The sequence below is a fragment of the Salmo salar genome, chromosome ssa24, assembly GCF_905237065.1.
Source record: "Salmo salar chromosome ssa24, Ssal_v3.1, whole genome shotgun sequence".
Taxonomy (NCBI): Eukaryota; Metazoa; Chordata; class Actinopteri; order Salmoniformes; family Salmonidae; genus Salmo; species Salmo salar.
This window is the reverse complement of record NC_059465.1, coordinates 22,115,002-22,236,671: the sequence shown is the minus strand read 5'-3', so window position 1 is coordinate 22,236,671 and position 121,670 is coordinate 22,115,002. Positions and strand designations below refer to the sequence as shown.

General features: G+C 41.7%; 1 protein-coding gene and 1 non-coding gene across 3 annotated transcripts; both read right to left on the bottom strand.

The window, feature by feature from the left end:
- Window positions 1-36,578: 36,578 nt before the first annotated feature.
- Window positions 36,579-36,635, bottom strand: LOC123730461 (U7 small nuclear RNA). The gene has a single exon (XR_006761905.1). It is a non-coding gene; the product is annotated as a U7 small nuclear RNA (small nuclear RNA).
- Window positions 36,636-45,873: 9,238 nt separating this feature from the next.
- lmx1bb (LIM homeobox transcription factor 1, beta b) lies at window positions 45,874-115,774 on the bottom strand. 2 transcript variants are annotated; one of them, XM_014171863.2, is made up of 9 exons: window positions 115,518-115,774; window positions 115,124-115,243; window positions 114,137-114,323; window positions 53,946-54,178; window positions 52,239-52,414; window positions 51,313-51,390; window positions 50,822-50,888; window positions 48,462-48,623; window positions 45,874-47,365 (listed from the first exon to the last, which is right to left on the bottom strand). In XM_014171863.2, the coding sequence occupies exons 2-9, from the start codon at window positions 115,185-115,187 to the stop codon at window positions 47,214-47,216; spliced, it is 1,119 nt and encodes a 372-aa protein (XP_014027338.1). In that variant the 5' UTR covers window positions 115,188-115,243; window positions 115,518-115,774; the 3' UTR covers window positions 45,874-47,213. The 2 variants fall into 2 exon arrangements, with proteins under 2 accessions (XP_014027338.1, XP_014027337.1); XM_014171862.2 differs by having other exon boundaries at window positions 115,124-115,774.
- Window positions 115,775-121,670: the final 5,896 nt, after the last annotated feature.

Sequence of the window (121,670 nt, the reverse complement as noted above, 5' to 3'; positions counted from 1 at the left end):
ACCAGGTTTGCGTTCAACTATTTTATGCGAGTAAAGTACATGTCAGATAAAAAATAGAATTACATTTTTCGGTAAACTTTCCAAATGTCGACAAAACAAAGTACGATAGACAAGGTGGGATATGTTTGTGTCTGTTCAGTGAATTATGCGAGAAGTGTCTGTGGAAACGCATTTATTCGCAAATGTTGATATAATAACCATCATTTTGAAGGAAACTTGGAGTCAACGATGATATGTTGTGTGGTCCTTCCACGACGACTCGGAATGCAGTTTATTACACTAGTACAGTTGAAATACGTTATGACGACCTTCACAGGGTGGTGAAATTGCAGTTGATGAGCATTATGCTCCTTTAAATATAGAGGGCCATATTCTGGTGACATGATGATTGGTGCTTGGCTGCCGTTTGACAAAAATAATATCGCTCGCTCTTATCCATAATCTCATAGTGTAGGTAGCCTACCCATACTGTATCATCGACCTGTTAGCTAGAGCGCACGTGCCAAGGCCACGCAAAAGTTTTTGTGAGAAGACCACCAGTAGCGTTGAAAATGCAATGCAAACCCATTTAACTTGCATGTTTCATTCGTACATTGGAATTTAACAGCAAATGTTATTTTTATGTGCACTACGTCATCATGCACATACTTTTATCCACAATAAGTCAGTTTGATGGAAACACATCTCTGGTGGGAAAATGCGCATATTGTTTTATACATATTTTAGAACATTCGCATGAAAATCTTTCGCCAATTGGATGGAAACCTAGCTATTGACCTCCATACAAAAACTCCTCGCTTGGTGAGCGAAAGAAACAAAACAACGCCATCTGCTGGTCCAGTTTCCCTGTTGCTTTGCCTCTTCCTCTCTGGTCTGAATCTGCTAGTATCGATAGCTAGATTAATAACCATAATAAAACAAATATACCTACACATGGGATAATAAAACTCACGGGGTTATGTCGTCATTATTATTATCCCGTACCTACTGCATCAAATACCTGCTAGGCACGTTTTTTTTTATGGTGACACATTTGTAGCATATCCTATCCAATTTTTTTATGTTACCTTTATTTAACCTGTAAAATCAGTAAGAACAAGTACTTATTTACAAACGACAGATTTGTACCTTGTCAGCTCGGGGATTCGATATAGCAACTTTTCAGTTACTGGCCCAACGCTCTAACCACTAGGCTACCTGCCGCCCCGATCACATTAAGGTACAACAAATTATTATCTGTTTGAGTTAGGTTCAAAGTTGTTAATCACAGTAATTAAGAAGTTTATGTGTGGGTTGTGGGATCACAAAATGCATTTCTGTACTGCTGTTTAGATTCCATCTCTATGCGCAAGCACATGGCCTATGGGGCCTGCCCTACAAAATCTATGCTTCATACACTGTTTAAATTATATTAATAAGGCTTGCCTACAGCATATCACAACATAAAACTCAGAGAAAAATAACATTTGGGATTTGTAAAGAGAATCCTCTCACAGTTGAATATTTTCAGAGAAATGCACATTGGGCCAGGGGTGCCAAACTGTTTGAAAGTAGGGGTCAGAGGCTGCATTTGGACAAGAGGTCAAGGCCAATGCCTCTATATTGGGGACACATGGGCTGCGTTTAGACAGGCAGCCCAATTCTGATATTTTTTCACTAATTGGTCTTTTGACCAGTCATATCAGCTCTGAAAAGATCTGATGTGATTGGTCGAAAGACCAATTACTGGGAAAAAGTTATCAGAATTGGGCTGCCTTTCTAAATACAGCTCTCCTTTATCATACCACATATGTGGTGATCTATTTCTGCCCAGAATAGTTAACCCTAATTTCAAAACACAATGTCTCTCATATGTCCTAACTGCAATGATATGTGATAGGCTATATTCTACTGTCTGGAGATTTTTTTTACGTAATGGAAAATTTAAAACAGGTTCAGCCCCTGGTTCGACCGTGATCTTGCAGAGTTACTCCACCTCAAGAATTGCATTTGGCGAAAGGCTCGGCACATGCATACTCAGGCTGACTGGCTATCGTTCAGGCAAATGAGAAATGAGTGCACTCAGGCTGTCCGGAAGGCCAAAGTTAATTACTTTAAGGAGCAGTTATCGCTCTGTGGATCTAACCCCAAGAAGTTCTGGAAAACCGTTAAAGACCTGGAGAATAAACCTTCCTCCTCACAGCTGCCCATGTCCCTTAATGTTGATGATATGGTTGTTACTGACAAGAAGCACATGGCTGAGCTCTTTACTCACCTCTTCTTTAAGTTAGGATTCCAATTTAACTCAGCCATGCCTCCTTGCCCATCCAACATTCCCTCATCTCCCACTCCTAATGCGACTATCCCAGATGCTTCTCCCTCTTTTTTTCCTGCCCCGCTACAAAGTTTCTCCCTGCAGGCAGTCACTGAGTCTGAGGTGCTAACTTGACCCCAACAAAAACATCTGGGTCAGATGGTTTAGACCCTTTCTTCTTTAAGGTTGCTTCCCCTATCATAGCCAAGCCTATCTCCAACCTTTTTAACCTGTCTCTCCTTTCTGGAGAAGTTCCCATTGCTTGGAAGGCAGCCACGGCTCATCCTTTATTTAAAGGGGGAGATCAAGCTGATCCTAACTGTTCTAGGCCTTTTTCTATTTTGCCCTGTTTATAAAAAGTGTTGGAAAAATTTGTCAATAATCAACTGACTGGCTTTCTTGATGTCTATAGTATTCTCTCATGTATGCAATCTGGTTTCTGCTCAGGTTATGGATCTGTCACTGCAACCTTAAAGGTCCTCAATGATGTCACCATTACTCTTGATTCTAAGCAATATTGTGCTGCTATTTTTATTGACTCGGCCAAAACTTTTGATACGGTAGACCATTCCATTCTTGTGGGCCAGCTAAGGAGTATTGGTGTCTCTGAGGAGTCTTTGGCATGGTTTGCTAACTACCTCTCTCAAAGAGTGCAGTGTATAAAGTCAGAAAATCTGCTGTCTCAGCCACTGCCTGTCACCAATGGAGTACCCCAAGGATCAAATCCTAGGCCCCACGCTCTTCTCAATTTACATCAACAACATAGCTCAGGCAGTAGGAAGCTCTCTCATCCATTTTTATGCAGATGATACAGTCTTATACTCAGCTGGCCCCTCCCCTGATTTTGTGTTAAATGCTCTACAACAAAGCTTTCTTACTGTTCAACAAGTTGTTCTGAACACCTCCAAAACAAAGGTCATGTGGTTTGGTAAGAAGAATGTCCCTTTTCCCACAGGTGTTATAACTACCTCTGAGGGTTTAGAGCTTGAGGTAGTCACCTCATACAAGTACTTGGGAGTATGGCTAGACGGTACACTGCCCTTCTCTCAGCACATATCAAAGCTCCAGGCTAAAGTTAAATCTAGACTTGGTTTCCTCTATCGTAATCGCTCCTCTTTTACCCCAGCTGCCAAACTAACCCTGATTCAGATGACCAATCTACCCATGCTAGATTACGGAGACATAATTTATAGATTGGCAGGTAAGAGTGCTCTCGAGCGGCTAGATGTTCTTTACTATTCAGTGATCAGATTTGCCACCAATGCCCTTTATAGGACACATCACTCCAGTCTATACTCCTCTGTAAACTGGTCATGTCTGTATACCCATCGCAAGACCCACTGGTTGATGCTTATTTATAAAACCCTCTTAGGCCTCACTCCCCCTTATCTGAGATATCTACTGCAGCCCTCATCCTCCACATACAACACCCGTTCTGCCAGTCACATTCTGTTAAATGTCCCCAAAGCACACACATCCCTGCATCGCTCCTCTTTTCAGTTCACTGCAGCTAACAACTGGAATGAGCTGCAACAAACACTCAACCTGGACAGTTTTATCTCAATCTCTTCATTCAAAGACTCAATCATGGACACTCTTACTGACAGTTGTGGCTGCTTTGTGTGATGTATTGTTGTCTCTACCTTCTTGCCCTTTGTGCTGTTGTCTGTGCCCAATAATGTTTGCACCATGTTTTGTGCTACTACCATGTTGTGTTGCTACCATGTTGTTGTTATGTTGTGTTGCTTTCATGCTGTGTTGTCATGTGTTGCTGCCTTGCTATATTGTTGTCTTAGGTCTCTATGTAGTGTTGTCCTGTCTCTCTTGTTGTGATGTGTTTTGTCCTATATTTATATTGTATTTATTTTAAATGTTTTATCCCAGGCGCAGGTCCCCGCAGGAGGCCTTTTGCCTTTTGGTAGGCCATCATTGTAAATAATAATTTGTTCTTAACTGACTTGCCTAGTTAAATAAAGGTTAAATAAGTAAGTAAATGATCCACCCTTTATGAACCAGTCATAAAGGTACTGCATGTAGTTCTGTAGTCTCTCCAGCATGGGGTGCCACTGACTAAAGAGAGGGCTGTGAAATAACAATCTATATGGAGCAATAGGGAGCAAAGAAAATATTAAGGATAAATAGAGATATAGTTATTTGAAAGCAAAACAGAGGAAAGGAAAGGTCACAATAATTATATTGTGGCATTACTTTGATATGTTTCTCTTTAAAAATACATGCTTATCTGAAAATTCGATGGAATTGCAGTCGTTGATATCTTATGTGTAGCCTAATGCTACAGTATGTCTGCGATACTGTAACTTCACCACAATCTGATTTACATCTCAGAGCTATGCAATAGTATGACAAGGAGTCCCTCCCTCCTGATTTAGAGTATTGTAATGCAAAAGTGATTTGCAGTTTTAATTTCCAATAAAGCAGTCTAGCTTCTCAATAATTTGTATTTTTTATTTAACCTTTATTTAACTAGGCAAGTCAGTTTAGAACAAATTCTTATTTACAATGACGGCCTACCCCGGCCAAACCCTAACGATGCTGAGCCAATTGTGCGCCGCCCTATGGAACTCTCAATCATGGCTGGTTATGATATAGCCTGGAATCAAACCAGGGTCTGTAGTAACACCTCTAGCACTGAGATGCAGTGTCTTAGACCGCTGCGCCACTTATAATTACAATTAGAATTACAGTTAATGCAGTACATAGTGTTGTACATATGATCTAATGTAGCAATTGCAGATAACAGAGTTGTGTCAAATTAACTGTGTCACCTCAACCAAATCTATTTTTACATATTAACCATAATACAAAATAAACATTCATCCAAAGAACAGAAGCTACATTTAGTTTCTCTCTACTTGGATATTGACCAATATATGCAAAGAGGCGAGTTTGAAATCTTGCATATGTATGAAGCTATGTACTGTATATAACATGTTTATTTGTCAAAAGTAAAGATTTCTGTAAAAGACAGACATCAGTACATCAATCTGGAGTCAATTTGGAAATGTGATAATACAACATAATGAACATCTTTCAAAACAGAAATACTCTTTGTGTACACAGTGGACTTTGGAACATATCAAATGGACAACCTTGTTGTCATTGGCAAGTTAGTGCATGGCTGCAACTTTTTCTTTTTGATGATGAACAAACTAAAGCTTACAAACCTGAATTTCTAATGATTGTAAAAAATTAAATAAAAAACAGCTTTATATCTTTCCTATAAAGCAAGAATGGAAAAGCTCTTTTCTTTTTGACTCTTTTAGACTATGGTAGTCTCTGTCCTTCCTAGCCTGCAGTATTTATGGACGAGAGGGCTGAATGTGATCCTGTGTGTATTTTTTCTCATTCTGTGTGAGTGACAGCTTGGCAGCTCTAGTGAATATCTTACCTAATCTGGGTGCAGGTGGATGATCGACATAAGGAACAGAATCGCTTTGTCATTGCACATGCTCCTTGTTAAACAAGTTGCTCCTCTATTCTCAACAGTAATTTGCTTTTTTCAAGAGATCGACACAGAACTGAAGGTGCTGCCAAGGTATGGTGATTAGAAATTGTTTTGTTGACCTGCAGGGGTGGTCATGGTATTGATAACATTTCAAGCAGCCTCCTAATCAAAGGGTTTCCTGTTGAAGTTGTAATCTTTCTTGAAAAAAGGCTTTGTTTGTTTCAGTTCCATTTAGGCTACTTGACCAATAACTTTTTGGCGGTAAACTAATGGGACTGGGTTTGAGTGGTGTTGTGGCAAGGATCAGGAGGGGGCTCCAGGTGGGGTGGCTTGAGGCTCTGAGATGCCTCACTTTATTTTTATTATTCCAGATGAGTTAGCAAATTCCCCAATGACCCCCCTCCTTAAATCTTTGGGGAGCAAGGGCTGCTAGGATCTGTTCAAGGTCATGATCTCAGGTATCAGTGTGAAGGAATAGGGAGCTCTACTGTTTTGTTTTGTCTATAGAACATTCACCCCCCCCAAAAAAATGAACATATGCCAAAGTTCTTTGTTTCAGGATAAAAACAGAATAACCTGAACAATGAAATCCTATCATTGTCACACAACTGTCACTTTAATTTTCAATATCAAACATAATTGAACTACAACATCTTGACATGCAAGAAAATGGTTTACACTTTAATAACATTTAATAGCAATGGAGGACATTCCATTTGTCTCCTTGTAAATATAACATGAATAACACATTGTTCTCCATGTGCAGCAAGAGTCCAGAAATAACTTGGCTGTCAGTACTCAGGAGGAACAATGGCCTCCCAGTCCTCTAGTCCAGAGAGAAGCTATAGTTCACTGATGGAGAACATATTTCCCAATAGCAGGTGTTTGAGTCTGTCAGTGCCTGGTCCTCACCATGACTGTCAATGAAAGGGCCAGCTCGGCCAGGTGTGGGAGCACCTCTCGGCCCTCTCAGGTTACTCCTTGAAGACGTTGAGGGTTTGGGGGAGGATGTAGCTGATATCAGCAAGGAAAATGTTGCCATTATATATAAAGAGAGAGAAAGCACACCACATATTTCCCCTGTCATTGTGCAAGACTAGAGCAAATTATTCTAATGATTCTAAAACCAAAAACCATGCATTTGCATCTTTTGTTTAGTGCTTTATCTGTCCCTTTAAATATTTAGGCGCCTTGATGAAAATGAATAGCTTAGATATCTTAATTTGATCTGAAAATCTGAACTACCAAAGATGAACAAAGGTACGGCACACTAGTCTCAGAAAAATCATAATTAGAGGTGTATGGATACAAATGATAATGAAGCTCTAAATGTTTCGTCTTCAAATGTATCATATTGCATTTGCCTAAGAAATTAAGGCAAATTGTGGAAATTATGGCCTGGGCTTTCAGCGAACACAGAGAGGCCTGTGGGGATGAGTGATATCTGGCACACCATGAAGAGAAGGAGAGGTGTGCTGTCCGGTGCTTAGCCCAAATGAAAGCCCTGCTTAGTGGAGCAGAGATCAAGATGACGGACTGGTGGAGGGTTCAGCTGGGCCTTTGTTATTGATAAGTCTGTCATCCCTGCTGATATTGGAGCAGTAATGGCAGCTGATGATTAAGCCAATCCTGAGCTATTAACTACATTTCTTATCCCTTTACTCGAGCCCAGGAGAGCAGGCTAAAGAGACAAAGGCCGCCTTTATGAAGCCAAGGACTTAAACGGCATCCACCTGACCTGAAAGACACAACTGTAACGTATTTCTACCAGGCCAAAGAAGTCAGGGATGAGGTACGTGTCAAAGGTTGCTATTTTAAATGAAGGGGTTCTGAGTGACTGGGCTGTTGAAAGAAGGCTGCGATGAAATTAGAGAAAATTGGCTGTTTTGTCAACATTTCATCGGCAGATTTACAGAAAGCTGACCTCAACCCTCTCTCTCCCCTTTTTCGTTAGGCTAAGGGGATTGGGTCACTCAGAATTGACTGACAAATCTCCTCTTTATTTCTCTCTCGCTTTCCCTCTCCCTCTCAAGAAGTGATATTTAATATGATCTCTTTTTAATGATCCTTAGCTGGCTGAAATTACATCTCCTCCAAAACATGTAAAAAGACAGGCTTTAGCTTTATTTACCAAAATCTTAAGGAAATGTGCCTCTTAAAAATGTTTACAACATATAACCTAGTTTGATTACAATTAAAACTAAACAGTAATACAAAGTAATATTTTGCCTACAAATATAGACATTAGATATTATAGTGAAACCAGCAAACAATGTTGTCAATCTTACAAGTGAACCAACCTGGAAATGAAATATTACAGAACTGAAATGAAAATATAGCTACTGGATTGGTTGCCTATGAACACATCACTTTACAAATTTTGCAACACAGCATTTCCATCTCAAATCCCTATCCTTGTCCCTGACCCCATACCTGTCTTATGTCTTTCTCTGGTATTCCCTGACAAAGACCAGCAGGAGTCCTGGTCTAGTTGGTTTAGCCACCTGCAGCCAGAGGCAAAGCATCTTTCATTAAAGTCTAAAACTTCAGGAATATGATACTGACCCTGTGATAAGATCTGGTAATGCAGTAACATGGAATTATGAAGAAAATTGCCATTTTGTAAATAAGCACCTGTGATCTCTTATGAAAGCCCCCTGTTTATGGGCCGGGTCAGTACAGGGAGAGAGGTGGCCCTGGAACCCAATCCGTCCCCGTGTGCAGACTCAGAGGGGGAATTTACAGATCAGGGGCCATGCAGGGGCCCGGGGGCAGTAATATTGGAGCTGTGGAAGGTCAGCCCAGGGAGGACTAGACAGTGCTCCCCCTTACAGGGGAGAATGGCCTCCTGTAGATGGTCCCTTTCATAACCACCAGTCAGTGGCCTGTGTTAAAGTCATGTTGAGAGTCGTGTTGTGGTGGTCAATGCTAACAGGGAGGGAGGCTCTACAGGGCAGCATTCCATCCACCGTCTGTAGTGTGTGAACCAGGCTGACCACATCACTTTATTGCATTGATCCCTGACTTCAGTGTGGAGGTGTTGTCCTGTTATCATAGACGGAAGAGGAAGCGAGACACCCCACTCACAGTTTGTTTTCCTGTTTTTTTGTTGTTCAATGAAAGTCAATTAACTAAGTAGATCAGACCCAGCTGTTTTTGCGGGAGGGTGATCTCTCACTCACCAGCTTAACAGGTTCTGAGACAGCAAACAGCTTAACAATGTCAGACAGAAAATGAAAGGGACAGTTCCAACAGAATGGCAGAAAAAGGCCTAATGTTTAACAGCACATTTTTTTATAGTTCTTTTTTTGATATCATACCTAGAGGCCCGGGCCATGAAGAAGCTATAACATTGCCGTTATTCTCTTATCCTCATTGATTATCCACATACACAGCACTTGTGGAGCTTTTAGAATATAGCCTCCCGAGTGGCACAGCGGTCTAAGGCACTGCATCGCAGTGCTTGAGGAGTCACTACAGACCCGGGTTTGATCCCAGGCTGTGTCACAACCAGCCATGACCAGGAGTCCCATAGGGCGGCACACAATTGGCCCAGCACAGTCCAGGTTAAGGGAGGGTTTGGCCGTTGGGGCTTTACATGACTCATCGCTCTCTAGCGACTCCTTGTGGCGGGCCGGGCACCTGCAGGCTGACCTCGGTCGTCAGTTGAGCGGTGTTTCCTCTGACACATTGGTGTAGCTGGCTTCCGGGTTAAGCGGGCAGGTGTTAAGAAGAGTGGTTTGGCGGGTCATGTTTCGGAGGACGCATGACTCGACCTTTGCCTCTCCCGAGCCCGTTGGGGAGTTGCAATGATGAGACAAGATTGAAAAGGGGGTTAAATAAAGAATATAGGCTACCCAACAATATAATGCTGTCCATTGTTTTGTTTCCTCTGTCACTTGTCAGTTCTTTTTAAAGGCTTGTAATGGGTTGTAATGATCTAGTGATTGATCCCACAGAGGCATGTCTGTTCTCCCTCCCCTCCATCCCTGAAAGTGCATGTCAGGTGCGATAGAGTTATGTGACATTCTGACAGATTTGACGAAGGAAATACAGTGTTGTACTTACACTCACCCCAAGTTCAGAACCATCAAAAGAGCCCACCAAGCATGCAGGTGTCCTGCAAGAAAATTATGCTACCCTCCCCCACCCCTTTAGCTCTCTCTTTTCTCTCTCCGAGCAGCCACAAGCAGAGCTATGCTTAATACTCACATAGCAAACCTTCTGAACATACTGATATCCATGATCAGGGCTGGCTGTAGCGTTTTGGGGTTGCAAAGTTTGGTTGGGGGCCGTCCCGACCTCGCGGCAAAACATTTTAGTGGCTCCCTTCTTTGTGAATTTTCTGCAATTAAAAAAAACTATTTTATGGGGTGGAGAGAAAATGTTGCAGTTTTATAGCAAATTTCCTGAAATTATACACATTTTGCCATCTGAGTGTAAAGTGACTAACATAATCAGGGACCCTGGGCACATGCCTTGCGTGCCCTGTCAGTAATTACGCCATGATTACTACAAGGTTTAGATAGCTGTCTTGACTAACTTACCTAGCAATCTATAAAATGTTAGCTGACATGGGCTAATTGAGTGACTTCTAGTGACAGACATAACAAGAGGCAAACCGCTGATGCTCTACCAAATTTTGAAATTGCAACTTGTGTATTCTATTATTCTAACCTAAACAGTAAGTTGAAACCACGACTGACTTGTTTTCGTTTTTGGTCTGGGGCCCCCTAGTGGCCCGCGGGGCCCTAAGCGGCCGCTCATGTCGCTTAGTGCCATCACTGTCCATGATACAGTTTCCAACAAGGTGTCATTCTCATATACTGTGGTTGAAATCTTCAGCCAAGAACAGGCTGCTGGTCGTTCACACCTCATAGAAGCACAGGACTATCCGTGGACTGCCACCTCTAAGGATTTGTTCTGTTTCACCTCATTATACGCAGCTTGCTTTGACAAATTCTTGATTTCCGTTTGTAAGTGGAGGCTTTGGTGAAATTTAAGTCAGAATGCCCAGTTCTCAGTGCAATCAATTTACCCAGGCTTTCCTTAAACATAATCCCCACTGTTAGTTAAGTGTCCACTGACTCATGACTACATAAGTCCCCCAACACAAGAACAGGTTAAAGTGGCTGGAAATGAGTGCTCAGGAGGTTTGCTAAAATGGAGAGGTTGGATGGAAGAAAGAGAGAAGTCTTATTGTGCTAGAACTGATGTGTTTCTTGTCTCCTCTGGGTAGTTTCCTCATCACCTCTTTAAATTTGAAAGCGATTGGCACACAGCCCACAGCAGGTTCTCTTGAGGAAGCCAGCAAAGCAATGAGGGTCAATGGTGGCCATACATTTTAAACTCTGCAGATTGGAATCGGCCATGGACGCACTGCAGGAATACTAACACAATTAGCTTGATCATATTATTGTCATACTACCCTCTTCAAGGATAACGTCAATTAAGATACTCTACCATGAAAGGTGATTGAGATATTTTGTATGTAATAATCCAAATATCCGAATGTCTGTCCAGGACATTTTGAGGTGTCAGTTTTAATATAGGTGGCTCTGTGCAGTAAGTGCGAAACCAGCAGTTACTTTTAATTCGTTCCCCAAAGATGTCTTGTGAATGAACATGAAAGACTGGAAATTTAATTTAAGTGCTCAAATTACTTGGCAAAGGCTAATCAAGGAAAAATAAATAATTTGAAATATCCATTTTGGAGAAATGGGTCTTTCACGGAAATTCATTTGGAATAGTGTCTTAAATCACAAATAAGTGAAATTAAATAATCTTGTCAAGAGATTTGGGGACCAGAAATGTAAAGCCAGTGTGACCACAAAACAGATTTTGAAAAAATACCAATCTTGAATAGCCATAAACTGCTTTTGACCTGCAGAGTACAATGTGTAACATGCTCAAACTCCCCATAACTCTCGCCCTCGGTGGAAGGGCTGGAGAGGGAGTGGGGTTGGCAGACATTTTTTCACAGCTCATTCCAGAACGATGTAATAAGTGACATGACTGTGGCCTTAACTAACACTCACAGACAAGTGTTTTTTCCACCAAGCCTATGTCCTTCCTCACCTAAATCATGCCTCTAGATTACACTGTAAAATGTACTGTATGACCTCATATGGTCATCATAATTGGATACATATTCTTAGGCCTTCCAACATAGAATATATCAGGGGCCCAAACACAGCAACTGTTTTGTACTGTAGACCCGGGCAAGCCTGTACTGTGCCACATGTTCAGACATACAGTACTGTGACTTACAGTCTGTGTTATATTTTTATATACCATCAGGGGGTGATGTGAGAAAGCTGAAACAAAATATCTAATCATTCGTCCATTAGTCCAATAAACAAGCAACCAATGCAATCGTTAATTATAGTAAACTAAGAAGTTATTTAAACCTAATCTCTCTTGGACAGATTTTGCGTGTTAACCGAAAAATCTGTCTGTTTGGGTTTCTCGTCACTGGTTATTTGTATTTCGCAGGGGTTAGCATCTTTCAAATTTCTGAAGGGGAGGGGACATTCGGCCCGTAGACTTGCCGGTAACTTGCGAAGAAAGAGGGTGGAGCTCCTTGTTCCGGTTCTGTTCCTCACTCTAGCAACTCTTAATCCCTTCTCTTAAAATGTATGGTCCCAGAACTTAATTGAGCAGCTGACCAATTACGCAAGACTTTAGTTCTGGGTTAACTAAGATTGTTTTAAACGTAATCAGGTGAAATACCATTATAGGGCTTATATCATTAAATAAAACTATTTGACCATTTACTGTTCTTATTTTGCTAATTCAAAGTTGAGGTAAAATCATGTGTACTGTGTGTAATAGTCTCTGAACTGAAGACACTGAGGGGGAGGAGTTCAGAACAATATTTACAAGCTGGGAGTGTGATTAAGACAGTAATTCAATTAGACAAGTATCCCCGCCCACTCTGTCTGTGGGTCAAAGTTAACCTCCATTTTCATCATGGGAGACCGGAGATGCCTGAGCTCCACTGGTTTCCTTTTTGGGTTAGTCAGATTGGACAAACAATGGCAATTACATACATTGACTATCACTGCTAGAAATATCAAGAAAATATGCTACTGATGTACACATACAAACCCCAGTGAGGATTATAGGCTACAGGAGGAGGGAACAAAATATTGAGTTCAGTTTTTGCAAACATTTTCAAGCAGAGCAGTTTCACCTGAAACAAACCACAGCTGCTTTGCCCTGCAGGAGAACATGAAAACAAGTTATATGCAAAAGATAATTCATTGCATAGGGTAAAGAGGCATGACAGCGCACCGAGGGACATGCATAAATCAATAGATTGTAACCACCACTGTTCAGTGTAGCTCTTCCCTTGTTGGAAAGCACATGTACACCATGTTCATCTGCTATTAATCCAACCCAGAGAGAGACACTGTGTCGTACCTTGAGTCTGATAAAACACTCGTAACAAAGCAATACAATCTACAGGACTGAATATACTGTGCATACAGTGCATTCGGAAAGTATTCAAACCCCTTCACCTTTCCCACATTTTGTTACGTTACAGCCTTATTCTAAAATTGATCAAGTGAATTATTTTCCTCATCAATCTAAACACAATAACCCATAATGACAAAGCGAAAATCGGTTAGAATTTGTTTTGTAAATTATTACAAATAAAAAACAGTATTCCGACCCTTTGCTATGAAACTTGAAACTGGGCTCAGGTGCATCCTGTTTTCGATTGATCATCCTTGAGATATTTCTACAACTTGATTGGAGTCCACCTGTGGTAAATTCAATTGATTGGACATGATTTGGAAAGGCACACATCTCTCTATATAAGGTCCCACAGTTGACAGTGCATGTCAGAGCAAAAGTCAAGCCATGAGGTCGAAGGAATTGTCCGTAGAGATCCTAAACAATATTGTGTCGAGGCACAGATCTGGGGAAGGGTACTAAAGAATTCTGCAGCATTGAAGGTTCCCAAGAACACAGTGGCCTCCATCATTCTTAAATGGAAGAAGTTTGGAACCATCAAGACTCTTCCTAGAGCTGGCCGCCTGGCCAAACTGAGCAATTTGGGGAGAAGGGCCTTGGTCAGGGAGGTGACCAAGAAGCCAATGGTCACTCTGACAGAGCTCCAGAGTTCCTCTGTGGAGATGGGAGAAACTTCCAGAAGGACAACCTTCTCTGCAGCACTCCACCAATCAGGCCTTTATGGTAGAGTAGCTAGACGGAAGCACCTCCTCAGTAAAAGGCACATGACAGCCTACTAGGCGTTTGCCAAAAGGCACCTAAAGGACTCTCAGAGCATGAGAAACAAGATTCTCTGGTCTGATGATACCAAGATTGAATTATTTGACCTGAATGCCAAGCATCACGTCTGGAGGAAACCTGGCACCATCCCCACAATACAGTGAACCATGGTGGTGGCAGCATAATGCTGTGGGGATGATTTTCAGCGGTAGGGACTGGGAGACTAGTCAGGATCGAGGGAAAGATGAACGGAGCAAAGTACAGAGAGATCTTTGATGAAAACCTGCTCCAGCGTGCTCAGGACCTTAGACCTGGGGCGAAGTTTCACATTCCAACAGGACAACATCCCTAAGCACACAGCCAAGACAATGCAGGAGTGGCTTCAGGACAAGTCTCTGAATGTCTTTGAGTGGCCCAGCCAGAGCCCAGACATGAACCCGATCGAACATCTCTGGAGAGACCTGAAAATAGCTGTGCAGTGACGTTCCCCATCCAACCTGACATTGAGAGGATCTGCAGAGAAGAATGGGAGAAACTCCCCAAATACAAGTTTGCCAAGCTTGTAGCGTCATATCCAAGAAGACTCGAGGCTGTAATCGCTGCCAAAGGCACTTCAACAGGTACTGAGTAAAGGGTCTGAATACTTATGTAAATGTAATAGAGTTTTTTTTAATATACATTTGCAAAAATGTCAAAAAAACTGTTTTGGCTTTGTCATTATGGGGTATTGTGTGTAGATTAATAAGGAGGGGGGACGCAATTTAATGCATTTAGAATAAGGCTGTAACTTAACAAATGATGGAAAAAGGGAAGGGGTCTGAATACTTTTTGAATGCACTGCTCCTTCCTTCTCCAAACTGTTTGTTTTGTGGGCTTATGAGACTTGATGCACCTGCACTGTAACTTACTGGCACCCAGTAAAAGAAGATACAATATGTTACCGTAAATTCCATAAAGAAACTTTGTTTTAACAGTACATTACTGTAAAGTTTTGTATTTACGGTAACATACTGTGCCTTTATTTATAATAACTTACAGGTAACTGGATGCCTTTTTTTTTTTACAGTGTGTTGTTAATTGATATAAAATGAATGAACAACTTCTTGGGCCTGTTGTATTAATTTCAAGGCTACCATATAAAATGCATCTTTAGCGAGACAAAAAAAATCACAAGTTAGTTAGCACTTTGCCCCAAGCCATACTCACACTAAACCCTTTCTGTTTTGACAGATGGCAGTCTGTCCTCTCCCCTGGCTTGTTATTTCTATTCCCAACTTAACAACTTCCCATTGAAGCCTTTGAAACATTCCAAAGGCAACTTTAATAAGAGCTGGGTCTTCATTGGATGCACAAGCGTATCTTAAACTGGATTTCCGTACCTTCCTTTACCGTCTGAGACCTGTCTGAGACCTGTCTCTGCACCATGCATCTTCCTGTATGTGATTTCATACCGCCTTATCTTTTCAATAACTAAGTGCAAACAGTCCCTTCCCCTCAGTCTGAACCATTGCCATCAGATTGAACCTATGCTGGGGGCACCTGCAGGACTTTGCAATAAAATATTTCTGAGCTACATTACAGACAATGATACAAGAATGTATATACCAAGCTTATACAATTTGACTTGGACTTGTTGGACTTTATTACCAGCTTATATAGACCTATATATATTCTAGTATGGCTATACATATGCAGGTCATGTGACAATAACAACAACAAAAAATGTGTGAACATGGATGCCAATAGTACTACCATATAAATTATTAAAAACAATTCAACCTGGGACAAAGGGGAAAAAATCAATGGGAACAATATTCCAAAATCAATAGGGATATCTATCAGTAATGGCTGTATGTAGCTCTAATCTAAGGTGGTGAAGTGACAAGACTGGTATTGGCAGCTGACACTTTGGGAACACTGCAAGGCCCTATGCATTATTAAACATCTTGTGTGGTGATCTCTCCAGTGACCTCTACAACCCTGTAGTCCTGTCCCTCCATGGTGCTCTAATGAAAATCACCTAGCTGTCCTCATAATGTGGTTTCGGTATGACGACACAGCCAGCATCAAGTACAAGCAGTGGAATGTTGAAATGATGGTGTATTTGTGACCATATAATTCCACAAACTGTAGAACTCTGTGATGTGTAGGATCTCTGTGTTTGTGACAGCCTCGTGATAGACAGCCTATCACATTTTCTGAAATCCTTTTAAGTCTTATTTTATTTCAAGAACTCAAAAAAGATGGTTGGATATGTCTGATTCAAACAAATTATACAATATTTGCTGTCAGTCATTTCATGTCATGTGGGCAACTCAGGTGACCAATTTGTCCGTGGACTGAAAGTGCCTGGGTGCAGGGGAGAGAAAGGGTGGGGACAGCAGGGTAGACAGAGAGAGGGGGAGGAGAAGGACCATGCAGGCCTGTCATCCTGACTCTGAGATGAAGTGGGGAATTAGTGTGGAGGTGAAAGCCTGCTGAGGACCATGGAGAGATAGGATAAAATCTCCTGGAATTCACAAATGGTGTCGGCATGAGTAGACAGAGTGAGGGAGAAAGAGAGAGAGAGAGGCAGAGAGAGAGAGAGAGAGAGAAGATAGAGAGATATTTTGTGTTGTTCTAACCTCTTGACACCAGAATAGGCAGATATTACTTTCTTCACACAAAAAAACACAGGACTCTGGCCTCCAGATCATTACAGTATGACACCAGTACATACTACATACCTGGTACAGATCACTGTTGACCTTTCTGTGTGATAACCTGAGAAATCACATCTTATGATATACAATAATGAAAGCTGTCTGGAAGAGTGGATGATGTGTTTGTGTATCCTGCGGCTGTGTGTGTGTGTGTGTGTGTGTGTGTGTGTGTGTGTGTGTGTGTGTGTGTGTGTGTGTGTGTGTGTGTATGTGTGCGCGTGTTGTGGTACAGCAACACCAGGCATTCCTCCTCCAGCAGACACACTGACTAGGCGAGAGTGGGCTCAGGTATCTCCAGTAACCTCCCTTTTGTCCTGCGCAATAATAGAGCCTTTTGTCTGCTGGTTTCTGCAGGTCATTGTGAGGAGCACTTCTTAGTGTCAGCTTTAATTTACACTGTAATCCTAACCATGATGCTCTGGGGAGCACTGCGGCAGCATTACCTGATAACTGCACCCAAGGGGGAACTTGTAATGTTTGTTGCTTAAATATTTAAATACCGGTTGAATTGACATCCGTTAGACCTCACCCAGAGTAACGGCAGGGTCCACAGGGTGGATGGTTGTCTGGAAACTTCCTAAGATCCCAGCCAGGAAGATGGCCCTCGGGCTCTGTCTGCCTCAGTGTCCTCAAAAAAGAAAAGAAAGAAAAGAAGACAGATCCTCACTTTAAAACAGCAAACATTATAACCTAATACAGATACTCAGCTTCAGTCAGACAGTGACTGGGACATAACACTGTCTGTACCGTGCTTCTCTTCGGAATTACATGATCCAGCAGGAAGAGTGTTTCTTCAAACTTTAGACATCTTGGCTGAAAATATATGTTAAACTTTCAAAGCTTATTATGATAACATTTACTGTTGAGAAATGGTTAGTAAAATGTTTGTCTTACTTCGCCATTCAATTATTATGTACTGTAAATGCAATATGAATGGGCTGGACTATAACCAACCAATCAATCAGTCAATATAATCATTGATCATTACTGAGTCTGGCTGTTTCTAATATCTCCTCTTAAATACTTTTTGTAAATAACGCAATAACTGACAATTTCAGGAAAGATCTTCGAGTGTAATGTATACTTATAGTAGCCATACCAGAACCCAGTTTTCCAGTGACAAGCAAGTAAAAACATGGGGAGGTTCAAACGGGCCTGTTGACTTGTGGAGTGGAGGGTTGTGAGAGCCAGTCTCAGCCCTGTTCCCCGGCACGGCTCACGTTCTCTGGGTGAACCCGTGTCCCGGGGCCCTGGGCCAGCTGGGCGGCTCTGTCTCATGTCTCAGGTCCTCACAGTTCACTGAGCCCTTTAAAGTGAACACACCCACCAGGGGCACTCAGGCCCACAAACACAGACAGGGCAGTCTTGGCTCCCATCTGAGACACACACACACACACACACACACACACACCAGACAGGCATCCTTTTATCTAACTCACTTTCCTTTGATTTAATTAAGACACACATTTTTGTATTTCTTGTTGTTGTTTTTTTCATCTGCGAGAGATGGATTCTGAGATGGTTACTGGAGGGAAATGTCCAGAGTGGATCAGTTTTCTGACATGGCACACTCCAGTGAACATATGCATGGAGATCAAAGTGACCCCTGTACCTACCACAGTGCATCCCCGACAGATCTGACAGTGCCCCCATTGTGCAACCCTGACCTGTTACTGATAATGGATAGCCGCCACAGCCGCCCCCTTTGAGAACCGGTCACACACAGAGAGCCATGCAGAGCTATGGCTGCAGTAGCTATCCCCCTGAATCATCACACATGACAACAGGTCAACTCTCATGTAGTATGACAGACAGGACTATGGACAATACACTCAGTGCTGAGTCCTTGTATCTTCGTGAATGTGATTCATTATCATTCACTAGATTCATAGCTTCCTCCCTGTTGCAGCCATTTTGGTCTGTAATCTCTCCCCCGCATTACTGTTTATTTATCGTAGTGCAGAAACTCTTGGAACATCAAAGAAAGGGAACAACTGAGTGTGAGTTCCGCACATAGAAATATTATCTGCAGTTGTTTGATATTTCTGCTTAAACAGCAATGCACAGGATTTGGTTTCCATCAGGTCAGAACAGAATTCTCCCCCCACATCTGACTCTAGTCTGTGTTTTCAATTCTACTACGTTTTAGTATCTTGATGGAACTTTAGATTAGTCTAAAACAGACACTCTCTCCTTCAGGCTGGTGATAATTACTTTGTTTTGGTACTTGCATGGATCTGTAAACCTGTTCAGAAAGGTTGTATCCCTGAAAGTGCTTTCAGCATTCAGACAGTCTCAGAAAGTCTCCCTACCAGCCTTGTCTTTGCCCTAGGCTGATGATCTCTACGTCAGGCCCCTCACAAAACAAATTTGGATGATCAAGGCCAGAGCAGTAGTAAAGTACACCAACTTTGACCTTCTCATGAACTCTGTCTTCACTGTACCTTGGAGGTTGACACACATTATTGGTTCTGTGTATATTAGAGACCAATCCATGACAGGTTTGTGAATTATCACTGGCATGAATGTGTAAGATATACTGAAGGGCTGCTGGTGGCTCCATCTAACCCAGACTGACTCCCCTGTAGCAGAGACAGTGGGACCATGAGGGGGTCAAAAATGCACAAGTTATCAAATTATCCCCAAAAGCTCCTCCATACCCCCCGCCTGGGCTTACAGAAGCAGGCCAGACTCCCACAACGCACCCTGCCAGCCTGCCAGTCCTGAGGGCTCCTCCAGACAGCTCAGGAATTTAGGATGGGGATCCGACAAGGCCTACAGCTGGGATGGGAATTTCTCTCCTCCTCTGTTTCAGCTTCTTATTGTCTGGGACAGGGATCCTGGTGTGCTCCGTCTGCCTTTATCTTCCTCTGAATCACATGTTTGGATGACCTGTTTGTTGGGGTTCTGGGGTCATAATCCTAAAACATCACTGTCTGTCTTTCAGAGGAAAACTAGAATGTCACTAGAACAAAGGTGCACCAAGCTGAAACATTACAGGAAAATGGAGGGGCACAAAACAGAACTAATATTTCACCTCAGGGGGACCCTTGATGGAATGAATTGTTGTTAAAAACAATTGTAAATGTTACACCAGTTTGTAAAGTTGAAGCAGCCAAGGATGGGTCTGTACTGATTAAGTTCCATAAGAAACAGCAGTTTAATTTTGTATGAAATAAAAATTTGACAAATGCGTCTTGCAATGTGAAGGTAAATATAGGTATGCAAATTATTTATTTATTACATAAACACATGTTGCAACTTTCTATTTATGGTCTGGAAATGATGAACAACAACAATATCTAAAATAGTAATTATTTACATAATTACATTTGGAAATATTACTTGGAATAAATACACTCAATAGGCGAAGGAAGGTTTTAGCATTCAGGGTTTTATCACCATTCTCAGTTTAAAATCATTATAGACAATCCATCATCATACTGAACCATGCATGTTGGTATGGTATGATATGGTGATGAAACATAGCTTATGAAAAACTGCAGTAATAATTTCGGATAATGAAGTTATCAACACATGAAAACCATCACCAACACATAGGCAAAGTTATGAGTCTGATGCTTAGCATTAATTATGACAGTAAGAAGTTACCACACTACATTTTAACATGTGCACTTACTTCTAGAATGATTTCAGAGATATGGTTTTAACTTGATATTTATTAAGTACAAAAGGATTACAAAATATTGACACTTACATTCTATTATCTAACTGCTTCTAATTAATTCACAATTCCATTTTAAACATGATTGCAGTACAGTGAATGGGTTCCAGGGGGCAGTATTAACCTGGCAGAGATACATTTGGCCCCACCGCAGGTTGACCACAGAACAAATCAAATCAAATTTTATTGGTCACTTACACATATTTTGCAGATGTTATCACGGGTGTAGCGAAATGCAGACAAGACAGTAAATAATGAAACTCTTATCTATAGCTTAGACAATATCACCACAAATATTTCCCCACAAATTGACTGTTTCATGAAAACTGTATTAGTAACACCCATACAGAATCCTACCAGAAAATTATGTTCTCAGGCCTTACAATATTACCAACTTTGGAGTGTAGCATTGACATTTGATTGGTCATTATTTTCACCTTCCCTGTGGCAGGTAGATTAAGTCAACTAATCTTGGAAGATACAGCGTGACAAGAATGTGTCACAGTGCCAATAATGTATTTTAAAAATATATATATATTCTTCACTTTCATCTTTAATTAAGACTAGATCTCAAAGAGGTATCATGAAAGTAGTTCTAATAAATATTTTCTTTGGTATTTCTCATTTCAGGTGAAGCTATTTTACTTTTAAGAAGGTAGGCCTAGTTGGATTTAAGAAGGAATGAGGGGTGTGTGTGTCACTATGTTGAGCATAGCATATTTTAAAATATATTTCAATTGCTTTTCTCTCAATTAACTGGAGAGGGAGAGCTGCAGTGTAGTTTGATCATATGATTTCAACTCATTGTTTATAAAATTCATCGCACAGCTTATACAATCAAATATAAAAGCAACCGTTATTTTTTTACTGCGTTGGCACAGCTAAGAACGTTCCTCTGTTCCACTCGCTGCTCATTATATTATCAAAATAGGATTTTGCATATCTAAGATTTTAATAAAACATTCACATCATGTTTCAAGTTTTAGTGTCACGCGCACAAGTACAGTGAAATGCCTTTCTTGCAAGTTCTAAACCCAACAATGCAGTTGTCAATAACAATGTAATACTAAAAACAACAAGGTAGAACAAAAACACATGAGAAATAAAAACACACAAGAAAGTAACACACTGTATACAGGGTCAGTCAGTTGTCACCGCCCCTCTTTTCCTGTAGTCCACAATCAGCTCCTTGGTCTTACTGACATTGAGGGAGAGGTTGTTCTTCCGGCACCACCTCCCTGTAGGCTGTCTCATCCTCACCGGTGATCAGGCCTACCACTGTCGTGTCGTCAGCAAACTTAGTGATGGTGTTGGAGTCATGCATCGCCACGCAGGCATGGGTGAACAGGGAGTACAGGAGGGGACATAATGATTGTCGGAGGAAAAGTAAAATGTACAAGATAGTTTTATGACAGATTCAGTAACTTTCTTTTGTTTTGTAGCAAACCTTATATAATTTATTTGAAGACAATGGCAATCAACACAATTCACACCACTGCATTAACAAAAACAAGCAATCATTTAGGGTCTTATGAAATGAAATTGTATGGATATTAGATAAGCCTAAAGTGAAAAGATCAAAAGGCCATATGACAACAAACAAGTTGCACAGTAAAACAAACAGCCAATAACAAAATACCCAGCTAATCCTTGTCCTGGCTAGCCTCATTGTTGACCACACCATATTGCGAAAGCTGAAAAGCAGCTGAAAAGAAGCCAGATCAAAAGGCCAGATCACAGCTGAGGCCATGACACTCGTCACATACAAACTCAGCCGACGAGATGGACAGATGAGATGGAATGAGAAGATATTAGAGTAGGAGAGAGCAGGATATGGCTGGGCTGCAGATGAGGCCTGGCAGAGAGAGGCAGGCAGCTCCAGGGAGAATAGGCCGGCAGTACCATGCAGGTGGCTGGCTGGTTGGCTGGCTGTTGGCCCTCAGATGGGCCTGCCGCCAGTCTGGCCACAGGCCACAGGCCCCATCCCGACCTCCTGCTCTCTATTCAGCCCTTTGTGTTGCTGTGGGGCGGCCTAGACAAATTCATGTCTCATCATCATCACACACTGTGATAGCAGTGACTCAGCGAGCGTCAATATCCCCTGTCACCTAAATCAATAGTGATGACTGTATTACACAACAAGCATGCCCGTACGCACGCACGCACACACACACACACACACACACACACACACACACACACACACACACACACACACACACACAGAAGAGTGATAAATACACAATTAAGCAAAGGCTAAATATTGTCCTTGCATTAATATATTCTTCTAATTTACATGAAGCCTTAAACCCAAATAGGAAGTAATATACCCATACAAAGCCTCGAGTGTCAAGCAATAATGCAGTTTGAAATGTACGCACTGTCTTTGGATTGGCTCTCACAGCTGATATCTGCAGATATCAGAGGAAGTGTCTCACCTTCTGTTTGATTGTTCTCTATGCATACTCTACACAAACACTCACTCACACCCACACACTGTCACACCCTCATCTGTTTCACCTGTCTTGTGCTTGTTGCCCATTTTCTCCATTATCCCCTGTGCATTTATACCTGTGTTTTCTGTTTGTCTGTTGCCAGTTCGTCTTGTCTCGTCAAGCCTACCAACGTGTTTTTCCATACCCCTGTTCTGTTTAATCCCTGTTTTCTAGTTCTTCCGGTTTTGACCATTCTGCCTGCCCTGACCCCGAGCCTGCCTGCCGTTCTGTGCCTTACGGACTCTGCCCTGGATTACTGACCTCTAGCCTGCCCTTGACCTGTCATTTTCCTGGCCCCTGTTTTGTAAATACAATTCTGTGACTCGAGCTGTCTGCATCTGGGTCTTATCATGAGGTCTGATGGTACGAACTGGCCCTGACTGACCCAGCAGACTCGGACCAGCTCCACAACGTCATTTCCTCCTAAGGAGCCACCATTGGGAGATACGAGGAGTTACTTCGAGGTATTATGGAAGGATTCCAGACCTTAGCGGAACGCCATGAACGTGCCTTGAATACATTGCTGAAGCAATTCCGTGGATTGTCTGTTAGGCAGCCAGCCACTACAGTAACCTCCCAGCCCCTCAATAACCCCGCTGTCAGCAGCGCGTCTCTCCAGGCCACCCCAGCATCCCGAGAACCCCGCTTACCTCCTACGGAACGCTTTGCTGGAGAGTCAGGAACCTGTCTGGCATCTCTCTCCCATTGTTCCCTCATCTTCGAGCTGCAGCACTCGTCCTTTCCCTCGGACCGCTCGAAGATAGCATACCTCATAACGCTGATGTCCGGGAGGGCCTTCGCCTGTGCTACGGCGGTGTGGGAACAACAATCTGCCGTGTGCTTCAGTCTGGAGGAGTTTGTGGCTGAGGTGAAAAAGGTTTTCGATTCTTCGTTGTCCGGGAGAGAGGCTGCCCGGAAGTTACTCCAGCTTTGTCAAGACTCCTGCAGTGTGGCCGACTATGCTGCACGTTGGCTGAGTGCCTGGAACGCGGAAACCCTGTTCGACATGTTCCTAAACAGATTATTGGAGGTTAAAGATGAGCTCGCAGCCCGGGAGCTGCCTACGGATCTCGACTAGCTCATCGCCTTGACCATCCGGATCGATGGGCGGCTACGGGAACGTAGGAGGGAGAAAAGATCTGATTCCGGTCCCACTCGCTCGCCCAAGGATTCCACCTCGCCTCAGAAGAATCCTGGAAGTCCCCGGCGTCTACGTTTCTGAGAGAATCCGAGGTTACCGAAGTTCCCCCGATAGTCTCCGAGGTCTGCCGACTTGCCTCTTCCGGAGTTGATGCAACTCGACAGGGCTAGGTTGTCTCCAGCCGAACATTTACACAGACTCTACACCAAGAGTTGTCTGTATTGCGGGACTACCGGTCATTACATGTCTACCTGTCCATTAAAAGACTAGGCTCATCAGTAGGTACGAGTACTCTGGTGGGCCATATGGAGAATTACTCGTACTCCTCTCCATGCCATCCTGCGGTGGGGCAACCAGTCAAAATCTCTCTGGGTACTCATTGACTCTGGGGCAAATTAGAGTTTCATGGACACTACTCTGGTGTCAGAGCTGGGCATCCCCACTCAGCCTCTCTCCATTCCCATGGACGTTAGAGCGCTGGATGGGCACTTTATTGGCAGAGTCACCCCCAATACCACTCCTATCAACCTGGGAGTGTCAGGGAACCACAGCGAGACAATGCAGTTCATGATCATCAAGTCTCCTCAGGTACCTGTGGCATTGCGGTTTTCATGGCGCCAGCGTCACAATCCCCTCATCGACTGGACTGCTGGTGCTATCATGGGCTGGAGCCCGTACTGCCATGCTCATTGCCTGAAGTCAGCACAGCCTTTCCCCGGCAAGTCTTCCTGTGGGCTTGAAAGAAGCCTCAGATATCTTTGCCATTCCAGCGGAGTACCAGGACCTCCGGGAGGTTTTCAGCAAGTCCCGAGCCACTTTTCTTCCTCCACATCGACCCTATGACTGAGTGATTGACCTTCTCCCGGGCACTACACCAACCCCGGGGACGGTTGTGTTCACTGTCGGGTCCGGAGACCAAGGCTATGGAAACGTACATCGAGGACTCCCTGGCTGCAGGGTGTATCCATCCTTCTGCCTCCCCCGCCGGCGCAGGGTTCTTCTTTGTGGAGAAGAGGGACAAAACCCTGCGTCCGTGCATTGACTACCGGGGCCTCAATGACATCACGGTTAAGAACCGCTACGTGCTGCCACTCATCGCCTCGGCTTTCGAGCAGCTTCAGGGGGCCACCATTTTCTCTAAGTTGGGCCTGCAGAATGCCTACCATCTGATGCAGATATGGGAAGGTGACAAGTGGAACACAGCTAGAGGACACGACGAATACCTGGGGATGCCATTCGGTCTGACCAACGCTCCTGCTGTGTTCCAGGCCCTGGTTAACGACGTACTCCGCGACATGTTGAACCGGTTTGTGTTCGTCTACCTTGACGAAATCCTCGTCTTGTCACGCTCAGCTCAAGAACACGTTCTCCACGTCCGACAAGTCCTCCAGCGTCTGCTGGAAAACCAGCTTTTTGTGAAAACAGAAAAATGCGAATTCCATCTCTAATTCCTTGGATACATCATTGCTACTGGTAATGTGCAGATGGATCCCGGAAAGGTGAGAACGGTGGTGGATTGGCCCCAACCCACATCCAGAGTGCAGCTGCAATGCTTTCTGGGATTTTCCCATTTCTATTTCCATTTTATCTGGGGTTACAGCACCCTGGCTTCCCCCCCTTTCAGCAATCACCTTTTCCAAGGTGTCATTCACGTAATCCCCAGCTGCTGACCAGGCATTCCTGGACCTTAAGCACCGCTTCACCACAGCTCCTATATTAACCTGTCTGGGCTAGGGGGCAGTATTTTCACGGCCAGATGAAAAACGTACCCAATTTAAACAGGTTACTACTCTGGTCCAGAAACTAGAATATGCATATTATTAGTAGATATAATAGAATATAATATATATATATTAATATAATATAATAGAATATGCATATAATTGTTTGATTTGGATAGAAAACACTCTGAAGTTTCTAAATCTGTTTGAATGGTGTCTGTGAGTATAACAAAACTCATATGGCAGGCAAAAACCTGAGAAAAAGTCAACCAGGAAGTGGAGGATCTGAGAATAGTAGTTCTTTTTTCTAGTCCCTTTCGAAACTACAGTATCCATGGGGTTACGTTGCACTTCCTAAGGCTTCCATTGGCTGTCTAAAGCCTTCAGAAAGTGGTTTGAGCATTCTCCTGTCACTGGGCAGATAATAGGAGCTCAGTTTCTGAGTGGACTGCCTGGCAACAAAGGGATTGGATATGCGCGGTCAGGCGAGCACGCTGTTCCTTCTTTTTCTCCTTGAATGAATACGCTATTGTCCGGTTGGAATATTATCGCAATTTTACATTAAAAATACCGTAAAGATTGATTTTAAACAGCGTTGACTTTTCGTCTCTGGTTCCGCACTCGCGTGTTATGCCTTTGGATAAGTGATCTGTCCGCACGAGCAAAACGGAGGTATTTGGACATAAATATGGATTATTTGGAACAAAAACAACATTTCTTGTGGAAGTAGCAGTCCTGGGAGTGCATTCTCACGAAGATCAGCAAAGGTAAGAGAATATTTCTAATACTAATTCTGAGTTTAGGTTGCCCCGAACTTGGCGGGTGTCTGTATAGCTCACCGTGATGGCTGAGCTATGTACTCAGAATATTGAAAAATGTTCTTTCTCCGTAAAGCTATTTTAAAATCTGATACAGCGGTTGCATCCAGGGGTAGCCTATCTATAATTCTTTAAATAATTGTTGTATATTTTGTCAACGTTTATGATGAGTATTTTTGTAAATTGATGTGCACATTCACCGGGCGTTTTGGTGGGAATACATTTTCTGAACATCACGTGCCAATGTAAAATGCTGTTTTTGGATATAAATATGAACTTTATCGAACAAAACATACATGTATTGTGTAACATAATGTCCTAGGAGTGTCATCTGATGAAGATCGTCAAAGGCTAGTGCTTAATTTAGCTGTGTTTTGGGTTTTAGTGACACATGTCCTTGCTTGGAAAATGGCTGTGTGATTATTTTTGTCTATGCACTCTCCTAACATAATCTAATGTTTTGCTTTTGCTGTAAAGCCTTTTTGAAATCGGACAATGTGGTTAGATTAACGAGAAGTGTATCTTTAAAATGGTGTAAAATAGTCGTATGTTTGAGAAAGTTGAATTATGACATTTTGTTGTTTTTGAATTTGCCGCCCTTATATTTCACTGGCTGTGTCCCCTAGCCCATAGAAGTTAATCCATCCGGACCTGTGTCGTCAGTTCGTGGTGGAGGTTTATGCTTCGGATGTCGGAGTCGGGGCTGTCCTGTCCCAGCATTCTGCCCTGGACCTTAAGCTGCATCCCTGTGCCTTCTTCTCCCATCGTCTTAACCTGTTAGTACTAGGGGGCAGTATTGACACGGCCGGATAAAAAACGTACCCGATTTAATCTGGTTACTACTCCTGCCCAGTAACTAGAATATGCATATAATTATTGGCTTTGGATAGAAAACACCCTAAAGTTTCTAAAACTGTTTGAATGGTGTCTGTGAGTATAACAGAACTCAAATGGCAGGCCAAAACCTGAGAAGATTCCATGCAGGAAGTGGCCTGTCTGACAAGTTGTGTTTCATCTTGGCTCTTTTTATTGAAGACTGAGGATCTTTGCTCTAACGTGACACTTCCTACGGCTCCCATAGGCTCTCAGAGCCCGGGAAAAAGCTGAACGATATCGAGGCAGCCTCTGGCTGAAACACATTATCGCTTTTGGCAAGTGGCCGATCAGAGTACTATGGGCTTAGGCGCGTGCTCGAGTCGACCGAATGCTTTATTTTCTTTCGTCTGTTTACCTAAACGCAGATTCCCGGTCGGAATATTATCGCTTTTTTATGAGAAAAATGGCATAAAAATTGATTTTAAACAGCGGTTGACATGCTTCAAAGTACGGTAATGGAATATTTAGAATTCTTTTGTCACGAATTGCGCCATGCTCGTCACCCTTATTTACCCTTTCGGATAGTGTCTTGAATGCACGAACAAAACGCCGCTGTTTGGATATAACTATGGATTATTTTGAACCAAACCAACATTTGTTATTGAAGTAGAAGTCCTGGAAGTGCATTCTGACGAAGACAGCAAAGGTAATAACATTTTTCTTATAGTAAATCTGACTTTGGTGAGTGCTAAACTTGCTGGGTGTCTAAATAGCTAGCCCTGTGATGCCGGGCTATCTACTGAGAATATTGCAAAATGTGCTTTCACCGAAAAACTATTTTAAAATCGGACATATCGAGTGCATAATTCTTAAAATAATTGTTATGCTTTTTGTGAACGTTTATCGTGAGTAATTTAGTAAATTCACCGGCAGTGTTCGGTGGGAATGCTAGTCATATGCTAGTCACATGCTAATGTAAAAAGCTGTTTTTTGATATAAATATGAACTTGATTGAACAAAACATGCATGTATTGTATAACATAATGTCCTAGGGTTGTCATCTGATGAAGATAATCAAAGGTTAGTGCTGCATTTAGCTGTGGTTTGGGTTTATGTGACATTATATGCTAGCTTGAAAAATGGGTGTCTGATTATTTCTGGCTGGGTACTCTGCTGACATAATCTAATGTTTTGCTTTCGTTGTAAAGCCTTTTTGAAATCGGACAGTGTGGTTAGATTAACGAGAGTCTTGTCTTTAAAATGGTGTAAAATAGTCATATGTTTGAAAAATTGAAGTTTTTGCATTTTTGAGGTATTTGAATAACGCGCCACGGGATTACACTGGCTGTTACGTAGGTGGGACGATTTGGTGCCACCTACCCTAGAGAGGTTAACGTCACAGAGAGGAATTACGATGTGGGAAATATGAAACTACTTGCGGTGAAGATGCTGTTGGAGGAGTGGAGGCACTGGTTAGAGGGGGCGGAACATCCATTCATTGTGTGGATGGATCACAAGATCCTGGAATATCTCCGCATCGCCAAGTGTCTTAACTCCAGGCAAGCTCAATGGTCCCTGCTTTTCACTCAGTTCAACTTTACCATCTCCTACCGCCCGGGGTCCAAGAACGTGAAGCCAGATGCGCTTTCATGCTGCTATAGCCCCTCTGCTACACCCTTGGACCCCGAGACCATCCTTCCCACCTCGTGTCTGCTGGCTGCACTCATCTGGGAAATAGAGAACCAGGTCTGTGAGGCGCTGCGTTCCCAGCCGGAACCCAGGGGGGGGCAGCTAACTGGATGTTTGTCCCAGACTCTGCCCGCATCCTGGCCCTGGAATGGGCTCATTCCTCCATGCTTGCCTGTCAGCCTGGCTCTCGTCGTACCCTGGTCTTTGTTCGACAACGCTTTTGGTGGCCCAACATTGTCCCTGACGACTCCGCGTTCGTCGCCTCCTGCACTGTCTGTGCTCAGAATAAGACTCCTTGGCAAGCTCTGGCTGGCCTCCTTCAACCACTTCCTGTCCCTCACCATCCCTGGTCACACATATCTCTGGACTTCGTCACTGGTCTCCCTCCGTCTGATGTCAACACCACGAACCTTTCGGTAGTGGACAGGTTTTCCAAAGCTACCCATTTCATTCCCCTCCCCAAGCTACCCTCAGCCAAGGAGACGGCCCAGCTCATGGTGCAGCACGTCTTCCGGATCCATGGACTTCCGGTGGGCATGGTCTCTGACCGTGGTCCTCAGTTCTCATCCCGGTTCTGGAAGGTGTTCTGCACACTCATTGGGTCGTCGGCCAGTCTGTCCTCCGGGTTTCATCCCCAGTCAACAGCCAGTCGGAGTGAGCCAATCAGGACCTGTAGACGACTCTTCACTTCCTCATCTCCGCCAACCCCACCACCTCGAGCCAGCAACTCGTGTGGGTGGAATATACCCACAACATCCTTCCCTGCTCAGCCACTGGTCTCTCGCCTTTCAAGTGGTCGATGGGTTATCAGCCCCGCTCTTCCCTGAGAAAGAGGAAGAGGTCAGCGTACCCTTGGCCCAGACGTTCATCCGCCGCTGTTGCCGTACCTGGAAGAGAGCCCGGTCTGCTCTTCTCAAGACCACCTCTAGGGGTCGACGACAGGCAGAGGGTATGGCTGTCCACTCGTGGTCTGCAAACATTCCCCCTGTTTTATTGGCCTTTTCCCCATCTCTAAGATTCTTAGCCCCTCTGCTGTTCATCTTCTGTTGCCCCCCGCATCCTCCGTATACATCCCACTTTTCGTGTATCAAGGATTAAACCTCTGTCTTACAGCCCTGTCTCCTCTTTTCCCCATTATCCCCTGTGCATTTCTACCTGTGTTTCCTGTTTGTCTGTTGCCAGTTTGTCTTGTCTCGTCAAGCCTACCAGTGTGTTTTTCCGTACCCCTGTTCTCTTTAGTCCCTGTTTTCTAGTTCTTCTGGTTTTGACCATTCTGCATGCCCTGACCCTGAGCCTGCCTGCAGTTCTGTACCTTACGGACTCTGCCCTGGATTACTAACCTCTGCCTGCCCTTGACCTGTCGTTTGCCTACCCCCTGTTTCGCATAAACTTATGTGATTCAAACTGTCTGCATCTGGGTCTTATCCTGAGGTTTAATACACACTGACACTGACACTACAACACACACACACACATGCACACACACGCTTCATTTGCTCACACATACAGTTGAAGTCGGAAGTTTACATACACTTAGGTTGGAGTCATTAAAACTTGTTTTTCAACCACTCCACACATTTCTTGTTAACAAACTATAGTTTTGGCAAGTCGGTTAGGACATCTACAAGTAATTTTTCCAACAATTGTTTACAGACAGATTATTTCACTTATAATTCACTGTATCACAATTCCAGTGGGTCAGACGTTTACATACACTAAGTTGACTGTACCTTTAAACAACTTGAAAAATTCCAGAAAATTATGTCATGGCTTTAGAAGCTTCTGATAGGCTAATTGATGTCATTTGAGTCAATTGGAGGTGTACCTGTGGATGTATTTCAAGGCCTACCTTCAAACTTGGTGTATCTTTGCTTGACATCATGGAAAAATCCAAAGAAATCAGCCAAGACCTCAGAAAAAAATTGTAGACCTCCACAAGTCTGGTTCATCCTGAAGGTATCACGTTCATCTGTACAAAAAATAGTACGCAAGTATAAACACCATGGGACCACTCAGCCGTCATACCGCTCAGGATGGAAACGCATTCTGTCTCCTAGAGATGAACGTACTTTGGTGCGAAAAGTGCAAATCAATCCCAGAACAACAGCAAAGGACCCTGTGAAGATGCTGGAGGAAACAGGTACAAAAGTATCTACATCCACAGTAAAACGAGTCCTATATTGACATAACCTGAAAGGCCGCTCAGCAAGGAAGAAGACACTGCTCCAAAACTGCCATAAAAAAGCCAGACTACGGTTTGCAACTGCACATAGTGACAAAGGTCGTACCTTTTGGAGAAAAAAAGGGGGACGCTTGCAAGCCGAAGAACACCATCCCAACCGTGAAGCATATCATGTTGTGGGGTGCTTTGCTGCAGGAGGGACTGGTGCACTTCACAAAATAGATGGCATCATGAGGGAGGAAAATTATGTGAATATATTGAAGCAACATCTCAAGACATCAGTCAGGAAGTTAAAGCTTGGTCGCAAATGGGTCTTCCAAATGGACAAGTACCCCAAGCATACTTCCAAAGTTGTGACAAAATGGCTTAAGGACAACAAAGTCAATGTATTGGTGTGGCCATCACAAAGCCCTGATCTCAATCCTACAGAAAATTTGATGGCAGAACTGAAAAAGCTTGTGCGAGCAATGAGGCCTATAAACCTGACTCAGTTACACCAGCTCTGTCAGCAGGAATGGGCCAAAATTCACCCAACTTATTGTGGGAAGCTTGTGGAAGGCAACCCGAAATGATTGACCTAAGTTAACCTCTCTAGGGGGTGTGGGACAGTAGCGTCCCACCTGGCCATCAAAGGTAAGTGATTAATTTTATCGCTATTTCTGACTTGTGTAACTCCTCTACTTGGCTGGTAACTGTTTGTAAGGATTTGTCTGCTGGGTGCTGTTCTCAGATAATCGCATGGTATGCTTTCGCCGTAAAGCCTTTTTGAAATCTGACACCGTGGTTGGATTAACAAGAAGTTAATCTTTAAACCGATGTATAAAACTTTTATGTTTTATTAATTTTTATAATGAGTATTTCTGTTTTTGAATTTGGCGCTCTGCAATTTCACTGGATGATGATCTTCATATGGTTGCACTCACAAGACTCCCATTTACTCAATAAATGTTTGTTTTGTTCGATAAAGTCCCTCTTTATATCCAAAAACCTCTGTTTTGTTCGTGCGTTTTGTTCAGTAATCCACAGGCTCAAAGGCAGTCACAACAGACAGACGAAAAATCCAAAATGTATCAGTAAAGTTCGTAGAAACATGTCAAACGATGTTTATAATCAATCCTCAGGTTGTTTTTAGTCATAATAATCAATAATATTTCAACCGGACAAAAGCTTCGTCAATATAAAAGGAAAACAAGAAAGGCACGCTCTCAGTCGCGCGCATGAAAAACCTCTGGGAACTGCAGTGTTCACTCATTCAGAGTGGTCTTACTCCCTCATTTTTCAGAATACAAGCCTAAAACAATTTCTACAGAGTATTGACATCTAGTGGAAGCCATAGGAAGTGCAATTTGAGTCCTAAATCAAAGGGATCTGTATAGGCAGTAAATGGAAAATTACAGACATAAAAATATCCCTTTTCCTGGATGGATTTTTCTCAGGTTTTCACCTGCCATATCAGTTCTGTTATACTCACGGACATTATTTTAACAGTTTTAGAAACTTTGGAGTGTTTTCTATCCAAATCCAAATTATATGCATATCCTAGCTTCTGGGCCTGAGTAGCAGGCAGTTTACTTTGGGCACACTTTTCATCCAGAAGTGAACTACCCTAGTGAGGTTAAACAATTTAAAGGCAATGCTACCAAATAATAATTGAGTGATGAAAGAAATTATAGCTGAAATAAATAATTCTCTCAACTATTATTCTGACATTTCACATTCTTAAAATAAAGTGGTGATCCTAACTGACCTAAGACAGGGAATTTTTACTAGGATTAATTGTCAGGAATTGTGAAAAACTGAATTTAAATGTATTTGGCTAAGGTGTATGTAAACTTCTGACTTCAATTGTACATAACATTATTAACATTATTGCTGACTCTACACACACTCACCTATTATCATCAGACACGGTGCTGCTACTCGGTTTATCATGTATATCCTGATGCCTAGTCACCTATACATATCAACCTCTATCACTCCGGTATCCACTGCCGGCCCGCTCATTAGGCAGGATTAGGCCGCCGCCTATGATGGCAGATTGACGAGTGCGGCATTTTCTGAGCTAAACTGACCAAGACCCACCTCCAACAACAACACATAAAACCTCACATAATTCTGCACAAAAGCAATTACAATTTCTCTCAACCAGTGGCATATGGGCTTTTTAGGTGAGCGCTGATGTCGCCCTGTGATACAGTGTCGACTTTGTCAAAGGCAGGGGCGCAAAATGTCCAGGGTGCTGTTGGAGAGAGCTTCGGCGCTCCACCAACATTCCGTCAAAAAAGTATCTAACATAAATCATATAGCAGATATAGGATATTGTAGAAAGAGTATGCAGCCTTTTCTGTAGCCTACAGGCTGGAGATAAAATGTATGACAGTGCAATGAGACGGACACTTTTAACATCATGCAGGTTTCTCCAATCAAATAGCCTAACCTAAATCAAATAAAATAAGAAATGAGCTGTCGTGTTAACAATCAACATATCCTAAAACAGGACAGGTCAAAGTAAAATGGACAATATGGAATGGACAATCACAACTTTTGTCCAGGAGTTTCACCCCATTGTCATGATCAGTCGTTCCAAGTTTGTATCGATACATTTTTAACAAGCTGATCATACACAAAAATAAAATACTTCTGCATTTCCTGCTGTGTTAACACATTGCAAATAGGCAGACGATAACTCCTGAAAAAGTTTAGTTGCTGATTTTCAGAGCTTAAATAGCCAAATTCATTAGTCACAGGAATCAGGACTAATAAAGCCAATGCAACGGCCTGTTTTACAAATGGTGAGCCTACAACATGGATGGGCATTCATAAAATTCCATTGCAGCCGACATGGAGCCCTCTTTCTTTGTAAATATGGTATTTGCACTGACCCTGGAACTGACAGTAGCTTACTTACTCTGTCATGTTCTTCTTATTACTATTTCTCATGTGTTTTTGTTCTACTTGACTTTTTTATTGTACTACTGTTATTGAATTGTTGGGAAAGACCAAGCAAGAAAGGCATTTCACTGTACTTGCATTTCACTAAAACTTGAAACTTGAAACATTCAGGACAAGCAGGGAACCAGAACAACCCACTTCCATTTGTTTTCTCTTCTGTGGCTATGAAGCTACAAAAGAGACTGTACAGTATTTGTTACCTTAAATCCATGTTGGTGTGGTTTGATGGTTGTGAAGGAGGCATGAGATTCATATACTGTGGTACCATGAGTGGACAGGACCTAATGAGAAGCAGGGGGGCCTGGGAGGTGGGAGCTGGATGGGCCCTGGGGACGGGGTCACCCTGGGTTAACTATCAAAGATGAGGGCAAACCTATCCCTGTGGAAAAGGCCCAAAAGAAAACATCACCCTGTGCAAACTAAGCCCTCCAAACAGAACAGGGAGTTCCCCGCCATACAATAATTAATCCAAGACACTAGAACCTGCATTTTTTTCATCCTACTAACTCCTTACTGGTCACAGCCCACAAGACTGGACACTGAGAAACTTTGGTCCAAAAACATGTTGGTCTATTGAGACGAGAAAGTCATCATTCAGCCATCCTGTTAAGGTGGATAACTTGACATTTGGCACAATAGCTGTGTATGATTGTTGTATAAAAAAAGGCTTTGACCCTCTTTCTTTGTAAATACAGTAGTTTGTTTTATATCAATATTTTTTGGTGGAAGAGTTGTATTACTCTATGTGCGTATTGCCAAGCCTTAGCTTTTGAGAGCATTTCATGGTTTTCAACAAAAATACTGACCATAAGAAATTGATACATGTTTATTTCTTTGACTGTTTATTGAAAAATATCTGAAGGAATGAATAAAGTATATATGGTTAACCATGGAGAAAATATGATAATAAATGTATTATAGAGTCTTGGAAAGATTCGTGTGGGGATTTTGAGAAACACCCAGCAAATGTGGAAACCACACGGTGATAGACAGTGAAAACCAAATGAAAATAAAGACAGATGTGAAAGTCCAACATTTAGCATGACAGAAACAGTGGCAACAATGAAGTTGTCTAGACGACTTGTTTTTATTAGATGAAAAGCTGGCTATTAATGCATTCTCTTGATTAAAGTCAACTTGAAAAAAAAGTCTAAACCCAATCCAAATTTCTGTGGATGTACAGTATACTTTACTGTTTAAACTTTAAAACATAGTAGTGGCATTCACAATCCCAAAATAACTCTTTCTTACAATGCTATTTAAATCTTTCAAACAAGCCTACTTAAAAATGTGACACAATCTGTGCAATTTAACTCATAATGATAATGCGGTATTTTATTGTCATCAACTTGACTGAGTCAGGCAATGTAACTATTATGACCACCACTCGATGAAGATGAAGTGCTTCTTCTACAACTAGAACAGTGTTTCCTGAATCCTTTGTCCACCATGGTCCAAGAGGGCATGCACCTGCCATGCCGTTACTGGGGCTGGCTGATTCAGCAGTGTGGTCCAGCTAACATCACAATTCATGTCAAATCCTCCATGGGATCACTGCATGGATATCAAGTGAACAGCTCCTCTCTATGTTCTGTGATTATGATAGAGGACCTCAACCATACTGCTAACAAAACCCAGCTTCCCCAGCAGATCACTGGATGTTATGCATGTACATGTACCCATACCATAGATAAGAAGACACACACACACCTACAAAAATGCTGCCCCCCCCCCTCGTTTTTTAATCACCCCCCCTGCTGAAACACCTTGTTAGAAGGCCCCTTAAAGAGAATCTCTTTCATCACAGCGACACTTTTAGTCTCATTTCACATGTCCAGACAGAGGTAGCAGTGCTAATGGGGTTGCAATAATTGTCAAATGGGTTACAGGTCCTTGGGCAGAGGCAGTAAAGTCACATCACTGAGACACTGCTTGTCTGACAGCTCACTGCATGGTTCTAACTACTATAAATCTATGAAGTTCTAGAACCTTCTGATGATCACGTCTGCTTTATTCTTTATATTTGTCTTTAGCCAACTTGCTTTTTGTTGTGGTTGCCTTAACCACTTAAAAAAATACTATAGTTTACTATTTTATGAATACTGTAGTATTACTATAATTTAAAAACGGTGGTGTTTTTGTGGACTGTAATATATTGTAGTATTTACTATAGTGCTTTTGTAGATATTTCTGTAGAATACTATAGTATTTACAGTTTACTGTGTGTAAATACTGTAGTATTACTATAGTTTTTTGTATATACTATAGTATTTATTGTAGTGTTTTTGAGGACATTATTGTAGTATAGTGTAGTGTTTACTGTAGTATTTTTGCAAACCTTACTGTAGTATTTACTATAGTGTTTTTATCTTTAGAAGTGGGTTCTTTCTCTTTGAGGAAACCTACTGGACAAATACTAAAACAGCAAACTTTTCATAACCTTTACTGTGGGTAAGTAGGACTGGGGTCTGAATAGATAGTTCAGCGCTTCTGCTCCTTTCTATAACCTGTAGCGAACACAACACATCTTCTAAACTTGGCATGTAGGTTTCTCACTTATGGGTGGCACAAATTGGGATATGGGGAGGGGAATGGGCAGGGTTTATGCAAATTAAATACTGTGGTATCACTATAGTTAAAAAACTGTAGTGTTTTTGCTGACTGTAGTGTTTTTTCAGACATTACTATAATATTTACTGTAGTGTTTTTGCGGACTGTAGTATTCTGTCGTATTTACTGTAGTATTCTACAGTATACAACAACATTCTAAAGTAAGTACTACATATGATCGAGGGATACTACAATGTATAGTATAGTATTCTACAGTATACTACCGTTTACTACAGAATTCTATAGTAAGTTCTACAGAATACTACAGTCCGCAAAACCACTACAGTAAATACTATAGTAAACGGTAGTATTTTTCATGTGGGTAGAGCCATAAGAAATATGTTTAGACAAGTACAAAATGTATGCCGGTAGGACCTTTCTTTCCCCAATATGTCAAATGAATCAGCAAAGTGTACAACTGTGAAGTAATGCAAGCTGCTAAAGACTTAAGTTATTGGTTATTGGATATGGTCATAATGAGTATACTAGATCAGCGTTTCCTCATCGTCCAGTCAACATGGAAGAAAAAGAGAAACCAAAAGCCATTAAGACATCGCTCAGCACTTGTAGCCTACTGGGTCCTAAAGCACCAGTAATGTGTTGTTTCTATATGTCCAATGCTGATGAGTTTATTGTTTTAGAGCAGGGCTCCTCCTGCTGTGATCATTAACAGCTTTAAATTGTTCAAGGCTGAACTCGTGCTGAAATCCAAGCTCCCAGACATCATTCATTAATTCAATTAGGACACAATGACATAATTTGCTGGGGGAGCATGGTCGTAAACACTAAAGATGGCTGACACCTGTCTATGTAGATACTGCAGGGCAGTTGTACAGTCACATACTTTGCATATTTCTCTCTTAATTGTATTAACACCCGCATGGTCTATTAATGTTGCTCTGTTCCAATTGCTGTGGTGACACAAATATGCCATGTTTGCCATCATCCCTGCAGTGTGAGTCTAGTTATGTTTGGCATACAACCTACTGCGGGGATAATGCAAGATTAGATGGTGTTCTCTTCATTGTCAGGAGAACAAGAAGCGCACTAACAAACTATGTTATTATTTATTTTTCTCTGTAAGGGATGAAAGATTTGGGATACACATCATTCTGTAAGCGTATGTCAGACCTGTAGCTATCTAAAAGACCTGTGACAGGACTAGTTGGGCAGGGACATTTACACTTTACTCTTACAAACAGTTTATGTGGACTTGAATGATTAAAGCATGTACATTCCTCACCTGACACTGAGACAGCTTATCTTTTGAATCTTCTTCCAGACAGTTTGAACACAAACTTTAAGACAGTGAAGAGGCAACCCAATGTTTCCAGGGCAACTTGACAAGAAATTACATGCACCTTCAAATGTACAGCCAAAGGCAAGGGGTTTGTGGGTAGCCTTTCCTCCCTGAGCGATGGTAACTCATTCCAGACTGGCTGGGAACACAGCCCTCTCTCTGTCAGGGCTTGCTGCCTTCACCTGAGCCTCCTGCTGCCTTCACCTGAGCCTCCTGCTCCCTCCCAGAAGGCATCACATTGTTTTCCTCCTCTCAGAGGCAAATCAGGTGATCCAGTTACACAGTGATTGACACCACCGATGTGCATCTCAACAAGAGGATTGGATCTGCTCAAGAAGTATTTCAAATGTTGTTTTGAGGAGCTAATACAGAATGGATGTTTCGGAGTAATATGCAGACATCATAAAACTATGACACGAGAGCTTTACAAAGCATGAGTAATGTTCATTTTAAATAAATCTTTCTTAAACCCCTTCTCTGAGAACATTTTCATTTAGTGAAAAGCTATAACATAAAGACATAAAACCGTGTGTGACTTATCCTAATTCATGGCTTAGTGCTCAACGCCATATAGCTTGTCAGGCCTCCCTTTCAGCAGAGGAAGTCAACAGAGAGCTTTCCATCAGGAGGGTACAGGGAGTCTGATGACATGCAGGGAGGTGGGGAACAGAGCCATGTGAACCCATGTACCTCCACACCACCTTGGGAGAGAACCAGTAAATGCCCGGGGTGAACCGATCCATCACGACCTTGACTTTCCATTGCCTGCTCTGCCTCACTGATGTGACGGTCTGACCGCACCAAGCGAGGAGGAGTAGGACTAGAGGGAGGGTCTGTGAAACTCAAGCCTCACACACACAAATGCATGCACGGCCACAGCCGGATGAGTAAACACACAGAGAGAATGTATACATAAAACCTGTTTACACAAGACCGGGCCGGGCGGTACTGGTGGATCCAGAGGCTGGGGCTGAGTCTGAGGCTGGGGCAGTGCAGTGCAGGTCACCAATGCATCTACAGCCTCTTCAGAAAAACACCACAACTCTATGTTCTGCTCTGGTAGGTCCACTTAGGTTGTTGACTGTAAGGTAATCAATATCGACACATAAAGGTCATTCTGGGAGGTCACGTCCTTTGATATCTGTGCTAGGATGTAATCTGGAGCCAGAGATTATTGCTCCGGCTAGAAACATATACTATAAAAAATGATAATGCATCCTCATCCCAACACTGACAGGTAAACAATCAATGAGATTGAGGTTTATATAACATGGAGATCAAAGAAACGTCAAATGATTTTCCATACTGTACATGTTGTGGTGTTCTATGTCTAAATATTATCATGGATCTATTGAGATGAATATGTTATTACACCCAACAGTTAATCCTTAAAAATATATCTTCAATATAGGGAGAAGACAAACAATAGCAACACTTAACTTCACCAGACTCAGAGACATTGTAAAAGTGCAATTTCTCTCCAAAATGACCCCACAGTTAATTATTAAACCATGACATTTAAGAAAGCCCATAAAAATCCATATAGTGAATGTCCTAACCTTTTGAAGAAAAGTTTGGCGGGGCTGTTCATCTGAGGTTTATTTGGGATGTTTAAAGCCTTATAATAAAGCTGTCAAAGCCAGTCAAAGCTGCCCATCTGAGAGTAACGGTCTTCTGGTGTGGTGCTCCAGTTGGTCAGCTGAGAGAAGAAGGTACTGGGGTTCAGTCAGGCCTCTGATACAGTCAATACGGTCTGGGAGGACACAGCCATAGAGAGAAGACTCTCTGAGGAGGCACAAGGAATCATGCTTGTGCTTACACTATATATCCATCCATCTAATGAGACATGTATGGAAAACACATTCACATTCACATTAAAGTAATAGCATTGCTGTTCTGACAAAAACTCTGGAGCCTTCATAATATCTCAGAGAAGGTCAGAGGGAAGGGCATGCAAGTGACAGTGGTAGGGACCTCTATCCTCTCTGAGAAAACACCCGTTATCAGATAGGTCAATTAGGTCATACATAGATCACACAGGGTGACGTGACAAGATCCAGAATCCAGCCCAAAGGTCGTTAGGTTTGCACTGTTAAAGAATAGCTTTGTCACTGCAACTGGAGTTAAGCAGGATTCCAGCGTGGGGTTTAACGAGGGCTTAAATAATTGAGGTCGGCCAATTAGATTTTTGTGGATTCATTGCATGACTTGTCTGGGTGTAGTTAATCCCTTGGACCATTTCACTTAAACATGGCCCAAAGGTCCTTACTACTGTAGCTACTCCCCTCAGAATGTCATACAGTATGGCTCACACTGCCACTGACGTGGTAAAGCTTGGAAAGGAAGACCCTCTTCGCTCTCTGTGAGAGAAGTATCCCTCCTGCCCTTGTTAGGAAATTGAATTATTTATACTGACCTAAGGACATTCTTTTGAAACTCGTCAATATATAAAGTAAGATAAAAGTCGATTATTTCATTGTTTAGAAGTTTATTGCAATTCTATCAGAGGAAATTATTTCATAACATATGTGCAAAAGATGCTGCAAACTCGAGGCATCAGCTGATTTGAATGATAAAGATTAGGAGAAAAATGGTCAGTGTCACTTCAGTAAGTTTTGCACTCTGCAGATTTACTATTTTTCAAAGACCTTTGGGCATGAACAAAAACTTAAGCTAATTTATGTAAACAAATATAGACCTTAAGAACAGGCTTGGTTTTTATAACTTCCCTCATAAAGAACAGAGGCAAACTCGTATTTTGTGAGCAAATGTATGTCTTACAAGTCAGCAATGGCCTACAGGAAGCAGAGAAAAAGGGTCTCTTATTGGAGGTATTAAGCGTATGTAATAAATAGAAAGTACATGACAGGATGTACGCCAAATGCAGAATTCCTGCCAGTTTAGTTGACCAGTTATTGGCTGTTGACTTTAGGATTTACTGTCTACGGCAAGTTCTATGACTACAGTACCTGTGATTTATTAGCCAATGGCTATTTCTGTCAAAACATCGTGGGGTGAAATATAGCAGAGAGCCTAAACACCTTGTCCTGTACTACATCCCAGGGTAACTGAAAGGTCTCTTCTACTTCCCAGAGGACTAGATGTGCTGTCTGGAGGGACCCAGTCTGCTGCGAGCCAGTCATCTGACTCTTCCCTGCCCTGAGTGTGCCTGGACAAGTTGTCTCCTATTCAGTTTCAGCTATACAAGTGTGATAGGATCACAGAGTGCAGAAAGCATCGGGCTTTAACAGGCTATCAAATGAAACTGATTATGTCTCTCCGTTACATGAAGCCATTTTTTTTGTAAGAAAATGAGACGGAATAAAATACTTAAATAGAGCTCTTTATTTGACGGATGGTAAACTGCCTGAGTAATATGAAACTGCAGACACACACTCCCTTCCAAGTCTTGTGGTTAACAGACAGCTTATCTAGAGAGAAAACGCCGTGACAGGTTTAATTCTGTGTTCCTTTTTGACGTATGTCCATCCAATACAACAGCAGAGGTGAACTTTAATTTGTTAGAAGTTAGCTCAGTAAATGTCAGTGTCCTGTGTATTTGCAAAAAGGTAAGTCAGGTCATGTAATAATGGTAAGCACACAGGTATCAGTTTACATTGCATTTCATGGTTATGAAACACTATAGTGAAAGATAAATCAACTTATTTACCCTGCATGCAAGCAATGACTTTGCCACTGCATAGTGTTCTAACAAATCTCTAATTAAAGTTAAGACCACAAGCAAGATATTAGGTTTTCCAATGAACTTATCTTTATCCACATTGAATAGCCTTTCTTAGGTTTCATAATAGGAGCATAATACTGTCTGTCTGTATGTCCATTTTAATTAGACGCAGCAAATGGAAAACTCTTCCTCTAGTCATTCTTATTCTATAAATTGAGGTCCCCGGTCAATATATTGTTCTAGTTTGCAAGACATACAATTCCCACGAGGGAGTCCAAAAATGTCTGTGGCAAAAATGTGTTTGGGGATTGTAGGGCAGCATTAAAGGTGGATCTCCAGGAGGTTAGGGGTGCTGGCTTGTGTTAGCCCTGGAGGTTATCTCTACTACATCCATTGCCCCTGGCCTCACCATCCTCCTCAGACTTCAAACAGTCAGACTGCATTCCTCGGCCGTGTACAAATAAGGACTAATAATGCTGAAAAATAAAAAAGCAAAACAGATGGTGTCCAATAGCGTGGGAGAATTACTGGGGCTATCCAAGGCTATATCTACACCTCTAGGCACAGAGAGGCAAATCACATTCCATTTCTTTCTCAGCAAAAGGACACAGAGTTGACCAGCCTCTCACGACGCAAATGGTTTCATACAGTATCTGTGGAAGAGTGTGGTATTTTTGATTGAGAGCCTGAACTCAAAGCTTCTCTGGGGGGCAGTACCTGGCTGGATAGCAGGCTATGACCTCTCTATTTGGTTACAGTCACAGCACAGTCAGTCAGCCTCAGTCGTGTGCTCATCACGTACAGGGCCCTTCAAGACTCTTTCTTCAAGAAAATGACTGGCTTGAAGAAAGTGTCAGAGTCAGACATCGGTTACCACCATTCTCCCTAACAGTTAACCACAAGCGATGAAAAGTGCTCAACAAAAACGGAGAGAAGCTCCTCTGGTCCCCAGTCGGACTAGGGCTGAACTCAGATGATTGTGCTGAGAGCAGGGAGATCCAGACAGTGGTGAGCCCACAGAGGCCTGATTGTCTTTGGCCCAGCATGTAATTAGTTGGGCTGAGGGAAATGTGGTCTCGGTCGCTTCTAATTGTAAGGTTGGGAAATAATGGTGATAAAATACGCCTTAAAGGACCTCATTGTGTTAAAATATGCTGTGGATATGAAAACAATAGTCAGATAAAAACAATGTATTGTGGGATATTCAGAGCAAACCCAGTCATCTGTTACAGTAGATTAATTAATGAAGGGCCTCTTCTGATTTGAGTGATGGAGAGAGGATGGTTGTAAGGTCACTGACTGACACATACTGTAGTACTATCAATTGTCTCCAGCCATGCTGTGTTCTTAAGAGGCCTGCTGCTAAGAATGTATGTAGCTATTCATTTAATACTTTGGATAAACAAACAGGACCATACATATGTTTTTTCTTGGGGCGGAATGTAAAGAAAACATCTAGAAGAAAAAAACAGGCCTACAACTGTCTCTCAGGTGGAAAATGGGGGATTTTGGTAATCTAATGAAAATATTGTCGCTGGACTAATTTCCTATGTGGTGCCAGAGCGGCAGTGGTGAAAATGTGTGAAAACTCTACGGAGGCCAATGGTTAACAGAGTGGAAATGTGTGTATGAGAGTGTGTGTGAGGGTGTGTGTGAGGGTGTGTGTGAGTGGTAGAGGTCAGCTCATGTTTCAGGACTGGTGTTTTCTTGCCCAGGCCACCCCACTAGTCCCTAACAGGGACTTCTCTGGGCTAGCTGAATCTCAGCGCAGGCAGTGATACAGGCTGGCATTCAGCTACTGCCTGCACTGTTTTGGCTTGATTAGTTCCGCTCTAATTTGAGAATCTAGAATCTCAGGTTTGTGTTGATGATGAGTGGTACATTATTAATGACAATAAGCAGTTCGTGGTTTGAAATGACAGGATATGAAGGCATATGGATGGAATAAGGAATTATGGTTGGGAAAAGCTTAAACAACCAGTACATTATTGAGATCCAGAAGTGCCTAAGAGTGAAAAGGTTTAAAATATTGTGATATTCACTAATACGATATAATATCTTCAAATAATGGAATACAACATGAATAAACATGATGTCAACTCTGCACAGTAAAGTACTATAAAGTACAGTATATCACACTACATGCTTGTGTTTGCTGGTAACTGAGCTTACAGTTGTCGTCAGAGCCCTACACTGTGGGTTCATCTGGCCTGATGTCTACTAGGTGAGGTCCTGACCAACAGTCTTTTTGAAATGCAAACAGTCTGTGGGTGAGCCAGCTCCCTGTGTGTTTACTGTAAACGAGGCTCCTTTGTCACCCCAGTTTGCTGTGGCTTTCACTCTGTAATCAGTATGCACGACTCAGCCCATCACTTCAACCTGCTTCCTGAGAAGAGTCATAACGATGCATGTTCCCTGGACATACTGTATCTCCTCACAGCTGTACAGAGTCTTAGTTCGTCTATAATAAATCATTCCTAACATACTAATAATACCACACATATATTAAAAGGATATTAGCTAATAATGTACAGTAGAAATGGCAACTGCATTTGGCTATGGTAAGACTGTCATTAGTGGAGAAATGACAGCAATTCAGCCAGAGGCCATAACTCACATAGATTAACAAGGTGATATGGGTGGTACCCATTTCCCTGTCATTTGTATCTGTAGACACTGAGGTGTTTGGGCTGAAGTGGTAATGTAAGCGATGCTCCTTTAAGGAGTGGCGGGATAATAACAGAGAGACAGGGGAAGACGAACGACCCTCTACCTTCCAACACCTGTGATGTCAGATCTCTAGGTTGATAAGGAAGAGATATACTACTGTACCAGAGAGAGCAGGCATTCAGCAGCTCACTCACCCCACAAGCCCTCCAAGCCTCGGTCGTCACCATCACAGCAGTAGATCTCGCACGCATTGTTTTAGCTGCTGTGGAGTTGTCTTCAGGTGGACATTTATTTAATACCTCATTCACTCACTCACTCACTGTCACGGATCCCTCCGGAACTTTCATCACGCACACCTGTCCCCTATTCCCACTGATTAGTATTTGTATATATGTGCCCTTTGGTTTCCATTGGGCTGTCGATTAATGTTACTATGTCCGTTGGTGCGTGCGAGTACCTGTGCTGTGAGTTTTGGGCTTTCGTGCCCTGTGGATTGCGCAGATGATTACGGGTCTGGTCCCGTGGGTTAATCATTGTGCGCGCGTGTTATTTATTTGAGGTACTCCTCGCTCTTTTGTTTGGGTTTCAACCCTGTGTTTTTGTATAGTGTTTGTTTGTTCTTCGTCCCCGTGCCTTTACACGGCACGCCATAATTTAGGCTTAATAAAAAAAACTATTACGCATTTCCTGCGCCTGTCTCCCGAATCATTCATACCAACGTGACACACACGCTCATGTACGCTGTGCATGAAGCACAGAAGCAAACACACAGCAAAAAAAAGAGAGGGCAGCGACTACCCAATTAGGATTTTTTTTAAATCGAAGTGAACATCCTGACCACAGCAGCTGAAAGCTAAACAAATATACATACACATGTGATTCACTGTTTGCAGAATGTCAACCTGCAGTCACAAAAGGACATAGAATGGGAGGACTATAAAATTGGATTGACAGAAGTATCACCTAATTTAGTATGATAAGATAGAGCTCAGATTAGAAGAGACTGTAGGCAGTAAGCAGGAGGCAAGACAAGGCTCTGGAGGAAGTGTCAGCTTGCCTGACCGCATTGAGGGGCTGTCAGGGAGATGAAGGATCACCCAGGTGGTATCTAGCCTACATTCAAGCAGCTGCTGGGGGTGTGGCTGGAGCCTACTCAAGCCATGCTACAGTATCCTGCTCTTTTTCGGTCACCCAAATTACCCATCCCCCCCCTCTCTCTCCCTCCCTCTTCTCTCAATTCAATTTAAGGGCTTTATTGGCATGGGAAACATATGTTTACATTGTCAAAGCAAGTGAAATAGATAATAAACAATAAAATGCTCTCTCTCTCTCCCCCCCAACTCTCTCTCTTTCTCTCTCCCTCTCTCAATAAAATCATAAATGAACATGGTTGCAATTGCAAATTTCATCCATTCACACAGTTTAATAAAAATAAAAAATAAACCTTGAGTTCAGTCGCTTTAACTATTACTATACAATGAAAATACACAATACAATGTTGAATTTGCTATTATGAGGTTCAGTCTTTGAGTACAACAGTGCTTTAGTGTAGCATGAATTAAGCTATTATCAGGAGAAGGAAATATTGTTTATTCAATGAACCAATTGACTTTGGTAATTTAGCAATTTCTTAACATTCAAAATGTACATTTGACATGGTCTCAAGTCTGTACGAAATAAATAGCACAATTTTGCTCATTTACAGCTTGGCTGAAAAAAAAGGGTTATGGTTGGTTCATAATTAAATGGCATACAAATTCATTTTAATAATCATGGACCCACCAGTGGAGGCTGCTGAGGGGAGGACGGCTCATAATAATGGCTGGAATGGATTTGAATGGCTGGAATGGAGTGAATGGAATGGTATCAAACCCATGGACACCATATGTTTTTGATACCATTCCATTGACTCCATTCCAGCCATTATTATGACCCTCCCTCCCCTCAGCAGCCTCCACTGGTACTCATTAGTTACATAACAAAATATTATCCTTTTAAATAAAGCTTTTCAGATTCAGAAGTACCTTCAAGAGCATGTTATAGTTAAATAAATAGAATGTTTTCCATTTTAACATGCACAACCAATCTGTTTGGGAAAGTATTTACACTAAACAGACACTACACTCCATATTTATTTTCGAAAGGTGTATATGTCGACACATACATACTCACATCCTCTCTTGTGAACACACTGTCTATTTACTATGAACACCATATCTTCTCTTTAGGGCTAAAACTATCAATGTGATCAAGCTGAACACATTATAAAGAGGACATGGAGTTCAAAACCACATTCTGACATCTCAACAATTCACATGATTTTTTTTAAGGGTTTTTCACTTTTATGGTCATACGATTAACTATGGAGTCATGCATTATGAGAACTGGTAAGCTTGTAGTATTTGGTAAGAGTTTTTTAAATCAGTGGCTCCATGAAATTTCTTTAGGTGGACAAAGAAAGGTGTGCTACTTCTGTGACAGTACTATACAAATATGCTACCAATAATCTCTAGAAAGGAGGAGAAAATAGAATTATCCCAGGGAATCTTCACGGCTGAGAAAGTAGTTTCTCTCTCTTTGAGTCCATTGTCTGCAAATGATCCAGGAGTCACTGGAAGAGGTTGTTGCTTATGTCTTGTCCATAGCAGTGTGGAAACTCCTTGATGTGAGGCAGTTGAGGAAGTTGAGAAGCAGATTTTGTGGATGATCTGCTATATTACATAACATCATTTCTGTATGTGGTTCTTTCATGATGCAAAGTAAGAGTTCTGCATGGAATAGAGTCGGTCAATGGGTCCCACACGTGCTTGCATATTCACTTCCGAAGATGCCATGAAGCAGTCACTGAGGCTGGTTAAAGATGTGTCACTGTCTATATCATGGAAAATTGAGTCATTACCTGTAAAGAAGAAAAAGACAAAAATGAGTTGCAAGAATATAATCATGTACATAAAAAATAAATATTAAACCCACACATTGAATAAAAGCAAACTGCAACTTCCAATTGCACTGATAATACAGAGGATGTACTGTATTTATGAATGTCTTGCAAATGAATAATTGTTAGTCTTGAATCCCACTTTGAATTATTGTTATTACTTGCTAGTGTAATTCTGATAACTGTTTTGACAATAACTCTCTGAAGTCATTGTCCTGCCTCTCTGGGACAGTTACTATAGATCTGAGAGGAACATGTCAACAAAGAACTTAATATGCATCTCATAATTTCTTGTCCTATTATTTTCCTTGCGGGAATTGTTAACTTTATTGCACTCCAGATTTTAATGACACTGTTACACAAGACGGGGACAGAGTGATGAAGAGGCATATCGTTTAATGTGTTGGCAATATCATCCTTCCCTCTATTTATCCCATAAAAATAGAGGGAGTGTGATGAGACTGGGACTTTGGGTGTTGCAATTGCAAGAAACAAAATGGTGGCTTAAAAAAATGATATCACGTTCAAGAAGCTATCTTTATGGGGTTGGAGACACTGCTCAGAATTGTCTTCTACCAGTTTCACCCTGTGTAAGTAAAGGGAAGAATAAAACAACAGATTCCAGATTGATTCCCTCTGACTGTCACATATTAATCACATAAAATTGTTATTTTGCATCGTGGCACATTACTATATTCATCATGGTCACCATTGTTTAGATTATAATTTACCGCAAGCTCTTTGGATTATCTAAAAGCTCTTCACATAGTCTGCAATGCAAACTTTTAGATAGCATACCAGAGCATAGAGAGAATATAGTGAGTGATTGTGGGGTGGGAGTAGGAGGGTAGTAGAAAACATGTTGGATTGATTTAAAAATTAACTTCAAAATCAACCAATGGCCTGTTTGTGTCATCTCATGTGTGTGTGTGTGTATGGGGAGGTGGGGGTGGGGGGGGGGGTGGGGGGCTTGTACTTTGTGCGAGCGGCCTAAACACATGTCCCACACTGGGGAGTGTGTGGGGTTGAGAAGAGGGGCAGGGGGACTGATGCTCACCATATGGGTTCATGTGGTCTCCGGGCATCTGTGGGGGGGTGAGGCCCTGCTGGAAGGGGTCCGTACTGTAGCCGTTCTGATCCATGGCAACCAGCTGCTGCTGGGGCGGGGCCAGTGGCGTGAAGGAGTTCATCATGCCCTCCATCCGATTGGACATCACCTCTGTAACACAGCCAACCACACGGAGAAAGACTTTACATTAAGACTGTTGTGGAAGAGGCATTTACCTGATAAGCATTTCTCAGCTGGAAGGAAAGCCATCGACTCTAAATCTAATACAGAAACTAGACCAAAAGCACTGTCTCCATGGAAACCCTCCCTGCTCTACTGTGGCCAATGGAGATTCTCCCAGCATTTCCTGATAGAAGGCTGCTCTTGACTCACTCAGTGGTGAGTGGGACACACACACAGCCCTTGTTGGTTTAAGACTGGAGCTCACCACCCTGCACTTTCCTTTACATTGGTGAGCCCTTGTGAAAAAATGTCTGTCATTCATTTATTTTTAGTTTGAGAAGTTTTATATGTTCTTGAGATTTTTTCTTGTTTAAGTTAACTGCACAGAGTGGATTTTGTTATCTTAAATACATACACTGCCTTCAGAAAGTATTCATACCCCTTGACTTATTCAACATTTTGTTATTACATCCTGAATTCAAAATGGATAAAAAATTTAAAAAATCACCAATCTACACACAATACCCCATAATGACAAAGTGAAAACATGTTTGATCATTGCTAGACAACCATTTTCAGATCTTGCCATAGATATTCAAGTAGTTTTAAGTCAAAACTCAGGAACATTCACTGTCTTCTTGGTAAGCAAATCCAGTATCGAATCCAGTATTGGCCTTGTGTTTTAGGTTATTGTCCTGCTGAAAGGCACTGTATATCCTATCTCCTCCCATACCATCCTATCCACAGTATGCACTTTTGGGCATTTCAGGCCATGACAATATTCCTTTTCTTAGAGAGTTTGACAAAAGGTCCATAACTTAACACACCACGAGGTCAGTTTTACAAACTGGTCCATAAAATGAAAGCATTATTACATTAAGTTTATACTGTAACCGAAAATGATTCAATAATCTTCATGGCTTTTCAGTACCAAGGCAATGTAGGTCTGTTCAGTAATTCAATGTCAATGTAAGCCTTGGGATTTCCACAGAAAAGAAATATAGAGCTCCTTTAACTTGTAAAACTGTAATTTCTCTAGTGCAACATCTCTTAAATCGTGAATTTTATGTCTACTGTATACTTTGTTTTGATTCTTCCTTCTCACTGTTATAATTCCTGTGTTTTCTTAACATATTGTGAGATGCTTCCTCCATAGTGGATTTATGCCTTTCCAATTAAGCTTTTGTCTATGACTGGAATGATATCATTACCACAATTGAATCAAAAATCTCAATCTAATATGATTTGTAAACATTTTACAACTGCTTTAGGTATTTTGCCTGGCAGTGTGTTAGCATGGCATTATCTGCAATATTTCTTTATTTTCCTCAGTTTTTATTTGCTTTGAAGACTGTCTGTGAACACGTGTTGGTGTGGCTCTGACTTCGTGTGTGTATGACATCATTTACATTTTTCAAATTGAAACTTTATTTAACTAGGCAAGTCAGTTAAGAACAAATTCTTATATACAATGACAGCCTACCAGCGAACAGTGGGTTAACTGCCTTGTTTAGGGGCAGAACAACAGATTTTTACCTTGTCAGCTCAGGGATTTGATCCAGAAACCTTTTGGTTACATTCTAACCACTAGGCTACGTGAGATGCAGTATCTGCACGGGGACATGAGAGTTGGACCTGGCTACAGCAGGCAGACTACAGTACTCACACAGAACGGGTCATCTAATTTACAAGGATGCTTAACAGGATTTGAGTTGTAAATCTCCCCACCCACACACACAGCAGACACGGTCTCCCTTGTACCACGCCTGACTGGGGCCACAGACGCTAGCTAGCCTCCTCCACCTCCGCTCACCAGTGGACACTAGGAGTAATATGAGGGGGGTCACACATGAGCAGAAGCCATTACGACCGTTTGACTCCCATGGTTCGCATGTTCCTCAATTAATGCCATGTTTTAGAGCTGTGGTGTACAGTATGTGATTATCCTGCCTCTGTGCTTCTCATTGAAGTGTCATGCTACACGTTTAGCTGGTTGAAACATCATTTTCATTTCTGCTATGTGATAATCCCAGATCACAAATTAAACATCATGTCAAATGCAAAATAACTGTCTAAAGTCATGGTAATAACAGCTGCTTTTAAACTACTGAAACAGCTATTTAAAATGATACTGGGACAGTGGTTGTTGCCCTATTTCAGGCCGAACTGAAGGCTGTGTACTGTACCTTGGCCAAGCCGTTGAGAATTCTGTTGTTCCTGTTGCTGCTGCTGTCTTCTTGCCAGCTTCTTCATCTGAAAAAAGGAGACAGAGTTTTAATGTACTCCCCAAACTAACATGTGCTCTTTTTAATTTGAAAATGATGCTCCTTGTTGCTCACCCCTGAGTGAACTACAGGAACACGTATCTGACTGTACTTCATTATCAAAGGCTTTTGAAGATAATATCAAAAAAGGCAGTGGGTGTAGACATCTAATGGAAGACTGAGGTAGATTTGCAAGCATTGCACTTTAACTTTACAGAGTTGAAAGGAATGCAATGAAAAAGTTAAATTTATCGTTGATAGCTCTGGTGATTGGATAGCTGTTTTAGAGTAATGTTTTACCTATTCCAGCCAATCCATGTGCACCATTGCTGTTGTTACTTTGTTCTCTTGATTAGTAACAAATAACATCATTATCTCAAATAACACTGCCTTTGGGGTGGTTATGCTCTCACCTTGGCTCTCTGGTTTTGAAACCACACCTGTACCACACGAACACTGAGACCTGTCTCAGCAGCCAAAGTCTCCCTCACCTTTAATAGTCAACACAAAAGCATTTCAACATCATACAAGAAAACAAACTTAACTACAGATTGGAATCGTATGTGCTTTTTGAAAAACTTATGGCATATTTCCAAGTGGGCGCCTTGCCTCTCTATTTTCTTTGATTTCAAATGTTGAATTAATGTGGCGGTCTTTTTGGACTGCTTGGTTACTGCCTCTTCAAAGCTCTGGACCGGGTGCAGTGAATGCTTTTAGGGCCTACGCTAAATGCAGTTCCTCTCTTTCAGAATGTCATTTGGCGCAGGGCAGGCGGGCTGCGTTACCCTCTACCTCAGTTAACACAGACCAGAGTGCTGCTTGCCACTTCAAAGCACAGCTCTGAGGTGCTGGAGATTTTTTGAATTTGAGAATTTTATTTGTAGAACTACTGTAGGCCTCATGGCATGCATCCAATTCTCCACATGCCAGTCTGTCCAGGGGGATATTCTAAAATATTAGTGTGGATTTGCATCGACCGTATACTACAAAAGCACGTCAAAGCAAGCTTAAAAGATTGATTTTGTTTCACAAAACCCAGGTTTCAGTTCACAATGTGTGTATAATGTAGCCATGCAGACATTTCAAGTAGCTTTTTCAATGTAGGCCATTCTTACAGGTCATTTTCTGTCCATACTATACACTTGTTCCTCAGCTACGTTTGTGCTCAAGCTGCAGCCAGCTGTCTTCGCGTAAGAGGTTAAATAGAGTGTTAGTTTTCAGCTCTGTTCAGTGTTCAGTAGGCAGACAGTGGTATTGTATGTGTCTGTCTGTCTGTCTGGTGAGAATAGAGCTGCTGTGGCAGAGATCAGGTCATGTGAAGGACAGGAGAGGGCCTCACCTTTCTGCAGGGTTTGGAGGACACCTCGAAGGAGGCTTTGAAAGCGCGTCTCTGCTGAGTGGTCAGAATGGTGCGTGGCCGCTTGGGCCTCCTGGGGTCCTTCCCATCATCTCCCTTCCCCTGGCCTCCCGTGCCTTTCTCCTGCTTGATATCCACATCGTCATCGTCGCTTTTCTCTGCATGGAGATACAGATATTTTTCACCAATATCAGCATGGGTTTGAGCTGACAACATCCCTGACAGTCTACTGATAAATATATGGTCTGTTCTTTTCAATTCCAAGAGATTCAGACTCCACAACTGTATCCATAATGAATGGAGACACGTGGTTTTAATCATTTTTGATCAATTTATTACAAAAACAATAGGCCACATGCACGATTAGACATTCAGAGGACTGAAAAGAATAATGAAAAATGCACATTTGTCATTAGATTTGACATTGTGTCATTGGTAATTCATTACACTGGTTGTTTTACACCAAATAAATCTTTGATAAGAATCCTACATAGCAGATCCACCACAACATGACAAGGCAGCATGAGCACATATGGGAAATGAACTCAAAATATCAAAGGAAATGGGAAATATATATTTTAGAACCCCACAAACTCTAAAGAAAAGGAAAATGCACATTGGGTCCCAACAGACAAAAAGACTGAAGGGACGCTATGCATAAAGAGACAAATTGCAAAAAGTTACCAAAAGGTGGAAAGCTGATGTAGATTTTATTGTCTTTGGTAATTAAATGTGTCCATAAAGGGATCTCGATGTTTCTCTCTATTGGCACACATTAAGTGCTATCTTAACAAACTAGCTAAATTGCTTTATCATCAAAATAGTCTGCTAATCTAATAAGCAATATCAGTGTAATAGAAAGATAATCATAATTATAACACTAAACATAATGGCTTTGACTCCTGTGTTGAATAATGTATCCCCAGTGCATTAGTAAGATAATACAAGGCCTGTGTGAGTGAAAGGCAGTGTTCTCAGAAGCAGCAGCAATGTCAATTCAAGCAACAAATGATGTGGGCTTCCTGTGATTGCTTAGAGATGCATACATCATGGATCCGTTCTGTCTGCTGTCATCTGGTTCTGATCATCTCTACTGTAAACAGTGTGGTGTAGTAGGCCAAACTGCATTTCTCCAGTTGATTTCAACATTCTGTCTGCCGCATACGTCAAGGTTATACTCTGTTCATGTCAACTCTGGAATTTTGGAGACCCCCATAAAATACCAGTGTGATACACTGGGAGAAAACGAAGCGCGGAAGTTAAACAAATATTCCTATAAGTTGACAAAAGTGTACACAGGCACAGACGGTTTGATAAATTCTCTGCCTTTGTGTGTGTGTGTTTAAATGAGAGCCAGATGGGTCTGAACAGTAAGGCTTGGCGAGATGCCTCACTGTGTGGAGGCGAGGCGAGGATGCAAGGAACACAGAGGAGCAGATAAGAGGAGCTACGGTCGGCCCTCCGCAGAAAGGCCCCAAATCCTCCCGTCAGTCAACATGATACACTGATTTCATTCCTTCCAGCACAACAGCCCGCCCACACAAGAACCCAACAGCCATTAATACAGATTGGCTTCTGCTCACTGCCCATAATATCCATTAGAATAAAAAGGAATCACTAAAGACTGGGTGTCTCAACCAGAATATGTTTTTGGGATAGGATTTGGTCTTGGATAAGATTTGGTCCTACCTGAGTCAGAATCGTCTGGGCTGACAGAACTGAGCAGGTCCTTCTCCTTCTCATAGTCAATCTTACACAGCAGCTGGCCCTCCTTCAGGACAAACTCATCCCCTTTCCTCAGCTGCCGGTCACACACACAGCAGGAGAAGCAGTTTAAGTGGTACACACACTCCAGTGCACGCATCACAAACTCTGTGGGGGCGATCTTCTCCAGGCACCCACTGCACTTGGTGGCAAACAATCTATGGAAGAAGATGAGAGAAAAGGTACCATTTCTAATTGATGCATTGAAAATGTATGTAACATTAATATTATTATTTCATCACAGAATCAAGGGGGTCTACTTAGTCTCCCTAGCTTGGCCTGTCACCATGGGCTTTTGATTAAGAGGGTTTGGGGGCAGGGGCAGGAGGCTGTGGGCTGATCCTGTGGCCAGCCAGTACCAGTAAGTGATTCTTTTGACTAGAGCTCATGTGTTAAAGTGCCTAGGGTTGCCCCAGCCCCACGCCACACCAACAGCGCTCGGTCATGGGCACCCAAATGCCTCTTAGCCTCAGACAGCTGGCCAAAACTGGGATCAGTCAGTTATAATGCTCAATTAGAATCCACACATTAAAACCCTACACATGTCTTTTTCACTTGTTTATCGTAATCACTGATTCTCTGTCGGATTAGCATCTGATATATTTGGCCCTATGTAACTGATGCAATAGGTTGTCAGCATGGTCCGTTTGAGTAATGCCTACAAGTGGAACATGCCCACTGTGTCCCCTACCCATTCTATTCTACACCCACTATATCTGTTTATTCTTCTCCTCCTACGTATCAGACCTCACCTGGCCATCCTAAACCAGCCTCTATAGTACATTGCAACATTACCAGTACCCAGACAACACCTCCATCTTCCTTTCTGTCCTTTCATGAAGATGTAAAACTGTTTGTATTGTTTTATTGGTTGCTGGGAGAGTTTTTAATTCATTTGTTGTCATTCAGAAGGAGCCCCATTAGCTGGAGCAAGGAAACAGAGAGTGTGGTTGATCTTGGCCAGCCTTGAAGCTGGATTTACTAGCGTGCTCTTTGTTTGCGTTGGTTTGGAGGACAGCTGGCAGCCGCCAATCTATTTCTGGTGAACATCTATTTCATTGTGCAAGTGAGAGAGCACAGCAATTGACATAATCTGCTGTTTCAGGACAGGGATGAGCGATAGTGATGAATATGTGTAAATATGAGGGGAGAGTAACCCAGGGAAGGTTTTGTCATGGTAATGTTATTGTAGATGCTGATTTAAAACTGCTAGGGAGTTTGTCTGCCACACAGTTCAGTAGAGCAGCTGTTTGCATGGTTGAAACAAGATAGTACATGTTTGGTTGCTGTCTCTTGTCTCAACATCTCATATTAGGTCCATCTTTGAGCTGCCATTTACTACAGATCAGACTGTACTACAGATCAGACTGTACTACAAATCAGACTCTACTACAGATCAGACTCTACTACAGATCAGACTGTACTACAAATCAGACTGTACTACAAATTAGACTGTACTACAAATCAGACTGTACTACAGATCAGACTGTACTACAGATCAGACTGTACTACAGATCAGACTGTACTACAGATCAGACTCGTTCTACTCCAGTGGATGGGTCATTTTATAAGCTATCCAATAGTATTATCACACAATTGATCAGTGACATTGATAATAGAGCAACTATGACATTTTCTGATCGATTATAACCTCCAAATATAATGTTTAATACAAAATATGGCATTATTATCCAAAGAGGTGAACGCATTTGACCTGAGTGTGAAAACTAGCGTCCGACCTTAATTTTCCCACACTTTGCTCCAACCAACTAGGCTATTGGAACTTTTCTGACTATAATGGAAAAACAACAGAGATATCAGAATTAGCACACGTAGGATTGATGAAATCCTTTAATCTGTCATTTATTACAATACGTTAAGAAGATTATTATTCAACTATGGAAAAACCTTGAGGATAATCCCTTAAAAAAATGACTTTTTGCAAACACGCTGACTTCTTGTGAAAACAACCTGCTGATCTACATTACGCATATCTGTTCAACAATGAAATTACTGTGATCACAACAAAATATGCTATTCATACAACCTTAATGATCCCCTAATATGAATAGTCATGCATTGTGTATCGAAAGATTATAGCAGGGACATCAAACATCCGAAATCCAAAGTCTACCACAAAAATATACGCGTAAAACAAAAAGAGATCAGTAACACCGATAGCGCTCGTGGATCAACCATGCAGTTGCTTGGAAAATTGGCTATACCTGTTTACACAAATCCACATTTTCACCTGCTTTTTCAAAGATAGATCAATAATAATTCATAGCTTTAGAAAGAAGGACTGTCTAACTGTTGCATGCTGGGATTGAGGGACATGGGGGGATGAATGTGTGGAGACCAGCCCAGAGGCCCAGCTCTAATGTTTAGCTAATGATTGGCGTCTTAGTCTGAGAGTATAAAGGCAGAGGAAATGACTTGTTAGTATGGTTTGATATGTCCCGGATTTCACATTCACCTTCAACCGCTCTCTCAAATCTTCTCACCCAGATAAAAACATTCTTATTCAGACCCTTCTTTTCTTTCTCTTTCTTTTGCTCTCTGATTCTAATCTTGTAAGCCATTATTTTTCTATTTCCCCTCTCTGTCACTTTGCATTATTTTTGGTGCTGTAATTCCTATTTGTCCCTTCTGGAATCTTCCTGTCCCGCTTTGTCCTCTGGTCTAATCCAGACTTCTAGCCTGTTGTCGGCCCCTGTTCCCCATTCTCAGTGGGGTTCAGATGGAATATCCATGCATGACGCCCCTTCTATGGCAACCACACCTCCACAGGAAGGCAACGGCGTCTTTTCGGATGGGCAGAGAGGGCCTTTCAGAACCTGGCAGCAGAAGTAAATCCTTCTCTAAGGAACAAGGGGAATTAGCAGGGAGCACTGGACTAGGGATTTAACCCTACCTCTCTCCTTTGAAAGGCCTAGTCACTCCGACTCCCGTGGCTAGCCACAATCAAACAGAAAGGGGGTGGAGGGACACGGTGCAGAGAAGAGAACACAGCTCCCTGAATGACACAAGCACTGGATTGTGGAGGACCCTAATCCTGCTTTAATACCTTTCCAAGTTCAGCTCCTAAAGAATGCTCTTTAAAACAACACCAGTGTGTGAGCAGTGAAGGCCGACCAGGGGGAGGCACGCCATTCAACCTCCCTAACATTACCTGATTAGCAGATAGAGGCCCAGGCGGTGGGGAGAACATGCCCACGGGAGACAAGGGAAAGACGTGGATTATGATGATTACGCTGATCCATAAAAATACTATAATAAACACATCAACTTGGTTGTGCTGACTCCACACATAAGATGAACAGGGTCTGCAGTTTGCAGTGTAGGCTAGGCCTAATGGGGCAAGAGGGAAGAGATGCAAGAGTTGTTGGGCCAGCATTGTTAGATTATTACTTTCATCCAAATGTATAAATATGATTATGACTCATAAAACAAAAAAATGTCCAACTGACTCAATCAAATCTATGCGCCAAAGATCAATCAGTTTCTTCTGCTGCCAATATTAACCCCTCTGGAAGATGAAGTAGGACGTTTGCTGTGTGGTCAGCCGCTGTCCTGTATGTTTACTGAAGACAGAGAAAGAGCAGGTGTCCTGTACGTTTACTGAGGACAGAGATAGAGCTGGTGTCCTGTACATTTACTGAGGACAGAGATAGAGCAGGTGTGCTGCACGTTTACTGAGGACAGAGATAGAGTAGGTGTCCTGTACATTTACTGAGGACAGAGATAGAGCTGGTGTCCTGTACATTTACTGAGGACAGAGATAGAGCAGGTGTGCTGCACGTTTACTGAGGACAGAGATAGAGTAGGTGTCCTGTACATTTACTGAGGACAGAGATAGAGCTGGTGTCCTGTACGTTTACTGAGGACAGAAATAGAGCAGGTGTCCTGTACATTTACTGAGGACAGAGATAGAGCTGGTGTCCTGTACGTTTACTGAGGACAGAAATAGAGCAGGTGTCCTGTACATTTACTGAGGACAGAGATAGAGCAGGTTTCCTGTACATTTACTGAGGACAGAGATAGAGCAGGTTTCCTGTACATTTACTGAGGACAGAGATAGAGCAGGTGTCCTGTACATTTACTGAGGACAGAGATAGAGCAGGTTTCCTGTACATTTACTGAGGACAGAGATAGAGCTGGGACCAAAAAGAGGACCACCAGCAGGAACCTCTGTCCCTCCTTTAATTTGCAGTCAGGATCTGCGTTTCTCTCCTGCCACACCTGAGAGCACGGATTAGCCCATAAGACCCTCCTGTGTGGATCAATGATCACGATTCCAGCAGCAAAGTGTCAACATTTACCCAGACCTTCTCAGCATTGGACCTCATCACTAGAAGAAGCCATACTCTCAGCAGATACCTTTAAGAGGGGGAATCATTATCTCCTTCCAATCCTTTCTCCACACAATTCCTCCTTCCATCCTTACGTCTCTCACCATCTCTCCCTCTTCCCTCCCTCTCTCTGTCATGTACACATTCTATCAGTTGAGATTCACAAGAACCCAGACTCTCACCTCGTTAGAGCAATGCACTACTACAACAGCATAGTTGTATTCGATATGGTGCAGCTATGAACCCTCAAAGCACCTCTTCAGATGGAGAAGACCAAACTTTTTGACAAGCTTTGTCAGATAAAGATATTTCAAAAAATATCCCTGCATGGTCAAAGGCTAAGCTCAGTGCAGCTGAGAGGCCTCAGCCTTGGGAGTCGTGGGTTTTCACCTCCCTGTTCCTCTTCTTTCTTTCTCCTGCTAAAGCCCGCTGGAGAAGTATGAACTTTCCCTTTGAACTGATTACAGGCAATTTAAAGTGTGACAACATCTTAAGCTTTCACCACATGTTGCCAATGATTTCCCACTAAAGACATTACTTTCAATGCTTCTACCGCAGTGATAAGGATCAGGGTGAGTGGGTGAGATAAAAGAGGAGGCCAGAGGAGAGAGAGGTATGGAGGAGTTTGTGGTTTGATAAACATGGTACATTTAGCAACACATGTTCCCATCTCACCTACTCCCCTTTTACTATTGAACAACCAGAGAAATAGCATAACAATTTAGTGAAGAATAGTCCAGGCTATTATGTCACCGCATCCCCTTCAAAAGAAAGAGAGGATCAGGATTAACCCACAGAACAGCTGTAAACTATCACTTTGAAGATCCTCCTTGTTTCACTAGGAAGCGGGTGGGCCTGTGAGGCTAGCCATGTCAATCAGCCAGACGTGAGAGATGAGGTGTATGGGCCAGGGTCACAGCCACAGGAAGGCCTCCGGACACTGATTGCAGACTGACGACCCGTGGAGCGATCGGTCAACACTGCATGGCTGGAAGTTTATTGATTTATTTACAGGCTACATCTCTGGCTTGACCTTTCTCTCCAACTATCCATCTCCACTGCAGCCCAACAAGAGCCCAAGCTGCCTGTGTCCTTGAGACCAAGGAGAAGGGTGGAGGGAGAGAAGGTTGAGAAGGGGGAGACCAGAGGCCAAAGTTACTGATAAACAGCTGCTCCATAACAGCTCCAATAAACAGCAGCTCCATGGTAACTCTATTCCAATGAAGACTGGAGTGTAACATGCTGACCAGAACACACGCGCGGGTGCGTCCGCGTTGATCAGGTCACGCAGGTTGAAATATCAAAAAAAACTCTGAACCAATTATATTAATTTGGGACAGGTTGAAAAGCATTAAACATGTATGGCAATTTAGCTAGCTAAGTATGGTTGCTATTTTACCTGAAATGCACAAGGTCCTCTACTCTGACAATTAATCCACAAATGAAACGGTGAACCGAGTTCGTTTCTAGTGATCTCTCCTCCTTCAGGCTTCTTCTTCTTCTTTGGACTTTATATGGTGGTTGGCAACAAACTTTAAGGTGCATTACCACCACCAACTGGACTGGAGTGTGGACCTCAGTTCATCTCATCATATATGCTCCTAAAAACCAACGAGGAGATAGGAGAGGCAGGACTTGCAGTGCGTCGAGCATCACAAATAGAACCAAGTTCTATTTTAGCGCCTAGCTACGCAGACGCTCGTTGACACGCTCGAGCAGTGTGAGTGCAATGATTCAATAAACATGTATGTGTACATTTATTTTGCTACGCTCACACACGCGACGCGAGTAGTGTGGTCAGCATGTAACAGCGTGAATATGAGGATGAGGTTTACAGTTGAAAAGATTTACTGGTTGTGGATGTATTTTCATGCAATGATGAATAAAGGCGAACCTTTTCAACTTTATTTCACCTTTTAGAAAATTACTTTATCTACAATTGTGTAGGTTACTACATACAGCACCCTCTATGTTAGATCACAGAGGCACATGCTCTAAATATAGCAGCCTGAACTACAACCCTACTTTGTCTAATTGCTTACATTGATAACCACTGTTGCAAAACACACGTAGAGGGGGACTTGACATGGGAGTGTTTGGACTGTCATCATAACCAAATCAACACAAAACTTGTTCATTTACTCACAATCCAATTTCAAATCTAGAGCACACAATTGTAATTTAGAGCAGCATTACTTTTAATAATTCTAAAGGATATGGCTCAATAGCAGTAAGGTCTCAGCATGTATCCTAGGTTGGTGTAAATAGATACGTGTAGAAAGTAATGAAGCCAAATAAGAAGTGCCATCCTTCTAGTCCCTAGGGCCAGCTCCAGTCAGCTCTAAAAGCTGCTTAATCACCTCCCTCCCCACTCTTAATACATTAGCATAGTAATGGGCTTTAAATTGAGCCTCTGTTTTTTAATTAAACTCCCAGCAGGTAAAAGTAAAACGCATTAGAGGAAAATGTGCACACCACTAATGGCCCAAAGGGGCCTTTTCCATCACAACAACGGGTGGCAGGTAGCCTAGCGGTTAAGAGGGTTGGGCCAGTAACCGAAAGGTTGCTGGTTTGAATCCCTGAGCCGACTAGGTGAAAATTCTGAGCAAGGCACTTAACCCTAAATGCTCCTGAAAGTCTCTGGTTAACAGCGTCTGCTGAATGTAACAACTCTCTGGCATTTGCTAAGATACCTTGTTGAAGCAAGCTTCATAATAGCTCATTTGCACCTGCACCAAAAATTTCAATTTTGCGATATCACTAAGTTTAAAACATTATATAATGAGCCACAGTCTGGGATGAGGAGGTGTTATTCTTGTCACTTGACCCCCACTGCCGGTCTGGCTCAAATTAACACAGTATTTCTATGACAACATGATTTCCTATGTACTGGAATACGGAGACATTTCTTCAGACAAGCCTCTGGCCACGCAGACAGCCAGCTAGTCATATTAGTTTGGGCAATATCACTGTATTACACAACTATATACAACAGTCCTTTGCTTTTAGTCAGTTGTGTCACGTCATCTTTGGTATCAATATTAAATGTCTTCACATCGCTTTATATGGCAAAATGTATCAACTTCTATAGCTGGTGTTTGTTTACTTAAAATTGCAATTTGTTTGTGGAGGTGTACTCTACTGTAGCATGTTGGCCTTCCAGGATCCCCAGACACTGTAAACCCTGTGGGCACCACCTGACTGTCAACTGTGGGAGAATAAAAGGACCTGGGAGAGCCTCATCACACCTATAGGAAAAGGTCAGACAGTTAATCAACCAGGGCACTGACATGTCCCTGCTGCCTATCATAATGCTCTGTCTATTATTTACAAGACATTCTGTGGCACCAAGCATCAGAAAACAGAGCCAAGAACAACACCCACATTCCTCCAAGCATTGATCAACCTGTTGGCTACTTAAGTCTGACATATGGAGTCCCATTGTGTTGTTGTTGAGTTTAAAGGCCTGCTTCTGCTATGTTATCACCATCTTTCCCGTGAGTTTATAACAGAAGCAAATTAACGCCATACAGTTAACCTCTATCTTTTTCACTCTGTAGTCAAGAGAGCGAGCGGGATAACGTTCTATGCATGTTAGGGAAAGAGTTGTACTTCTACAGGTTTAGGATCTTTATTTGACATATATTTTTACAGCAAACTAATTCTGCACCAACAGGATTTGAACATTTAGTCCATAATGTTGCTTGATTGGTGGTTAGGCTATTAGCTGGCCAAAAGTAGGTTACATGAAAAGTGCAATACTGTTAATACAACCATGTGTTATTGTTGGTTTTCAGTGAATGTATGCAAATCACAAAGCTCATCTGCATTTCCTGTGCTGCAGGAAAATTCTCAGCAACAAGAGTGATCAAATTAAGATCCTACATCTGAAGCACACAGCGAGAGAAAAGCTAGTGTTGAAATGTGAAAGGACAGTGAAATGGCTGGCCAGCAGAAGAGGCTGAGTACACAACTAAGCCGGTGAGCAGGCAGCCAGGTACACAAGTGCTGTTTGGACAGCTGTAGTTTCTGAAGGTGGATGCTCAATTCAACATCACATTCAAGCCCTTCATCCACACATACAGTGTCATCACTCACTCTGAGTAATAGAGTGGGTGAAAAAAAAAATTAGCTCAAATGCGCTAGTCTTACGATACATCGAATAGATTACCTTCCTGAGTATTGCATCTACATGTACATTTGCTAATGAATAGCATAATATTCAAGGTAATCACCCGACTGTCTAAAGCAGGGATAGGCAACTGGCGGCCCTGGGAAGACCGACTGAGTTCCAATTTTGTATTTATTTCCCCAGTCGGTCTCAACTTACTGTTTTTTTGTTTGTTGTGGCCCCCACCCACATAAAAGTTGCCAATCCCTGGTCTAAAGGTTGAGGTCCATTATGTAATTGTAACTGTCTCTAAACTGGACCTTTATCTTGGATTCAAAACAGCTGAATGTATTCCTCTACAAATGAGGCAGAAGGCTGTGAATTACCAGACTGGTATTAAGAGTGCTCTGCTTCTTCTCACTCCAAACCAGTCAGTCTAGCTGAAAGTAACTGAAACTGTTTGTATGGCCCATCTCACCTGCCGCCCTGCTGGAGATTTGACATCTTAACAGCACATGCTCTGCAAATGAGAGCTGCCGAGAACAGAGCGAGGGCTGGGGATAGGTCCCATTTAAAGCCACTGTAAATTCCTCCGCACCCATTTTATATTTTTAATAACTCTATTGAGGGCCTCTCTCTGTCTGTCCCTTCCAAGCTAATCTAGGTGAGGTGTAGCAGACCCCCCTTTAAGGGCTTGGCCCACTCAATGAGGCATCCTGGGTGATTGCTTCTTTTGAGAGAGGGAGCTGGTGATGGCTAGCTACAGTTGGAGACATAGTTCTAAGATGTTTTGGAGTATACTGCTGCCTATAACTGCCCACAGATACAGTCGGCTCTTATGACAGTGGACCTGAGGCCTGCTGTACTTAAGGCAGCAGTTAGGGCAGAGGAGGCTCTGGGCCTGTGTGCTCATTACCACTCACTGCATCTGAGAGCTGACATCATCCTTCAAAAGTACAGTTCATAAAATAAACCAAGTGTAATGGCTAAAGTTCCAGTTTGTTTTCTGTAAGTAAATATGGAGGTCTTTGATGATGAATAACCTGATCCACCATCAAACACCAATCTAAGACGAAATGTTCAAGCCACAAAAAAAAACGATAAACTCTATAAACTCAGCTCAACACAATACAGAAGCACTCCTAGGAATCAAGATGCACATGGTTGTTTAAATGTATTGAATAATGGGGTTCTAACAACAAAAACCTAGAATTATATTTTGGGACATTTTGGGGGGAAATAGATATGGAACATCAGATTTACATTCAGCGGTGAAATAGTTCAAAATAAACATTTGGAGCAGAGGGCTTTATAATTACTATTGACCCCAGAGGGTCCTGGACTAAGAGATAAAACAAACAGTAATATGAGGTGCTCTGCAAATATGCAAAGACAGGGTCTAGTGGAGAACATCACGCGTTGGTTTCTTTTCTCAGCTACTAATCTGTGGGCGAACACAATATTAAAACGGCTTTGGGTCCACTTGTGACCCAGCTATTCGCTAATGAAAAATTCCACAGCTCCATGCAGAGGCCAATGGAGCCTGCCCCTCTACCAAAAACCATGCCCTGTCCATCTTGTGGAGTTTACCATAGCTGAAAAGACACTGGATTAATCGGTAGAGCGGGAGAGGCAGACAATCTGGAAGAGAATCCCATGTGTGTTTTGCCCCTCTGCTTCCGCTCATCTTTAGGATATTGGTGCAGACAAGTGTTTGCCCAGGTTTTAATTATCAGCAATGAGGTGGTGATCATTGTGATGATGGATAGTTGGGTGAAGGGCTCAATTTATTCAACAGAGATTCAGCCTAAGCCTAAAATCAGTCTGAAGAGAAGAATCCCAGGCAGCCAGGGCTTAGCTATTGTCCATGGTCTGGTCTGTTTGTGTTCCTACTTTTTCACTCTCTCCACTGATTCTGTCTTTCTCAGCGACATAAACCTCTTAACTCAGACTGCTCTGATCCACTGGTTTGATATCACTTTGGATGGAGATCAGCTTTAATTATCCTTGGGTATTATCTTAATTACAGAAAAGTACTGATTAGAAGAAATCAAAACCAAAATGTTACATTTCCAGCACAATTATCACAGAAATTTGAAATATATTTCATTCATTCTCAATGGTCCGGAATTGAACATCCCCCTTCAGCCCTCATGTTCCTGTCTGGCCAAGTATACAAATGCACATTTAATAGGCATACTGGAGGTTGGCACCTAGCTGTGAACAGCATAGCACACAGAGAAATACAGTCAAAAGCTGCTCATCTGACTCCCCTACTTGACTGAAAAACTATTTGGGCTGTAAAATGAAATCTACAATAGAGATATTGTATCAGACTTATATAATTTCATAATGTCATACAATTTACGAAAGACTCCCTTAAAAACGTGCAGTATTAATTCCAAAAAGGTTTTGACAGGATATGCCCTGAGTTGCCATACTGTAGTAAGGCTCTTAAAAGATCTGGTTATAGATTGTTTTGTGGGAAAGCATGTTGCCATGGCAACATTGGCAGGAGCTATAACATGTTTGTGATGGATGTCCTGGAGGGTCTCAGCGTGAGGACACCACAGCATCCCTGCCACAGCCAGGACACAGAGGCAGTGTTCTTTAAAGGACATGTTCTAGGCAGGGAGCACAGCACACATTAACCAGGGAGATGTCTGGGACGCTGATGGGAGAGGAGGAGGTTTACTCAAAATCCCATTGCTGCTTCTTCTTGGGACAGAGTTCACTGAAGGGACCTCTGTAAACTCTGGTTCTCTCAAAAAAGATAATGAATAGCTTTTTCTTGACAGGGATAGCAAAAGCTTTAGAAGATGAAGCCACAGACAATGTAAAATGATAGAGAGAACAAATGAGAGAGAGTGGGACAGGATGGGATAGAGAAAGCCAATGGGAAAAAAAACTATATTTTTCAATGACAGGATGTTTCAGGACCCAAAGGCCAGGGATTAACACTGAGATTAGCATACAAAGAATATATTTGAATTTCTGATCCGCAGGCCCCTTCAAAAGACTAAATCCAAGATTAGCAGGTGTTATGCTAAAACACGTTTTGTGTGACATAGTTACACTAGACAAACAAATATGTCTTTAGTGTGAAGGGCTGGCATAATGTATGGCCGTAGCCATAGAAACCAACTGGTATCTCAGAGCCTTGGAGCGGGGGGACAGTGTTGGAATGTGTCAGACAGAGAGAGGGGCTCACACACACCACAGAGCTAACCAAAAACCTGCTGTTTCCCCCCAAAAGCATAATCTACTCCGCTGTTCTGCCTACAGACCACCTATAAATATCAAGTATCTTTGGCCGAGGCAATCAGTGCCTAATTATCTCTGTATTGTCTATGTTTTGTGAGAGAGGAGCCAATTGAGGAAGATTGAAATAAAAAATGTGAAGCATTCACACAAAACATGCAATTTACTGAAGATTGACATTGTGACATACTGTCTGTGTTCTAAAATAGATTGACATTGTGGCATACTGTCTGTGTTCTGAAATAGATGGACTATATGTGCACATAAAGGCTGAAGTCAGGTGCTTTCCATTTTGTTGACAAAGAATTGCCACTCATATATCACTGCACCAATGACAGGGAGCTGGCGAGCTTTTAAAGAGAGAGACTGAAACTGCAGAGAATAAGATCAGATAGAGCGATGGCCCAGGATTCCTCTGGAATGTTAGGGGAAGCAGGAAACTGACTAGCTAAAGCATTCTGGACCTTCTGCCAAAGCCACATGATGACGCATAGACAAGCAATGCCATAACGAGGTCAGTTATGGTATGATAATACAACTGAAACATGGACATGACTTGGTTTTGTTTTACACACAGATATACAGTCACAGAACTGGTCTGGTGCCACTCCAAATCAAAACGATGGAAGAAAATCCTGCTCTCAAATACCACTTTATTAGGTATTGGGTTATTTTCAAATGCTAACGCATTTGATTTGACACTGTTATGTAATTGGAGTAAGGGATGACAATCAGAGAGGAATATTCAGCATTTTCCCTGAGAGGCAATCATCAAACGAGAGGGCAATCATAAAATCACTTGGAAAGGTCTGCATAGATTCATTAAGAGGTAAGTTACTGCAGGCAATGAGAGGGTTAGCAATTCATTCCTTGTTTGCAGATATTAAGCCTTAAAGGCACAATGCAGACATTTTTTAAATCTCAATATCAAATCATTTCTGGGTAACAATTTCATCAGCTGTTGTACAATATAATACAAAACAAAGGAAAATTGAATTTTGACTGCACTGGGCCTTTAATATTTCTGCTGCTTTACAGTATACAATACAAAGTCTGCAATATTTCCTAAAATAACATTTACAACACTATTAATGTGGTCTGTTCTGTGTTTTAAACCTTCCATCTTGAAAATGCCACAGCACCTGAGCAGTAGTATTTTCCCTTTGTGAAACTGGAATGATTAGGCTGCATTTACTATGTGCAGAGAGCCCAGCAGTTTCTATAACAACGGCATAAAGAACATCAAATGTGCTGCAATATAGAGGGAAAACCATGAAAAGCAATTTCTCTGCATCACAGCGATGAGAGTAACATACTGTAATGTTTAGACATTGTGCAAGGAACAAATAACAACCCCAAAAGAACAATAAATAATTGTCTGAGTTGTCCCTTACTTGCTGAAACTTGTATTGGTATATCTGAATTGGAGGTATTTTTGTGTGTTTCATCTTGAATGGGTTTTTTCCACCCTACTTGTTGCCATCTTATGTTACCGTGAGGCTATTCTGTTCATGTCTTCAAGTATTCAAGCATGCATTTCGCCTCCAGAGATCTGGCAAAGGAGTTGTCTGTCTGAGATGCCCCCCACACACACACACACACACACAACATTTTCATAACTCACTGAACTATGGATGTGAGTTGGATGCACACACACACGTACGCACACACATACGCACACACGTACAACACACACACACACACACACACACACACACACACACACACACACACACACACACACACACACACACACACACACACACACACACACACACACACACACAGCTCTCTTTCATGCGGTTGGCTGAGTGCTTGTGTGAATCACTCCAGCTGGAAGAGAACAGGTTGGACAAAATTCTCACGTGGAGCCTTCGAGGCACAGAGAGGAACGGTAAAGCATGGCAGAGCACGTCCACTCTCCCCACAATCCAACCCACACGCTGACTCCCAACATTCTCTACCAGCGCTGACCACAACACATCTCACTGGTTTAACCATGGCTCCTGACCGCAAACTACCTCTCTGACTGTCCACCAAGGGATTTGACCCATTTAGTTAGAAGTCTTTTTTAAAGGCCAAAAACACCTCAGCAGGACTTCTTTCTAAACATACCCTGTAAGTGGCATCAGCTGTGAGGTAACAGGATGAATCCTGGTTAACAGAGATCCAACCTTTCTTGGGTATGTGACGTTGTACCAGCTGTATGTGCAGTGAATGTGGCTTGTCTACCAAACACCATTCACTATACAAAACAACTGATATGGATCTCGATTTCTCTTCAGAAAGGGTGACAGTGAATATATCCTCCTACACTGACAACCTTGGTGATCCCTCTCAGCTAGTGAAAGGGTGTGTATTCACAAGCCAATTTTACACTCCCTTTGGGCACGTGCAGCCCCCTCATCGTGCCTGGGAGCAGCCTATTCTCTTGCCCTGCTTACAAAAAGCAGCTGTTTATATAATTCAGTGGCGGCACTTTATGTTACAGAATGATAAATAAATGGGAAGACCCAGAGCTTAAAGCTAATGAAAAGCATCTGAAACACACAGAAAAGTAGGGGCCTGCACACAAGCACCCACACACACAATATGCATATAAGCACCCAGCAGGTAGGGGTGGTGAAGCACAGACCCAGCCAGAGGTTATGGGGACGTGCTGAGTGGCTAAAAGGACGACGTGCCCCACCAGCCGAGGTCAGTCCCAGGGGGGTGAGGGGGTGTGTGGCCCCCTACGCCACCAGGGCCTGCAGCTCTCCTATCCTCAGGGCAGTCACCCTTCTCTCCACCTCCCACCTCTATAGCCTAATGACAGAGCCCTGAGGCCTTGTCACCCCCACACTCCTACCTCCCCACCCATCACCCCACTGTCCTTCCCAGGTGCCTGTCAGAGGGGTGTCTGCTTCACGACTGGTGTCACCATGGCCCAAGGCCCAGTCTTTCATTTGAAGTGCCCTGGTCCAGCTCTGCCACAGCCTGAGCCCACGGCCCGCGGCCTGGGCCATTGTCTGGCCTCAGAGAAACACCATTATTTCAACTCAATTTACTGTGAGTAAACACTGAGTGATGAGCCCCCCCACCCTGTCCTATCCCTCCACACACACACACACACACACACACACACACACACACACACACACACACACACACACACACACACACACACACACAATTCTCTGATTCCTCTTTCCCTCTCCAGATTGTCACTCACTAATTCACTTCCCAGCATAGAGTGGAAGACAAGCCCCATGTGCTTCTGAGTACGCTTTCATCACTGAATGGGTTTTAAGGGCTGCTGGCCCTATGGTGCACCCTTATAAATAATATCCACAACACAACACACTGTGACCATACTGTGACCACCATTGTTCCAAACAAAAAAAAGTTATCAGACTCTAGTGTGACTCTAGTGTGTTATCAGACTCTAGTGTGACTCTAGTGTGTTACCAGACTCTAGTGTGACTCTAGTGTGTTATCAGACTCTAGTGTGACTCTAGTGTGTTATCAGACTCTAGTGTGACTCTAGTGTGTTATCAGACTCTAGTGTGTTATCAGACTCTAGTGTGACTCTAGTGTGTTATCAGACTCTAGTGTGTTATCAGACTCTAGTGCTACTCTAGTGTGTTATCAGACTCTAGTGTGACTCTAGTGTGTTATCAGACTCTAGTGTGACTCTAGTGTGTTATCAGACTCTAGTGTGACTAGTGTGTTATCAGACTCTAGTGTGACTAGTGTGTTATCAGACTCTAGTGTGTTATCAGACTCTAGTGTGACTCTAGTGTGTTATCAGACTCTAGTGTGACTCTAGTGTGTTATCAGACTCTAGTGTGACTCTAGTGTGTTATCAGACTCTAGTGTGACTCTAGTGTGTTATCAGACTCTAGTGTGACTCTAGTGTGTTATCAGACTCTAGTGTGACTCTAGTGTGTTATCAGACTCTAGTGTGACTCTAGTGTGTTATCAGACTCTAGTGTGACTCTAGTGTGTTATCAGACTCTAGTGTGTTATCAGACTCTAGTGTGACTCTAGTGTGTTATCAGACTCTAGTGTGTTACCAGACTCTAGTGTGACTCTAGTGTGTTATCAGACTCTAGTGTGACTCTAGTGTGTTATCAGACTCTAGTGTGACTCTAGTGTGTTATCAGACTCTAGTGTGACTCTAGTGTGTTATCAGACTCTAGTGTGTTACCAGACTCTAGTGTGACTCTAGTGTGTTATCAGACTCTAGTGTGTTACCAGACTCTAGTGTGACTCTAGTGTGTTATCAGACTCTAGTGTGTGTCTCAAAGATTCGTAGATGGTAGAACCTCTGGTTTTGTCATGAGAGACAAACAGTGAGGCAGTTCAATTGAGCTGGGAGTATACATTTTGGTGGCTTTTGTGTTCCTCAGACAATGGTCACAGTGTGACTTGACACACGCAGCTGCAGAATTAGACCGCTGGGAGTGTGTGTCTAATGTGGTCAGGACAGTCAGTCCACACAGTCAAAAGGCAACATGAGACTGGCATTCACTGATTGACACGTCAGACGAAAATGTGAGGATGTAGATGCGGGAACAGCCATCCACCAAACTCTGTGCATTTAAAAGACATTTGCATAAACATTTAAAATAAAGGGGGAAAGATGTCGTTGTTTAGTGAAATAGCACCATATTCCCATTTAAAAAGCCTTTATGTGGGAGACAATACAGTATATCTTAATTATGGGGAATTATCAGGCAGCTTTAACTAGTGGTCGTTTGCACTGTCTCTGCCCAGCATTGGTAATAGGATTATTTGGAGTGTACTTTATCTTAGGCAGAAAGAGGCTGACACAGTAGCACGAACTAATGTGATAAAAGCTCCTGCTATCACTGCTTGATTCAAGGATTTTAAAGGTAACTGTTTATGACAAGGTAATAATGCTGCATGCAAAAGGCTGGCCTGTAAATTGGTTAGTTAGGGCATGATGGATGAGGGACAGCCTAACCTTATTTCCAATAGAACTGCTTGATTTCTGAAGCTGAGGATAATGAATTTGATTTAATTAGCCCCTCCCTTATCTAGTTAAGAGTTTAAGAAATTTGACCCCGCATGTACTCACATGTAAAAAAAAATAACATTGTGGTGAAAATGATGAAAATATTTGAAACAAAACCCCCAAAATAAAGAACCACAGCACACAGGAGTAAAAGTAAAAAAGGTATAGTGCATTTGAGATATTTTTCCCTTTATTTGCCAACTGCTCCATCCATCTGTTTAAGCATGGCATCAAAAATATAAGCAATAATGCATGATAAAAATGTCATAACACATGGACTCGAGTGTATTATTGCTTTTATACAACGGGTTACCAGTATTGAAAAGCACGATTCTTTACTAAACCATACATTTTTCCACAAAACATGACGCTACATTCACTAACAATGGTTGGCAAGTGCAATTTTAGGCATTTTCTGGTCATTAGTTCTATTCGTATTGACTGCCACGTAAAGCAAAACTACCCAAGCGCTGGTTGATAGTTCCAGAACTCTGTGGGTAGCTATAGCAACAACAAAAAATGGTTGCTATGGAGGCTCTTCCCCTCCTTGCTAGCTAGCCAACCGCAATGCTAACACAATCACTTCAGAATGAAGCTGGAAATATGGCAAACTAGCTGCATTTTGTTGCGTTTCACCTGTTTTTCTATTGACATTTCTTTGTATATATCCATAAAATTATGCGGATTCATGATTTTGACTGGCTGAGAAAAGCTGCTTGTCTGTCTCTTCCCGACACGTTCATTATTATGGGACACAACGGAGATCAAATTTCAATTTTGCAACAATGTTGCAAATGTTGGAGATAATGTCGAGATGCTTTTTACAGTGGAGATCAAGTTTATAAGTTGCATAACTGGGCAAATGAGACAGTGGATCTGTAAAAGTAGTAGTAGTAGTAGTAGTAGTAGTAGTAGTAGTAGTGTGTTGCTACCAATGTTCGCTCTAATTGTTTTCGGCACTGACAAAATTTCAGAAAGCAAACTTGAATTTTGTGAAACTTCTGTGCTACTTCCTGCACGCGTTTACTGTGAACATTGAGGCTGTACCCGCTTTAAGTTACAGTTTTAACAGTGGCCAAGTAGGCAGCTGTGGCTATTTGATCATAATGTAGGCCTACCATCAAAAACAATGAACAAAATGCATTCCATAACATTTTAACATGGGAATAGCTGTTCTATCATTCAGCCTACAGTAGCAGCCAGATGTTTTAACATTACTTAAAAAACATAAGCCTATGCAACATTAACCAATTAAAAACAGTACTGTAGCAATGAGTTTTGTGCAGTAAGCTATAGGCCCAATACAGCATATTGGCTTTGCTTGAATAGCCCTGCCAATGCATTGTTGTTTAGGCCATGTTTTTAAATGATATTTCAAAATGTAAGGTAGGCTATATGTGCACACCGACAATAGATCCTTTGTTTTATTACTTGTGAGGCACAGCTGAGTGAGCATATATTTAAAGGATTTGTATTTTACTGGGCTGATGTTGCCTGCATCTGATGGTCAGTCTCAGCAGAGGGAGAGAGCAGCAGACTGAGGGGCCGCCTCTCAACATCCCTCCATTCTCCCTTTTCTCCACTGACCAAAAGGGACACCGTCTTCCAGCTGATGGAGAAACTTGAGTCGCACAGCATTATTTCTGCCTCATGCACCAATTCATGTTGTTACTCCTATGAACAGAGAAAGTGAAATATTCCTTGATTTAAAAAAATAAACAAGCCACTAATAATAACAATGCAAGCCTATAGATACACTTTCCTACTCATTCATTACTGCTGCAGTACTTGTAGCGCTGAGTGGAAATAAGAAGAACATACATTTTGTGGCTTATAAAAGTGTTGACAGTGCTGAGCAACAACTTAAACATGAGCTCAGTCATAAAAACAGCATATCTTTGCTGTATTCGTTGACAGTCTCTCTCTAGTCATGGTTTTAAACGTTTTGAAATCTCACAGTATCAACTTAGCTGTAGCTTTCTTTTATGGCTGTTACTTTTAATGCAGACATGGTAATCTGAGCCATCCGATTGGCCAGTGGTAGGCCTATTGTGCACTTGATTTACTCTCTGGGCCCACCTGAAAGGCAGAGTTTGTACCTTCAGACACATGAAACGGTTCAAAATGGCAACAGTTCGCCTATCCAAAACACCACAGTCGACCGCAGTTACTGCACTTTACTGCAGTTTTAAAACTTCCATTCTTTTTGTAAGGGTCCCAAGGGGAGTTGCGCAGCAGTCTCGGGTCTACTGCACGCCAACGCGCAGTTAAGAGGTAACATTGGTTGCTAAGTAACAATGTAAACTATGGCACTTTTTTATGAATGTGGCCATGTGTGTTGTGTAGTATATTATGGTCAGCATAGACTCTAACTATGGGAATTCCAAACCACCCGATGTACAATTTGTACTATCGCCATCTCTTTTACCAGTTTCTCTACATATCTACACTAAAGAAAGCAAATACATGAGGAAGTGTTGTATACAAACCTTTAAGAAGTCAGCTAAGAGGAGGAGGCTAGGGATCAGGCACTAGCTATAAATTGTTAATTAAGGTAGTGATTCATCATCAGATTATTAATGAAGCTTGTGTTGAACCCTCAGCTCCACAGTAATGGGGTGGTGTATATCTCTCTCCTCCTGGCCCTCTGGGTGGACCTGGGCCTGGTCTAGCACTGCCAGCTAATCTCTTTAAAGGGAGAACCAGACTCCATCATGCCTCTGAAATGTTACCCATCTATTGGTCCCCAAGCCTTTCCACACAGGCCTGCCTGACACCTCCTATTATGACTACTACTTCTATTTCACCTCTGAGAACAGCCCTCTCAAGTCCATCATTCGGACAGCCCCAGGTATGTGTCATCTATCACTAATTGACCATGCATGTGAGAACCCCCCACCCCCAAAAAAAAGCAAGCACAAAGAAAAATAGAGCTGAGAACAAACTATGGGTTCAGCCACTGCAGAACCTCCCTCTCCAATATAGGGCATGGTGTTTATACAAGTCAGGGGTTTTCTGGAGTTATTTATCTAAAGCTAGCTTTGATTTGCTGTGGGTTGTGTTGATGTCTATGGCCTGAGTCCTAAACTTCCTGGTTGAGGAAATCAGCCAGCACTACAACAAGACTTAAAGAGACATACTTATCACTGGCAGTTCATCTCATGCTCCCACTGGTAAACTGGGGGAACAAGAGCAACAATACAGAGCCCATTGATGCTTAAGAGGGGTAGCGCATTGGAGATCCTATTACCGGTTATACACATTTCAGTTTATCTCACTCCCAGTCATTATCTAAACTGCATACATATCATTAGAGTACCTGGTTGAGAAGTGTGTGTGTTTTTCTCGGTCTCCTAATAGGGCCCAAAGGGACATTGTTGTTTTGTAACTAACCCTCTGTAGGCCATGAAGGAATGGGTTTATAAACCATTTAAAAACTGGAGACATGCAGGACCCGCAGAACACTACCATGATGCATCAAATACAAACATATCTGTCATGAGACGGAGACGGTGAGCTCTTTCTCCCTCCTTGTGCATTGTAGAAGCACGAGATTAATTATGTGATTGTGGAGAAGAGAAGGAGCCCAACAATCCTCAGTCAGACTCAGACCAGTTCCTCATTATTTTACTGAGGCCTCTGGAGAAACCCAATTGACTTCAGACCCACACAGCTCCACTGCTTCAGAGGCGGAGGAGAGAGGTACCTACCCAAAGTAGATTTACACTGATTGAGAACCATAACATCTATTAAGGGTGTATTTCTGCTTCTCAGATAATGTCTCTTTGTACTTCCACAAGGGCAATGATAAATTGCAGAGGCTAAAATATAGTTGTAGATTAAAACTGACTGTAGTGGCAGCAGAATTACACTATATTTCAGTTTGCATCCATAGTCAAGTTAGCCTCTTATGCTATCAATTATTAGCAAATCAGAATGTTCCGGTATTCTCCTCTACTGGATTATCCATACAGTATTGTATGGAAGAAATGGCTCCAAAATGGTCAAATCCTTGAAAACCATACATAATCATTGTGGATGACATTAGAAATGAAGCTGCTTTAAAGAGCAGTACAGTGCCTGGCTTCTGACAACCACAAGCATTCCTTTTAAGATGGTGGATATGAGGAAGAAATGATTACCCTACTAAGAGCCAACAAAAATCACATATTACAGTACATCTTAGATACAGATAAAATAATGCATTGGCATTAAAATGTTCCCTTTTGTGGACTGTCAATTTATTATTTTCCATTTTTTTTGTAACATCATGCTCATACGATGCCATTCAGTTAGTTGTCTGTACTACAGTATTGTCTGTGACGTTGATACATGCTAAAGGAACAAATAGTAATCTCACACTCCTCACATCTAAAGCACCAGCAAAAGATACCATCTCTTGTCCTCATAAAGATATCCATGCGAGTTAGATCAATGACCATGGCCTTCTCTCTGAGAGCCACACACCTATGCAATTACAGAAAAGGTGAGGCAGAAAACGCCTCATCCATAGGGAGTTTCACACAAGCAATAACATGCTATCAGGGAGATAGACAGCTAGATTAGATAGAAAGACAGCTAGATTAGATAGAAAGACAGCTAGACAGGCAGAGATCAAGCTGGATCCGTCATCTGGCTATATGTTCACAGGTCAGTCTTAGCTAATCTAATTCCTAGGATTTCCCACAAAAAAGGCGAGTGCCACTCAGGAGAAGTGGCCGGGAGAGAGAGGGTGTGAGGGTGGATGGGGAGAAAGGGCTTGAATAATTATGAATCCGGGAGCTTAACCTTCTGGGGAGTTAATTTGAAGAGCACTGGGGATAGGGTAGAGGGACTCTTTATTTCCCTGGGGAGCCTCTAATGCCATTGTGTGGGAATGGAGAGATCAGGCCACAGTGCAATATCGTGTCTGTTAACAGCCATATGACGAGCTGACCCCACTGCCATGCCCACAATCACACCTGCCGTCATCACGGCTAATTAGTTAAACATATCAATAGCGCTCTATTGGCCTTTTCTCTCCCGTATTGGCCCATTGATGCTGCCAGTGTGCTGAGTGACAAGACACCCCCCCTTCCAACCTCTCTGAAGAAAATAAAGAAAAAGGAACTCGTCAGATTCCCAGCTATGTATTGGCTGAAATAACTGAAATGTGTTATAGAACAATAGATGATGTTCAGCATAAAATTGAATAGAAATAGATGAATAAGGATGAATTAAATGTATGATATTTAAATATGCTCTGTGTAAATGTATTATAGACCTACTTACAGTATATGATGGGGTTTCCCACACCCCTCAAATCTTTTCCCTGATCAACCATGTGTAAGTTGTGAGAAATAGAGACAGAGAAGGGGAGAGAGAGAAGGGAGAGAGCTGGGAGGGAGGGAGGTGAAGGATACAGACATAAACCAAGGGTTAGATAAATCACAGCATGTGCAGAAATGATACTTTGCAGCCCTTGGCTTTGTTAAGGGGGCTAGCTGGAATTCTTTCATTTGGACTGGGGGGGCCCGTCCCCAGCTCTCCCCAGGAGAGTCTCCTGTCATGTTTGCAGCACGGAGGCTGAGAGATTGGATCGGTGGATGGCAGAAAGGCTCTGTTGTGTTGCTCTGGCAGCAGCCTGGGCTTATGGCAGCACGGGCCGTGACATCTGGATTGAGTTTGCTGTGAGCACACTCAGACAGGGCTGCCTCTGCCAAGAGGAATCTCAGCCCTTTGACTCCTACTCCCATGGCTTGCTCTAATTGTCATCTCTCATTATTTAGTCAAAGGTGCAGGGATGAATCATAAACTATTATGTAGGGACGACATTCTCCTCTCCCTGTGAAATCCTCCTCTCCTTCTAGCTCTCTCCCCCTTCTCGCCTTTTCTGATAACGGAACTAGATTTTTTTATCGGGGGAAAGACTGGAAGATAAACATTGCTCATCTCTCAGACTGGATTGGTTTCTGCTCAGATTTGGCAGAGAGGGGCTCTGAATTCTCCACTAGAGTTTCTTCCCAAGCCGCAATTGACATGAGATGAGAGCAGGGGAAGTTCACAATGATTTAATGAGAGTGTTCAATTAGAGAGGACTTAGAGAGGACTTTGTCTTTTGTAAGGAATGTCTCAACACAATAAGGGGAGTCAGTTCCAGGCTAGGGTTTAACCAGTAGCAATTGAGAGGATTATTGCAAATAAAAACAATGTGTTTACTGTTTTATGGAGCATGGTGTGCTCTAATAAAGAGCTTCATATTAAGAGGGTGGGTACTTCATATGAATCAACATCATACTCAATGGGATTATAATATTCCAATAATTTATAGGTAGTGGAGACAGAAATATGGCAGAGAGCTCAGAGTGTAAAACAGGGTGTGGGAGCTTTAGACTATTTCAACAGTATCAGTGAATAAATCAGAAAATTCTCTAAGATAGCTGTATATATGTTTATTATCGCACTCCATACGACATTGTAAGGTATTACTTTCACATCTCATGGTTGAGGCCCACTGGTCCAAATCTGTTAAACAAATAAACCTTTGACATTTTGATTAGATAATCTCCCCCAATTAAAAATATATATACTTTGAGAAAAGCAACACCAGAAATAAATAACTATAAGTACTTTAATATTGGGTGAGAACAAAATGTAGCACTGTTATATCATTCTAAGCATCCATAGTACAGTCCCTGTTCAACGTGGCATCTACAACCCTTGGGTCATAGGTTCAGTGAGCCTAGACTCCTATCTGATGGTGTTAAAGAAAATAAAAGTCACACATAGCTCCCAATTATAGCCATCTAATCCTGCTAGCTATGTGGCTGAAGAGTGTGTCAGTCAGTCAGGTGAGAAAAGGTTGCACTAATGCGATGTGGTGCTCTGAACACGGCGGGGTCTGCCTTTGACGTGTCAAATGCTTGTTTTGGAAACAAAGTGAATATGTGGAGTGTGTGTGTGTATGTGTGTATGTGTGCGTGCGTGTGTGTGACATGGCCTGCTTGTCACCCCACTGGTGGTATGCTGCTGTGTGCTCTTCATGACACTCACATCACTCTCCTCTCGTGGAATACATTCTACAGGGATGAGCAGGGATGAGCTAACCTTATGTCTAGATCCTCAGGCTAGAGGCTACAGATTCTGCAACAGATTACAACCAACCAAGCTATTAAGACATAGCTGGCCAGAAAGTATAATAGGAATCGAATCCTATGTATTGAGACACCAAATTTCCCCACTTTGAGAGACTACATGGCAAGTACCACTTGCATTTGCAGGTATATTGAAGGGTTCAAAATGAGGTGGAAAGATGAGTATCAGTCCCTTCTCCCTTACACAGCTTTGACTGCTCTGTTTATAGTAGCCATTACTCATTCATCACTGGTTGGGAGGGCTATTCTTTTCACTTTTGTGTGTCAAGCATACCATCAGATTAGGAGGACTCAGATTTCATCACTAATTCTGCTCGTCCACTTATGAAGGTGACAGCTCCTCGAGTGAGGAAGCAGGCCTTGGTGACACGACACTAGTCCATCATTGGCTAACCGATCACATCCCTCTCAAGGGCTATACGCTAACACTATTAGCACTACTGCTGGGCGTCTGACTAACACATCCCTCACACAGAGCTACATGCTAACATCATTAGCTAGCTCTAATGTTGGGCTTCTAACTAACACATCACTCACAGAGCTACATGCTAACAGCATTAGCTCTGTTGCAAAAACACCCGGACCACAATGCAGCCTTCTAAAACTATCAGATAGATATTTTGCCTCAACACCCTCTGTGGTTGTCGTGAGAAATGCCCTCATTTGTCTCTGAGAATGTGGCCTGCAGTGTTAGGGAGAGAAATACTGTTTTGATTCCACCCTCTTATGCCCACAAAAGCTCTATACATGTTATTGAACTTGCAGTACATGCCTCTAGCAGAGAAACGGGACCCACCATTCAAATCCTATTATAATGTAATATTTGACATAGACATTGAACTACCGAGATGATTTGTAATTAGAACCAGAATCAGTCAAATGAAAATAGGGTAGAGACAATAAAAAAGGAATGTTTTCATCTATGGGAGGATTCTCTGGCTTTATTTAAGATCTGTGTGAATGTGCTAACAGCATTAATGATGTTAGAAAGAATTATGAGGAAATCAAATTTGCCTCGCCACTTGAGCGCCACTAAAATGCCAAACAATAAACTACCAGATTGCAAATTAGATCAGTAAAAATATCAAACACATTGCAGTGGAAGAAAATCCATAATTGCGTTTAGCGCCGGGCCTCTCCTGGGAGGCAAGACAATAAAGATCATCAGCACGCTGCTACATGGGATCTTCTATTGACAGAGCAGTAAAAATCGACAGGCTAACTAAATAAACACTCCAGGCATCATTAAATATTCAACAGCTGAGATTTGACTGGAACGCCTGCTTCTCCCACCCCTTCCGATGGCTTCTCTCTGAAGCACATCTTCCTCAGTTGCCCCATCCTCCACCCCCCTGGCTCTTCACAACAACAAATGATGCGGTGCCTGAGGGCCCTACTGCAGCGGGAGACGTGGCTGGGAGGACAGGTGCAGGAGAGCAAAGGAAATAAAGAGGAGACAGCCTATGACCAATGCCTATTAACTGAGGGCTGAGGCAAAGCCCTATGGCATCCAGTGACCCCCCTCAGCCCTCATCTATAGAGATGGAGAATGTGTCACACACGGACATCCACCCACCTAATGCATCGTACCTCATTTTCTCTATCAAGATGTCCCATCAAAAGTCAAAGTGTTAAAGAGAAATCCAACAAATCTGATCCCAATCACCCAAATCACACTGTGGAAAAATTCCATTGTGTCAGCAAGACCAAAGGACCTGTTAAAGGACAATTATATTCGATTACAGTATCAGAGGGCAGTACAGTTAAACACACAATATATGGTGTTGCACTGCTAAACTAAACACAATCTAGTATCTGTTTGATCATAGCTTCTGTATTTCTAGTACTGGCAGCATAAAGAAGAGAAAAACATATATCCATAAATAATATAAACTCCCTGAGGCACATGACAATATCATATACATTCATCTGCCTGTGTGAAGAGAGCGGGGTTATGCAAATGACTGATGACAGCGTTATTGTGTGAGGAATATCAATGGAGTAATTACTGTTATATGCCCCTCCACCGCTGAGCCTTGCTCGACGCTCTCCATTTCTCAGCCACTCTCGGGGGGGAGATGAGCCGCACGCTCTCGAGAGCAGAGCTAATAACGGCAGCTCAGATACGGGCATGACTTAGACGAGCCCTGGGGTCCTGAGCCGCAGACTGCTAAACGTCGCCTGGGTCTCAGGAGAGGTCCCCACCACAGATCAAATGATTAAAAAACCACCAGAGCTGAGTGACAATCATGCCTGCCACCTAGGAGAATCTCTCTGTATGTCGGGGTCACACCAACAGCTCTCACTTCAATAAGAACAACCAGTGACTTTTTATCACATCAGATGACCAACAGACACTGACACGTGTGATTAGTCCACCAAAACTTCCTCATTATACAATTGGAATAAAACAAACCAATGCAAACTAATGCTACATTATTCAGAAAAATAACTGAAGTATTTTAAAGTCATTATTATTAAATATCAAGGCAGATGAGTATGTTAAGTAACCATACATTTTGATATGACTAATATCATGTACAGTAACGAACGGGTAATCGTTTTGTTTTACGGTTACTGTTAATATGCAGGACCGAAGTGATTTGGTCTGACTTTTATAAATATGTCTTGGCACCTGGCCAATGAGCAAACACTCTTGGCATGTAAGTGTCTTCTAATGTAAAGCTCAAATGTGTTTTAAGTGCTTAAGAAAACACTCTCCATGCCATTAATCTATGTGCAGCAGCAGCAATCTGCCTGAAGACCTCTAATATGTCATCTTCATCATATTTTACAGGTGAGGGATTGTCTAATAAATAGAAAGGTAAGAGGGCAGAGGTATGTTTCAGAGAGAGATATAGAAGGATTACGGGGAACTTCAAAAGAAGGAGGTAGACTTGTGTAGGCCCTGAGGCTCATACCAACCAACCAGGAATGTTTCCCCCACATACCTTATCAGAGAGGGAAAATATGACACGTTCATACTGAGAAAACAGATCTTATTGACTGTATTTCTGTATAAAATCTAATTTGAAAACAAGAAAACAAATGACCAGGGATGAATTTAAGATGCAAGTGTAAGCTACCCTTACCCTGTAAGTGAGATAATGATCTAGTGCGCTGCAGTGTGGGTTGAAGAAAGAGGGCCAGGGGTCGCAATTGTACCCTCACACCATTAATTTCCTGATCAGGTGCAACTCTTGCAGTGTCGACACCTCATATATCTCCCTGAGTAGGATCAGGTTGATCTCCACACTTATCTCACAAGTAATAAGTCCCACTTAGACCTGCACCAGTCTAATACAGTGGCAAGAAAAAGTGTGTGAACCCTTTGGAATTACCTGGATTTCTGCATAAATTGGTCATCAAATTTGATCTGATCTTCATCTAAGTCACAACAATAGACAAACAAAGTGTGCCTAAACTAATAACACACAAATTATTGTATTTTTCTTGTCTATATTGAATACATCATTTAAACATTCACAGTGTATGTTGGAAAAGGTATTGAACCCCTAGGCTAATGACTTCTCCAAAAGCTAATTGGAGTCAGGAGTCAGCTAACCTGGAGTCTAATCAATGAGACAAGATTGGAGATGTTGGTTAGAGCTGCCCTATAAAAAACACTCACAAAATTTGAGTGTGCTATTCACAAGAAGCATTGCCTGATGTGAACCACGCCTCAAACCAAAGAGATCTCAGAAGACTTAAGATTAATAATTGTTGACTTGCATAAAGCTGGAAAGGGTTACAAAAGTATCTCTAAAAGCCTTGATGTTCATCAGTCTATGGTAAGACAAATTGTCTATAAATGGAGAAAGTTCAGCACTGTTGCTACTCTCCCTAGGAATGGCCGTCCTGCAAAGATGGCCGTCCTGCGCAGAATGCTCAATGAGGTTAAGAAGAATCCTAGAGTGTCAGCTAAAGACTTACAGAAATCTCTGGAACATGCTAACATCTCTGTTGACGAGTCTACGATACATAAAACACTAAACAAGAATGGTGTTCATGGGAGGACACTACGGAAGAAGCCACTGCTGTCTAAAAAAAACATTGCTGCACGTCTGAAGTTTGCAAAGGTGCACCTGGATGTTCCACAGCACTGCTGGCAAAATATTCTGTGGACAGATGAAACTACAGTTGAGTTGTTTGGAAGGAACACACAACACTATGTGGAGAAAAAAAGGCACAGCACACCAACATCAAAACCTCATTCCAACTGTAAAGTATGGTGGAGGGAGCATCATGGTTTGCTGCTGCTTTGCTGCCTCAGGGCCTGGACAGCTTGCTATCATCAACGGAAAAATGAATTCCCATGTTTACCAAGACATTTTGCAGGAGAATGTTAGGCTATCTGTCCGCCAATTGAAGCACAACAGAAGTTTTGTGATGCAACAGGACAACTACCCAAAACACAGAAGTAATCAACAACAGAATGGCTTCAACAGAAGAAAATACGCCTTCTGGAGTGGCCCTGACCTCAACCCGATTGAGATGCTGTGGCATGACCTCAATAGAGCAGTTCACACCAGACATCCCAATAATATTGCTGAACTGAAACAGTTTTGTAAAGGGGAATGGTCCAAAATTCCTCCTGACTGTTGTGCAGGTCTGATCCGCAACTACAGAAAACGTTTGGTTCAGGTTATTTCTGCCAAAGGAGGGTCAATCAAATATTTAATCCAAGGGATCACATACTTCTCCCACCCTGCACTGTGAATGTTTACACGGTGTGTTCAATAAAGACATGAAAACGTATAATTGTTAGTGTGTTATTAGTTTGTGTTTGTCTATTGTTGTGACCTAGATGAAGTTCAGATCTAATTTTATGACCAATTTATGCAGAAATCCATGTATTTCCAAAGGGTTCACATACTTTTTCTTTCCACTGTAGATGACCAGGTAGGGCAGGTCCAGATACTTGGGTGGTAGGCTACACTGTCCCTAACACAGGTTTGACTATGAACACTGTCATCTCACCTTACACACCCAACACACATGCACTCACACGAGCGCACGCAAATGCACACACAACACAATTCAGTTAAGACATTGCTCCAAGCCACACAAGATGCATTCCAATACAGAGCTGTCTGTCAGGATGTATGAAACACTTACAAAATGATTCACCTACTGTCCTCAGTCTGTACCATTTTTACAAAATAAATACAACTTCTTCTTCTACTGATGTAAGCATTACATCATTAGGTCTGAAACTATCATTTATCATTTTGACCACAATGCTGAAATAACAACACCAAAAATGATGATGCTATTCCAAAGCATTTTTAAGCAGGGGTTTAGTCTAAAAGTAGTGAAGACCATTTCAGCCATTAGCTTCAAGCTCAGCTAGACTTCAAGAATAAAAGACAGTCCATGCTAAAACAGTCAGATCAATTAGACTTCCCTAGCCGACGAGCACCAGAAAATTCCAGTATTTTAACGGCTGAGTAACAGAACCGAGCCACATACTGGTTCTTGTCTGACATGAATGCTTCATTCACACAGTGTTCTGCTCAACGTTTCCTCACAAACCCAGAAATGCATTGAGAATGAAAATGCTGTCAAACACAATTTTCATCCAATTAGTGTTCTGTTTCAATCCTGGACAGAGAAAATAAAATATTACAGAGCAATAAAAAAAGAGCCAAAAACAGAATATACTGTATGTCTGTGGTGTGACAGTTGAACTGTTTTCTGTGAGTTTTTTCCTCTGCCCTACTTTTAACTGCTATTGTTCTTATGTTGAAGTGGTCTGGTTTTTATTTTCCGTCTTTTTTTCACAGCAATAAAGAAACATATAGTAAAGAAATTGGCCTCTCCCCGGCATGGTTTCTCACCCTGGGATGAGTTGTAAATCTGATAGCATGATTAACCGTGGATGACAAAAATAAGGCCATTTTGTTTATTTGTTCCTGTTTCCTTGCCTAATGTCCTTTCAACAGGGCTTTGATCCCTCTAACCTTATGGATCTTCACCGTAAACACGTACCTTCTCATGACACTTTTAGTGCCATGAGGTTTGATGCCAGGCATCTGCAAGGAAGTCCAGAAACAGATAAAATCCCAAGGCACAAGAACATATCGTACAACTGGCTCTCCTATTGAAATGTCTTGGGACTATTGTAGTATACTGACAGATAAAGGACATTCAATGACTCTTTTCAGTTCTTGCTTTGTGAAGATAATGTTGTACAGACGTTGCTGTTGTGGTGAGGTTTTATCTTATGAAATGTTCTCTCATTGTGACAGTAGGCTATGCTATTCACAGAGATATTAATCTTTGAATATCATCTGTGCTGCAGAGATACCTGGCTTTTCTCTCAACCAAAAGGCCACCTACACCCAATTTCAGGAGAAGAGCTTCATCTGAAGCTTTGAAAGGCATTGCAAAATTACCCCAAAACCACCGTACTGCCTTCTGCCGTGAGACATCTCTACACATTCAAAAGGGCAGTTTAGACGTGACTGTTGTTCAGAAGAATGTCTGACTAAAACTCGGCTTTGATACGGCCAACCAGACACATTATTGTAAACAATGTGGTTTTGACCCTGACCTAAACATAATCATGATCTTGATACTACCATACTAACTGTCTTTTAATTAAGCAATAAGGCACAAGAGGCAGTGCTGTGTATGGCGTCGGGCCGAACAATGCCATTTACCTGTGACTGTATTCATGATACAGCACTGCTTCACGTGCCTTATTACTTTTATAAAACTGTTACAAACATATCTAAATAACAATGAATTACATATTTTCATTAAAGATGCACTATGCGGAAATCGCTCCACCATTTCCTGATTGCTAAAATTAGAATAGTTTGCCTAATTTCAGTTTATGTGACAAAAGAAGCAAATATAGCGTAGATAATCATTGTACCATCTAAACCGCTGTGAAATATCTTTTCCATATTGTATTTTCAGCTGTTTGAAGCTGGTGTTACAAAACCGAAACTTAAGAATGGGAAGCATAGAAATATTTTACATAGAACATATCTACTGCTTCTTAGACTTGCTTTCAATGAGAATGACAGATCTATAACTCACATTTCTATGTGAATTTGGTCAGGTCACCAAGAATTTCATTCTTCCACCAAAAATCTGGTTGTTAGTTCTTTCGGTCATGTTGCTACAGATGCGACCCAGTCGTTAATTATTTTTGCATAGTTGCTTTGCTCAAACCCATGCTCAAACCCTACACCCCAACCCAAGCACTCAGTTCTGCCACCTCTGGTCTCTTGGCCCTCCCACCCCTAGGGAAGCTCCAGTTCAGTCCAGTCCAAGCTCTTCTCTGTCCTGGAACCCCAAAAGTGGAACCTGCTTCCCCCTGAAGCTAGGACAGCAGAGTCCCTGCACATCTTCCGAAAGCACTTGAAACATGCCATCTTCCGAAAGCACGTGAAACCTTACCTCTCAAATAGTATTTTAAATAATAAATAATCTCCCTCCTCACCTCTAACCCCCCCCCCCTAGACTCTCTGTCTTTGCTGATAGCCACTTTCTTGAGGAAAAGTGTACTTACTATGTCTGTAATATGTGGTTGTCCCACCTAGATATCTTAAGATGTATGGACTAACTGTAAGAGCGTCTGATAAATGACTAAAATGTAATAATGTAAATGCAAAAGACCTGGTCGTCTGTTCTAAACAAAATGCTTGCTACGCAGGCTGGATAACGTTCTTGCCACTTGCTAGCTAGCTAGACAACTTCAGCTAACTCAGTCACGTCAAACTGAGCCTGGAATGACAGTACACTGCATTTTCATTTGTTTTGGCATTTACTTGGATATGTCCATGATAATGACATTGATGCGTGATTTTGCCTGGCTCAGAAAAAGTTGTCTCGACAGAGATCGAAAATCAAAAGTGAAACATTGTTTCTGAGGATGGACAGGCAGACAGCGACGCTTATATTAACCCTGCTGTAACAAACTAAATGCGAGGCTGGAAGCAAGGTGAAATAACGTGTGAGTTGAGATGAATACAAGAGATGATTCAAACAGCAAAATGAACATGATATTCTGATGGAGATGCAGTGTTCATTTTCAGATGGAACTGTTAGCAAGCATAGTGTGCTTGTGATAGCCAATGCCAGCACGGCTTGGAACACAGCTTGTCCAATTAGCATCCATGATCCAAACAGCCAGTTTTACAAGCATAAATATAGAAAACATCCGTAGGCCTATATAACTCATCTAATATTATTCATAACACACAATCAAACACACACATACAAAGACATGCCACAACAAAACACACACAAACCACACAACAGTGTGTACATTTGCAGAGAGCATGGAGAAGGAATTGTTTGTCAAAAGGAATCAGAGTGACTAATCACAAGCCGTCTTGGACATCTCAACCTGTTAGAGTTACACAAGTTTCTTCATCCCACAGTGACACATGTGCCATGGCATGACCTGGTCCTCCTCCTCCTCCTCTTACTCTCTGCCCTCCCAGCCCCTGTCACAGTCCCAGGCACACAGCTCCAGAGGAACACTCTGTGATGTTCCTCTCTTTCCCAGCAAGAATACAAACATTCAGGCCGAGGGCACAGAGAGCAGGGCACCGTGCCTTACTCAAGACAAATGTTCCCTTTCGTTTTGGTTTATATATCCCATCAATAATCTTAATAATTAGCAGATAATGCATATTTTTCCTCTCTCAACCATGTGTTCATGCCTGTGTATATCAAAGAAGCAAAGGAATAATTATTGTAAAAAAAGAATGCAACCAGAAGAAGGGGAACTAAACGTGATTGCTACTAGGCAAAGTAAGTTTCCATTAGCAGTTGCCAAGGCACCATTAAATGTTATGGGCACATGTTGGTCAGCACAGTGTGAGTATGACATCTTACACTGTGCAGGGCTCCATTCTGGACCGTGGAGCCAGCTTCAAAAGAACTAAACCATCAAGAAAAACAGAGTCTGTATGAGGCTACCATGGAGCCAAGCAGCATTCCTATCTTAGTTCCACTATTGTTTTCCTGTAAGAGCTAAATTCATTTATGGCTTAAGGTAAATGTTGAACCAAGCAACCAACCTGAAGATTGGAAGTCTTGAAGGATGTCTGTCACTCAAATAACAGTAGTGTAATATTGTACAAGAAAAAACTCAAACAAAGCCCCCATACACAGCAGCTCCATAATTAGCCGATGCAACAGAAATGGAGCCCTACTGCCCATAAGGGATGTTTCAGAGCCACTCAAACGCTTGTCAGGGCAGTTTATTACTTCCCTGAAATATCTGGAAAAGAGGAGCTATTGAGCAAAAAAAAAATGTTTCAAGGACTTGGGGTGTAAATCTTTTTTAATGTTGCTGATCCCTGTGTTAGTGGCGCTTCCAGAAACCACTCGCTGTTTCTCGCACCCCACAGTTCCCTCATTACGCATCGTCTGAGAGAAAAAGCTACTTTTTCACTTCAGCTTCTCAAAAATTGCAAACTATAAGCGGTTTCTAAAGTTATAACTGCAGAGAATGACTCTGCCAAGAGTCTGTCACTCTCGCTCTCTCTGTTTTTTTTTGTTGTTGGTTAGAAAACCCATAAAAACAGAGCTAAAGTTGGGACATAATAAGCCTCTTACTGTACATTACAGCTCTGACTCTGCTTATCTTTCTACTGTGGATTCAGATTCAAATTCATCCTTGATATTAATCAATAGATATGGCATATCTGGTCAATTGAGTATTTATCAAATAATATGTACATTAACATGTTGACCATCTTCATCAACTGCCAATGAAACAGAAGGTGTGTGGATCTGTCCAGGCAAAGTTGGCCACCCCTCCTCCATCTCTTCCCCAGGGTCATAGTGGGATGTTGTTGTGTAGATTGGCCTCTCTCTCTCTCTCTCTCTCCCATCTTCCTGCCATCTCTCTGTGGGACATCACTCCCTGACAGGCTCCAAAGCCACACGCTTCCCCTGGACCCAGAAGTGCTGCATGTCTGCATGCGTGTATTCTTTGAGGGGGGTGTATCTGTGGTGTGTGGTGTGTGTGTGAGTTTATTAGTGCCAGGATATGAGAGGGAGGGAGGGAAAGAGGGAGGGAGGGAGGGAGGGGGGAGGGAGGGAGGGAGAACATCTCTGGGTCGGCTGTGTGTACAGTCTCTAAAGAATACCCATCAAACCCTATGCAACATCACTCCACTACTAAGTACCGTGACATGAGAATAACTGCACCTGACAATGCACTTATAGTCATGATGATCCCCTATGTAAATATAAAACCACAGCTATTAATGATATCAGCAAGTACTGTACTTATTGATGGAATTACAAGAGCTCAATACTCCATGGTATGTCGATGGGCTGTCACATACACGTGATCTACAAAAGGAAACCTTTGAAACACATAATTTATAGTCTTTACTATGCACATTTGGGAAGCAGACAAGAAAGACTGACGCAGTTGGCATGAGCTCACAGACTTAGCTCTGCAGTCGCCTCAATGATGTTGTGCTATTTTATTTTACTACCGATAATAAACAATAAGAAAAAATTCTAAACTCTTAGCTACAACTACATCACAGCCCTGATATCTATACTTAAACATGTTATCCAATGAAGGGCATTTAGAACGGAAAGAGAGGGGGAAAGAGCTGTTTTACTTTTCTTTCCTCTGCATTCATTCCCATCTCAGAGTTATGCTGAACTTAAAACCTATAATAAAATAATGAAGAGCAGCGGGTGTAGATGATCTCTCTCAGAAATAGTTGCGGAGAAATAGAAAAACATATGCTGCATAGTGTGGCACCAAACCTGTATTTCATACATGACTTTGGAGAATGTTAATAAGGATTACAAACATACTTCAGCTAATGCACTTTTTTCAAGGCCAACAGTATTTCTTTTTACTTCTGTCTCTTAAAGAGAAGGATATGGAGATGTCCAATTTACAAAGAATGGATAAAACTTAATTAGTTAGAATATTTGATTACATACAAAACATGAGTGGAGGTAGACTGTAAAATGGTATGTCACAGTATAGAGATCTATGTAGTATCTATTGCATTAGATCTGACGTGTCAGAGAGCATGCTCTGACCTTACAAGCCATCCAGTCGGTGCCATGGTAACTGAGATCCAGTTGAAAGCTAAAAGACGCCTTCATGCGTAGATGGACCAATTCATCTGATTATGGTCACAAATCCTACAACATGTATAAGCGTGTCTCTGATCATGTGGGTTAAAGATGTTTAGGGTATGTATGTGAAAGAGAGAGTCATAGAGAGACATAGAGATACACTGTAACTCTGTAAGAGTAGAAGCTTTGACATTTATGAAGATTATTCCATTTTCTCCAGAAGCCTATTGAGCCTGTTCAGCTATTTACAGTAATGTTACAATGCTCATGTACAGAAACTTACTGCGCGCACACACACACACACACACACACACACACACACACCTATTAACACCCCTGGACTGGAGGAAACATTTATGCAAACATTCCCTCGACTGACGTTTTGCATGCACTATTCATTTGTCAATTGATGAATGTGTATATCCACTCAGAATATGAGGACACAAGTGAGCAGCAACTGTATGCAAATACAGGCTCTGGGTCAGTGCATTGCCCCTGAAGCTAGAACGTATCTGCAAAAAAGGACTGAAATGAAATACAGAGTGAAATAGTAAACCATCTGTCAAAGCCTTACCGGTCTGTTTGAAAACACAACACCAGAGCACTTAAGGGTTTTAAACAGCCTCTTTTCACTGGCATGGCCATGAATATGCCTATTCTGAGGGCAATCCTTTCATTTTCATGTGAGAGATCTGAGTCACTCGCAGTCCTGTCTTCCGGAGGGGTGTATGTGTTGTGCCACTGCAGGCCGGCCATGCAAAGGGGTGAGAGGAAGGAGAACGAGGAGCTGACAGACAGGGCCTGATACTACACCTCCACCGCAGGCGAATCCCCAGCTAACCCCTGTGCTGACAGCCAGGATGTAGCACTCATCCACAGGCCACAGCCCAGGGCTTAGGGCCCAGAAAGGGAGAGCAGAGAGAGGGCCAGCGTGCCTATGATGGAGGGGGCGGTGGTTTGGGTGGCACGCACCGCTTACTGCCTCCAGAGCCGCGCAACCGGGAGGAGAAGCCACAGACTGTGTCGCCTGCCAACACCGTGTCCAATGCCTGGCTGTGGGACAGATCCACTACAAACACAGACATTATGCACACACTCACTCACTCACTGAATGTATTATACCACACAAAAGCAGATTCAGAGCATTCGGAAAGTATTCAGACCCTTTGACTTTTTCCACATTTGTTACATTACAGTCTTATTCTAAAACGGATTAAATAAAAAATATTCCTCATCAATCTACACACAGTACCCCATAATGACAAAGCAATAACAGGTTCTTAGACATTTTTGCAAATGTATAAAAAATTTAAATCAGAAATTCGTAAGTATTCAGACCCTTTGCTATGAGACTGAACGGAGCAAAATTCAGAGAGATCCTTGTTGAAAACCTGCTTCAGAGCACTCAGGACTTCAGACTGTGGCGAAGGTTCACTTTCCAACAGGGCAACGACCCTAAGCACACAGACAATACAACGCAGGAGTGGCTTCGAGGACAAGTCTCTGAATGTCCATGAGTGGCCCAGCCAGAGCCTGGACTTGAACCCAATTAAACATCTTTGGAGAGACCTGAAAATAGCTGTGCAGTGACACTCTCCATCCAACCTGACAGAGCTTGAGTGGATCTGCAGGGAATAATAGGAGAAACTCCCCAAATACAGGTGTGCCAAGCATGTAGCTGTAATCGCTGCCAAAGGTGCCTTAACAAAGTACTGAGTAAAGGGTATGAATACTTCTGTAAATGTGATATTTCAGTTTTGTTACGTTTCTGCTTTGTCCAGTGGTGGAAAAAGTACCCAATTGTCCTACTTGAGTAAAAGTAAAGATACCTTTATAGAAAACGACTAAAGTAAAAGTGAATGTCACCCAGTAAAATACTTCTTCAGTAAAAGTCTAAAAGTATTTGGTTTTAAATATACCTAAGTATCAAAAGTATAAGTAAAAGTATAAATCATTTCAAATTCCTTATATAAAGCAAAGCAGACGGCATCATTTTCTTGTTTTTAACATCTAAGGATTGCCAGGGGCACACTCCAACATTTACAAACAATGCATTTGTGTTTAGTGAGTCTGCCAGATCAGAGGCAGTAGGGATGAGCACATGTTCTCTTGATAAGTGCGTGAATTGGACAATTTTCCTGTCCTGCTAAACATAAAACATTTAACAAGTTATTTTGGGTGTCAGGGAAAATGTGTGAAGTAAAAAGTATATTATTTCATTTAGGAATATAGTGAAGTAAAAATAAAAGTTCAAAAATATAAATAGTAAGGTAAAGTACAGATACCACAAAAAAACTACTTAAGTAGTATTTTCAAGTATTTTTACTTAAGTACTTTACACCACTGGCTTTGTCATTATGGAGTCGTGTGTGTAGACTGATGAGGGAAAAAAAACAATTTAATTAATCTTAGAATAAGACTGTAACATATCAAAATGTGGAAAAAGTCAAGTGGTGTGAATACTTTCCGAATGCACTGTATGAACATAATATACACACATGCATACTTACAATATAGTCCCCCTTCCATCTGCTTAAGAGGCTTTGAACGTGAAAGAATAAAATTAAGTGTCAAAATTTGTAGAATCGAGTAAATATTGGTTATTAGGTCGAAAACTTGTGCTGGCACCAGTAATATAAAAATATTTAATCCCTAAAAGAAATATATATTCAAACAGCAATTGTGAAATACGACCCTTTTCAAACAAATACTGTTGGGTCTACAGTAACTGCTGTTTATTTACTGTAGATACACAACCCATAGGTCTGTTGTGTTTGAGTCTGCCAATAACAAGTCTCCTACCGCCAGTCTGTGTAGAGCAGAGGACTCTCCAGTCCCAGTGCACACTGCTGTGGTGTAGAGTAGACTGAGCAGAGGGAGAGAGGCAACTCGTGACCCCAGTTCCACACTGAGAGAGAGGCCCCGGTCAGAGCCAGCGCTGTCTCTCCAGCTGGGATCACAACGCTAGACTGAGGGTTGGGTTTCAGAGCTGGACCCCAGCCTAGGGGGTGTAGAGGTGGGATGCCTGTCCCCTGTGTTGGCAGAGGCAGAGCCCAGCGGCAGTCCTGCAGGACTGACATCAGACAGACGCCCACCCCAGGGGGCTGGGCCCGCTCACCCGCCCGCTCTCAGGAGGAGGTAGCGACAAGCACAGGGGCCGAAGTCAGATTGGGCTTCCATAGGGCTGTCATAGGGCTTCCATAGAGCTGTCATAGGGCTATCATAGTGCTTCCATAGGGCTGTCATAGGGCTGCCATAGGGCTGTCATAGGGCTTCCATAGGGCTGTCATAGGGCTGTCATAGGGCTGCCAAAGGGCTGTCATAGGGCTGCCATAGACCACAAGTTTGCATTTTCAACTGCTGAGTTTGTATTTACATCCCACCACAATGTACAGTTGAAGTCGGAAGTTTACATACACATAGGTTGGAGTCATTAAAACTCGTTTTTCAACCACTCTACAAATTTCTTGTTAACAAACTATAGTTTTGGCAAGTCGGTTAGGACATCTACTGTATGCATGACACAAGTCATTTCCCCAACAATTGTTTACAGACAGATTATTTCACTTATAATTCACTGTATCACAATTCCAGAGGGTCAAAAGTTTACATACACTAAGTTGACTATGCCTTTAACTTCACTAGGGTAGGGGGCAGCATTCGGAATTTTGGATGAAAAGCGTGCCCAAATTAAACTGCCTGCTACTCAGGCCCAGAAGCTAGGATATGCATATGTAGATTTGGATAGAAAACCCTCTAAAGTTTCCAAAACTGTTAAAATAATGTCTGTGAGTATAACAGAACTGATATGGCAGGCGAAATCTGAGGAAAATCCATCCAGGAAGTACTATTATTTTGAAAGGCTGTTTTTCCATTGAAAGCCTATCCACCATACAAAGACTTAGGACCCAGTTCACGATCTCTATGGCTTCTTCTACATGTGGCCAGTCTTTAGGCATTGTTTCAGGCTTTTACTCTGAAAAATTAGGGAGATACAGCACTTTCGATGAGTGGGCAGTGGACATTTCTAGACATGAGTCCAGCGTGTGATCGGGAGCGCGCCTTTCTTGTTACTCCTTTTCTATTGACAAAGCTTTGGTGTGGTTGAAATATTATTGATTATTTATGACAAAAACAACCTGAGGATTGATTTTAAACATCGTTTGACATGTTTCTACGAACTTTTATTGTACTTTTTTGACTTTTCGTCTGGATGTTGAGAGCGCGCTTTGTGCCTTTGGATTACTGAACTAAACGCACCAACAAAACAGAGGTTTTTGGACATAAAGAGGGAAATTATCAAACAAAACAAACATTTATTGTGTAACATGGAGTCCTGGGAGTGCCACCAGATGAAGATCATCAAAGGTTAGTGATTCATTTAATCGCAATTTCTGACTTTTGTGAGTCCTCTCCTTGGCTGGAAAATGTCTGTATGGTTTCTTGTGGCTAGGCGCTGTCCTAACATAATCGCATGGTGTACTTTTGCCGTAAAGCCTTTTTGAAATCGGACACTGTGGTTGGATTAACAAGAAGTGTATCTTTAAAATGGTGTATAATACTTGTATGTTTGAGGAATTTTAATTATGGGATTTCTGTTGTTTGAATTTGGCACCCTGCAATTTCACTGGCTGTTGTCGAGGTGGGACGTTAGCGTCCCAATGATACCAGAGAGGTTAAACAGCTTGGAAAATTCCAGAAAAGGATGTCATGGCTTTAGAAGCTTCTGATAGGCTAATTGACATCCTTTGAGTCAATTGGAGGTGCACCTGTGGATGTATTTCAAGGCCTACCTTCAAACTCAGTGCCTCTTTGCTTGACATCATGGGAAAATCAAAAGAAATCAGCCATGACCTCAGAAAAATATTGTAGACCTCCACAAGTCTGGTTCATCCTTGGGAGCAATTTCAAAATGCCTGAAGATACCACGTTCATCTGTACAAACAATAGTATGCAAGTATAAACACCTTCGGACCACGCAGCCATCATACCGCTCGGGAGGAGATGTGAAAAGTGCAAATCAATCCCAGAACAATAGTAAAGGACTTTGTGAAGATGCTGGAGGAAACAGGTACAAAAGTATCTATATCCACAGTAAAACAAGTCCTATATCGACATTACCTGAAAGGCCTCTCAGCAAGGAAGAAGCCACTGCTCCAAAACCACCATAAAAAACCCAGACTACGGTTTGCAACTGCACATGGGGACAAAGATCATACTTTTTGGAGAAATGTTCTCTGGTCTGATGAAACAAAAATAGAACTGTTTGGCCATAATGACCATTGTTATGTTTGGAGGAAAAAGAGGGAGGCTTGCAAGCCGAAGAACACCATCCCAACCGTGAAGCATGGGGGTGGCAGCATCATGTTGTGGGGGTGCTTTGCTGCAGGAGGGACTGGTGCACTTCACAAAATAGATGGCATCATGAGGGAGGAAAATGATGTGGATATATTGAAGCAACATCTCAAGACATCAGTCAGGAAGTTAAAGCTTGGTCGCAAATGGGTCTTCCAAATGGACAATGACCCCAAGCATACTTCCAAAGTTGTGGCAAAATGGCTTAAGGTCAACAAAGTCAAGGTATTGGAGTGGCCATCAGAAAGCCCTGAACTCAATCCCATAGAAAATTTGTGGGAAGAACTGAAAAAGCGTGTGTGAGCAAGGAGGCCTACAAACCTGACTCAGTTACACCAGCTCTGTCAGGAGGAATGAGCCAAAATTCACCCAACTTATTGTGGGAAGCTTGTGGAAGGCTACCCGAAACGTTTGACCCAAGTTAAACAATTTAAAGGCAATGCTACTAAATACTAATTGAGTGTATGTAAACTTCTGACCCACTGGGAATGTGATGAAATAAATGAAAGCTGAAATGAATCATTCTCTCTACTATTATTCTGACATTTCACATTCTTAAAATAAAGTGGTTATCCTAACTGACCTAAGACAGGGAATTTTTACTAGGATTAAATGTCAGGAATTGTGAAAAACTGAGTTTAAATGTATTTGGCTAAGGTGTATGTAAACTTCCGACTTCAACTGTGCATGTATTTCCATCGATGGGGTTTTCCACCTCACTGACTCAAAATAACAATCTCATTAAGGCTCTGGCATTAAACAAATGTAAACAGCTACAGGGCCAAAGAGAGACAAATCAAAAGAGATTGTGGGGGTACAGTAAAACTCTTTGAAAAGTATTATCCATAATGAGATATGGCAATAACTAAGCAACCGAAACAACATATGGTAAGTACATCAAATCATCCAGAGGTCAATAAATAAGATTCACACTATTCTCAACATAGACTATACTGTAGAATCCATATAGCGACAGTTCTCATACAAAAACATAAGTATATCAAATCAAATTGTACTTGTCATATGCTTTGTAAACAGCAGGTGTAGACTAACAGTACTTATAGGCCCTTCCCAACAACGCAGAGAGAAAAAAAGAGAAACAATAAATAATAAAAGTAGGAATAAATGTGTTTTTCTTATTCAATGTCTTTCACAATTTCAACAGAATTGAGACACATGAATCTTCATTAACACTTCATAACAAAATATATCAGAAACAATGTTATATCTCATTCTGTAAATCTTCCATATTTCATCCCCTTATCCAGCCCTCTCCAAGGTGCAGGGTCATTTTGCAGTGCTCACGAGCGCTGGAATGTCCCAGGAAGATGTATTGTGGGTGTTTTCAGGGAAATATTAAGATCCAGACAGCAGAGAGCGAAGGTGAGGTGCGGGGGGAGGGAGGGGGTCACAGACGATCAGTATCATAGTCTGTCTGATGATGAAATGCCTCTTATATCCCAGTTCTCTCTCTCTCCCTGTCTTTTGCTCCTCTCTCTCTCTCTCTCTCTCTCTCTCTCTCTCTCTCTCTCTCTCTCTCTCTCTCTCTCTCAAGCATGGTGTCTGTGTCCTACAGGGCGGGCAGGGCAGGCAGCCACTCAGTTCACTAGTAAACACTTTCCACTGTCATCACCACAGTACTACAGAGCCTCAACATCTCTTACACTGGTCATCAGCACTCAGCACCCGACAACCACCCCCTCCTCTCCCTCTCCTCCAGCTTCCTCATCTATATCATCCAAATATTTCCCCTCCATGCTTTTTGAAGCTTCCATGGGTCACGGGACCCTGAGCACAAATCATTTTAGCTGGTTGTGGGGGGGCTAACCAGAGAGGTTGGGAGAGACACATGGAAACCTAATCTGCAATGTTTTCATTCCAGGGTTACTTTTCTTGCCAAGACAGCGATGGTCAATCAGTGGTGATCCCCAAACAAAGAGGAGGTTTAGGAAGCCCTCGCTGGTCTGAGTGTCATCGTTGCAGTTTACTTAAACCTTTCTCCCCTCCTGCTCCAGGGGAATAGGCCTAAGCATATTTAGAGTCCCTGACAGCCTGCTGTGCCTGGCTTCAGGATTTAGCCCCGGATCTAGGGCCCTGGCTCTCCTTGATAGATGGAGAACACAATACATTTCCTGGTTTCCAATAAAACGGAGCTGTTCGTTTTTACACTGTGACACATCACTTGCCGTTCTTGTTGTTACTGAATTATGGCCCATTGAGCAGGGGAGCCAAAAAGTACAACATATTTCTGAGAGACCTGTTACTTCAGTTGCCCCAGCACCAAATATCTGACCTATAAACACTAATAGATTGTAGAAAGAACCAACATCAACCAACACTTTTATTTGCAGGCCAATACTGTAACTGTATGAGGTGATAATTGTCTAAACATTCATAGTGAATACACCTTGGAGGCTACTCTACAGGCAGCATTCATATTGAACACCTCTGTACGCCATTGGCTTGAGAGACAGAGTCTGCTGATGGACAGGTCAGTGAGCCAGGGAGATGAGCCAGAGCACTGCCAGTGACCCGCCCACCTGCAGTCTACATCAGCTACAGTATGAGTCAGGAGAGGAGAGAGGCTGGGGAGGAATCTGCAGGCCTGGTTAAAGTAATCAGATTGTTTCAGTGCATGTGATCAGCAGTCTAACAGACTTCCAAACAGTTGAATGAGTAAATAAAGTGCCCCAGGGGACTCCTGCTGGAGACGGATTACCGTAAGGGTGCACACAAAGGAGTTTAAGCCCCACAGTACTCAGGGGACTGCAGACAAAAGCCTATGTTGGGGTTCTACCAGGGAACTGGCCAGGTTTATTAATCTCATCCTGGGCTGCACCTCCAGCCATTGCAAGTCATCCACTCATTCACATACACACGAACACATACCTGTGCTCAAGTGTACACACACACACTTGCATGCACTGTATGTGCACCCCCCCACACACACACACACCATTTTCGTAACTCACTGAACTATGGATGTGAGTTGAATGTTTGTGGGGGTGTGGGGGTGTGACTCATAAGATCAGTCTCCTGCTCACTTGGCTGTGGAAGAAGGCTTAGGGGGAAGTTGGAGCTGAGGCATTATGGAGCCCCATCCTATTCTGCCTCCATTCTTCCTCCTCTTTGGACCTGACACAAGTAAAGGGATTAGGAGCCCCTGTTTCTGTCAGGCCCTCTACCCAGGACAAAGCACTCCACAGCTTAGTGTCACAGTCTATGATAAAAGTGCAGATCTCTGTCAGTCAGCTTGGGCAGACAGTGTTTGGAAGCTAATCTCATTAAGAGATGAAGAAAAAGAGTGGCAGAGAGAGAATTTGTTTTGAAGTAATGGCATTCACTCAAGTGTCAGAGTACATATAAAATCAGTCAAAAGTTTGGACACACCTATTCATTCAAGGGTTTTTGGAATCATGTAGTAACTCAAAAAGTGTTAAACAAATCAAAATATATTTTAGATTTTAGATTCTTCAAAGTAGCCACCCTTTGCCTTGATGCCAGCTTTGCATTCTCTCAACCAGCTTCAGGAGGTAGTCACCTGGAATGGTTTTCCAGAAGTCTTGAAGGAGTTCCCACATATACTGAGCACTTGTTGCCTGCTTTTCCTTCACTCTGCGGTCCAACTCATCCCAAACCATCTCAATTGGGTTGAGGTCGGGTGATTGTGAAGGCCAGGTCATCTGTTGCAGCACTCCATCACTCTCCTTCTTGGTCAAATAGCTCTTACACAGCCTGGAAGTGTGTTTTGGGTCATTGTCCTGTTGAAAAGTAAACGATAGTCCCACTAAGCGCAAATCAGATGGGATGGCGTATCACTGCAGAATGCTATGGTAGCCAAAAGTATGCCTTGAATTCTAAATAAATCACAGAGTCACCAGCAAAGCACCCCCACACCATCACACCTCCTCCTCCATGCTTCACGGTTTGAACCACACATGCGGCGATTATCCGTTCACCTACTCTGCGTCTCACAAAGACACGGCGGTTAGAACCAAAAATCTCAAATTTGGACTCATCAGCTCAAAGGACAGATTTCCACCGGTCTAATGTCAATTGCTCGTGTTTCTTGGCCCAAGCAAGTCTCTTCTTCTTATTGGTGTCCTTTAGTAGTGGTTTCTTTGCAACAATTTGACCATGAAAGCCTAATTCACGCAGTCTCCTCTGAACAGTTGATGTTGAGATGTGTCTGTTACTTGAGTGCGCAGCTGAACATTGTATGCTGGAAACACTTGGTTTGTTATTTTTGATTAAAACAAAACCACTATTCATTAAATATGAATAATTGTTTTTGTGTGGATTCCGCGACACGGTTAGCTTTTAACACCTAGGACCGCTATTTCTTATCCTGGATTCCCGCTTAACGGACAGGTTGAAGCTTGCTTGAGAGAGACGCTAAGCTGCTAGCCATCAAGCTAACGAAGTTGGTACCAGATGAGTTTTACAACGAATCCCTCTTTATTTGAAGAAATAAATGAACGGTTCCAGCGCTGTAGGAAGCGTAGCTACTACGCTTTGTTTCGGGACAAACCAGATCACTCCAATGATCTGGTTCCAATGTGGCAATTGTTTGCTTGCCGAGGATTGTAGGCTTGAGGTGGCTTCCTTAACCTGTTGGGGATAGGGGGCAGGATTTGCACGGCCGGATAAAAAACGTACCCGATTTAATCTGGTTACTACTCCTGCCCAGTAACTAGAATATGCATATAATTGTTTGATTTGGATAGAAAACACCCTAAAGTTTCTAAAACTGTTTGAATGGTGTCTATGAGTATAACAGAACTCATTTGGCAGGTCAAAACCTGAGAAGATTCCAAACAGGAAGCGCTCTCTCTGACTATTTCTTGGCCTTCTTGATCATCTCTAACCAAAGAGCTCCCCCATCTGATATCAAAGTCGACGGAGAGAACAGCAAGAGGAGCAAGGCAATCAACGATGGTCGCATGTCACGAGCTGTGGAAGCCAAAGACAGCGGCCTCCCACAAAGCAGTCTACACTCCCAATGAGAGGCCCGGAGCAGATACAAACAATTAATAGTTTTGCCGTCCTGGAGCCTGATCTTCCTGCACATTTGTTGTCTCGGGTGCCTGTGTCCGCAGCCACAGTGCCTACTCCTACGATTTCGAAGTCAACATCGGCAACCTTCCATCCCTGCTCTGGATCGAGCGGGGCTTCTCCATCTGTTGGAGGCCTGCACCAGGCGCCGGGCTCAAGTTATCCTGCCTCTCGGCCGTCCATAAAGGGTTCTCTGAATCATGTGAAGTGTGGGAGTGGGCGGATTTCCACGTTCTTCTTGCCAGCAGTGATTTGGGCACCTCCATGGTAAGTAATGTGACCGTTCCCGGTGCAAAAACAATGTCCTATCCCTGAGCTTGTGTAAATGACATTACTAGCTACTCTCGAATGTACTACTATTCTATCATAGTCCATGTGAGTTTTACTGACATTATGATGGGAAACTCTTAACAGTTGAAACTGGATTTTAAAGAGCTGATTGACTCTCTGCTAGACATTAACAAAATACCCATCATATCTGGCCCTGTGCCCTCTCTGAATCATGGCATTGAACGCTTTAGCAGGATTCTTTCTCTTCACAACTGGCTACGTGATTATTGCAGCTCAATGGGTGTAACTTTTGTTGACAATTTCGATACCTTTTGGAAACAAAACGCGTTTTATAAGGAGGATGGAATCCACCCATATCATGTGGGTTCCTGGATCCTTTCACAGCGTTATAAGGCTGCGTTGAGACAATTACTTATCAATGACCCAAGCCCAGCTCAGCTAATCCCTACCATTGTGACGCAGAGTTGTCATAATGCTTCAGCAAATGTACATTACACCAGGGACATTGATAGACACACTGTAAGTAACCTAATTTATGTCCCTCTAACTACCCTGAATGCCACTGCTGATCCTACAGCTATTGTATGCAGTAATCATGTGCCTATGAACCATATTTATACTGTTATACTGAGGCAGGGTGTGCCCTAGGAGGAAGTCCACTGTGTGCAGCTCACCCTGCACTGACATAAATAACATGAGCATATCTACTTATGCTAAGCTTCCCGGTAAAGAAATGAAAAGATGTAAGCATCCCAGAAGAAAAGTGCACAAAATAGCCCACGTTAACATTTAGCTTAAGAAACAAGGTTCATGAAATCAATAATTTGCTAGTAACAGATGACATTCATATTCTGACTATCTCTGAAACTAGATAATACCTTTGATGATACAGTGGAAGCAATACAAGCAGGGGCGGAAATCCCGGGGGGGACGGGGGGGACACGACCCCCCCATCCTGGGAAAAATATGATTTGTCCCCCCCAATATATCACTGAAACATAACTATGTAATTTAAATAATATTAATAATACACAATGAAAGCAATTGTGCTGATTATAGACACTTAATAGCGCGTTTTTAAGTTTCAAAAGATTGCGACCCCCCCACCCTTTGCCTCACAATGGTTTGATCCACTGCCAGTTCCTTAGTTGGCAAGGTAACAGAGGGGTCGTATCTACTGTCTGAAAGGCACTCAATGAACGTAACTGACGTGAGGTTAATCTAGTCAATCGCGCACACACACTAGCTGAATATGCAGAGCTAGCGAGCAAATATTAACTATTAAGCTAGCTAGTACCTATTCCATTTATGTGGCGTCGTCAAAGATGGAATCTTTGCTATCGTCAATTTATTCCAAGATTAGCATGCAGATGATCTAAGTTAGTGCTTCAAAGTCCCTGTGATAAGGTTAGCGATAAACTGAAGTCCAAACTGAACAGAACTACACTCTCTTCTACCATTGTCTTAAATATATTTAATGGTCTTGTTGCAAAAGCTAAATTGTCGCAAGGGAACTTTTATTTATTTATTTTATTTCACCTTTATTTAACCCGGGTAGCAAAGATTATAGCAAACACCACTGAAACTGAATTGGTGCTCGCTAGCTTTGCAAATTCAGCTATTGTTGGAAGCCAGCCAATATGAAACAAACTATTAAAATTACAAAAGGTTGCAGCATATGTTGTGTAAATGATGAACTAATACAGCTGTCAACTCTTGTCATTTTAATCCGTTTCACATTTGCTAGCTACCTTTTAGATCGAAGCCCAAATAGAATGATAGAAGATGATAGAAGCCCATCTCCTACTGTAAATAACCTACACACTGTGTGTGTGTGTAGCCAGCCAGCCAGCCAGCCAGGTAGAAAAATGGCAGAAAAATAAAAGACGGACATCAGAGTATTTTTCAATACACCAAAACGCATAGTAAGAACCCTAGTAGCCTAATATCTCAAAGACTAGTTGATAAAATGTTCATAAGAAAGAAATGAAATTCTAATGGAAATGTTTCACAATGATTTCATTAGGCAGAGCAGGCAACAGATGGCACACAGACAGGAGAGTTGGGGACAGATATGCAGGGACAGACTGGCAGAGACAGGGAGTCTCAGGTAAGTTTGTTGAGTCTTTGTTTGGCAACATTATGAAAGGTTCTCAGTTTTTTTGACTTGTAAAATAGGAACATAATTGGAAAATGCCATGGATACCCCCACTCTCAACTTAAACTGGTAACTGAACTAAGATTTGTTAAAGGCAATGGTATTGCTGTTGTGATTAGTTGTGTAGTTCTGGGTACCGGTAGTTAGGAGTACGGCAAACACCTTATTTCTTTGGTTCCTCAATATACATTTACCATATTACAATGTAGGCTATGTGTTACTGCACTACTTTTGGTGTCCCCCTCAGGAATTGCTCTTGAGAAAATGTCATGTAATTGTCCCCTCCAAAGTTGATATCAGATTTTCACCCCTGAATACAAGGTTATAAAATGTACAGAAAATGTAGAAATGTCAATGGTGGCTGTGTTTCTGTTTATATTCAGAACCACATTACTTGTAAAGATTAGTGAGGATCTCATGTTAAATACTGTTGAAGTAATATGACTACAGGTTCATCTGCCACACCTAAAGCCCATTCTGGTGGGAAGCTGCTATAGACCACCAAGTGCTAACAGTCGGTATCTGGATAACATGTGTGAAATGCTTGATAACGTATGTGATATCAACAGATATCACATACTCTGTGAATGGTTTATGCTCTACTTTCCGGCTACCCGGATAAAGCACTAAATAAACTTCAGTTAGTGCTAAATACGGCTGCTAGAATCCTGACTAGAACCCAAAAATGTGTTCATATTAGTCCAGTGCTAGCCTCCCTACACTGGCTTCCTGTTAAGGCAAGGGCTGATTTCAAGGTTTTACTGCTAACCTACAAAGCATTACATGGGCTTGCTCCTACCTATCTTTCCGATTTGGTCCTGCCATACATACCTACACATACGCTACGGTCACAAGACGCAGGCCTCCTAATTGTCCCTAGAATTTCGAAGCAAACTGCTGGAGGCAGGGCTTTCTCCTATAGAGCTAAATTTTTATGGAATGGTCTGCCTACCCATGTGAGAGACGCAGACTCGGTCTCAACCTTTAAGTCTTTACTGAAGACTCATCTCTTCAGTAGGTCATATGATTGAGTGTAGTCTGACCCGGGAGTGTGAAGGTGAACGGAAAGGCTCTGGAGCAACGAACCGCCCTTGCTGTCTCTGCCTGGCCAGTTCCCCTCTCTCCACTGGGATTCTCTGCCTCTAACCCTATTACAGGGGCTGAGTCACTGGCTTACTGGTCCTCTTCCATGCCGTCCCTAGGAGGGGTGCGTCACTTGAGTGGGTTGAGTCACTGACGTGGTCTTCCTGTCTGGGTTGGCGCCCCCCCTTGGGTTGTGCCGTGGCGGAGATCTTTGTGGGCTATACTCGGCCTTGTCTCAGGATGGTAAGTTGGTGGTTGAAGATATCCCTCTAGTGGTGTGGGGGCTGTGCTTTGGCAAAGTGGGTGGGGTTATATCCTGCCTGTTTGGCCCTGTCCAGGGGTATCGTTGGATGGGGCCACAGTGTCTCCCGACCCCTCCTGTCTCAGCCTCCAGTATTTATGCTGCAGTAGTTTATGTGTCGGGAGGCTAGGGTCAGTCTGTTATATCTGGAGTATTTCTGGAGTGTCCTGTGTGAATTTAAGTATGCTCTCTCTAATTCTCTCTTTCTCTCTCTCTTTCTTTCTTTCTTTCTCTCTCTCGGAGGACCTGAGCCCTAGGACCATGCTTCAGGACTACCTGGCATGATGACTCCTTGCTGTCCGCAGTCCACCTGGCTGTGCTGCTGCTCCAGTCTCAACTGTTCTGCCTGCGGCTATGGAACTCTGACTTGTTCACCGGACGTGCTACCTGTCCCAGACCTGCTGTTTTCAACTCTCTAGAGACAGCAGGAGCGAGATACTCTCAATGATCGGCTATGAAAAGCCAACTGACATTTACTCTTGAGGTGCTGACTTGTTGCACCCTCGACAACTACTGTGATTACTATTATTTGACCATGCTGGTCATTTATGAACATTTGAACATCTTGGCCATTTTCTGTTATAATCTCCACCCAGCACAGCCAGAAGAGGACTGGCCACCCCTCATAGCGTGGTTCCTCTCTAGGTTTCTTCCTAGGTTTTGGCCTTTCTAGGGAGTTTTTATTAGCCACCATGCTTCTACACCTGTATTGCTTGCTGTTTGGGGTTTTAGGCTGGGTTTCTGTACAGCACTTTGAGATATCAGCTGATGTAAGAAGGGCTATATAAATACATTTGATTTGATTTGATTGAATCACGTGGCTCATTCATCACAAAACCAACTGATATTGCCAACTACTTTAATGTTTTTTTCATTGGCATTATTAGCAAACTTAAGCATGACATGCCAGCAACAAACGCTGACACTACACATTCAAGTATATCTGACCAAATTATGAGAGACAAGAAATGTCATTTTGAATTTCGTAAAGTGAGTGTGGAAGAGGTGAAAAAATTATTGTTGTCTATCAACAATGACAAACCACTGGGGTCTGACAACTTGGATGGAAAATAACTGGGGATAATAACGCACGAAATTGAGTAAAAAGTGCAAAGAGAGATTTTTTTTAATTTTATTTAAGAGCTCACATTTATATGCCTTGTATGCATAGACTGATACCAAGTGTCACAACAACCAATTTCCTGCCACTCCTATATGCCATATTTTCTATTTAAGCCTACTAGAAAGTGTGTGCCTCAGGCTTGGAGGGAAGCAAAAGTAATTCCGCTACCTAAGAATAGTAAAGCACCCTTTACTGGCTCAAATAGCCGACCAATCAGACTGTTACCAACCCTGCGTAAACTTTTGGAAAAAATTGTTTGACCAGATTCAATGCTATTTTGATAACAAACTTTCAGCATGCTAATAGTGAAGGACATTCAACAAGCACAGCACTTATACAAATGACTGATGATTGGCTGAGAGAAAATTATGATAAAAAGATTGTGGGAGCTGTTTTGTTAGACTTCAGTGCAGCTTTTGACATTATAGATCAAAGTCTGCTGCTGGAAAAACGTATGTGTTATGGCTTTACACCCCCTGCTAGATTATGGATAAAGAGTTACCTGTCTAACAGAACACAGAGAGTGATCTTTAATGGAAGCCTGTCCAACATAATCCAGGTAGAATCAGGCATTCCCCAGGGCAGCTGTCAAGGACCCTTAATTTTTTTATATCTTTATTAATGACATGCCACTGGCTTTGAGTAAAGCCAGTATGTCTATGTATGAGGATGACTCAATACTATACATGTCAGCTACTACAGCGACCGAAATGACTGCAACACTTAACAAAGAGCTGCAGTTAGTTTCAGAGTGGGTGGCAAGGAATAAGTTCGTCCTAAATATTTCTAAAACTAAAAGCATTGTATTTCGGACAAATCATTCTCTAAACCCTAAACCTCAACTAAATCTTGAAATAAATCATGTGGAAATTGAGTAAGTTGAGGTGAATAAACTGCTTGGAGTAACTATAGATTGTTAACTGTCATGGTCAAAACATATTGATACAACAGTAGCTAAGATGGGGAGAAGTCTGTCCATAATAAAGCATTGCTTTACCTTCTTAATGGCACTATCAACAAGGCAGGTCCTACAAGCCCTAGTTTTGTCGCACCTGGACAACTGTTCGGTCGTGTGGTCAAAAAGGGACTCAGGAAACTTGCAATTGGCTCAGAACAGGGCAGCACGGCTGGTCCTTGGATGTACACACAGAGCTAATACTAATAATATGCGTGTCAATCTCTCCTGGCTCAAAGTGGAGAGATTGACTTCATCACTACTTGTATTTATGAGAGGTGTTGACATTTTGAATGCACCGGTGCATACCCCACAAGACATGGCACAAGAGTTCTCTTCACAGTCCCCAAGTACAGAACAGACTATGGGAGACGCACAGTACTACATAGAGCCATGACTACACGGAACTCTATTCCACATCAAGCAACTCATGCAAGCAGTAAAATTAGATTTAAAAAACAGATAAAGACATGCCTTATGAAACAGCGGGGACTGTGAAGCACAAACACAAACATAGGCACAGGCACATGCATACACACACGGTAACATACACACTGTACACACGCGTACACATGGATTTTGTACTGTAGATATGTAGTAGTGGTGGAGTAGGGGCCTGTGTTGTGAAATCTGTGAATGTGCTGTAATATATTTTTTTAATTGTATAAACTGCCTTAATTTTGCTGGACCCCAGGAAGAGTAGCTGCTGCCAATGGGGATCCATAATAAATACAAATACTTGAACTCTGTGAAGCATTTATTTGCAATTTCTGATGCTGGTACCTCTGGGTTTTCCTTTCCTGTGGCGGTCCTCATGAGAGCCAGTTTCATCATAGCGCTTGATGGTTTTTGCGACTGCTCTTCAAGAAACTTTCAACGTTTTTCATGTCTTAAAGTTATGATGGACTGTCATTTATCTTTGTTTATTTGAGCTGTTCTTGCCATACTATGGACTTGGTATTTTACCAAATAGAGCTATCTTCTGTATACCACCCCTAACTTGTCACAACACAACTGATTGGCTCAAACGCATTAAGTCAAAAAGAAATATCACAAATTAACTTTTAACAAGGCACACATGTTAATTGAAATGCATTCCAGGTGACTACCTCATGAAGCTGGTTAAGAGAATGCCAAGAGTGTGCAAAGCTGTCATCAAGGCAAAGGGTGGCTACTTTGAAGAATATAAAATATATTTACATTTGTTTAAAACTTTTTTGGTTACTACATGATTGAATATGTGTTATTTCATCATTTTGATGTCTTCACTATTATTTCTACAAAATAGAAAATAGTAAAAAGAAAGAAAAACCCTGGAATGAGTAGGTGTGTCCAAACTTTTGACTGATATTGTAAATATGTCAAAGAAGTCACAAAATGCACCAACATGATGACATTCCTACTGAGCATGACAGATTTCATTAATCAGTGAGTGTAAGTAACACAGTAATGATTTATAAGTTATCAGTGAATGTACTGCTTCAACAAAATATGATTACAGACTGCATAGGGGCAGAAGAAACGGAAACAGGGAGATAGAGAGAAAGAGAGAGATCCACTGATTGAGGGTAGGCCTAATGCTACAGTGCATTCGGAAAGTATTCAGACCCCTTCGCTTTTTCCACATTTTGTTACGTTTCAGTCTTATTCTAAAATGGATTAAATTGTTTTTCCCCCCTCATCAATCTACACACAATACCAAATAATGACAAAGCAAGAACAGTTTTATAGAAATTTGTGCACATTTTTTAAAATCACATTTACATAAGTAATCTGACGCTTTACTCAGTACTTTGTTGAAGCACCTTTGGCAGTGATTACAGCCTTGAGAATGATTGGGTAAGACGCTACAAGCTTGGCACACCTGTATTTGGGGAGTTTCTCCCATTCTTCTCTGCATATCCTCTCAAGATCTGTCAGGTTGGGTGGGGAGTGTCGCAGCACAGCTATTTTCAGGTCTCTCCAGAGATGTCCAGGCTCTGGCTGGGCCACTGAAGCCACTCCTCTGTTGTCTTGGCTGTGTGCTTAGGGTCATTGTCCTGTTGGAAGCTGAACCTTTGCCCCAGTCTGAAGTTCTGAGTGCTCTGGAGCAGGTTTTCATCAAGGATCTCTTTGTACTTTGCTCCTTTCATCTTTCCCTCGATTCTGACTAGTCTCCCAGTCCTTGCTGCTGAAAAACATCCCCACAGCATGATGCTGCCACCACCATGCTTCACCGTAGGGATGATGCCAGGTTTCTTCCAGAAGTGACGTTTGGCATTCAGGCCAAAGGGTTCAATCTTGGTTTCAGCAGACCAGAGAATCTTGTTTCTCATGGTCTGAGAGTCCTTTAGGTGAGTTTTAGCAAACTCCAAGCTGGCTGTCATGTGCCTTTTACTGAGGAGTGGCTTCTGTCTGGCCACTCTACCATAAAGGCCTGATTGGTGAAGTGCTGCAGAGATGATTGTCCTTCTGGAAGATTCTCCTATCTCCACAGAGGAACTCTGGAGCTCTGTCAGAGTGACCATCGGGTTCTTGGTCACCTCCCTGACCAAGGCCCTTCTCCCCTGATTGCTCAGTTTGGCCTGGTGGCCAGCTCTAGGAAGAGTATTGGTGGTTCCAAACGTATTCCTTTTAAGAATGATAGAGTCCACTGTGTTCTTGGGGACCTTCAATGTTGTAAAACATTTTGGTACCCTTCCCCAGATCTGTGCCTCAACACAATCTTGTCTCAGAGCTCTACGGACAATTCCTTCGACCTCATGGCTTGGTTTTTGCTCTGACATGCACTGTCAACTGTTGGACCTTATATAGACAGGTGTGTGCCTTTCCAAATCATGTCCAATCAATTGAATTTACCACAGGTGGACTCCAATCAAGTTGTAGAAACATCTCAAGGATGATTAATGGAAACAGGATACACCTGAGCTCAATTTCAAATCTCATGGCAATGGATCTGAATGCTTATGTAAATAAAGTATTTCTGTTTTTTATTTTTATTTTTAATACATTTACAAACATTTCAAAAAAACAATTTTCACTGTGTCATTATGGGGTATTGTGTGCAGATTGATGATGAAAACATTTATTTAATCAATTTTAGAAGAAGGCTGTAACGTAACAACATGTAGAAAAAGTCAAGGGGTCTGAATACTTTCCGAATGCACTGTATGCCCAGAACCCCATGTGGTTGTAGAATGTGTGACGTTTGTGTGAGAGTTAGCTACAAGCATACACCACTCGGACTGCAGCACGTGCCACCCTGATGCCACCCCTTTCTTGTGTATCTGTGAAAAGCCTACGTGTTGGAAAAACATTCCAGAGTGGGATCACATTTACGGAGTGCAGGGGCCCAGCCCTGAAATCCTGAGCCAGAAGAGGCCTTGTCTCAATTTCACATGCACATTCGACTGGGGTGCTTGTAGAACAGGCAAGGAAAGAGCCGATGCTGTTTTGCAGATACATACACTAAAACGTTACTGTGAAAAAAATGCATCCCAATTATTTATCTATTTTTCAAAATAAAATCAATGAAAAACTACAATCCTACTATCTTTTCCCAAAAAACATCCTCTACTAATGTGCCATTAACTCTCTCCCTTTTTCATTGTATCTTCTCTGTTTTTCTCTCTCTTTCAGTTTTCAAATGATCAACTGGATATTTAGCTTTTTTCATATTCATTCTAGCTGTCATTTTTAGATTACATTTTTGCAGTATATTGCTGTAAACATTTGCGGTGTGTTTTGAATAGTTGTCATCCTCTGCAAATACATTTGATCCCCTGAAGAGTTGAAGCTGCTGATGGAAATCACCATGTACTAGTTTCTTTACCATAGCTGAGGAGTATTAATAATATCTGACTGACCTGTCTCGCTGGCTCCCTCACTGGATCCCTAACAGACAACTTTATTGTGGCTACCAACAAATTGCATGCTTGAGTTGCTTTGCTTCCTTTGCTATCATTCTAGTGTGAACCCACCAGACAGCTCCCAGTACAGGTCTGACTCCCTTCCTCTCTTCCTCAGGCCAACAGCTCCCCCACACCAAGCCACAGAGGTGTAGCCCCACAACCCTACCCATCAGCCTGGCCTCTTAAGTGTTGATGGGCATTAACATGGTTGAGCCTCTGTGGCTTGCCAAAGTATTCTGCTAGCTCTTTGTTTTTCAACTGTTATCATGCACACGTGCAAGCATGCATGCACACACAGACACACAAAGACACACACACACACACACACACACACACACACACACACACACACACACACACACACACACACACACACACACACACACACACACACACACACACACACACACACACACACATTGTGATTAAGCAAGACATTGTTGCAGACATATTAAACACACCATTTTGTAAAGTATTAGTTTACAAATGACTATGCCTATATTATGTTGGGTATTATGACCTGTTCAATAAAATATGAATCATTTAATCTACAAGCTTATAATTGGAAACTCAATTAACCATTGGGAAATGCACCAAGTGAATACAAAGTGCTTACGGCATTACACATTAATACCCCTAAAATACCCTTAACAGGTCACAATGTGTAGGGGGAAATGGTTTGCACATTATGAAATGACAGATGTTTGCATCATTTTATGTTGCTAGGATAGGCCAGGCAATGCTGACACAGAACCCAATACTTCCTTACAGAGGAACACAGCTAACCCAGTCAGTGCACTAAGAATCCAGGCAAGCTGAAGCAATATTATCCAGCTTACGCCAGCTAATATTAGATTTGTCTTTCTGCAGGGGCCCTCTACTTCGTCACCAGCACTAGCCGTAGCTACTTCTTCACCCCCTTTCACTCTTTCTTTTGGAAAAATTTGAGAACAAAGAACACTACGTCTTGCGAAATACATCTGACTGTTTCTGACCTTCCTAGTCTTTTATCCTATCATCTAAACACCATGCCATAGCTACAGTATGTATGTGTAAGAGTAGCTTTGCGGCAGGAGAAAACCTTGTCCATTTTGCGTGCATCCCTGTTCACACCGAGAACAAAGGCCACGCGGGAGTGTCGTACACTACAGTGAGTGGAACACAGTAAGTTAGTGCAGCTCATGTTAGAAACCTAGCCGTCAGCATGTAGCCTATCCACCCCCCCCCACCCCCCCACCCCCACCACATCCCAAACACAGCTAATTAAAAAACACAATTTCACAGGAGGACACCCCAATCCGGCATAAAAAGCACCTATCAGCACACCAGGGGATCGTCCAACACTGAGCATTACGAGGGAAGGTGTGAAGGTAAGGAGGCTATGGTGTTATGAGTTCAGGGGTCTGTTAAAATACTGTGGCTAGTGAATTGAACAATACTGCTGCTTCAACATACTGTATATTCATATAGTGGATCAAGTGGTTAGCAATATAGATTAGAAACTGTAATATTGCAATAGATAGCAGAAATATTTATTCAGCAAAAAGATTTATTCTAATTTTTATATTTCACTAGATCTGTTGCCACCCATCTGCACTTGTCTGAGCATCACAATATAATAGTTGACAACAATATATCTTCAGAAATGATACACTTTAATATTCTCATAAACTGACAAAACAGCCAGACCATTAGAATGCTCAACATTCCTCAATAGTAGTCTACTGTCCAACACATGTGGAGTGACACCCTTATTACATGGGTCTTTTCAGACCAGATGCTTGGTTAGGGAAAACGCTCCTCTCAGGGAGATGTGTGTCCTCTAATGATGTCTAATTGATCTCCCAACACCAGGTCAGAAGCAGCTATCTGGGGGATGGTGTATTTCCACTACACTTCTCACACATCATCTCACTCCCCGACCGACAGACAAATGACCACCTCATGGTTTCTACGGTTACAGCTCCCACACAGCAGACAACCAAACCAACCATAACTATTTACTTTGGTTAGTAGTGGCTTTACATTGTAACCTATACTAGTCTAAACTACTACACATCATCGTCGCGGGAAGTAGGGATAGTGCTGCAGCACCCCCTGAAAAATCTGAATTTTTGTATTTGTATTTGTAGTGCACAGGGCCTTTACTAGTCCTATATTAGCAGACCGATGACGCGGGGGAAAATGCTCAATCCAGTTGTTAATATCAACAGGAGAAGGTCTTCTGAACATTTATAGAATTAAATTGTACCCTAATCCTAAAATAACATTATTCAGCCTAACAGGTTTTGTAAAAATACATTGGAGGGAGAATTTACTGGGACACAAAATCATAAAATCTCCTCTGTCTGAACATAAATTGTGCTATATGTGCTATAGGTGTGAAAATAAACGTTTGCCAATCCATTGATTTACGGTAGCCAATTTCTGTAGGAATGTAATTAGGCATCTCTCCTGTTGTATGGCAAGGAGCCTGCCTTGCAGCTCATGGCAGTTTGTGGGCTGATAAATGCAACTTAAATTGATGTCATAAAAATCAAAATGGTGCCAATTACATCTCTAAGTATCCCATCAATGCAAACGAAATAAACAAATACAGGTAGTGTTGTGTACACATGGGACCCCCCTGCTAGTTGTTGACCTGAGACTGATGGAAGGTGAAGAAAGGGAGGCTGGATTGTGTAATGATGGATAATAGTGTGGGAGTACATGACAGGAATCAGCAGGTTGCTGTTTAGAGGCTCTGGATATCCTTGAAGCTCACACCGTTACAACAAGTTTACGGCCAAAACAACATCCCAAATGTGACTAGAAATTACTGCCTGTTCAGACCTCATACACAATTTTACACACACTCACACACACACACAGTCTTGTACAACTAACCTTGTGGGGACACACAATTCAGTCCCATTCAAAATCCTATTTACCTATTTACCCTAACCCTAAACCTAACCCTTACCCTAACCTTAACCTGAAAACCTAACCTTAACCCGAAAACCTAACTCTAGCTCCTAACCCTAAAACTAGCCCTAGCTCCAAACCCTAAACCTAAACAATTTTTTGTTTGTTTAGTATTCTTGTGGTGACTTCTGGTCCCCACAAATATAGTTAAACATGTCCAAATCCCCCCCCCCCCCACACACACACACACACACATCCTCTATTCGCAAACAACACAGAGAGAAAGGTGGTAAAATAAGAGGACCCCTCTCTGCTGGCCTGCACCGTTTGTCTATGTCACTATTTCCTGACTGCATCTCCCAGGCAATGGCATCCTGGAGCTGCTGCTATGAAATCCACATTGTTCCCACTAACTGCCTATGGTCATGTCGGACAGAGCAGGATGAATGGCTGACAAAAACAGTGATGCAGGGCAATATATGTAGCTCATTGTTTGTTGCAGGGCATCTAGCAGGGAGCTATAATGTCCCAGTGATTGAAGTAGCAATGTTAAAAAACCCTGACACAAAAAGCTTAAAATGTAGTGACAAGCATGAATAGCACTAATACAATGAGTGGGGACATAGGGCCACATGTTGCACACAGTCAGTGAGGCGGAATAAACTTAAGCCTCCCGTCGAGACAACAGCAAACGCCACCAGCCAGTGAGTTTCACTATTATCAAGGCGCACTGATTGGATGCGCGCAAAGGTAACTTTGCCAATAGAATTCCGTGACTCTCTTGTCCTTTCCACGCATGCATGTCGGCTAATCGGCAGCAAAATACCATAAGTGAAATGTGCCCATGTTCTTACTGTTGGTTATAGATAAATAACTAAACAAATAAATGTCGTTTGTGTAATAATTTCACAATACATTTCCATTCAAGTCGTATTAGTCTACCAACTAAACATTTCCGAAGTCAAAGTTGTAAAGACCAAATAATAATAATAACAATAATAATAAGTTCAAGAAATGATAGTTTAAGTTCTCAGAGTGTAAAACCATTTGAAGACCATGAAGGCCACAAATCTTTAGCATGCCATTGTAGCTTTGCGCGTGGAGTTTTTTTTATGCTCGAATGCTGACATATTTTTCTTCTAATGTAAGAAAGGAACAAAACTAAACCCAGTATTTTCATATAGGCCCACTATATTCGAAAAGGCTTATAGCTCCTTCTAGTTCTATTTTGTTCGTGTGTGTAATTATTACCATGATATAGGATTAATAACGAAATAATATCAAGAAACTATTCCAAAAGCTGGGTCGATATGTTTTGGTTGTTGTTTTATCTTGAAACGAACAAAAGATCTAGCTACATTTAAATCTAAAATTGTTCAATTGTGCCTTCCACGTACCATATACAGCGGTTAGGATACATTCTCCACTAAATGCTGCAGTGACCATCATCGGTCTCCAATCCAAGAAATCCTTGCCTCAAGAGATCCTTGTCATAACAATTCAGAAAATATCAACAAAATTGCAGATAATGAAGTGCCAGTAAAAGCAATCGTTTTGTGACTGACTATAGTTTTGACTAAGTCGTCGATACTGGATAGGCTATAGGAATACATCTCCGTTAGAAACGTATTACGATTAACACTAAAGGGAATTATCACATGCCATACAAATAGAAAGAAACGATTGAAAAGCAAAATGTTCTCAATTATAGGTATATAATAAATGTAGGCCATATTTTCTAAAGAGCGTCTGGCAACTGACAAGTAGCCGGAGCGCGTATCTGGACCTTACAGTGTGAGAATGACAATACTGGAAAAAATGTACACATCAGCTTATAGTGTAGGCCTACTGATAGATCACGGGGTGAATAAAGTTAAATTGAAATGGATTATTTGGCTGGAATTATACAATTGTTGGACACATTCTAAACATAATTATATTCATGCGGCACAAGTGAATAGGCCTAACCTACTTGGTGATCTTTCATTGTGCGTAAAACAACCAGAGAATAGTCTATATGTAAATATTATTTTTCTTACTGTTGGTAGTCATGTTTGCAGTACAGTTTCCTATCTCGGAAGTAACAACTGGTAGCTAGAGGTTGTTGACACACAGCGCACTGCAAACACTCCTCATGCCACGAGGAATCGTTGACTCTCATCAGAAACCTGTCAGATATTGGACGCTGGCATCCTTCACATACAGATTGGTGATGGCATTCCGTCCCTAAAATGGATGTAAAATAAGTTAAAAGGGCCAAAATATTTTAACAATAGTATGCATACTAGCTATACTTTATGGACTGTTTGTGTCTTTTTTATATATAGTTACCGGTTTATGACATGTTTATAATCTATATGACCTTATATTTATTAGCTAAACAATGTAAATGTTCAGTTTAGCTAATAAATATAAGGTCATAGATTATAAACATGTCATAAACAGGTAACTATAAAAAAGACACAAACAGTCCATATCACACTACAAGACCCGGTTTTAGGGCCTACCTAATCATATAATTGGAATTATCTAAATATTCTAAACCAAATATATGAATGTGTTTTAATTGGCTACCTCAACCACAAAATCTGAAAAGAGAAGGTATCAGCTTGCGGTGAAAATACAGTATTTGTTAAATGTGATATGCCTAAAAAACAGCAATCAATTGCAGTAAGGGTAATCCAATTATTTGAAATAGTGATAATTTCACAAAATAATGAAATAGGCTAGTTTTGTCAGTGTAATAGGGAGATCATAAATACAATTATATATTTGTGCTATTTGTTGTGCTAAACAGGCCGGCCTACAGTAAATGCACTACATTCATAATTAAAATGATAACTAAAGCAAATGGTAAAAGACGTCAAATGTTAAGGAGGCCTATGGCTCGTGAGAGGATAGTCTGCACGTATAGCTGCAGGACACACACTTAGAGCAATGTAAGTATATTCTAGAACTTTCTCGTATTGTGTGTGATATCTGTGCTTCGGGCTCTTTTAGATGCAGATGAAACTATACGGACTTACCAAGCACGACTCCAAGGGTAGCTTGACGATGGGGATGATCTTCAGTCTTTATACCGTCTAACATCCTTGGGTACTTGGATTGGTTTCTCTTCAAGAAACAGTGTTCCAGTGACTCCGGACCTGTTGCAATATCCATAACAATGTACTGTCAGACTTTTCTTCGCTTCAAATACTAGCTAAATGCCACAATATTTGCTGGGGCTACTTGCACACACATACACAAACAATGCGTTTTCCCAGATCGCTAACTTAAAAAAAATATTTTAAAAAAAGTCGTCCCAATGTTAAGACAGGCGCCACTGTTTGTAGGACTATCCTAAGCAGAATCGTCATATGTCACAGAATCGGATGAGAAGCGACAATAAACATGACAAACACTATTTGGAGCAGTCACCTGTTAATTTGGACTGAATATGTATACTGTAGGCTATCTTCTTGTTTGCACCCGCGCGTGACCAGAAGAGAATTCTATGGAGGATGTAGCTTCTCCGCTCGAAACGTATGTTTCTACCAAGAAAAACTACTAAAACAACAACAATTGTAACTCCAGAAAATATGAGTGAAATGTTCCAATGGTAACTCTTCAAATGCTATGCCCCTTGGACGGATCCCTGCCGCTTGAAAAGTCTGCATTACGAGATTGAAGCGAATGGATCCTCCTCCCACCCCTCTTGGGACGCGTCACTTTTTTAGACTATTTAGTGACATTGAGATGCTATTGGTGCTCACTTTTGGTGCGCTCTAAAAGTTGAACGCTGTTTCGCCTATCACTTTGAACAAAGCTATAGACACAATATGGCGAGACAAACAAAAATACAGTCAGTGTACAAAAACTCAAATACTGTACATTGTAAACTAAAGGTATATCAAGTAGTTTAACTTGCTATGGCCATTTGCAATATATCTTTATTTAGTTAAAAGTGAACCATTGTTAAGATAATACTTATTTATTGCAATTGATATTATAATAAATATAATAATACATAAATTATTATAATAATTATTACAGTAGTAGTATAAGTAGCCTAGTAGGCCTATTGTTGTTGTTGTTGTTGTTGTTGTTGTTGTTGATGATGATGCTTCTTCTTTTTCTTCTTTTTCTTCTTCATGTCGTCATATAGGTTAGTAAAAGCTTTGAAATGAAGTATTGGACCATTACGCTTTCGACGTTCACATGCTTTGTGGTATTGTGTCCACTGTGCACTACAAAGACTCGAACCTAGTGACTCCTGTACAGCCGATGCACCTGGCGATGGGTGGCGATAACTGAGCACTGTGCAGCCTTGATGCCGACGGTGAGAGTGGCTTCCACTGAAACATGCTTGAAAGTAGCCCGTCTAGAAAGTAGCCTATACTGACTTTTTCTTCCTCTAATCACGTTGCTAGAGCTTATCCATGTACAATCTATTTTAAAAACAGGATGGAAGCCTTTTTTTTTTTTTTATCTCATTCAGTATTTTAGGGCTATCGTTTTCAGAATTTAGGTCTATGTTAAATTGTTAGTAATATTGTTGTCTAATACATCATGGAATGCGACCTGTTTGGCTGTGCACCTATTTGCATAAGCCGAGTTATTGTACGCAGTTGGACACGCTTCTCTTTTTGGTTGTGTGCATCCCGAGAAATCAAAAATATTATTATTGTGGCGTAATTTTCGAAACTAATTTTGGTTGAACAAAAATGCATTTTATTTACAACATTTATCATAAACAAACAAGTGTAGTTATACTAATTATTCATACTGACACAATGCTGTTCTGTGCCGGACACAGGCCTTCATTATAATTCAGCAGAGGGCTATAATTCCTTTAATCTTTTTTTATCAATCGCACGTGTCCTCGGTTGTGATTGAGATGCACAGGACTTGGAACCAGATTTATTCATGACAGCATGGGTCAGAAAAGCACGCCTTGGAATCGAAAATAGTATCCCCCACACAATAAAAGAAGCACTCCTCAATTATTTCCAATTTTAACCAATAATACACATGTAAAAAAGCAACCATGTGAAACCATGTTTTATTAAATGCAACTAGTTGCCATTATGTAGGCCTATAGACTATAACATAATGTTTGTCTTAAAGGCTATGTAAAATATTTTTGCTTTCCAATGCGGGCTTCATGTTTTAAGTTGCCTGCAAAGGTGAGGAATGTGAGTCGACCGTAGCTTAAATCACAGGGTGCTATAGATAATTCGTCATGCCTCCCCTTTCGCAGTACTCCAGGGATTCATTACCTCAGAGGCATAACGACACTTCAAGCAGTCACTCTGAGATACAAGGCTACATTTTACCTCACCCCTCTCTATATCTCTACACCAAGTGCAGGCCTAGAAAGTCTTGGATTGGCTAATAGACGCACACCTTCATGGTTTTGACCATTCCGTCGCCCATGCATGGTTTTAGGCCTGGAGATTCCTCAGTTCAGCGGTTTAATGTGATTCTAATCTCAATGTGATCAAGCGTAACATCGAGGAGGTGGTTTGGAAGAGACGTCCTCTGCTTAAGTTAATTACTTGAATCGGCTATTATTTATCGCCGCGCGTCTAAATCCAAAGGATATCCTAAATGTCCAAGTAGTCAAATAAATACTAGATCAAACTCAAACCGACTTGTCAGCGATAGAAAAGAGACTGGCTACATTTTCATCGTTGTTTAAATAGCTTAAAGGACCTATATCAGGTGGTAATAGTTTATTGCATTTAGCCCATCTTTTTTTCCAATAGTATATGCTTCATGTTGTTGCAGGGCTGATCCAACCAAAGCCAAAGTCTGGATATGTATACATATAGGCTAATAAATAAGATATATGGTAAAGATGCCAATGATGTGTTGGCCGATGCAAATTATTTGAGCTAAAATTCGATAGAATTCTACACAATAAATAGCAACCACATCAAATACAAAATAACAAAAACAACAATCAAAAATAACATAATAATAATAATAATAATAATAATACGTTTACGATCGTAGTAAAGGCATTAAACATAACCAGGCAGCCTATATTACACATATAAATATAACCAGGTATTTTACACAAAGGCCTATAGAAAATAATAGGAAAGCCAAATTAATAAATTAAACATGCCGTTTTGAAAATAAAATGCATAACATAATCCTATGAAAAAAGTATTACACATGATCGAATGATACTACAGTGTGTAGTCTTAGTTTTAGGTTAGAGCTACCTGGTATCCATATTGTTCTTGATATCCTTTGTGGACCATACAGTGAACTGTAGCCTACTTTGCAATGTTCAAGCCGATGCCCTCTGGCGTTCAGAAGAAGAACTACTAACGACTGGGTCTAATGAAGAAATGTCTTGACAATAATTATTCGTTCATGACTATTTAGACATATTCTGAATTGGGCTGGATTTGATTTGGTAAATATATTTGTTTATATGCTTCGGTTCTCTTACAAAACGACTGCCTCAACAGAGACTAATGTTGGATTTACTTTGCTTATAGGATATACTGTATGTCAGAGACATCAGACAAAGGTATTATGTCATATTCAGAAAACGCATTTTGAGAAATAGATAATTCGCGTACAATAGAAGAGTATAGGTTTATAATAGATAGAACAATAGTAAGCTTCCTGAACGGTAGGCCTATGGGATTGACCTGCCTTCTGTGAGGACGGTATTCATGTTACTCTCGTTGCATCATATCGACAAGACAATTCATACGTGCTTATCATGAACACCAACTACTGGGTATCGGATAGGCCAATACTAAACCAAAAGCTGTGTTTTTGCCCGCGGCGTTTAATGGTCTCTACGTGAGAACCCCGTCCTGCTATAGTCCTACTTTCGAAGAAACTTCACGCAGCAGGTGTGCTGCTTGTGCGCCTTGGGAAAGGTCCCAATAGTATGCAAAGAAGAGTCTGTTCTCAGTAAAACAACCCATTTCTATTGCATCCACCGAAAAGATAAGAGGTTTTGTTTGAATGAAATTCAATTCGTTGCAGACCTATATTGCAACAACAATATTGACTTTATTTCTATTTTAAATAGGCCACGGGCCATTCAAGACATAAGAGAACGAATCAAGTAACCCGAATAATAAACTGCTAACTCCTATTTGTAATGCTAATTTGAGTCAACATTTTTAATTGGTGGTTACAAACTGGAATTTATTATTGTGTCCATTGTGATTACATTTATTTTATGATAAAATTGACGATCTTGTAGTACAACAGACCAATAATCAATAGACAAAAACTGAAACTGCTAATAAATTCGTTAAATATCTAAATCGTTTTATTATCGTATATATAGATCAACAGTGATATGACAACCAAATGTGATGTATTCTTTATTCGGCACGTTTTCCCCCTCCGTGAACAGTTAGTTAACTTTCAGAGCCCGGGGCAAAAGAGTGTGTTTGTGAGATGACTGAGAGAGATGTGAAGGGTCAGGTCAATACCTATTTCATTATCGGCTCGAAGAACCTGTTACTTGTTATTTTCATCGCCAAACCTTCTATAATAGACCGACAAGGAATTAAACACGGCTTATAACTACTATATAAAATAGATATTATAAATAATATATTGATAAAACAATTAAAATATCAACTTTATATTTTTACCACCATCATAATGACGGGTCTCAAACATATTGTGATAACTAGTTGAATAACACACAAAAAAAATCGTTTTATTTAAGTTATTGATTTACTGTTATTACTGTTACCTTAAATAATACTATTAATAATAATACAAACAGAAAACCTAAAATCGTGGTATAATGTAGCCAAGTATAAACATGCATTTGATTGTTATGTATTTCAAGGGTACATTTTAATACACTTAACGCCTACGAATTTCTGGTAACTATAGGCTACCTCAATTTAGTTTGCTCTCACTAATATAAACGTTTTTCGATTTCAATAATGTGCATGGGGCACAAAATACGATTTTAAGTATTGATGATTACATTGTAGGGCAAACATCATGCGTTTAATTGAGTTAAAATTGGTAAAATCAGTAAAATTGATAGGTTGGCTTTCAGTTTAACATATCCAACATAATCATTAATCAACATAATGAGAATAACCATTTAGAGAGTACCTTTTGTGGGAAAGTTTGTAAAGCTTTTTACTGGAATCCTGTACTCTACAAAACACTTTAATTATACTTTAAATACATCAAATCGGATTATATTAAATGTCAGATAAATAGTATTCCAAAATATTGACAATGGCTACAAAATGATATACAAATATAGGAACGCAAATCAAACTTCCCTTTAATGCAAATGTATGTGACTTATTTAGTCTAGAGATCCTAGTGAAAAAGCCTATTCCTGACTGAAAGCATACACCAGATACATACAGTAAATTGCAGTGGTGGAGGACTTTGGTGGTTTAACTCACTTTGATCTTTTAATGAATGTTCCTCAAAACCCCTGGCTCTCCATGATGTGTCTTTAAAGGCAAGGATAAAAGCTCCCGAGCCCCACACAAGATATGGCTTACTGTAGCTTAAATAGCTGCTTACAAGCATAGGCTGAGGTACACAGAACATGATCTCTGAGATATCATACAAAATGGGCATAATATATTATTAACTAGGTGTTGTTTATTCAACTCTTGATTTCTGAAGGCCACTCCTGGAGGCCAGTATAGACCACCAGAATCGTTTATCGTGCAACTCAGTCATGCCCTCTTTGATACACTCATATCCAAAACTACAAACAACATCCTTGATTTAGCCTAATCAAACATAAGTTTAATAGTAAACTAAATATAAGAAAGGGAAATAATTAGCCATTAAAACACATAATATAAATAAATATATTGAAATATGAGTGCATATTATATGTATATCATGCTGCAATCCCAAAACGACATTATCATTTCACACCAGTTTTAAAAATACACTGGTTACTCCTTTCTGAACAAACAGCAAACACATGGTCGCTTTCACAGCAGAATGTACTCGTACAGATACAGTACATAGAAAGAAGGAAGAGAATGCTGTAATTCTACTGGCAACATCAAATAAAAACAAACATAATATAACATACATAATCAACAACAACAACAAAAGAACAGCAAAACAACAGTGCTGAAACTATAATTTTCACAGCGCCAGCCTTACACCCCCTGTGAGAAATGATGAAGCACAGTGGCTCTCCTCCCTATCAGAACTACAATGATGCCCCCTGCTGTACAATCTGACTCACTTACAGTTAATTCCCACACAGCAGAAATATGAGCTACTGTTTTTGCTCCAGAACTACTTTCAATTTAATATGGTAAGAGATCATAATAACGTTATACACAAAATGTGTAGTGCCAAAATCTTGAATAAGTGTTATCCACAATAAATGACAATGTCAAATTGCTACACAAGTTTACAGTGAACAGCAATTTAATGTTGCATAGAACAGGGTGGCCAATACTTCTTCTTTTTTTGTTGCATACAATATAGCTCAGTATTTGTATTATTTATTTCATACGGCCTGTTTTGCTCATCTTTATCAAGGGTTTCAATCATTTTGGATCTGACTATAATGAGTGAGTAATATAATCTGAG

What these genes read in the sequence shown, in the direction of transcription:
- lmx1bb (XM_014171862.2), bottom strand. Translation starts at nt 115,259, where the DNA reads ATGGATATTGCAACAGGTCCGGAGTCACTGGAACACTGTTTCTTGAAG. An exon ending in TTCTCAACGGCTTGGCCAAG is followed by an intron (nt 48,624 to 50,821) that starts GTACAGTACACA and finishes GCTGTGTTACAG; the next exon opens with AGGTGATGTCCAATCGGATG. An exon ending in AGACCACATGAACCCATATG is followed by an intron (nt 47,366 to 48,461) that starts GTGAGCATCAGT and finishes TCTTCTTTACAG; the next exon opens with GTAATGACTCAATTTTCCAT.